Consider the following 144,179-nt stretch of genomic DNA (forward strand, 5'->3'; position numbering starts at 1 on the left):
GTAATAATTTACTATATCACCCTTTGAGTATAATAAAGGGAAAAGGGTTTGATATACCCCCTCAACTTTGTCATTTGGAGCTGATATGCCCCTCGTTATGAAAGTGACTCATATATACCCTTACCGTTATACAAACGGCTCACATATACTCCTACTGTTACAAAATGAGCTCACATATACCCTTCATTTAATGGAAGTAAAAAAAATTAGTTTTAAATTTATATTTTTTACTTTTGATTTTTTTAAAAAAATTATTTAGGGGTATATATGATTTTTCTAGCAAATTTCAATGTATATTTTAATTTTTTTTGGACATAATTTTTTTTTGACTTTTTTATTATCATTATTTGAGTTTCTTATTCTTATTTTATTTTTTCTTTCATTCCTTAGTGTAAGTAAAGGAGAAAATTTAAAACTATTTTTTTCGTGGCTATATTATAATTTAAAACTATTTTTTTTTGGATATATTATAATTCAGTTTTTGTATTTGAAGAAAAAAATTGGGTCATTTATAATAAATTTTACAAGAATATTAACAAAACTTAAATAAATTTGACCATCAAAATAATAAATCTAAATTAGTCATTGAAACAAAAAAAAGTTTTTAAAAAAAATATATCTTTGAGGAGGATTAAATATACCCATATGAGATTATATTTTTTAAAAATAATTAAAATGATTAAACTAAAATTAATCTTTTCACTTCTGTTAGAGGAAAAGGATATATGTGAGTCATTTGTATAACAGTAGAGGTATATATGAGCCATTTTTATAACGAGGGGTATATCAACTCTAAATGACAAAGTTGAGAGGTACATCATACTCTTTTCCCTATAATAAATACAAATATACAATGTCTTGAAAAATATAATAAGAAATGACTATACTTTGTCCCAGGATTTCATAAAGAGAACAATAATATTGTTGGACATATATTTTTAGTATAGTTGACAAGTATTATTAGACGGAGGGAGTATTTGATAATATTATGTCTTATATGGTTATATGGTGTGAAACTCTCCTTTTTTTTAATGAGTTTATTTGCAACGGACTTGGTTTTAGATTACTTGTCAAAACATCAAAAGGAAATTAAGTGACTCACTTTCCTAAGCAACCCTGTAAGAAAAGATTGTGTTACCTTTTTTTTAAAAACAAAGATTGTGTTACCTTAATATTTATATTTTAATACAATTTCTTTAATTAGCTACACTAATTATGAAAGATACATAAAATTATTTGAACCTGTCAGATTCGAATTTAATATTTTACTATTTCTCCATCAACCAAATGTCTTTGTTTGCCTATAAATACATTGCTAAGAGTGACAATTAAAATCAATAATAACAATTACATATAGTTAATTACTCTTTGTGCTACCACAAAACTTGAAAGAGAAAATGGAGAAGGCAACATTCCTTAAGATTTTCTTGGTCTCTTTTTTGCTTATTTTGTTGGGTAAGCAATTTTTTTATAATCTAGCAACTTTTACTCTAGACAAGTTTATAACAATTTTTTTGTCCTTTTTATATTATGAAAATGAAATTTAAGTTATATGACTTTCTTTATATGTTATCGCATATCAAATGTTGATTATTTCTTATGAAATTTTTTGTGTACGTTACTGACTTGTTGAACGATATCAATGTTGGTAGGACAAGGAAGCGATGCGTTAGGATGCCTTAAGGATGCTGATTGTTCACAGATGAAATGCATAGATAAACATCCGATATGTGACTTGAAATATCATATATGCACCTGTCAAGCTCCACCAGCTAGTTATGGAAGAAAAAGCATTCATAAGATTCACCAAAACTGATTTATTATGTTTGTTGTAATTCATATGCAAAAATGAACCATGATTTATGTATTTCCTTTTCATATTTATATATGGTTCAAGAAACCAAACATATTTTCATATGCTTTAATTGGTTCAAATCTATTTTGAAGTGAAAAAATAGCATAAAGTAATCAACTCTAATTTCAAGGGACTTTGTGATTTCGTTATCAATATTTTCTTCAAATTATTTTTTACGAAATTCAGGTTCTATATACATCTCATAAGCAATTTCCATAATAGAAATCATAGCACTCATAGTATATAATTTTTTTTTAGAAAAAAAATGGGGGGCCCTAAAAATATGGGCTCCAGGTGATGGCTTTAGTGGCCTAGGGATTGAGACGGCCCTGGTTGTAATTCATATGAAAAATGAACCATGATTTATGTATTCCCTTTTCATATTTATATATGGTTCAATAATCAATAAAGATCCATTATTTGCATATTGATCATGTTGGAAAATGGTTTGGTTTGCTCCTTTTGATATGATGTCATATACTTGTATATACGTGATGTATTTTATTTTTGATAAATTTCTTCGAACCACTAATGTTGAAGGATTTTAAAGAATCTCATATAATTTGAAGAACTTTTAAATGGACTCAAGAGAGATTATTTATATTTAGTTTACTCCTTTTGACTTGATGTCATATATATGCAATGTATATATTATAATGGAAAAATTACCTAACTACATATCCTTTTTTATTCTATTTTCTGTTATTTCTTAACATTTCAAAAAATTATAAAAAAATCACTTTTCCACAATTCTCTCACTTTTCTGGGCACATCATTGTAAATTAGCACCCTATGATTTCCCCCCCCCCCCCCTTTTTCACGCCTAAAATCACTCCATGGTATCACCAATTATCTCCATCACTCTATTTTTGAATTTTAAATTTTTTTCTTTCCGATTTATCGATTGCAAGTTATTGAAGAGGTAGTTCTTCTTCATCCATTTTTTTCTTTCCACTTCATAAGGCCAGTATCGATTCCTTTTTAAAAAAAATTTAGGTTTTTATCTATAAATTTAGCCGAAGAAGGATGCATCTTCAACTTCAAAATCGATTGTGGAAAAAACGCCCAAAAAAGGGAGAAAAAGGTTGAGTTGTCGTTGTCTCCGGTAAGGGCTTTGAGTCGAGATCCATGGGTGACATCATTGTTGAAAGTGAAATAAAACCTACGGGAGTTGATACAGAGCAAAAGAGAAAGTGTAGAAGAATTTCTTTATCATTTTTTTATTTTTAGCAGATCACATTGTTGATTTTATTTTTCCGATTTTTTGTTGTTTATCTTTTTTTGATACATGTAGTTTCAGTTTTTTAATGTATCTAGTTGTATTTGTTTCTTAAATTAATGTATAATAGCTTTGTTTCAACATTATGATACATTAAAATTTTATCAAGAGTTGTTGGTGGCTCCGGTAAGAATTTTGGGTCGAGATCCATGGATGACACCATTGTTGAGAGTGAAAAAATCTACAATAGTTGATATAGAGCAAAGGACAAAGTGTGGATGGATTTCTTCGCCATTATTTATTTTCTTTTAGCAGATCAAATTGTTGATTTTTTTTTGTTGCTTTCAGCAGATCTTTTAATGTATCTAGTTGATTTTGATTCTTAAATTAATGTATAATTCGTTCGTTTCATCTTTATGATACATTACAATTTTATCATGTACAATATATCGTTTTCAAATATTAGTTTTGATACATAACCCTATATTATGTTCATAGTTATGTATTGGATACACAACTTTTACAAATTTTGTTATCTTTTACTACCAAATACACCTTGCCTTATTCAACTAGAAGGCTATGTATTTGTAGACACTATCAAATATTATTGTTTATACATAAACACTAATGTTTTATAACAAAATCAGTTTGTATCATATTCATAACTAGTATCTGACACATAACTTTGTTGTGTATATAACATAATGTATCACATGTTGTTCAATATCTGCAACACTATTTTATAACCAAATTAGTGTATATCATATTCATAGTTTTTTTTTTTGTATATGATACATAACTATATATAATTGATGACTTTTTTTTTAAATCTGTTACGATTTGGGAGAGATTTGAGAGAAGAAAATTTAAATTGTTTGAAGCTGTTATAATTTGGGAGAGATTCACATCAATTTGATTTGCATGATTTGGGGAACTGACATTTTATATCTAATTTTCTTTTTAATCTCAAAAAACTAGTTGTATAATGTATCAAATGTGATGTATCCGAAAGAATGAGATGTATCCGGATATCAGTAATTTTAAGAAATTTTGTATATTGAAAAAAAATAGATATTGAATGTAATTTGTTCCTTACACTATGTGATTCCTAAAAATTTTACTTTATTTTTTATGAATTTATTCAAGCCCATTATGTTTATGGGTTTTAGGGAATCTCAAATAATTTGAAGAACTCCTAAATGGACCTGAGGGAAGTTTTGATTTGATTTTAGTAAAATTGAAAACTAGATTAACTTGAATTGATATATGAGGAATACATATTTATATTTGGTTTGACTTTTTTTTCCGAAGGTTCCTCAAGGAGATTCAATGGATAAGTCAAAGGACAATGAAGAGGTGAAATTTGACCTCCGCATTACAAAATTATAAGTGACTAAGTGAGGGCATATTCTTATTCTCTAACTTATCAAAATTTGGTTTGACTTGATTTTAATAAACGAAAAATTGATTAAACTGATTTGATATTGATTATTATAAAAAAATCAATCCAAATCGAATCATGAAAATCATAATACTTTAAATTGAATTTCTATATACTTAATAATTAATCATTATGTCAAGCAATGTCACTTTCCTATATTTATTCTTAGTTTTGTTTTTGTCTTTTAATTTTATATACATATTAAAAGACACCATTTGACCTAACTATTTAATTTTGTCTTTTAATTTTATATATATACATATTATAAAGTTTCTCACGAAGTGGTGTTCTATGACATCATTTGACCTAAGATAGATTTGTTTCTATCTGTACGTAAGAAGAGCAGTTTCAAGTATCTTAAATTCGTAATATAAGGTAACGAGGATTGACAAGGATGCACAACATATTGAAACGAGATGAGTGAAATAGAGACTCACTTTAGGGATTCCATGTGATAAGGATGTGTCACCAAGATTTAAGAGTAAATTCGACAAATTATTAGACCTATTTTTTTGTATAAGGATATATGAGGATAAATGTTGGTCATTTTGGTGATGGTGTATTGTGAAATATTTCTATGTTTGATAAATATAAAAATATTCCTATATATTTGGTAATATTATATCTAATATATAGTTATATGGTGTGAAAATCTCCTTCTCTTTTTTAATTAGTTTATTTGCATCGAACTTGATTTTAATTAGTCTTTAATCAATTGTCAAACCTCAAAAGGAAAGTAAGTGATTAACTTTCCCAAGTAGTTCCTGCAAGAAAAGATTTTGTTACCTTACTTAATCTTTAACATAATTTCTTTAATTAGCTATACGTTATTTATGGAAAAAACATAAATAATATTTGATCCTGTCAAATTAGAATTTATCTTATTTAATATTTTACTATTTCTCCATCAATCAAATATCTTTGTTTCCCTATAAATACATTGCTAAGAGTGACAATTAAAATCAATAATATTAAACACATATATAGTTAATTACTCTTGTATTATCACAAAACTTGGAAGAGAAAATGGAGAAGGCAACATTCCTTAAGATTTTCTTGTTCTCCTTTTTGCTTATTTATATGTCCTTTTTAAATTATACATAGGTCTATAATGATTTTCTTTTATATGTTATAGCATGTGACTTATTATTATTATTATTATTATTATTATTATTATTATATAGAGTTGTATATAAGTTATCTTTTAATTGATCTGACTATACAAATATATTTATTCCGTTGTGCAAAGAACTTTTTATCTAAATGACACCTATTGTTATTGTAGTAATTTGTTTATTCGTTTACTTTTTCAAATGTTGATTATTTCTTATGAAAAATTTGTTCGATAGGACAAGGAAGCTATGCGGGAGGATGCTCTAAGGATGCTGATTGTATAAAGCTGAAATGCATAGATAAACATCCCATATGTGATTTAACAAAACATCAATGCATCTGTCAAGCTCCACCAGCTAGTTATGGAAGAAAAAACATTTACAAGACTCACCAAAACTAATTTATTATGTTTGTTATAATTCATATGCAAAAATGAACCATGATTTATGTTTTTCCTTTTCATATATTTATATATATGGTTCTATAATCAATAAATATGTCTTATTTCATAACATGTTGTAAAACGGTTTGGTTTGCTCCTTTTAACTTGATGTCATATATACGCGATGTATGTTGTTTTCAATAAATTTCTTCGAGCCAATTATGTTTATGGATTTTAAAGAATGTTAAATATTTTTGAAGAACCCCTAAATGGAGTACTTAAAGAGAGATTATTTATATTTACTTTGCTCCTTTGACTTGATGTCATATATATGCGATTTATTTTTAATGAATTTCTTCGAGTCAATTATGTTTAAGGGTTTTAAAGCCTCAAATAATTTGAAGAACCCCGAAAGCATGTCAAGATTGTTCCAAAAATTTTATTGCTTTAGGATAGTAGAGGAAAAAATGTTCAATGGTTTAATTTCTGGGCTTGAATGACATTGAAAGCAAAATAATTTTGCTTTCAATGTCTTTCAGGCCATATGAAAAGGAATTGAAAAGGTAGGGAGAGAGTGGATCTCCTTGCCCTTATGTCATACGATAGTTGGAAGAAATCATTTTGAGTGCTATGTTAGGTAAATATGAAAGGGATGCACAAGTAGCCCTCAACTATACGCGAAATTCAACGACACATTTTAATTATACATGAGACATATTACCACCTGAATTATTTTAAAGTATAATAAACGCACCCTTTCGTGCTGAGGTGGCACAGAGAATGTGTTCACTATCTTAGAGGCATGTGAGATACGGAAAAAGGTATCAAAATCTGATTAATATGGACACATGTTCATTTTTAATTGGACATTCTATAATTAATTAGTAGAGATAGTTAATTAACTTTAAAACTTAAATTGATATTTTTTAAAAGTTTTTTCTTAATGAAATAGAGTCAAATTTTATCATTTTTCACAACATATTTAAATTGTCAGAGAATTCTTTTAAGTGTTTTTCATTAATTTGTATAGTATCGGGAGAATTTTTTTTTCTTTTTCATTTTTTACTCAAATAAATTACTTGAAATTTGCTAATGAGAAAAAAATTGCATATTAGGAATTTAATTTAGGCAACATATAAAGAGCATAATTTAAATTAGAGTTTTTTAAAAAAAATTATAAATAAATAATTTAATTACCATCCCCTCCTCAATTATCCATGTCATGCCCCTACCCCTACCCCTACCCCCAGCCTTCACCCGCCCCCGCCCCCGCCCCCGCTCCCACTCCTGCCCTCCCCCCCACTCCCACTCCCACTCCTGCCCTCCCCCCCCCCCCCACTTCAGTTCTCCACAACTTCCATGCCGCTTCAGTTTTCCATTAATAACACCCTCCCTCCTTCTCTTCCCTTCTCACTTCAATCAGCCTTTATCTTAACCCAAATTCAATCAGAAAAAAATGACCTCCTATTTTGAATTCTTCTCGAATTTGGGTAGTTTCTTCAATGAAGATTTTGGACCATGTTTTATGAAATTTATTTGGACTATTTGGATTGAAAGAAAATTAAAATTTGATAGTAGATATTGAATCCGGTGATAGTGAAGGGATAAATTTGGTGGTGGGTTATAATTTTCATGGTGATTGCTATGAGTTTTAATGTTTAAAATAAGTGGGTTTAGTGGTTATGGAGTGGGTGTTGATAATGAAGAAGAAGAAATCAAATGACATGAAATTTTACATTTTTTTTTATAGATCTGATCATTTATTGACGTGTCGCTGACATAATGATGACTTGGAGGCGAGTGTAAAACACCTCCCATCATGTGAGTGGCTATATAGGTTTTAGGTTGTGTTAAGGATGTATTTATTACACTTAAAAATAATTCAGGGGGTAATAGGACTCATGAATAGTTAAGGTATGTCGCTGAGATTTCGCGTATAGCTGAAAGGGGTACTTGTGCATTTTCCCAAATATGAAAATATATCCATATTTTGGTAAAATTATGTCTTATACAGTTATATGGTGCGAAAATCTCTTTTATTTTTAATGTATCTTTGGGGTAAGACTTAAAGTCACCTTTAAGTTTTCACATGGAGTAGTAATAGTCTCTCATGTTTGTAATATTAGTTCACTTTTGGACCTCCCGCAAACTTTTGCCTATTTTTCAACATTGATTTTATCCACAATTTATATATGGAATGATCAACCGTCTTTTCATATATTTAGTAAAAATAATAACTCCATGTGAGAGAAGGTGAAAAGATGAACACCTTATTTTGTTTAGTAGAAATATTATTGCAGCTTAAATTGAGAGGTTCATCACGTGGTTTTTGTAATAGTACAATTTTTTATTTTCTTGCAACATCATATGTCAAAGTGTTCTTAGTTTAGCCGCAATAGTATTTCTACCGAACAGAACAAGGTGCTCTTTTTATCACATGCTATCACATGGATTTATTATTTTTATAAATATATAAAAAGACAATTGAACATTTCATACATAAAACTAGAGTTGTCAAAAAGGGTCATCCTAGCCCCACCCGGCCCAAGCCTTGTGGGCTAGGGAATTTGATGGGCTAGGGCGGGTCGGCCCTTCCAAAAAATCCCAGTCCAACCCAACCCTAGAAGGACCGCGGGCTGAGGCGGGCTAGCCTTTTTTTTTCCTTTCAAACATAAAATTCTATAACATCAAGAAGATTTCAAATTAAATATGGCAAATAATAGTATTGTTTCAATAACACTAACAAAATAGTGTGATTAGCAAGTATCTAGGATACTAGATATATGTAATAGTGTGATGCATCCTAGATACGCGAATGTGATAAGAGAGTGGCAAGTGAGATGGAAGGGAAGCGAGGGCACGGGATTTGTCTATGTATCCCTAGATACATATGAATTCACAGAGATAAAGTGTATCTAGAGCAAATTAACCTAATTTCGAGTCCATGTATCCTGAGATACATGTATCTGGACATACCAAAATCTTATAAGATTCGTAATATTACAACATAGCGTGCCTTTAAATAATTAGCTCATACACTAGAGAAATTTATGTAAGTTACCCTTAAATAAATAGTTTTGGCCCATGGGCCGACCCTGATCAAGCCTCAAGGGCCAAAGGCTTATATAGGCTGGGCTTATAAGCCCTAGTTTAGTTTTAAATGGGCTTGAAAAATCCTATCATAACCCTAACGGGTTGGGTTGGGTTGGACTGGCCCCATGGGCTAAGCCCATTTTGATGGCTCTACATAAAATTGTGGACAAAGTTTATAGGAGGATCAAAATTGCACCAATATTACAAACATGTGAGACTATTACTGCTCCATTAAAAACTCAATGATGACTTGAGTATTAACCCAAAGATAAGAGACTATTTTAAGTTTTTTTCGAGTTTATTTGCATTGATTTTAAAATACTTGTCAAACATCAAAAGGAAATTAAGTTACTCACTTTCCTAAGTAGTCCTGCAAGAAAAGATTGTGTAACCTTAATTAATCTTTAATATAATTTCCTTAATTAGCTACACTATTTATGGAGAATACATAAATAATATTTGATTCTGTCAGATTCAAATTTTATCTTATTTAATATTTTACTATTTCTCCCTCAACCAGATGTATTTGTTTACCTATAAATACATTGTTAAGACTGACAATTAAAATCAATAATACCAATCACATATATAGTTAATTACTCTTGTGTTACCACCAAACTTGGAAGAGAAAATGGAGAAGGAAACATTCCTTAAGGTTTTCTTGATCTCCTTTTTGCTTATGTTGTTTGGTAAGCAATTTTATTATCTATTGCATCTTATACTCTAGACTAGATATATATGATAATTCATTCGTTTGTTCACTTTTTAAATGTAAATGTTGTTTATGAAAAATCTTTTATACGTAACTTAACTTACTTGTTCAACAATGTTGTCGATGTTGGTAGGACAAGGAAATTATGATAATTCTTTCGTTTGTTTACTTTTTCAAATGTTGATGTTGTTTATGAAAATTTTTATGTACGTCACTGACTTGTTCAACAATATCGTCGATGTTGGTAGGACAAGGAAATTATGATAATTCATTTGTTTGTTCACTTTTTCAAATTTTGATATTTATGAAAAATCTTGTATACGTCACTGACTTGTTCAACAATGTCGTCCATGTTGGTAGGACAAGGAAGTCATGCGCAAGGAGGATGTACTAGCGATGCCGAGTGTGCTAAGATTATGAGATGCATAGATGCACATCCTATATGTGACACAAACCATCAATGTGTCTGTCCACAAGCTCCACCAGCTAATTATGGAACAAGAAACATTTACAAGACTCACCAAAACTGATTTTATTATGTTTTTCAATTTCATATGATTCAATAAAGATCTCTTGTTTTCATATGAATCATGTTGGAAAAGGGTGTGATTTGCGCGATATATTTTATCTTAAAAGTAATTTCTTCGAGCCAATTATATTTTAAGAGTTTTAAAGAATCAATAATGTTGAAGAACCCCTAAAAATGGTCTTAGGAGACAGATTATTTAGTGTTAAATAATAGATCGAAATGCATATAGGTTTTTCAATAGTTAATAAGTCGTAAAATGTCAAACATGTTTTAATTGAAGTCGATGTGTATAATCAAAGTAGATGACATAATTTTGCTAAATTCATATACATTGATGTACATTGTACAACATTGAAGCATACAAATAATTCACAAGAACCAAGTAGCTCTTAAGTAAATGACTATTTTACAGTGTTAAGTTCCAATATTGTGAACTTATATTTTTTCCCTATGACTGAGATAAACCTGCAATTTCCTTGAGTGGCTTCCACACGAACTTTCTCCTGTACATGCCATGAATAGAATAGTCATGTAAAAAGAAAGGATATGGCAGCCTGGTGCACGAAGGATCTTGCATCCATGCAAGGTGCAGGGAAGGGCCGCAACTCAAGGGGATGTAAATAGAATAGTCATAACATATATCCAAACCTCTTAAATACAAAAATAAGGGGGTTCAATTCTCAAAAAGATGAACAACAACACAACATACTTAGTCTAGTCCCACAAAGTGGGGTCTGAGGAGGGTAGAGTGTATGTATACCTTACCCCAACCTTAGAGGCAGAGAGGTTGTTTTCGATAGACCCTCGGCAATTCTCAAAAGATGAAGAAAAAGAAAACCAAAAGATGCTATCTATATTAAAATACTTGTCCTGACTCTTGCATCTACAAGCTAAGAATCATAATAAGGTATGTAGCATTGACCACAGAAGGCTAAACTGAAGTAAATCCAGGTAGCTTTTGCATACAATGTTGTTTTAACCATAATGGCAAGATCTCAAAGTTTCCTTATTTACAAGAGAGTTGATTGATAAACAAGAGAAACGAAGATGAAAAGGGAAATCTTACCAGTTACCACACTCTGCAATGACCCTAACATTAGGACGAAGTGTCGGAAGTAAAGCAAGAAACTGCAGCTCTGCCTTTGATAAGACCTGAACAGTTTATGTCAAACAGTTAATAATAGATCCAGTAAAATACTGCTGACATACTAATTATACTGTATGCATTTGAAAGGGTTGAATTAACCTTGGCTTCTATTATCCAAACCACTAATCCTTTGGCATCAGGAGGAAGTAAAGAAAGCCTATAATCAACTTCTGGAGGAAAATACCATCTAGCAATTGGTTGCTTTCCAACATGAGCCTGCAACAACGCAATTGCAAGTGAGAGTCTATTGGACACTGCAAGTTTGTGGTTGAGAATAAGCATATTGTGTGTGAATTGCTATAACTTACAGGGCAGACAGGGTGGAATTTGGTAAGAGTGGTTTCAGGGTCACCGAGGCCACGAGCAGAAAGGTCCAAGAAATGATATCCCTGGTACTTAAGACGTGTAAGGTAGCGTCCTTCATAACCCCCTTCATGAGGAGAGTAAATTGCTATGGCTTTGTGTTCTTCCACATCTGATAACCATTGACCCAAATCAGGTTTAATGAGATCTCCACCTATGAAGTCCTGAAGTTCAATGTTACATCTAATTGCTCCTTTCTTTTGTCTTCCAACTGATCCAAGTCTACTCGTTCTCATAGCCTTTGATATGCTATTTAATTGTACTCGTTGCTTCTGCAGACCATAAGACTGCACTGCCCCTTGATAACAGGCTGCATTTTGCCATTTTAATTCAGATTTCATGGTACACGACCGAAAGAACAAAGGCATCATAATGATAACATTGAATGTTAAGACATCAACTCTTAAAATTTAATTAACGGGAACAGGATAACCCTATCATTTTGGTGCTGCAAGTGTGCGCTTCCACATGTAAAAGATAGAAACATTTACAAATAAGTCATTTTCCAAAGAGAACTGATAAGATTATGTTACAGGGAGACCTGAAAGGGTGCCTATTGTAAGCAACCCATGAAACTCGAGAACCAGAAGTCAGTTTTTACCATTGTCAACAATGGCTAGAAACATTGTCAATGCACTGTTTAACATGACAGAGCATAACAGTTAGCACAAACATTTTCAGCTTTATAGACCAATATCAGGGCAAGTCTGGTTCTCATACCATGTGAAGCAATAAAAATTGGGAACAAATGCGAGTTGGAGCTGAATCTCTACACACCCAAAAATCAACTTCAAAACATAATTAAGTAAAGTATACACTTTCACTCCCTTGAGTCCGTACTCAAATTAATATTTACATATAACAAGCTTGAATCGCTCATTACGATATCAAGTCTTGAACTTTTCAGTTCTTTAACCATCACCCTGATTTTGTAACAACACATAATAGCAACTAAGCATACATCATCACACACACGAACACCATGATATTGAACTATAAAGTTGAAAATTGGGAAGAATTTGTGAGTTGAAGCTGAATCCTCTCCACACACTAAAAACATAAACTTAAAAACATAATAAAGTGAAGTCTATACTTTCACTCCCTACCCAACTTGATATTCACATTTAACAAGATTGAATAGCCCATTAAGTTATTAAGTCTTGATCTTTTCAGTTCTTTAACCATCCCCCTAATATCAAGATTTTATAACAACACGTAATAGCAACTAAGCGTTATACATCTTCACACACACACGCACACCATGATATTGAACCATAAAGCTGAAAATTGGGAACAAATGTGAGTTGAAGCTGAATCTGTACACACACAAAAACACAACTTTAAAACATAATTTAGTAAAATGTATACTTCCACTCCCTACATAACTTAATATTTACATTTAACAAGCTTGAATCGACCATTAAGTTATCAAGTCCGTAAAGATATGTCATCCGGACCTAACTCAATCGTAAAACCACCCGTCCATTTCCCAACCAATGTGACACTTTAACTCACTCCAACACCCTCCTTCGCACTTAGGTTTACATGGTATCAGAACCAAGTTCATCCCCGTTTGAGCGAGAACCGAAAGCTCAAACGGGGATGAATCTGGTTCTCATACCATGTAAAATTAAGTTTTGGGCCTAACTAAACTACCTCAAAGGTAGGAGGTGTTCAAGCCTTAACCACCAATATGAGACTTTTTTTTTCATTTTTAACACCCCACCTCACAGCCAAGTGCAATATCTTTACAAAGTCTTGATCTTTTCACTTCTTTAGTCATCACCCTAATTTCAAGATTTTGTAACAACCCATAATAGCAACTAAGCATTATCAATCTTCACACACACAGAGAAAGGGGTTATTGGGGGATGACCTGAAGAGGAGCAGGGTTGGTCTTCAGTGGAAATATTGGGGCGCCGCCGGCAAGAAGACCCATTGCTTGTAATCAAGAACCTCCTACTGCTGCTGGTGGTAATGGTGGTTCTAGGGAAGGTGTAGGAGAGAGTTGTCATTTGGGTATTTTGGTGGCAGTGTGTGAGGAGTGGTGGCAGTAGGCAAGCTATAGCACCAGACACTGTGGAAGGACCATTGCAAACTTGGACAAAGATGACTACTTTGCTCCTTGCCACTCAATAAATGTGCTGATAAACTTTACAATGAAGAAATTACAAATATTTAAATATGCATAATTTATTAAATTCTAAAGTCAATATAATATTAGATATATAAATTTATGGGATAAGTTCTATATGTTAAAAATTGAAATGATGTTTGGAGAGAATTTAAAATTATGATCTCAAATTAGTTATTTAAACTTTAATTTAAAATTATTATTTCATATCGTATATTGAAACGTATATAAAATTATAATCAGAAGATGAGGGTTCAAACTCTATTTTGGCTCCTTTTAAATGAAATAATTTTGTGATAAATAAACAAAAGCCAAACTAAAACCTAATTTATATATTTTGGATTGAAAATCCAAAATCCAAGTAAAAATAATGAAATTTTCCGAACATTGTATTTAATTGCATAAATTGTCCTTCAAATAAATTAATCTTTATTTTTTATATTTTGAATTTTTTAAATAAAATTAAGTTGAGTATTCATTATAGAATTCATAAGGACGTTCTCCATGGATAAAAGATGGATTATGGTACGACCATTAATATCATTATTACAACATAGTATGCTTCTAACAAAACAAGTTTTCGCAATGTCTGCTTATAAAACTTACGAGAGAACTTCAAAAATAATAAGGGCACCCATATCTCCTCGCCTAGTTCCTTCCTTTAATTAGAACATCAGCTATCATGTTCTGCTCCCCTGAACACGTACTGTGGTGCTTTAATTTCTGCATTATATTTTGAAGTTAAATTTATACCTTATAAGACATAAGTTGTTAAAGTTAACGAAACATAACTAATAAGATAATACGATCTAAAAATATAAAATAACCCGCGAAAATATCATTTATATAGTATTAAAATATAAAAAATAAAACCAGCTCTATTGTAAGGGGGAAAAAATAGGCAAACTTTAGGGCTTTTCATATAGTAATCTCCCTATCAAAACCTCAAAGATTTCCCATTTCTGCAAAAACCCAAATGGAATCCAAAGAAGACGAAGCCCTCCCAAAACGGAGCAAACCCATGGAAATTCAGTCCATTTCAAGCAAAGATTCAGTCTTGTCAATGCCTAAGCTTCCTGCAGAACTCATCACTGAAATCTTGTTAAGGCTTCCAGTGAAATCCCTCTAACAATTCAGGTCTGTGTCAAAATCTTGGCTTTCCTTTATCTCTAGCCCTAAATTTGTGATTTGTGAAGACCCATTCTTATTATGTGCTAGTAACAAGGACTACACCCATCTTGGAGTTATGTTTAAGGTTGTTAGTTATGCTGGCATAGGTGTTACAGACTGTTCTCTTAGTGCTTTACTTCACCATTCTGTAAAGGAGGTAATTGACTTGGATTATCCAGGTAAAAATCCCAAAGACTATCCTTGGCTTGTGGGTTCGGTTAAGGATTGATTTGTTTTACTATTAGTCTATGTAACAAATTACATGACTTGTTTATATGGAATCCGTCAATTAGAAAGCATAGCAAGTTGCCTAGTTATAGACTTAATCGATGTGGTGGATATCAAGCGGAGGAACCTGGGCATAGCAGATTTGGTTTTGCATTGAAGAGCTTCAAGATGATTACAAGGTAGTGGGAGTTTTCCCTGTTCACAAAAATATGCGTCTGTGTCGTGTTGAGGTCCAGATATATAGTCTAAGGAGTTTCTTGGAGGCGAATTAGCGACTTTAAAGATAGATTTTTTTTCCATTTTCCGGGTAAGCTTGTGTAAGGGAAACTTCATTGGATTGAAACGGGCATGAACATTTGTTCTATTGATTTCTGTGATGAGAAATGGGCAGAGATAGAAAAGCCCTGCAATTTTAATTTTAATGATTATGGTCATTTCGTACTAGGAGTGCTTGGAAGTGATCTTTCTGTGTTCTGTAATTACACGCGGGGTGCAGATATCTGGGTTATGACGGAGTATGGAGTTAAAGAATCTAGGACAAAGTTGTTTACTATCAAGTCTCATAATGAATTTATACCATGTTTGTATGGTTTGCCCATTTTTTTGTCAAATGGTGACATTTTGCTTGAAATTGGATCACGTTTGGGGAAATATAATCCAAAGGATGACTCAATCAAATATCTAGATGTTACTAACTTTGCTCCATATGTTGAGGCAGAAATCTACGTTAAGAGCCTAGTTTATCCCTTTTTTTAGAAAGGACTACACCTGCAATAGCAACGGAGGTTCAAATAACTCAGATGAAGACACCCATGTGGCTAATACCCTGTAAGAGTTACATTCTATGTATTTTCTGAAGTGTTGTTAAATTTTGTTTCCATAATTCTTGTGATCTTATGAGTCATTTTCCTTTTATGATCTATTTTCAGAAAACGATAATCTTTTGCTAAAGCAGTTATTTTTGCTGTATTACTTGGTCTCATGAACTTATTTTGAGCAGTGTTGTAAGACGGATGTTGTGCCTATAGATAGAGTAAGAATAGAACAACAGAGGTTCTAAGTTTTGTTTTTTGGATCCATTCTCTCACTATTCTTCTTTAGGTAAAACCTTAATAGGGCAAAGGTTTGACCGGATGAGTTAACTAGTACTTGTATTAGTGGGAGATAGCAAATACCAAGTGGAATAGCCGAGGTGCAAAGCTGACTAGGGCACTGCCATTATCCCAAAAAAGGGTTTCAATAGGAGGAAACAAAGGAATATTTAACAAATTTTAAGCTCTGAGATAGTATCTAGTTTTGGTGTTTTCTCCTTGCTCAATATAACTGATAACTTATTTTCTTCTAGACTATTTGGTGTTCTCTTGCTGCTAACAGCTACTCCCTCCATCCTAATTTATGTGGCATGCTTTCTTTTTTGTCGTGTCCCAAAAAGAATATAATACTTATTTATTTTGAAATAATCTAACTTTAGACTTCTTACCTTAATAAGATGATTTATAGCCACACAGATATCCATGGATTGCTTTAGACCACAAGTTTCAAAAGGGGAAATCTTTAGGATTCCATTTGGGTTGCATAAAGGGAAATCTTTGGGAGTGCCATGAATCTTTGCTTGAAACGGATGGAAATTGAGCAGGGTTTTCGGGATTGCTCCATTTTTGGGTGTCGATAGACGGCTTCATCTCCTAGGACAAGATTTCAGTGGCAAGTAGTAGAACTACTGGAAGATTAGGCATTGGCAAGACTAGATCATTGCTTGAAACACATCGAAATTGAACAGGGTTTCTGGGATTGCTCTGTTTTGGGTGTCGAGAGACCGCTTTACCCTCTTGGGACTTCATTTGGGTTGCAGAAAGGGAAAATCTTTGGGAGTTCTCAGTATGGAGATTACTATGTGAAGGCCTAAATTTTCTATCTTTTTTTTTCTTACAACAACTTTTTAGGTCCTTTACACTTTTTGAGCTGGTTGTAATTTTTATCTTTCAATCTATTTTTGCGATGTATAATTTTATATTTTTGCATTATAATATCTTATTAGTTATGTCCCGTGTTTTTAATAACTTATGTCTTACTAGGTATAAATTTGATTTCAAAGTATGAAAAGTAAAAATCAATTCTTTTGAAGAACAAATCGTGCAATTAAATGTAATGTTTTCTATAAGTGGGAAACATTCATTGTTTTTACTAGGGTAAATACATCAAATCCCCTTGACTTGGTAGTATAACTTACTTTAGCCCTTTAACTATACGGGCATTTAAATACCGCCTATTCTTATTCAAAGTGAAATTAATATCACCCTATAACATTTAAACCACCTTCATCATAGTTACTGTTGTTCACACACCTTTAAGATTAGAGGGGTAAATAAACGCCCGTGTAGTTAAAGTGCTAAAGTAAGGTTTTGTTGCCAAGTTCAAGGAGGATTTGATGTATTTACCCTAGTAAAAACAATGAATGTTGCCCCCTTCCAGAAAACACTGCATTTAATTGCACGATTTGTTCTTCAAAAGAATTTATTTTTACTTTTCATACTTTGAAATCAAATTTATACCTAGTAAGACATAAGTTATTAAAAAACACGGGACATAACTAATAAGATATTATAATATAAAATTATACACCGCAAAAATATGATTTAGATTTCATTCTCAAAAAAAAAATATGATTTAGATTGAAAGATAAAAATTAAAACTAGCTCAAAAAGTGTAAATGGCCAAAAAAGTTGTTGTAAGAGAAAAAAAAATAGATAGAAAATTTAGGGCTTCACATAGTAATCTCTATATTGAGAACTCCCAAAGATTTCCCCTTTCTACAACCCAAATGGAATCCCTAGGGGATGAAGCCGCCTCTCGACACCCAAAACGGAGCAATCCCAGAAACCCTGCTCAATTTCCATCCGTTTCAAGCAAAGATCCAGTCTTGCCAATGGCTAATCCTCTTGTAGAGCTTGTCACTGAAATCTTGTCCCAAGGAGATGAAGTCGTCTCTCGACACCCAAAACGGAGCAATCCCGAAAACCCTGCTCACTTTCCATCCGTTTCAAGCAAAGATTCAGTCTTGCCAATGCCTAATCTTCTTGTAGAGTTTGTCACTGAGATCTTGTCCCATGGAGATGAAGTTGTCTCTCGATACCCAAAACGGAGCAATCCCGGAAACCCTGCTCAATGTTCATTTGTTTCAAGCAAAGATTCAGTCTTGCCAATGCCTAACCTTCCTGTAGAGCTTGTAACTGAAATCTTGTTTAGGCTTCCGGTGAAATCCCTCTTACAATTCAGGTCTGTGTCAAAATCTTGGCTTTCCTTAATCTCTAGCCCTGAATTTGTGAAGAACCATCTCTTATTATCCGCTAGTAACAAGGACTACACCCACTATGGAGTTATGTTTAAGGTTGCTAGTAGTGCTATCCATGTTGTCACAGTCTGTTCTCTTAGCTCTTTACTTCACCATCCTGTAAAGGAGGCAATTGACTTGGATTATCCAGGTAAATATCCCAAAGACCATCGCTATCCTCGGATTGTGGGTTCTGTCAATGGATTGATTTGCCTTGCCAATAGTCTATTTAACGGAGTACAAGAATTGTTTCTATGGAATCCATCAACTAGAAAGTATAATAGACTGCCTAATTATAGACTTCATCGACCCCGTGGTCACTGCTGTTTGCAGGAACATCGTGGTAAGTGCAACTTTGGTTTTGGTTATAATGAGCTCCAAGATGATTACAAGGTAGTGGGCATTTTCCCTGCTTACAAAAGTACACAGCTGTGTCGTTTTGAGGTCCATATATATAGTCTAAGGAGTAATTCTTGGAGACGTATTAACGACTCTGCTTGGGAATTTTTACATGTTCCGGGCAAGCTTGTGAATAGAAAACTTTATTGGCTTCAAAACAGAGGGAATATCAGTTCTATTGACTTGGGTAATGAGAAATGGACAGAGATAGAAAAGCCTTTCAGTTTTAAGGAATATGGTTATTTCGTACTAGGAGTGCTTGGAAGTGATCTTTCTGTGTTGTGTAATTACAAGAATTTTCATGCAGATGTTTGGATTATGAAGGACTATGAAGCAAAAGCATCTTGGACAAAGATGCTTACTATCCGTGCTGATAATGATGGTATGCTACATATACGTGAACCACCCTTGTTAGTGACAAATGAAGGTGATATTTTACTTGAAATTGGATCACGTATGGCGAAATATAATCCAAAGGATAATTCATTCAGATGTCTAGATGTTACTAACTTTGCTCCATATATTGAGGCAGAAATCTACGTTAAGAGTCTAGTTTGTCCCTTTTCACATAAGGATCAACGCATGCAAAAACAACGGAAGTTCCTATTACTCAGATGAAGACAACCGTGTGACTAATAACATGTAAGAGTTACATTCTATGCATTTTCTTAAGCGTTGTTAAATTTTGTTTCTGTAGTGCTTGTGGATCTTGCCTCTCTACCTCCACGAGGTAGTGGCAAGGTCTGCGTACACTCTACCCTCCCTAGACCCCACCTAGTGGGATTTCATTGGGTATGTTGTTGTTGTTGTTGTAGTGCTTGTGGATCTTGTGAGTCACTTTGTCATTTTCTTTTCTGATCTATTTTCAAGAAACGATAATCTTTTGCTAGAGCAGTTATTTTTGTTGTATTACTTGGTCTCATGACTTCAAACTCAATGGTACTGGACATAGTTTCTCTTCTTGAGCAGTGTTTTAAATGGGATGCTGTGCGTATAGAAAGAGTAAGAATAGAGCACCAGTGACGGAATCTGTTGATCACTTGTTTTTTGCACTGTCCAGTAGCTACTGGTGTTTGGAACATATTTTGCATCCTCTTTGGCCTGAGTTGGGTTATGCCAAAGAACATGAGACAGGCACATTTGAGTTGGAGTTTATGGAAAGCTGATAAGGCCATCAAGAAAATCTGGTTGATGATTTTACCTCTCATGTGTGGTTTGCGAGCTATTGCATAGGAGCGGGGATTTTACCCTGTGCACACCCAAAGGGTAGCGGCTGCGGATTTCCCTTGTCATATAAAAAAATCTGGTTGATGATTCCTGCTACTATCTTTTGGTGTTTGTGGATAGAAAGGAACAAGAGATGTTTTGATGCCATCTCAACTCCAAATCACTCTCTTAAAGCTAAATGCTTGCTTAACCTTTTTTTCTCGTCAAAGTTGACCCCAGTCCTTAGTGCTGGACATTTTCTAGACTTTGTTCGCACCCTAGTTCTAGATTAACACTTTGTATAGGAGCTGAACTGAGCTAAATATTCCTTTTTGTCCTTCTGTTACTTGTAACTATGCTCCTTGTATCTTTGCATCTCCTTGATACTTTTTAATGAAACATCTTACTTCATCCAAAAAAAAAAAAGAATAGAGCGCACCAGTGATTAGGAAATTGTGGTAGTCAAATGCACCAATGATCCCTGGTCCTAGGTTTTGTTTTTTGAATCCATTCTCTAGATATTCTTCTTTAGGTAAAATTTTTATAGGGCAAAGGTTTGGCAAGATGATTGTGTTAGTGAGAGGTAGCATCAAGCATGTACCCAATGAAATAGTTGAGGTGACAGTAGTAGGAAACAAAGGAATCATATATCGAAGCTGAAGTTCTGAGATAGTATCTGGTTTGGGTGTTTTCTCCTTGCTGCTAATAGCTGGCAACATATTTTGTTCTGGACTGTTTGGTATTTTCTTGCTACTAATAGCTACTCCCTTTGTTCCAATTTATGTGACATACTTTTTCTTTTGTCCTTCCCAAAAAGAATGTAATACTTTATTTTGAAACAGTTTAACTTTAAACTTGGTATTTTACGCTTAATGAAATATTTTATAGATACACAAACAGCTATGCCTTGTTTTACACCACAAGTTTCGAAAGTCTTTCTTTCTTAAAATCTGTTCCCAGTCAAACACCACCATATAAATTGGGACGTAGGGAGTAACTTTGTATTTTTCACTGCAGAATGATCTTATTCTTTCACTTTAGCTGTAATATTGATGAAAGGAAGTATACATTGCAAGGTGTAATCAGTTCAGGGTGCTAATTTTGCTGCTATGATCATGAGAGTTAGGTTGGGCGTACAGAAGAATTTTGGAATATAGGAGAAACTGACTTTGGGCATGAGCTTTGTTTAAGAGGGCCTTGTCTATTCTAAAGTAGAATAAAGTGTTGTCATCTTTGTTATTTTGAACAAGAATTATTTCCAGTATAGTTCATTCTTTTATGTTCTGAACAACCCTAAAATTGTGTCTATAATATGTATTTTGAGTCTCAGGATACTTGAGCTGGTTCGTCTGAAGGAACCTTACTCTTTGTGGAGAGGCTCAACAGCTTGTTCAGGAGTGCAACTCCAGCCGTTGTCACTATGAGTATGACTACAAAGTTATTCAACAAAGAGTCAGAAAAGAGTTCTTAGAAGACGGTTCGAATATGATTTACAGATTAATGAAGTGTTTATCTCTTTCCACAGCACAATACAGAGATTATTTGCGTATGCATAGACTGCAGAAAAAGAGAAAACAATGAAACTTTGCTGTTTTTATGTGCAGACAGACACTTGGATTTCTTCTCCTATGTTTTTTTGTCTCAAATTTATTAAGTACTGGATTGTTTCTTGTTTGCTTTCATAAAATTGCATACTTTTTTTTTCTTTTTCCGTAAAGTGAATGTTCAAAATAGTAAGTGAAGTTTGATTGAAGGGTATATAAGTCATTCACCCTTGCAGACGAAAGCAAGGAGTTTGCCTTCTAGGTCGAGTTTGTTGCACCGGGTTTGCCTAGTGCGGGACATCTCTCATGTGTGGTTTGCTGGCTATTGCATAGAAGCAGGGTTTTACCCCATGTGCACCTAAAGGGTAGTGGCTGCGGGTTTCAATTTTATTTGTGTTTTTTTTTTATATGGGAGAGGACCATTATTGGAACCAAAAGATGCATCTTTTAAGCACTGACGAAAAAAAGTTTACTTTGAGTACCATTTTTGTTATAACATAATACAAAAATGTGTCAGCTGATATTTATGCACTCTAATTTTTTGTGTGCATAAACAGATACTTGAACCATTGCAAATCCCTTATCTTTAGACAAGAGTTAAATGCAGAAATTCAATCATATGCAAAAAATAATTTACTGCTAATTCGATTTAGCTACAAATCTTTCTGAGTAGGTTAAATTTTTTATAGTCGAAGCAAAAATCATGATGAATCCATTAGACTTTATGATAAATAATTTTTCCCCTTAATTCAAAATTTAAACAATGTTACTGAAAGATTGGAATTGGGCTTATCTTCATCACTTAACAGAAGGCCATGAGGAATATTATCTTATCCTCCTCTTTATCTTTTAACAAACAAAACAAATAATTTGACAAATGTCTTATTCAGATTGAAATAGAAGGAATCTTTGGGCCATCAGCATTATATTAGACCACTTTACAGCAGGAGGGGAAGATTTTAAACATGGTGCGCGTGAATTCATGATCTTTCTGCAAAACTCGGTATTTTTCATATATTTTCTAGAATTAATTTGTATTACTTGTTGATACTCATGCATTTGGTATCAATTCTCACTCACTACTTCCCTTTCGTAGTGGTACAACATGTTCTAAAAATCCTAAATACGCGTTTGCTTTACAGCACCAAGTTGTAACACTGTTGCTCTGTTGGCCTTCTCAAGCAGCTCAAACTTCTCTCCTCTCTTGTAAAATTCTCTCTTTTACTCTCTGTGATTCAAATATGTTACCTTATGCTATGCATATTACCTTTTATTTGGTGCATACCGGAATTTATTACATGTTTTATGGTCAATTCTACTGTGTACACTGACAAATTATGTTTATTTGCTAGTATTGTGGATTAATCAAGAATAGACAATTTTCATTTGTTTCATTTTTGTTATTGTTCTTTTTAGTGTTTGTTGTGTAACGTTCTTCATTTCGATTAATTAGTTGTTGTGACTGCTCCCATATCTATATATGTCCCAAACTGTTTGGCTGGTTCCATTTAAGTTGAGGGTCGATCGGAAACAACTTCTCATAGAGGTAGAGGTATGATCTACGTACACTCTACCCTCTCCAGACCTCACTTGTGGATCACAATGGATTGTTGTTGTTGTTTTAGGGTGTCCCAATGTATCCTAAGTTGTTTTTCATGATTGTAAGCTAAGAAACGTCTTGGCACTATCAATAGTTCTATATTAATTGATCCTTTATTGTGTTCCAATTTCTAGACAAAATTTGTTAGTTTGTTCAGAAATGGAAAATGCTGAAGCCAGCCCTCTCAAAAGATCCCCTCGGGGTTTGGATGAAAACTCGGAGGAAGAATACTCTTCTCTGTCTACTCTACTCCAACATTTTGCTAGCATCCCTACCGTTGACAAAGCATGGACTTTCAAATCTACCAGTGGTATGATTGCTATTATCCAATCTCCCTTTTGTATATTCAAAACATTTCACTTTAATGTTTGATTTTAGTGAAGTATTATTTTTCCACCTTCGATTAAGAAGAATCGTGGTTCTTTAAAACCTGCTGAATGGCTTTCTTTTGTTTTTTTGTTTCAGAAAAAGGTTCCCAGTGTATGTTCTCAATCAGCCAGCCAAATCTACTGGCCAACCAAAACAGGAGATACATATTATCTAGTCATATTTCGAAGGGAAGTCCAAATGGTGTAATCTTTGAGTGGGCTGCCTTCCCTATTGAGATGCCTAGTGGGTCTATAATGGTTCCATCACCTTCAGGGTCAAAACTTCTTGTTGTTAGAAATCTTGAAAAAGGTTCTACAACCACATTCGAGATTTGGGGTCCATCTCGAGTCGAAAAGGAGTTCCATGTCTCGTCCTCTGTCCATGGCTCTGTATATTCAGATGGATGGTAAAATATCTTAATCCTTTTGTTCCAATTTATGTGATGTTGTTTGAAAGAGCATGAAGTTTAAGAAAGAAAGAAAGACTTTTGAAATATATGGTCTAAAATAAGTCGCAAGTATGTGTATGGCTGTAAATCATCTCATTAATAAATCTGAAGTTTATCAAATCATTAATAGATATAAAAATGTGTCAGATAAATTGAAACGGAGGGGAAACTACTTTTTAAGTGTCTGATTTTTCACTTCACCATCATATGGTGTTCGTTAGCATTTGACAATGCAGGTTTGAGGGAATTTCATGGAATGATGATGAAACCTTTGTTGCATACGTCGCTGAGGAGCAAGCTCCCTCTAAACCCGTGTTCACGAATTCAGGCTACAAGAAAGGGAGTTCTTCAGACATGGAATGTGGTAGCTGGAAAGGTCAAGGGGATTGGGAAGAGGACTGGGGTGAAACCTACCCTAGAAAAAGAGAACCTGCAATTTTCGTTATCAATGTTAACAGGTATGGTAACTTATACTGTTTGCTTATATCAGTCTCAAGGGTAAATATTTGACTTCTTGTGCAGTGGAGAAGTACATCCTGTTGAAGGAACAAATAAGCTTAGTGTTGGACAAGTTGTATGGGCTCCAGCTTCTAGAGGCTTGCAGCAATATCTGGTTTTCGTTGGGTGGCCATCGGATACTAGAAAGTTGGGCATTAAGTATTGCTATAACAGGCCGTGTGCCTTGTATTCTGTTAGAGCTCCATTTTCAAAATCAAAAGATCGTGAACCCGGGTATGTAATTTGATAGCTTCTCAAGATGAAAATGTTGTGGATCGGCCACAACTGTATGATCTGTGTGAATATAGTGCAGAGGGGACTGACCTAGGGGAGAATTTCGTTTTTTTTTTTTTATTTATATTCATCTTCATTGTTTTGATGGAGTTTTTTCAATTTCAGAAAAAATGCAATCGAAGAAGCATCTCCAGTTAAGCTGACACAAAGAATAAGTAGTGCGTTCTTTCCTCGTTTCAGGTATATCTGCTTATGTTGATGCTAGAAAGATGAGATATGAATAAGAAATTCTTAAGTTTGTGGAAGCATGTTCTACTTATTTTCAAATTGTTCTTAGTTGATAATAATTGAGAATCAACAATAGCATCATTAATAAAGTTAGTTTGTTGGGAAAAGTTTAAACTAATTGTTACTTTTACTAAATTTTCCAGCCCCGATGGAAAGGCCCTTATGTTTTTGTCTGCAAAAAGTTCTGTAGACTCTTGGGCGCATTCTGCAACTCAATCACTTCATAGAATTGATTGGTCCATAGATGGAAAGCCCACTGCAGATGCTGACATTGTTGACGTGGTTCGCTCTATTTCCATGTCCTTAAAACTTTAATCAGCACTTTGAGGCTAGTGAATTATCATTTGTTGTTATTATTATTTTTCCGTGTATTAACTAACTGCTGGTGCAACACTTATGTGACAGGTTCCTGTTGTAATGTGTCCTGACGATGGATGTTTCCCTGGCCTCTATAGTGTTAAGTTTCTGAGTAAATCTTGGCTTTCTGATGGATCTACCATGATTTTATCTTCTGTATGGGGCAGCACTGAAGTAATACTTTTAGTGAACATGTTGAGGTAAACTTTGTATAAGGTGACTCAATTTTGACTGACATTATGGTGTCATGGCATGCAATAGCCCCTTATGGTCCAATCCTTACCCAGACCCGTGCATATCAGGAGCTTAGTGCACCAGGCTGCCCTTTTATCATGGTGTCATGGGATTCTTTAAATTTCCTCTGGCCTAATGATTGCTTGTTAATTAATAGTGGAAAGGTGTCACGCATTAGCCCTGGAAACTCTAGCTTCTCTTGGACCTTGCTTGCACTAGACAGTGATAACATCATTGCTGGTAAGACTTAATTTTTCTATAGGCGGGTGCCTATGTTGCACAAAGTGTCTCTATTTGTGTTCTTCATTTACTTGTTTATTTGAGTAAATCTGGTACTTATCTCTTGTAAAGTCAGTAGCAGTCCCTCCGATGTTCCTGAAATCAAGTACGGTAGCATTTCACAAAGTGTCTCTATTTGTGTTCTTCATTTACTTGTTTATTTGAGTAAATCTGGTACTTATCTCTTGTAAAGTCAGTAGCAGTCCCTCCGATGTTCCTGAAATCAAGTACGGTAGCATTGTTGGAAATTCATCTGCAGAGGCCTTAGCAAGTTGGCAAGATATTTCAAGCCCCATATATAGATGCTCTGAAAAGGTTCATCTGGTTGTTTCACTCATTTACAAAATGCTACATCCATAATGTTCTGCTCAATGCTTACGTACGAGAATGCCATTTCTATTATTCATAGACATCTGTGATGCTCACAGGTCATTTCTCTACTGTCATCCCGCCAATCTAGTATTATCAAAATTCCAGTCAGGGATATCTCTGAGAACCTTACTGCAGGTATTAATTCATCAGTCTGACTAAAATACTTGCATTAATCTGTGAACAGTGGTGTTTTAACTGTTGAGAAGGTAGGAAAGGAAAGGAAACGAAAAAAATGTTGAGTAATGGTAATTGGATACTTGCTCATGCGACCAACTTATTCGTTCTATTGAAATTTTAGATTCTTCAAGAAGCACCATATGTAAATTCTAAGCCTCTACTCCCTCCGTTTAACTTTTTTCAGGTGCCAACAAGCCGTATGAGTCTATCTTTGTATCCTCCAAGTGTAAGAGCCATGATCTGTGTGATCCGCTAATTGTAGTCCTTCATGGGGGTCCTCACTTCATTTCATTGTCAAGCTTTTCGAAATCCTTAGCTTTCCTTTCCTCAATTGGTTATAGCTTGTTGATTGTTAATTACAGGTGAGAAACTTTCCATGCCTCTATACTTGTAAAGCATGTTCAAATTTATATATTGATAATGAAATACTAGTAATACTGCATACTAGATAGCTATATGAATACTATAAGTTGCAAAAGCAAAGCTCATCAACAACACCCCCTGCAAATTTGTCTTTAGCTTAAGATGTTACACTCAATTGTCTTTCTTGGTTTTAGTACCAAGGAAATTTACAAGTGATGGTCGGTAATATCATAATTTACATGTTCAATCCAATGTCAAAGTTTGTCTGCACAATTTCTGCGATTGTTTCAGTAGAAAACTATAGCTAAGGAATCGAATTTTAGATGTTATAAAGTTGTTGATGTTAAGCAAACTTTGAAGTTAGCAAAATCTTATTTCAGTCACACATCTGAAAAGAAGTAAAAGGAAACATATTATACTAATTAAAAATCAAATGCTTAGGAACAGCCCTCAAAAATTTTTACCAAACAATAAGATGCATATTATTTCAGAAGCTCTTGGATAACTAGAAACTTGTAAACCTACATTGACCTTCTGTGAACTGTAAATTCTCTGAAATTAAGAGCAGACACAGGCTAAAACTTAAGAACTGTTTAAAACATGTCTTCTTATTTGCCTCGACCTGCAAGAATGAGACTTCTTCATCGTTGGCAAGCCAAGTCAGGCAATTGCATATATGGATTTGCTACTGTTCTTGAGATATTTCATTTGCTATCTTTTGTTTTGGCTAAGCAGCAGTTAATGACTTGATTAAGTACATTCTTTTTCTTACCTTATCTTAGAGGCTCCTTGGGTTTTGGTGAGGAAGCACTGCAATCTCTTCCGGGAAAAATTGGATCGCAGGTACTCATCTGTAGTCCTCCTCTTTTGTTCACTTAAAAGATTGCTTATCAAGGATTTGAAACCTAAAATGTTCTTGCTTGTTTGAACCTTTATGATATGTCTGTATGTGTAGGATGTTAATGATGTACTAGCTGCTATAGATCATGTCATAGATATGGGACTTGCAGATCCATCTAAAATAACTGTCCTCGGTGGTTCCCATGGTGGATTCCTGACAACACACTTGATTGGCCAGGTCCTCTAGTTATATGAATATTTATGGTTTCTACCGCGCACGTATAGGGAAGCTCGACAAGCTTGCATATCTGAAAGACTATAGATTTGACAGTTCTGCTACTATTACTGCAGGCACCCGATAAGTTTGCTGCAGCAGCTACTAGGAACCCTGTCTGCAGCCTTCCTTTGATGGTTGGAACAGCTGATATCCCTGATTGGTGCTATGCAGAGACGTTTGGACATCTCGGAAAATCAATGTATACTGAAGCCCCATCGTCTGAACACCTTGTTGTCTTTCACAGCAAATCACCAATAGCACACATCTCCAAGGTCTGCTCTAATCAACAAAATCTGGATTTGAAAAAGCTTTCCATTTTACGCAACTGTGTTCCCAATCTTAGTGAAAAAGTCGAAGTATTAAGTTTTTCTAGATTTCAAGGATCATGTCCCTATGTATGTATTTTCTGGATCCTATATTTCTGAATACATTTGATACTCTGTGTTATCTAATATTGCAGGTCAAAACTCCTATACTCTTCTTGCTAGGTGCCAAGGACCTCCGTGTACCAATATGTACCGGCTTGCAAGTAAGATTTAATATAATCCTCTTCTTGTTTCTTTTATCAATCACCTGTTTATGTTTCATTATCAACATGATATTGGAAAGTTTATATTCTTAAGACTTAAGCGTATACGTTATATGGATCATTCATTTGCCTTAACATATTCGCGTTGAATGGGAAGATTTGTATTCTTTTTGTATTTATCAATAATTCTTTGTAGAAGGACCTTTCTTGAATGAGGCAATCTCAATCAACTACACGACAGCTTTGGTACCGAATAACATTTCAGAAACATGAATAGCAGAATTGTGTAAAATATATGAGTTAGAAGCTTGCCATTTAAGTTTGTTTTGTAAAGTTCATTCTATCCAAAACATTAACAGTACCATTAGCTCTGAACATGACTGACTACTTCCCAAATTATGGTTAGTCGGTTTTCATAAGACTTAAGATTTCAGTGAGTAAATGGTTTTCCTTTTTGTTGCACGAAGTATGCACGTGCATTGAAGGAGAAAGGAACTGAGGTCAAGGTGCTGGTGTTTCCAGAGGACAATCACGCAATTGATAGGTTGGTCCTGAACCAATTTATGTGCATCTTGGTAGTGCTTGAGTTTCATGTTTGTAACCTTTTTCATCTTTGCAGGCCACAGTCTGATTTCGAAAGCTTTCTTAATATTGGAATGTGGTTCAAGAAGCACTGCAAATAGACATATATGATTCATTTCTTGTTCTCCTCAAGAAGAACGACGATTATCCTCCTTCTGTGTTCATGTTCAAGCTCTCATCTGAATTGAAGATATGAACTTTCTAAATATGTCACCTAAGGAATTGCCAATAAACAGTTCCTATGTTGTACAATTCAATAAATCATCAAAAAGGAGTTTATCTTTGAATTTTTGTGTAGCAGCTTGTTTCAAAAGTATTGGTCATATGCAAGAACAAATTGCATAAATTCCCAACTGTGTAATCAACTGCAGAATACTATCCCCTCTGTATCAATTTGGTTGTCTAGTTTTGACTTAATTTTAAGATTTGACAGATACTCCTCCATGTGAATATTTATTTTTCAATAAATAGTAGTTTAATTGAAAGCATATTATGATGCAAATGAGTGAAGTCATACTTTATGCTAATAATGTCTGTCATGATAATATTTTTATTAATTTCATTGAATTGAGATCTACTCTTTTTTTTTTCTTCTTAAAACATCAATACAGCTTAGATTACAAAGAACTTATCGAGATGTAAAGAATATTTCCAAAATTTAGCTAAAAAGTAATCCTAATTTGTGGTTAGTACTCATTCATCCTTAATAAGAGGTCTTGAATTTGAGCCCCGATATGAAATTAATTTTGTTAGGAAAATTTCATGCGGCTACGAAACATCAAGTTCTTGCAAGGATTATCCCTTATTTGTAATGATTCTTAATTTTTGTCGTTCAAATTTATGATCCTTAATATTTGTTCTTGTTGCTCGTTCAATGAAAAATTGTGGGTCAAAGTATCTTTATGGATAACCAAATTTCACTTGGAATAAGTTAAAGAGAAATTTTATATAGGAATTAAATTATGTCTCTCATGACTAACTTGTGAGTTCTGAAATTGAACTTATGCCTCTATCGGCATTACCTTTTTAGGAACTAAGTTATATCTTTTACGACATAACTTGTGGGTTCTGAACTAAACTTATGCATCTATCTACATAAGTTATGTAAAAACAGCATAACTTGCGTTATATTATAATAAGAAAATATAAACTTATACGATCATGCCCCTCCCCCCAAACAAAACCAACTAAACATTGGGTGGAATGAATAAAGAAAATTTAGTTATAGATGCTCTTGGCAAGTGGGACATAAACTGACAAAAGTGATCACTTCTGCTTCCTCTTCTTCTTTTTCTTTCATCCATTTTCATTACAATTCTCCATTTCCCTCTCTCTATGTAAGCTTTCTTGATCTGAATGTGTAAGTGTGATATTAAATATACTGAATTGTACTGTATGTAATTATCATTGAGTTTTTTCTACACCATGTTTGAATACTCTTTCTATAGTTTCTGTTAGCCAAGATTTGATTTTTATGTTCATAATGAACTGAGTAATTCTAAAATATAGTACAATTTACAATTAGAATGTATTAAAGAAGGAAGGTTGAAGGAACTTGATTCCTTTACTTTGTTTAATTACAGTGGGAATCAAGATTGAAGAGAAGTGATCAGATTGTGTTTTTTTCAATTTGTTTGTCTGGTTTTGACTTGGTACAGAATTTAAGAAAGTAAAGAAGACCATTGAATCTTGTGGTTTTAAACTAAAGATGCACCTAAATGTCATGTAATCTTGTGATCTTAAACATGTCATGTGGAAAGTTAGAAATTGAAGAGTTGTCAAAGAAGGGAAGAGGTTTTCTGTTTTAAACGGGATGAAAAGGAAAGTAAGGGAAACAAATTGAAACGAAGTGAAATGGAAACTAACAGTTCTTGTTAGTTTAATTCTGCCTAATTGAAACTGAAAACCTTTTCAGTTTGTTTGCGAATGGAAAATCCTGGAGCAAGCCCTTTCAAAGATACTCCTGTTGGTTTAGATGCAAATTCAGAGGAAGAGTACTTTTCTCAGTCTACATTACTCAAAGAGTTTACTGAAATCCCCACAATTGAGAAGGCATGGACTTTGAAATCTAACAGCGGTACTGCTACTTCAACTTTGTCTAGATATTTTGTCATACCGGTTCATTCCTGTCAAGCTTTTATTTCTTATGTATATCATGATCTGTGAGAGCCAAAAGATGATTTGTGGTGTACTTTTGGTTGTTTTGCGGCGTCCAGGAGCCTCACAGGTTATGTTCTCAATTAGTCAACCTAATCTCCTGGAGAACAAGAAGAGGAGATATGCATCATTTAGTCACATTTCCAAAGAAAGGGATGATTCTGTACAGTTTCATTGGGATGCTTTCCCTATTGAGATGGGGACAACATCTTTGATGGTTCCCTCTCCATCAGGTTCAAAGCTTCTTGTTGTTCGAAATGCTGAAAATGATTCTCCTACTCGCTTCGAGATTTGGAGTTCATCTCAGGTGGAAAGGGAGTTTCATGTTCCTTCATCTATCCACGGATCTGTATATTCTGATGGATGGTAACTTAATTTACTACCGAAAAACACTACTTGCATTTTCTTATCAAGTTCTCTTTTCATCGTGGATACTTGTTACTTCCTGCTATATCCTGAAACCAGTTTAATGCTACAATTTAGTAACATTATTAGGAGTTGTTAGTCGTTATTTCTACCGGTTGCCTGGTCTCAGGTTTGAGGGGATTTCCTGGAATTCCGATGAAACTTTGATTGCTTATATTGCTGAAGAGCCTGTTTCTGCAAAACCAACATTTACATATTATGGCAACGAGAAAGGGAATTGTCCAGATAAAGACTGTAATAGCTGGAAAGGACAAGGAGATTGGGAAGAGGGTTGGGGCGAAGCATACGATGGGAAAAGGCTACCTAAGCTTTTTGTCATCAGCATTAACAGGTTAATTTTGTCACTGATGTCTTGCTTAAGTAGTTCTGAAAAAACATTATCATGTAAATTTGACGTGGTAACTGTTAAATGGACGTTGTGCAGTGGAGAGGTACGCGCTGTAGATGGCATAGAAAAGTCACCAAGTGTTGGGCAAGTTATTTGGGCTCCATCAGCAAAAGACTCATTACAATATCTAGTTTTTGTTGGATGGCCATCGGGGACGAGGAAGTTTGGTATCAAGTAATGCACTAATAGGCCTTGTTCTTTGTATGTTGTTAGAGCTCCTTGTTTCAGATATGAACCATGTCAATATGGGTAGGTTGCTTGCTCTTAAGAAGCCTTTCTTTTTTCAACGACTTTGACAGCATGCTTACATTATACCATTCATTTCTATTTCCGTTGAACCGACTAAGTATTTATTGATATGTTTCTTTGATAGTCTTGTTATTTGATACTTTTCTTATCAGAACGGATACAAAACTATCAGCAGTTGTGCTGACAGAAAGCATAAGTAGTGCATTCTTCCCTCGTTTTAGGTACGTCTGCTTGTTATAATTATTGGCGCTCAACAACTATTTTAGCATTTACATTGTTCTATAAATTTAGTGGAAAATATCTTGTAAAGTCTGATCAGATTTCTCTCACACTTCAGCACTTGGTGGTGTAAAGTGTAAACAACTTTTTCCAGACTATAACAGAAAATCTATTAACCCATTCTTATTTTTCTTAATTCTCAGCCCAGATGGAAAATTCCTGGTGTTTCTATCTTCAAAAAGTGCTGTAGATTCTGGAGCACATAATGCAACAGATTCACTTCATAGGATTGATTGGTCCATTGATGCAGAGCCACATCCGCGTAACAAAATTGTTGATGTGGTATTATTTTCCTGCTTTGCTCACAAACTTATATGAGTGGTTGAACCTTGTTAAAGACTTGGTTACTTACAACTCTTATTTTTGTCATATCAGTACTTTTGAGTTAAGTAATGAAGTTTCGCAAGGATGAACAAATTTGTTGTTTTTCCTTTTTTCGAATTATCCTTAAATTTGTTGTTTCACTTGATCCTGCTGATTATATTAGTAGGTTCAATGACCACTGTAGGTTCCCGTTGTGATGTGTGCTGAAGATGGAAGCTTCCCTGGGTTATACTGTTCAAATATTCTTAGTAACCCGTGGCTTTCTGATGGGCACACTATGATTTTATCAGCTGCCTGGGGCAGCACCCTAGTTGTACTTACCGTGGATATCTTGAGGTAAAGCAAGGAAGCCATTCTATCTCCGTTGTACTCAAACGTTATGTATCTTCATCTGTGTTCAATCACATGCTCATTTACTTTCAGTGGAGATGTATCGCGAATCAGTCCGAGCACATCAGAGTTTTCATGGGATGTCCTTACGCTGGATGGTGATAATATAATTGCAGGTAAGAGTCAATGTTGTCTTTTTAACTTACAACAACAACTATGCATCAATCCCAAGCCAGTTCTGTCGGCTATGTCTCTTTACTGACCATGTTTCTCCATTTAAGCCGACATTTTAACTAGTCAAAAAAAGAGTCAAGGTTAACACCTGAAATCTTCTGTTTGATATGCTTGAAAATGTATTGCGGAATGAAAAACAGATAAGAGTCTTATGGTGCTGTTTCTTACTTTGAAGTATGTAGCAGTCCAATAGATGTTCCTGATATCAAGTATGGTTATCTTGTCGGGAATGCCTCTGATAACACCAAATGGAATTGGCTAGATATCTCAAGCCCCATAATCAAATGCTCTGGAAAGGTGAATATAATGTCCATATTGTTTAAATCCTTTTGGCTTGGGCTATAACGAATAAAGACTAGCCAGTCCTAACATTTTTCTATGATTCTTCTAAGGTGAGGTCTTTGCTGTCATCCAAGGAGTTTTCTATAATGTCGATTCCTGTTAGAGACGCCTCTGAGAATCTCACAAAAGGTACACTTGCATAATATTTATCAGAATAAACATTGTTTCCTGGTCTCTGAGAAACTAAAGATGAATCAACAGATGTAATATTTATTTTCAGCTCACCTTTTTGTTTCTCTCTGCTCCTAATTTAGTGCATAAATCTGATTCATGGTAGGTGCAAGCAAACCTTATGAAGCTATTTTTGCATCCTCCAAATCTAAGAAGCACAATGCATGTGACCCGATGATTGTAGTCCTTCATGGGGGTCCTCACTGTGTGTCATTATCAAGCTTCTCAAAGTCTTCAGCATTTCTTTGCTCACTTGGTTTTAGCTTGCTTATTGTAAATTATAGGTAAGTTAAGAGTACCATAAGCACCTTTTGGCATCTATCTGTACTACAACTTGTGCTGAACTAGTTGACGGTGTTGCCAATCTGAATTTCTGATTAAGATAAACTCACAAATAAAGCCTTATCTTGATTGTATTACAACACGAATATCTTATTGACGTCCTTCCAGAGGTTCCTTGGGATTTGGTGAGGAAGCAGTGCAATCTCTTCCAGGGAGGGTGGGTTCACAGGTGCTTTTTTGTCCAACCTTCTTTATGACAATAGATTTCTATTCATATTTATCCGAAATGAGGACATTTCTTTTAAATTCCTTTCCATTGTTTCACTTCCACAGGACGTTAACGATGTATTTGCTGCCATAGACCATGTCATTGGTATGGGTCTAGCAGATCAGTCCAAAATTGCTGCTGTTGGCATTTCTCATGGTGGATTTTTGACAACACACTTGATAGGCCAGGTCGAGTAGTTCACAAACAACCTGTTTCCTACACCTAAATCCATATCTAGTAAATGTTTGTGCATGGCCATTAGACCATCCGTTCTGATACTTCGTCTATAAGGTGATTGAAAAAGTTAAAATTATTCTGTTCTTACAAATGTACCCGTGCAGGCACCAGACAAGTTTGCTGCTGCAGCTGCTAGGAACCCAGTCTGCAACTTTGCTCTAATGGTTGGTACAACTGATATACCTGATTGGTGCTATTTTGAGGCATTTGGAAGTGAAGCAAAATCAAGTTTTACAGCAGCACCTTCAGCTGAACACCTTGCTCTATTCTACGACAAGTCCCCAATTTCACATGTATCCAAGGTTAGCTTCATCACCTGTGTTGGTGTTATCGTTGAATAGGTCTACTAGGTTTTATTGCACAGGAGTCGGGACTCAGGAGCGTAGAACTAGGCAACTTAAAAATGCAAAGATTATAGTAATCAATTTTCATCTGGTTACTTCTACTTCTCATTGACATTCAAACAAAATCGAACTGGAAATGGGAGCAAAAAAGAAATTACAGTTAATTCCTTTTAGACATGAGATTTTCTGGTGCCAGTGGCGGAGACACCTTATGTTAGTTAAGGGGTGTCTCCTCGGAAAATTACACTGTTTTGTTAGGTCAGAATTTTAGTTTAATGTATATATACTATATGTTGACTCCCCTTATTTTCTCTGTGTATCTACTTTTTTTATATTGTGATACCCCTTAGTAAAATTCCTGGCTCCGTCACTGGCTGGTGCCTATTGGAATTTAGATGAATCTGCATTGTTTTATTGATGCTCCTATACTCACTTGGAGGTAACCCTGCAGGTCAAAACTCCCACACTCATGCTTTTAGGTGTTAAGGACCTTCGCGTGCCCATTACTGATGGATTACAGGTACGTATTTTCCTTTTCCTTTTGGGGGGCGGTGCGTAAAACTAGACCAACAATGGAAAACTGAGTATACACCCCAAATTTTAATTGCTTCCATAGCTGCACTTAAACATGTCACTGCTTATGAATCCAAGAAGCTATTATCGATCTATCGCTTGAGTTTTCCAAATTTTTCGGAGTCTAACATGAATGATGCATTCTCCTATTAATTGAGACTCTCAAAGAACTATCATTCAGCTCATTTGATCATCTTGTGACGTGAAGTTAAGTATTCTTTCAAGTATGAACACTTCCTACAGTGCTCTCTCTTTCGTTCTGCTGGAGGAACCTTACTATGTCTTGCCTGATTCGATGTTTGATATAAACATTTCATCTCGTAAACATTTCTTCATTCTTCTGTATCTGTGCAGTATGCAAGAGCATTGAAGGAGAAAGGCGTAGAGGTTAAGGTGATGATGTTTCCTGATGACATACACGAACTCGACAGGTAATTGTGTTCCTTCCCCTAATTCGAGAACTAAATATCCCCCCTACCTGAGGAGATCATTAACGCATATACTCTTTTGGCAGACCGCGAACAGACTTTGAAAGCTTTCTTAACATTGGACTGTGGTTTAAGAAGTACTGTTCATAGATTGCCAGATAACTCAGTGTTTCTGCAACAAGAATGTTAAGAGATTCATAGTTAATATGAGAACTGGTCTTCCAAGGAAATGAAGGTCATAGTTGACTCAAATTGATCAATGATCAGACTACTGAACTGATAAAAGGCTTGTAATAATCTAACAAGCACTCGAAAACTATATTGCTCGGACTCTTCACAAATGCGTCAAGTGCGTGTCATATCATATTTTTAGGATCCAACATGGCTGGCTGCGTGTCATTTTTGGAGAGTCCGAGCAGCAAATGCATATTGCACTTCTTCATAAGTGTACCATGAAGTACTTGAATGTATTGAAAGTCTTTACATAAAGGCAGAGGACTCTTTCCAACTTCCAAGTGTAACATCAAAAATAGCAGAAATTCAGTATGTCAAAGACATAAAACAAATGAATAATTATCTTTTTATTAAATATGTAGATAAAACGAAAACTGTTTTTAACTAATTTATAAGCTTAGTCAAACACACTCGTACCAAAACAAATAAAAAACAGCCGTCTATCAGGATCGAACCCATGACCTCCTTGTTAAAAAACACAGCTAAAACGGCTTACTACTGCTTGTGATAAATCTTTACCCAAAAATAGGCACAATTCTGACTTGATTTTTCCCTCCTTACCCATTCGTCTTCTTTACATTTTCCTTCTTTTCCACCATTTTCTTCTGCAGCTCCTAATGCTTTTCTTCCTTCATATCTTAACCTGAAAGATTGAGAAAAATGTATGTGAAGTTTCAGTATGTTGACACCAGTAATTGTTTCCATATACTAAACTCAACTAAACCCACTCCCAGTGTAGGAATCTCAATCCCACCCACCAAGAAATACAAGGACCAGAACAAATTGAATGACCCAAATGGAAGAATTGAGAAAAGCAAGAATCTTGGGGTCAAATGCAGGCCGGGTGTTGGGTATGGTAATGATGTAAAAGAGAAGTTGGATTATCAAATTGGGAAAAACTCGCATACCCGTGTTTGGAAAAATGGTGTTTTGAAGACCCAAAATGGATTCTTGAGAAAACCAGTTGATGAAATTGAGAGTGAGGAGAAAATTGATGGTCAGTCGAGCTGGAGTAATGGGGTGCAGACCAAGTGTTCGACAAAATGGCGCAATGACGTGAAGGAGACCCAAAATGGTTTCTTGAGAAAACCAGTTGATAGAACTGAGAGTGAGGAAAAAATTGATGGAAAATTGAGCTCGGTAAATGTGGTGCAGACCAACTGTTCGACAAAATGGTGCAATGACGTGAAGGAGACCCAAAATGGTGTTTTTAGGAAACCAGTTGATAGAACTGAGAATAAGAAAAAAGTTGGTGGTCAATTGAGCTCGGGGAATGCGATGGAGAAAGTACAGACTAAGGGTTCGAAAAAATGGGGCAGATATGGAGGATGTATTCCTGTAATGCTGGAAGCTTTGGAGACAGTTAGTAATTTGGATGAGGCATTAAAGCCATGGGAAAAGAGTTTGACTAAAAAAGAAAGGACTATTATATTGAAGGAGCAGGTGGAGTGGCAACGAGCAATGGAGATTTTTGAGTGGTTTAAGAGAAGAGGATGCCATGAATTGAATGTTATACATTATAATATTGTACTTAGGATTCTTGGGAAATCACAGAGGTGGGATGAGATTGAGAGACTGTGGGGCGAAATGAGGGAAAGGAGAATCGAGCCTATAAATTCAACTTATGGGACTCTGATTGATGTCTACAGCAAGGGTGGGCGTAGGGAGCAGGCAATGGAATGGTTGAAGTTGATGAATGAACGAGGTATGGTACCAGATGAGGTGACAATGGGAATTGTTGTTCAGATGTATAAAATGGCGGGGGAGTTTAAGAAAGCGGAAGAGTTTTTGAAAAAGTGGTCTTTATGCAAATGTCAAGTGGAGGAACGTGTAAATGGTGGACCAAGAAGTGGTATTAGGGTCAATGGTTCTTCGGGCTCAAGTGTTTGTTTGAGCTCACACACCTATAACAATTTAATTGACACTTATGGGAAGGCAGGACAAGTGAAAGAAGCATACGAGACTTTTCACCAAATGCTGAGGGAAGGGATCCTGCCGACAACAGTTACTTTCAATACAATGATTCACATGTGTGGTAATAATGGCCGAATGGAAGAAGTTGCTTCCTTGATGAGAAAGATGGAGGGGCTTCAGTGTCATCCTGATACAAGAACATACAATATTCTTATTTCCCTTCACGCCAAGCATGACAACATAGAAATGGCTGCCACCTACTTTAAAATTATGAAAGATGCTTCTCTAGAGCCAGATGCAGTGACCTATCGCACTCTTTTGTATGCATTTTCTATAAGGAATATGGTTAGTGAAGCAGAGAAGCTCATTTTGGAGATGGATAAGAAAGATCTACAGATTGACGAATTCACTCAGTCAGCTTTGACTAGGATGTATCTAGAAGCTGGGATGGTAGAAATGTCATGGTCCTGGTTCCAGAGGTTTCATCTTGCAGGAAAAATGTCTTCTGAATGTTATTCTGCCAACATTGATGCCTACGGTGAACGTGGCCATATTTCGGAAGCTGAGAGAGCTTTTAATTGTTGTAGTGAGGGAAAAAGGCTTACTGTTCTTGAGTTCAATGTAATGATCAAGGCGTATGGAATTAGCAAGAAATACAACAAGGCGTGCTACTTGTTCGATAGCATGGAGAAGCATGGCATATCTCCTGATAAATGCAGTTATAGTTCACTCATCCAAATGCTAGCTGGTGCAGATCTGCCTCTGAAAGCAGCATCTTATGTGAGGGAAATGAAGGAGGCGGGATTAGTTGATGATTGTATCCCTTATTGTGCTGTGATATCTAGTTTTGTTAAAGTAGGTCAGCTGGAAATGGCAGTAAGCTTATTCGATGAAATGATTGTGTTTGGCATCAAGCCTGATGTCGTTGTTTATGGTGTACTGATAAATGCCTTTGCTGACATGGGAAGTGTTAAAGACGCTACAAAATACTTGGTTGAAATGAGAAACTCTGGTTTAGAGGCAAATGCAGTTATATACACTTCCTTAATTAAGCTATACACCAAGGTTGGGTATTTGAGAGAAGCACAAGAAACGTATAAAATGCTTCAGTCATTTGAGGAAGGGCTTGATGTATATTCTTCAAATTGCATGATTGACTTGTACAGTGAGCGCTCTATGGTTAAACAAGCAGAAGAGATTTTTGAGCACCTGAAGAAAAAGGGAAATGCAAATGAATTTTCTTATGCAATGATGCTGTGCATGTACAGGAGAAATGGAATGTTTAAGGAAGCCATTCAAAATGCCCGGAAAATGAAAGAACTAGGACTTCTGACTGACTTGTTGAGTTACAACAATGTGCTTGGATTGTGTGCAACTGATGGGAGGTATAAAGAAGCTTTGGCGACTTACAAGGAAATGCTTTCTTCTGCCATCCAACCTGATGATTCAACATTCAAATCACTTGGAATTGTTCTTCTTAAATGTGGTGTTCCAAAAGAGGCTATTAGTAAGCTGGAATCTATGAGGAAAAAGGATCCTCAGAGTGGCGTGCAAGAGTGGACTTCAGCCCTATCTTCCGTTATCGGTGTGCTTAATACTGACTCTCCTGATAGTAAAGATGCCTAGCTCTTTTAAAAATATTTATGGTTTTACAATAGGAGATGATTATATTTACCGTTCTAAAAAAAGCTAGGAGATTGCACCATGGGGCAGGGTCTACAGAGATTAAACTTTATACGAGAACTCTCTCAAAGAGAAGCTGCTTCATACTCTACTGACGCAGGTAGATTCTAGTGAAGTGGCTCAAGCCTCTCATGTAATTTTCACAATTTTGTTGTTGTAAATACAAATGTATTGAACTTTTTCCAGATCTAGGCATCATTTATTAAGTACTATCTCTAGTAGTATCCTTCAGTCTCAAACTCTGTTGTTGATTATAAAACTATTCCATTATAAAGGCTCTCTGAAATAGCACCTTCATGTACGCCAGAAGCTTCTTAGTAACAGCAACCTCGTATTATAAAAACGTTGAGTTAATGGTTTGTCATCTCGTCAGTTGGGGATGCCTAGGGGAGTTCTCCTGTCTTCAACAAGAAGCTCATACACATGTTGTACACCTTGTAGTATTTGTTATATGCTGGCCTACTAATTTTCTGTGCTGTATAACTGACTCCAATTGGTCCAAGAATCTTTTTCTGCAGTTCATTTATCTTTGTTTGCAGCAGCTGATTACCTGGTTGAATCTTTAGTTGAAAGAAATATATTTTATTCACCCTTCACTGTATTCAGTTGTTGGTCTTATTAAATACCCTGTATACTAATTAGTATTCGTTAGTCATTGTTACTTTTGTTCATTTCATGTCTAACTGTTGGTGCAACACTTATGTGACAAAGCAACAACAGGTTCCTGTTGTGAAGTGCCCTGAAGGATCTTCCCTGGCCTTTACTGTTTTAATCTTCTAAGTAAACCTTGGCTCTGTGATGGATATACCATGATTTTATCGTCTGTCTGGGGAAGCACTGAAGTAATACTTTTGGTGAATGTGTTGAGGTAATTCTATGGATAATATGACTAAAATTTTGACTGATATTATGGTGTCATGAATTTCTTTGAATTTTCTCTGGACTAATGATTGCTTGTTAATTTAATAGTGGAAAGGTGTCACACATTAATGCTGGAAACTCTAGCTTTTCTTATAGCTTGCTTACACTAGATGGCAATAATGTTGTTGCTGGGAAGACTTAATTTTGCTGTAGACTCGTATCTGTTTTGCATGAAGTGTGTATTTTGTATTATTCATTTGCTTGCTTATTCTGATCAATCCAATTTGAATATTTCTGGTTTTTATCTGTTTCAAAGCCTGTAGCAGTCCCGCTGATGTTCCTGTTATCAAGTAGAGTCATCTGCAGAGGCCTCATGGAGTTTGGCTAGATATTTCACGTCCCATATGTAAGTGCTCATTTTTTATTTTTTTTGAGAATCCCTTATACTGATGCTCTGAAAAGGTTCTTTGTTTGTTTACCCATTAATTTTATCATCCAGACTGTTCTGCTCGGTGTTTACTTGTGAGAATAATGTTTCTAATATTCATATCCATCTACGACACTCATAGCATATATGTTGGGGAGATCAACTTCTTGCCACAACCTTATGCACTCGTGTCCAGATGAAGACACATTGCATTATCCTTCACTTGTAACTAAAATATAGTGTATACATCCTGATTAACTGATTTATAGACTATACTTATCCTTCAGTTGTAACTGACAAAACAGAAAACGTGTCCCAATTTCCTCCAGCCCTCTTATGTGTAGGAATCAGTTCCAGTTAAAAGAGCTTCATAAATAGTTCCAATTCCTGAAACTTTTTATACAGACCTATATTTGGTGTTTGTTTAGTACTTTCTCAACCTCTTACTCATAATTTCTGAGGAGCTATCAGTGTCAGACCTCTTCTTATTTAGGATATTCTTGCAATCGCTATATTTATCCTCTGGCACCCTACCTATGGATATTTTCTTTGTTGACAATGTTCTAGAAAAGGGTGCTGTTTTGGCACCAACTGAATGTTCTTCCAAATTTCTTAGTTTACTGCCCAATTTGCTATAGATTTACAAGTGGATATTTTGTTCGATGATTCATTTTCCTAATTACTTGAGCTGAGGGTCTATTAGAAACAACCTCTCTAGTCTCTACCTTTACAAGGTAAGGGGTAAGGCTGCGTACACACACCCTCCCCAGACCCCACTTGTGGGATTACACTGGGTATGTTGTTGTTATTGTTGATTCGTTTTCCTAATGAATGATGCTAGACTTGATCACTAGCTGAATCTAGTTTATTTTACATTGCGGGAGACATCTGAAACCCACTAAAGCTATATCCATTCAAAGCTATTCTAGTAACTTAGAATGTCTTGCCTAGTTCAATGTTTGATATGAACATTTCATCACAAAAACATGTTTTATTCTTCTGTATGTGCGCAGTTATGCACGAACATTAAAGGAGAAAGGAGCAGAAGTTAAGGTGATCAAAGATGTTTCCTGATGACACACGCGAACTCAACAGGTAATCTGTGTTCGTTCCCTTTAAATTTAAGCACTATTTTTCTTACCCTGCAGTGTTACTCATGAGAAATAACACCATTCGTGTACTTATTTGGAGGAAAACAAACAGACTTTTCGAAGGCTCTCTTAACATTGGAGTGTTGTTTAAGTATTTGCTCATAGAGTGTTCTGCAACAGAATGTTAAAGATAATTCGCGGTGATGTTGAAACCTGTTTTTCCAAGAAAATAGTCATTATTGGCTCAAATTGATCATACTACTACTACAACAACAACATACCCAATGTATTCCCACAAAGTGAGGTTTTGAGGAGGGTATAGTGTACGCAGACCTTACCTTTACCTCAAAAGTGAGGTAAAAAGATTATTTAAAATAGACCCTCGGCTCATTACTAGCATACTAGGATATACCAAAATGCTTGTAATTCTCTATATAGCACTTGAAAATATGTCTGTCATTCAAGGATAAGTGCTTTGTTTGTTTTTTTGGGTCCTTCCAACATTTGCTTTAATCAATGTTAAGTTTGACTACGCCTGCAACGACTGCTTATTGAAAGACTTGAAAGTGCTAATATCTTCATTCACAAGTTCTAATTGTTTTGTGTATTCAAATTCACTTTATTTATACGTTGTGATATTCTTTTATGAGCAACTTTTACATATAGCAAACAAAAAAATCATATTTGTATGTTATAGCAAAGTTTGCATAATTGCGCTCCATAGCAAACATATATATGTATAATTCGATATACATATACATTGAAAGCTATGTCTATTTCGCTATACATATATACAAAAAGAAGCAATTGTATAATTCGTTGGCTCCTCTTCAGATTTGTATAATTTCGATGGCAAGCCATTTGTATAAATTGTTGTTAGCCTCTCGTTTGTATAAATCGTTGACAAAAATATTTGTATATCAAAAATCGCTCTCTCTTTTGCTTTATACAAATATAAATTATACATTATACAAACATAAATTATATATTATATTTGTATAATCTGTGTTTGTATAAAACGAGAAAGAGAGAAAGGCAAAAGAAAATTGGGCAGGGGAATATTTGTATTGTATAATTATAAGTGTATAAGACGAATATATATGTATTTGCATGTGTATGTACAATTTTCTTTTGCTTTATACAAACATAAATTATACATTATACAAACATAAATTTTACATTATATTGTATAATTGTGTTTGTATAAAACGAGAAAGAGAGAAAGGCAAAAGAGAACTGGGCAGGGAAATATTTTTATTGTATAATTATAAGTGTATTGGACGAATATATATGTATTTGCATGTGTATATACAATTTTCTCTCGTTTTATACAAACAGAAACACAATTTATACAATTTTGTTGTACAAAGCGAGAGAGGCGAGCACAGAGGGAGCGAGCGAGAAAGGGAGAGTAGCGAGCGAGAAAGGGAGAGTGACGAGCGAGAATTTGGAGGGAGAGAGGCGACTGGCAAACATTTGCTACGGGGCGCAATTAAATCAAACAGTAGCTACTTCATTTATTTTAGATTATAAGTTTGTCATTCTGTACAATTATCCCTTCTTTTATTCCCATGGTACTTATATAAATAGACACCATATAAGGAGTAAAAAAAAAAAAATTTAACCCTCCATGGTATAAATGTATTATATTTCAATCAAATTAATTTTTTTAAACATTTAATCTGATATTATTCTTCACTAATACTCGTATATTCTTTCTTATTTAACACTATTACCATTCAGAGAGTTAAGAGTTAAAATAAGTCTTGGAATAAAAGTAAAATTGTTGTGTGGCCTATAGTTCAAGAATTCAAGCCGTGAGATCAACCATTAATGCAAGATTATTTGTCCACCGGATTGCGCCTACGATACTAAAAATAACTTTTAATTTTAATTATAAAATGGTTTACTTGTACTTGTTTTATATGACCAGGTAAATTTACAAGTTTAGAGTTTATTTAGTGCAATAAAATAAAGGAAAAATATTAACTCCCGCCGTCTGTGGGGATCGAACCCACGACCACGTGGTTAAAAGCCACGCGCTCTACCACTGAGCTAAGACGGCTTATTGTTTATTAGTTCTTACTTTCGTTTTTTAACTTATTCTACTATATAATAAAAGGGAGTTTATGCCCAAGTATAATATATAATATTCAAGATTGGGACTTTTCCCAATCTTGAATATTATATATTATACTTGGGCATAAACTCCCTTTTAAAAGTCCCAATCTTGAATATTAAATATTATACTTGGGCATAAACTCCCTTTTAAAATTATATATATATGTCACAAATGGAAAAGTCTCAATCAAGGAAGCAACATATATCATTTACAAATGACTTAAAAAGCATTAAAAAATATAACAATTACCAATTTAAAATATTTAAAAGTTATATAATAAAATAGGTTGACTCTTAGAATTCTATGAGGCTCTCATATATTGGAACAGAAAAAATAACACATATCATTTTAAAATTACCAAAAAAGTATTATAAATAATAATAATTAACAACTTAAAATATCTTAAAGACATTTTAAAAGGGTTAATTTTGTAATTTTATCCATATCGCATAAATTAGGACAAAGTGACCAGTAATGTACATTATTTGAAAGTTACATAAAAATATTACAAATCACAATAATTAATAACTAAAAACTTTTTTTTTTTAAATGAAAATTTGGATGACTCTCCAAATTTCATTTGTGTCATATAAATTGAGACAATAAAAATAACATATATTGGGTCCATTTTAATTTATTTGTCTTATTTTTTTTAGTTTTTTTATATTTAAAAATTGCGTAAAAATACTATAAATCATGATAATTGACAACATAAAATATGTTTTGAAAAAAATACAAAAAATTCCTCTGCTTCTTGAAGTGAATCTATCGTAAAAATACTATAAATCATGATAATTGACAACATAAAATATTTCAAAAATGTTGTATGTGGGTAGTCTTATTATGCCTTAAATAGCGTCAAAGAAAGTACAAATTTGTGATAAAAAAACTTATTCTTTTATCCACGCAAACAATCGCTTCAAAAACTCGGTTATTTGCCCCAAAATATAGCATTTATATTAATGGGCCCGTGCATAACACGGGCAACATTATCTAGTATTATAGACACAATTGACTTCCTCCACAACCATTTACTTCATTTTTCTTTAGAGATAAGTGTCAAAAACACATTTAAATTATTTTTATATATATAATTTCATATCTAAATTATTGAGAGAGTAAGTTTCATGTATAAACTACTGACTTATCGGTTTGAGAAATACACCATCAGTGTTTTGTGTTGTGCAACTTCTGTAGTGTTCTCTGTATTCTGTCAGAATTTGTGCAGCAGCATTATGTCATTGAAATAATACCATCAACTAGCTACTACTAATTGTTGTGTAGTGAGCTGGTCACCTATGTTTTTCTGTGCTGTTAACAGTATTCATCCCCAACTGGTAGAAAATGTCATTTTTAGTTTGAATTTTTTTTATTGTTTTACTATAATCTATATTTTGCAGCCAATCATATATTTTGATTCTTGATTTTTCATTGATTACATTTGCATATCTAGCTTGTTAATGGAATTACTATTTGGACAAAAGATATTTTTTACTGTTGTGATGTCAACCATCAGCTCTACCGCTTTTTCCTTAATTAGAGGTCTCGAGTTTAAATTCTGAGTAGGAAAAAAAGTTCTTAATAGAGAGCGTTTTCTCCCAAATGAGGCCCTATGTATAGTCGAACTCCAATGCGGATACTGAACACAATTCTTTAAAATTCTGAATATCTACAGCATCTGATGATCCAACAAGTAGGAGTGATGAGCTGGACGGCAATTTATTGATTATCTTTATTTACAGCATATTAAAAAGGCACAAATCCCACTAGAAGAATAAAAATTACTCAATTGAGCTATTATTATTATTTTATTGGAATACATGAAAATATCTATAAAGGTTCACGGAATAATACTAATAGGATAACACCATCAAAACCTTAGAAAAAATCATAAGAATATTTATGACTTGGAATTTGAGTCTTTACATTGTTAGCTGGACCACCATCTTCTCAAACATTATATTAGTAGAGAGAAAATAACAAGGTCTCAACACATAAATTAAAGTTTTAGGATTAAAAAAAATAGAATTGAGTTGTTAAACCAATAAATCAAATTGATTAAAATAAACTTTGATCTCGAGTTTACCATATTTAAATCTTGAATCGTTATCAAAACTCTATGATAAAACTTCTATCTTCATATGTATTTGTTTGAGTTCGAGCTTTATGTCTGAATCAAATTGTGGAGAATCAAAATTGAATTTTAACCCGTGTGTATGATGATCTGGAAGGCAATACGTGTTTATCTTTGTTTACAAGCATATACTTACTTTTCTTGGTTGATTCTTTTTGAGTTGAGAAAAAACAAAAATAGTTACACTGTTTTTTGTTTTTGCATTTTACCTTATTGGAAGTTGGAACTATACTGTTGGTTGGGGACCAAAGATTTGTTTTACTGCTTTGATAGCAGCCATCAGTTTTTTTTCTGTATATTAATGTCATTTTGTGATGTCTAGCTGTTGTGTTTTAGACTGGAAAACACTAGAGAAACTCAATAAGTTGCAAGTTTTTTTTTGTTCTAATTTTTTTCTTTAGTTTCTCCCCTAGTTTGATACCTATATTGGAGTTCGGAAACTCACATTGAGAATATCTATATTGAAGCTCGAAAATTCACGTCGAAAAGTCTCACACTAAGTGTATCTATATTAGAGCTCTAAAATTCACGCCGAAAAATCTCACATTGAGGATATCTATATTGGAACACGAAAAGTCCCACGTCAAGGTAAAGGCTTCCTAACAAAGGGGTACGCAGGAACCCGACTAAAAACAAATTCCACATTGGGGGTGAGGGTAAAGGCTCCCTTACAAAAGGGCACACAGGAGCCTAACTAAATCCAGATTCAAGCTGGGAAGTTCCACATTTGAGGTAAAGCGCTCCCTAATAAATGGGTGCGAAGGAGCCCAATTAAATCTGAAATCTCGCCGAAAAGTCCCACTAGGGATAAAGCGACTTAGGAGCCCGGCTAAATCTAGATTCACTTCGAGAAGTTTCACATTGGAGATAAATCAAGCGACTTAGGAACCCGACTAAATCTGAATTTGCTTTGAGAAGTTCCACATTGGAGATAAAGTGCTCCCTAAAAAAGGTATGGAGTCTCCCTAAAAAGAGGTACGGAGGAGCCGGACTCTGTACCACGAACTCAAATCGGAAACTTTTTGGTTTAAGGACGCGTATTAAATTCTACTATCTTCTTGTTAATCAAACTCAAATATACATACAAAAAAAAAAATGATTAAAAAATTGTTCAGCTAAAACAAGAAACTGATTTTCATATCCATTTACATAATTCAAAAAAAACTAAAATAGCATCATAATGGTAAGCCTAGTTTACTAACTAAACATCCTGAAACATGAATCCATGATGTCTACTTCCTCTATACAACGCCTCCGGCCACCGTCATTACCCGCCAAAATCGCCGTCCACCACCACCACCAATATCGATCACTCATCGGTATACCATTGAAATGACTACTACTTTCAATTCTTCTCGATCACTAATTGTTGTACCATGAAACAACTATTTCTTTCAATCCAGCTTTCAGTTCTTCCCATTGACGATCCTCGAATTCTGATCCTCCATTAACGACTTTGAACTCCACCAACAACAATTCCTTTGCCACCTCCAAGATTTCAACTAACAAAACAGTTCTCCCTTTCACCAACCCAATTCCACCATTCTTCCTTTTCTCTACTCTGTATCCTGCATTTTTACCAACATTCATCACCTTCTCTTCTATCACGTTTACTTCTACACTCGTCGTAAATCTCATCTCCTTCTTGTTCAATTCTTCTTCAAATATCCCCGATAAATCCAACCCTGAAGACATTGAAATTAAATCAAATGCATTTATACTCTCCATGTGTTTGCTTTCTTTCTCCAAAATCCCCTCGCCAAATTGCTTCGTGCTTTGTTCTGGTTTCATCGAAAATGATTTCTTAAACCATAGAGTGTTCATGAGCTCTTCAATTCCGTATCTCGTTTCCGGATTAGGATCAAGCAGCCGGTTAATTATCCTCCGAGCTGACTTTGAAACCCAATCGGGAAACTGATACTCACGCCGGTGTATAGCTTTATACATGTTAGGCAAATTGCTATCATTGAACGGTAACCTACCGGCGAGGAACACAAAGAGAATAACCCCACATGACCAAGCATCCGCCTTAGCTCCGTCGTACCCTCTTCTGTAAACCACCTCCGGAGCAGTATACGCCGGCGTACCACACGCGGTATGAAGGAGACCGTTCTGTAACTGCTCCGGCAAGGCGGAGAGTCCGAAATCGGAGATTTTGAGGTGACCCTCTTTGTCTAGGAGGAGATTTTGTGGCTTGATATCACGATGAGCAACGCCGTTTTGGTGGCAGAAATGTAAAGCGGAGACAAGCTGATGGAAGTAAAACCGAGCGGTGGATTCAGAAAACCGGCCACGGCGGTTAAGCTTTGTGAAAAGCTCACCGCCGTGAGCTAGTTCCATAACGAAATAGATCTTAGTTTTCGTAGCCATAACTTCAAAAAGTTCGAGGATATTCGGGTGGTGATTAAGGCGGCGCATGGCGGAGACTTCACGGATAATCCGTGGCTCCATAGAAGCATCAATGGTAGTACTGGATTTATCAATAATTTTAACAGCAACTTCAGTATTATCATCTAAACAACGACCAAGGTACACTTTAGCAAAGCTACCTCGACCCAATAGACGACCCAATTGGTATTTCCCAAGAATGATAGATCCAGATCCACTACCGTCGGAACTGGTGGTTCTTCTGATTTTGACGGTGGAAGGAGGTGGTTGGGGTTGTTTTACATCCATCCCGGCAACGACAACCACGGCGGCGGCGGCGACGGCGGATGGAGGAGAGGGGAAGTTGCAGAAGATTAGTGACAGAGGCAAGAAGAAATAGGGTGTGAAGGTTGAGTTTTATAGTGAAAATTAGTTGGCTGTATCTAATCTGTCAGTTTTTCTAATTTTTGGACTTTAGTTAAATTTGGTATTTTAGAGAAAAAAAAATTAATTTTTTCACAACTAATTTAAGAGTGTACAAGTATGACTAGAGAAAAAAATGATCATGTATTATAAAGAAAACACGTTTTTAATAATTTATGATATTATGCAAATAGGTCGACCGCCTCCTCTTTAGTAGTAGTAAATTTAATCGCGCTTTATATTATCGTGATGATTCATGAATGTTCTTTTAAATACATGCAAGACATATATATGAATTACAGTATGATGTGATATAGCATATAAACTTATTATTTTTTTAATTAGAGGATTTTAGTTTGAATCCTAGATATAAAATAAAAAAATTAATATGAAGCACTTTGCTCGAATAAACCCTACGTGAAGCGAATTCTAATTAATTAGGTTTTAATATGGATAAATACAAATTTAAAACCCTAAAAAAAGAGAGGCATATATGTGAATTCTTTTTTAAATAAAAAGTTAATATGTAAGAGAAAAGATGTATATGAATAATACGTGTGTTTTACTTGTCGTATTATACTTATGTTTATTATTTACCATAAAGTGATTTGATAAGTTCTTACGCCTTAATAAAAGGTTTTAGATTTGAACTTTTAGAATGAAAGTATAACCAATTAATGAACGTTTTTCATGGTTAAATTAAAAAAATAAAATTGATATACATATTATTGTTTTGACAAATCAAGTATTTAAATTTGTCATTGAAATATTGCTTAAAACTATACAACTAAATTAAACAACTAATATTTTCATATTATTTCAAACTCAAGTATTCAAATTTACCACTTAAAAACTTTTACATATGAAAAAACATATTCTCCTTGTCCTATTTTATATGATATTTTTCCTCTTTTAATATGTTGCAAAAACATATTAATAATAGATTTATTCGAAAAAGACCTAAAATGTCTCTTAATTATTTAAATTGATATAAATTTTCCTTCGTCCACCTTCCGATCCTCAAATACCTCTAACACCAACACTAGCTAACACTATATATATGAATAACTACCACGATTTGTTATCGCAACTATCATTATATCTTATTATATATCATCATAATTATTAGTCAATATCACCAATTATCATCATTATCATCAATCACCATGATTAATCAATTATCAGCCACCATCTCTACCAGTTATTAGATAACTCTAACTATCATTTACTATCAACCAACCATTATTGTTAGCTATCGCCATTTAAATATTTTTATCGACATAAGTGTTTTACATAAATTTATATATATATATATATATAAAGACAAGTTTCATCATGCAGATATTGAAGGGTGGCTCACGTATAATGTGATTAAGATAATTTGTCTTCATTATAAACACGGTAAACTTGTTTTTAAGCTAATTATGCGAATATTTAAGCGATGAATCACGCTTCTAGGAAGACGGCAAAACACATGCAATAAGAAAAAAGGGTTAAGAATTTGGACTCTTTACTTTTTTTTTTTTTTTTGGAAGATGTGGAGTCGTTTAATACGTGAAATAAGAATGATAATCGTGACATAAATTTTAAAATTAATTTATTTTATTATTTTATTTAAGGTATTAATTGATTTCAGAATTATTTTCATCATTTATATTAAAATAATAGAATTACTATCCCAAAAAATGAGATAATTAAAATATAAACAGCGTGTTTAGTTAATGTTGAGAGCCGAGAAACACTTATTTTGAGAAAAAAACATTTTTTTCAAAAAAAATAGATGTTTAGCAAATCTGTAAAATTGCTTTTAAATGAAAGTAGAAGCAGTTTTTCTGCTGAAGAAACTAAAATTTTATGTTTCTTACAAAAAGCAGAAGCAAAAATTAATATTTTTCAACTCCAATTTATATAAATTATTAATTAATTAAGATATCTCATATTTTTTGGTTAATTTCATTTAATTTCATTTATTTTTTATTTTTATACAATAAATTTTATATTTTATTTTACATTTATGTATTAGTATTTTATTTATTATTTTACATATTAATTTGTGGAATTAGAGAAAAAGGTAACAACAATATTTTTGGAAGATTAGAAAAAAGAAAAAAATAACAATTAAAGATTCAACCCTCCAAAAAATGTATAATATTGATTGAAAATTTGAATTTGAATATTTTAATTTTATAAAAATAAAAATTTAATTTAATTTTTTGTAATAGATGGTTAAACTAGCTTCTCTCTATAAAATAATTTTAGTATTAAAAGTACATTAATATTTGTCCTTTATCGTAATTTGACTCTCAAAAGCATTTTTTAAAAAAGATCAGCCAAACACAATATGCTTATAAAAAATCATTTTTCTAATGAATTAGCCAAATACAAATTATTTTTTTAAAAGCATTTTTCTGAAAATCTATTTTTTTTTATAAAAAAAAAATTTATGAAAATAAGTGGTGTTTAGCATCAATGTCAAATAGGCCCTAATACATTATTTTTCGACATTAATCTAGCTTTAAATTATTTCCTAATTAAGAGCGTGAAAATTTCGTCTTTCTTTCTTTCTTTACATATCATAGATCAGATTTTTCATCTTAACATTTTTCCTTAATTAGTACGTATAATTGATGATATCATGATAAAAGCTCAAGGGAATAGGATTAATTTTAGTTAAACACTTCAACTTGAATTTGAAGATTCAAAATAGGACGACGTTTTTATAATAAAAAAATGCAATTTACAGCTAAAATACTGTCTTACATGATATCTAGACTGCAACGTTCACTTATATTATGATTTTTCCCATAAAAAATCTTTTTTTTTATGTGAATAGTAACTTAATGAATTATTTATGAACAATAAGGTTCGAGATTAATTATTTATGTAGCATAATTTCAAAGATTCGAGAAATAATTCCATTTACTGGAGCTACCAACATGTTAGTACTTTCTTATTTCAAAATTATTTTATCAATGAAAAAGGTGAACATTGTTAAATGAAAAGGGATTGACCAATTATTTACATGCTAGTTATTAATAATATCTTTTCCCCAACCTTTTCTCTTCAAATCTGATTATGATTTTATCAAGAATGTATCGGTTAATTATATTGATGGTCGTGGTAGAGTGATAAATATCTTTCAATTCTTAATTAGAGGTTTCAAATTTGAGTCCTTTTGGGTACAGAATTGCTTTAGACATCGAGATTTTGTAGGACTTTATCGGACAAGTTCTATTTCAGTAAGTATTCTTGGAGATTACTTTACCCAAACCCTATCTCGGAGGGTACTTTATCATAAACCCTAGCTCATGCCTATATAAACATAATATATTTTTTTGAAAAAGCATCTCAAATATTCCATAAATTATTGGGATACTCATTAAGAGGTTAAAATATGTCAGACTCCTTTTGATAATGAAATACTTTAACAAGATTCACAAATTTATTTCATGTAGGAAGTTCAAATCTACTAACCGCGTTCGAGTCATGATGTAATTAAGAAGAATCAAGACAAAATTGTTTTCATACTATTTATTAATAAAATATTGTTGTTTCTTCAAAAAAAATTGTGATTGAAATTTATTTTCATCACTTCAAAGTTTGTTACAAACAATCATAGCATTTTACCCCTTTTAGTGTAGGACTTTCAATGTGAATTCAAATTTAATCTGACTCTGCTAATAATTAGTAAACAAAAGAAAGAGAGAATGTACCGATTAATTTCCCCCAAAACTTGACAAAGAAAAAAAATTGAACTAAATCATTCTCATCTCCACTATAAATTACGTAATTATTATACTTGGACGGTATGCATTTATTTCCGATTATTTAAAGCTGTCAATTCTCCTTTTCCTTGATTTAAAAGTTAAAATCACTAAATTAATTAAGTACACCATATCTTTTGATTTTCTTTAAATAATTATTTTCCTTTCTTTTCTTTTTGTCCCACCCAACGGAAGTAATTTGATTGACAGACAGACAAGAAAAATTATGCAAATTGCAAAGAAACACATTTGCAAAGTGATGAGCCGACTTACATGGCACAGATATTACATAATACTACAAAATATTTTCCCCTAATACAATTATTAGTTAGGGTTTTGATAAATGAGGAACAATAAAAGATTCGATTTCGTAAAGTTCACTCAAGTACATTGTAACGTAACTATCGCATATTTCATCACTATCTCAATTTCATTCATTTAATAAATTTTTTGATGTCATTCACATAACAAATATTGTTTCTAGCTCCTTTTTCTATTCCATTTTTACGTATGGAAAGTTCAAAAAACATCATATACTAATTCAGAAATTGAAATAGAAAAGAAATGAGCAGAATATTTGTGATGATTTTTCAATCTTTTCATAATAATATTTATACTAATATTCTTCAATATACTTACTTTTTGTACTCATATCATTGCTTTCACTTTTACGTGATATATCTCCTGATCTTGTGTGTATCATTTAATTTGGTGATATATAGCTTTAGTTTTTACAAGAGTTTATATGCATAGCATTTATATATTTTGCCCATGCATTTTCTAATAATTATTCCCATCATTTCATTTTACTTGACTCTAATTATTAACTTGTAAATCTTCTTGAGAGACTATTTATTAGGGACTTATTTTATTTAATTAAATCCTATTAATCATGTTTAAGAATCTAAGTTTGATTATTATTTTCCATGTCCCAATTTATGTGACATTATTTGGATTTCGAAAGTCATGAAACTGTATTTTAACTATGAATTTGAGCATAAAATTTGCATATATGAAAACTACGTAAAAAAATTATTCTTAATTTACTAAAATCAGTTTATTTCTAATATATACTACACAAAAATGATCTTTAGCAGCAATTGACGTTTTTTGTAAATGTCTTTAAAATCTATAGCGTCATTGAATCTAATGACAATTAACTTATGTCGGTAAAAGCTTAAGCACTCTGTGTATACTTATTGTCACTAAAAACTATTTTTTTTATAATGATAAGAGCCAAATAAAATTAAACAGATATAAATAGAGTAGAACTATTTGTGATATTGTAAAGAAGCCAAAAATATAGTTTTCTTACGAAAATCAACGTAAGCTATCAAGTGTACTTAGTTATCACCAGTTTAGTGGGGGTCTATTTCTTGGATTTTTCTTTAATAATGGAATATATCTTGTTTAGTCATTGATTAATTATCATCATAATTGGGAAAATTATTAACTCTTAAACGTGTATTAATTTTTTTTTATTATTGTATGTACAGTACAGCTAAGTAGTAGATTTATTACCATGTAAATTATATTCTCACTATATTTTTCTTCTTAGATCAACAACATATTCAATGCGATTATTGTATACGTAAATTCGTTCAAAAAAAAATATATCATGAAAAAGAGAAGCCACATGCGTGCCCTAATGAATATAGGGGAGATAAAGATGCTCATGTGGATATACTAAGAGAGACAGTAGCGGAGTCAGGATTTTTAATAAGGGAATTCAAAATTCGAAGAAGTAAACATACGAACTAGTCGAAGGGGGTTCGACATCTATTATATACATCTAAAAAATAATATTAACCATATATATTTAGTAATATTTTTCGCCGAAGGAGTGAAACCCCTAAAGACATGCTGGCTACGCCCCTGAAGAGAGGTGTAATTCGGAATGAAGTTTATAGAGAATCAGATGGAAGTGGCCTCCGTGACAAATAAGATGAGAAAAACAAAACTGAAATAGTTCAAACATATAAGGAAAAAGCGTATAGAGGCGCTAGTACGGAGATGTGAGAAATTGACTATAACAAAAGTTAGAAGAGATAAAAATAGACTGAAAAATAACTCGAAAAGTGATTAATTACTTGGATAGAATTTAAAGATCGAAAATTAAAATAGAAAAATAATATATATATAATCAATTGCTTGTCGCCCTTTAGAGGGTATCAAGAGACAGCGGCATGACCTCATCTCCTCACAACCTTATTATTACTAGTAATATTATAGTTTCTTATTCTTCAAATAAAGTTCATTTATTTTATATCTTGTTATTTTTCTATAGTTTTATTATAACCCTACGTCAAATATATCTTCTCTTTTGAGTTGATCATGCATCTTATCAAAAAACAACCTCTCCTCTATAAAAATAAAAATAAAATTTATATATATTTTATTCTCTTCAAACTCCATTCGTAAAATTACGAGCCCACAAATTGATCATCTTATAAGGAATGAAATAAAAATAAGTGAGGCAAGTGATGATGAAGGGTCTCTTCAGGTGGCCATATAACTATTCTTCTAGAGTACGTTAGTTGTGTCCACTTTTCCAAATTTTTTGGTTTTTTATTGGAGACAGTCGACACATGGTTCTACTACAGCCAGCAACTGGTAGCACACCCATGTGTCTTAATTGCTCAAAATACGTCTCTATTTTAATTTATTTGTCTAGTTTTAATTTGACATAAAAAAAAAATTAAAAATTTTTTTAATTAAAAATAAATTAAATATATCAAAATATATGTTAATTTTGTGATCTTAAATATTAATACGTATGTGAAAACACACTATACCCATTGGCTACTATTCATAGGTTCAAGTCTCAAATTGGTTCCAGCCTTGTTTCGAAGTAAATTTATGAATTTGAATACTTTCAATAGTGAATTTTATTTTTTTTCATAAATTCAACTTACTTGAAAGCTACAATTTCATGTTCTATTTCATTTTTGGGGGTTCTTTACCCTCACATTACTACTTCGCTATGAGTCGCCCAGATGTATTTAGACTTGGAAGATGGTCCTTCGTGATTCACACGAAATTCTACGTGCCCTATACTACTCGAGTGGGAGCCAATTAGTCAAATCATATAGAAGTGGAGTAATTACTTTTCCTTTCTTCTTAATTGTACTGTATTTTGTTTGTTTGTGCGTTATTTAAGTCATAACCTGATGGAATTTAGTTGCAATTATTAATTAAGACTTTGAAGTTTGTATTATTATATATAACTTAATGGAATTTCTTGTGAAATCAAATGATATGATCCTTCTTTTTGAGTTATTTATATTTCTTTCTCTCTCTTTTTATCGGCAATACTTTTCTTGGAAAGAAGTGTGCAAGTGAATGATTGGAAAGAAACAAGAAGGAAATATCATTAATTGTTCTAATTGGAAAACGTACTCCCTCCATTTATTTTTATATGTTATTTTTATTATAAATAGTTGGTTCACAATATTTGTCATTTCATAAAATCAATACATAAATTATAATATTCTTTCTGAGTAATGCTAAATGGCTAGAAAATTTGGTCAGAATTTGACCAGGAATTTAAAAAGTTTATAATATCCTTTTTATTTTAAAATAAACTGATATTTTTTTTCATTTTTTAATTAAAAGATATTAAAGTTAAAAGGGTAAAAATGTTCAAAAAGGTAAAATAACATAGTGTGAAATATGTTATTTTATCATTCTGGCTAAATTTTCTGGCCAAAATGATTTTTCCATTCTTTCTATTATACCCTTGATAGTTAATTAATCTTGAAAATAGATATTTGACCAACCTAGGAAAATTAACAAGTAATTAGTGTTCATTGTAATTACTTCATATATTGATTAATTACTCTCACCATTGCATTACATTATAAAATATGATTTTGAAAAAGAAATCTCAACAAACAAATTAAAAATAAAAGATAGATTTATTTATCATTTATTGAAAAGTTGACTTCAAAAAAACATTAAGTAAGAATAGAATTATAAATTTACTTAATTTCTTAATACAAGTAAAATCTAAAAAGATGACATATAAAAAGGAACGGAGGAAGTATTTTTTTAAGAAGTAGGAATAAAGTTGAGTAGTACTTTTTTTAGCCGGTGTATGGAGTCCACAATTGGAGTCCTAACTAAATTTAAATCGTGCATTGTAGAATCCATTTAAGAGTGACATATCCAATAAAATTGTTTTTATATACCTAGATTCGAACACGAGATTTCTGGTCAAACATCAAGCAATGCCACCTTTTTTTTTGTGTTGTTGAATAGTATATTAATTAAAAGGGTTTGCTACTTGGTTTACTCTTCCTACTTTTTCTAGCTGGATATTAATTGTTTTCTTTGTGGAACTCAATTGGTGTTTTGGTTGGACATTTGAGGTTTCTATGAAATTACCTACGAGTTAACGACTATAATAATATGCTAAAGTTGTTTACAATTGGGCAAAATATGAGAAACTAATAGATACTTCTAGTTTTAATTTATATGTCTTATTTGTTTTTTTAAAATAAAATTTGACATTTTTTTTTATTTCAAAGTTTCTATACATATACTAAAACAAAGAGATATTTAGTTGTAATATATTATTTTTGTATTTTGCTGAAAAAATATTTAGTGATAATTGAGTTAATGTCATCGCTTCCACAATCACTAAAATCTTTAGTCATATGTATATAAAGTGTTGGTTATAAATATTCATATTTATTTTGCTGCAAAATATAATATAATGACAATTATATTATTATCAATAAATAATTACTGCAAAATCACTTTCATGATATGTTACAGTGATATGACATGTTTAAAATCACAAAATTAATTAATACTGATATTTTGATAAATTCTATATATCTTTAGTTTAAGACCGTACAAGAATTAATTTAAATTTTTTCTTTATTAGCATAAACTTTATATCAAATCAAAATCAGATAAGTAATTTAAAACAAAAAAAAGTATGTGGTTAAGGGACACAAAAATAGCTAGGGTTTACGAAAAAAAATGCTCTAAAAAATGCTATACTCCATTATATTTGTAGTCTTATCGAACATCTTTTTATTCTTACTCTCCTCCCAACAAATAAATGTAATTAAAGCACATACAAATAATATATGTATCGTCGCTATCAAATTAAATTATTAATATTGTGTGGTTGGAATTTCACTACATTATATTCCTAGGAAGTGTGTTTTTTTTTTTATAATATTCTTTTATTTTGGCGATCAGACATTTAATTTAATTATCAGAGTTGTTTTGGTCCTCAAGTTTATAAGCGGTTGTAGTTGTACATCGAACATATAATTGATGAGAGATAAACTAGTTCAATTATAGACAACTAAAATAGTACTATCAATTTTACTAAAAACAATTGTAAAATAAAATGTGTCTAAAAGAAGACTAATATAATAATATTTATTTTGACTAAAGTCGTTCATAGAGGACAAGTTTTCTGCATAATTAATAAATAAATAAAAGGTTGGTTTCATGGACGTAGCAAGGATTAAAAAAATAATGTATTTTTGGTTCCATTATGGTATACTCCTCTTGTTTCAATTAATAATCACTAATTGTTTCAAAATGATATTCATTTCATAATTTAAAATTTAAATTGATTAAAAATATTTAACTATATATATTTTCAATATAAAAAAAGTATGCAAAATTATTTTTTAAATATCAATTTACTTTTTAATTATGATAATGACCAATGGTCTTTCAAACTAAGTAGTGGCCTCTAGGGGATAAGAACTAAAACATTGAAAAAATTAGTAATTCACTATCACTAATAGCATTAACGAAGGATACCTTGAAAAGTCAAAGATTAATAAAAAAAAAATTAAAAATCAAATGGATTCAATTTTATATATAAGCGAGAAGGAAAATGAGATTCGTCTTTCTTTTATTATTTAGGAGTTGTGTGAGATGAAAATTTCATCTATAATTTTAAATGAGAAAAAAAAGTTGAGGAATAGTAAGACAAGACTTTGAAGGTTTCTTTCTTGAAACATAAAAAAGGAAGGAAAAAACAATTCATGAAATTGGAGGACAAGTAAAACTTGTTCAAATAATTAAACACCTATGAGTTGAAGATTCGAGTTAGGTCGAAAGATAAATATTAATAAATATATAGGTAAACTATAAATCTAAAGAGGAAAAAAAAAAATCATGAAAATGGAGGTGCCATTAATTAGGCCAATAAAGAGACAGTATTAGATTTTTCATGTCAATGCCAAGGCTCTTCATTACTAAAAAAAGATATAGTCATGGTAGGTGCTATTGGTGAATATATAACAACCAAGTGGTGACAAAGACATTGTGATAATTACTCATTAACACTATAGTTTATTAATAATATAAATGGTTCTTAAGATATTAATCATTTAAAAATGCTCTACCAATAACACTATGGACTTTATACTTGCATAAGTTAATTAATACTAACAAATTAATAAATCTACATATTAAAGTTTGAAGTTAATTAAAGGCAAATCAACTCAAATCATTTGCAGTTTGTTGCTTATCAGGAGTATCAAATACACGAATTAAATCAAAATAGCATTAACTAGCTAAATTAATGGATGTAAATTTTATTATTCAATCAACCTGTTAATCTTTGGACGTTAAACGACAATGAATTACTATTAACTAGGGCTAATTTGATATTCATGTATGTGAATAATAAAAACTAGGGTTTTGTTAGGAAGTCTATGAGTTTAGAATGAAATTTCTTCTCAAGTATTAACCATAGTAGAAATATAATAATAATTATTTATTGGTTAAGCTAAGCGTGGTTAGAATTAAACGTTCATCATCATGTCAAAATCAATAACTGATAGCTTATGATTCTGACCTGGACCAACCCATGCCCCTCATGGACAAGATGTTGACATTACCTAACAATTCCCCTCCCAACACTTGTTTCATGCAAGATGCATGTTGTTTTGGAAATCAAACTCATGACTTTGTCTCTGATACCAAAAGATATGATCAAGCACCTATCATCATGTCAAAAGTTATAGCCGATAGTAAGGATGCAACTTTATTTCTAAATTAAACCCACTAAGCAAACACCATGTTCGATCATGACTTTGATCCGGTCAACCCAACACCCTTGTGCGCTTTGTCATAGGTAGGATGTTGGTGTTACCCAATGATCTCCCTCCCAACACCTGCCTCATGCAACATGTTGTTCTAAGAAATCGAACTCATGACCTTGACTCTGATATCACTTGTTAGGATCAAGTGTTCACCATCATATCATAATTTATAGCTGATAATAAAGACACATCTTCATGTTCACTAAACAAGCATCATGTTCAATCATAATCTGAATCACCCCAGCACCCTCGTTGATCTTGCCATAGACAAAATATTGACGTTACCCAGCAAATATTAAATTAAAAGTCAAGAAAATTGAAAAGGAAAGGCACTAGGAACCAAGGGATTAAAGGACAAATACCATTTCAATGTCCAAATGACCTCTAATATATCGAATGTTTTAATGTTATTAGCAGTAAAAGACAATAGGGATTTACGTCGGTTCAACCTAATAGTTGTTGGAATTGTTAGTTTACTTAGTAGAAATAATATATGAAGGAGTAGCTAAAGATACATACATTTTTTTATTGTACAATAATGAAATAATTTATTTGTTATAGTTTACCTATAGTCCATGTCATAACTGGTCCAAGAGAAAGAAAATTGGAATATTCTGCTCATAACATTAAATTATTGATTTCATTAAGATATTGAGAGAGTACTTAGATGAAGAGTTAAAAGATCTACACTATTTAATAGTGATATTGATCATCATCATGACTTCTAAAATTTATGATAAAGAATGATTCATTCTTTAAAGGATCTTAGATATGTGAATCTAAACTATTAAAACTTTAAATTAAATACCAAACACTGGGTTTTAAAAAAAAAGATATTAGCTATAATAAAGGTTATATATTTATTTAAGCATTATGCAGCATTACACATTTACATTAGAGTTGGTTTCATTAATGCTAGCACTACATTGTTATGATAACGCCTAGAGGCTTTTTAAACATAATAAAAAGAGTTTCTTCGTTGTCTGCGTCTAATGCCTTTAAAACAGATACGAAACCCTTCCTTCTATGATACTCCAATGTTGTAACTAATTTCTTAAAAATATTTTTCTTATTTTTGCGAGAAAAAAAAAATATATACATGCACACATGCAAGAGAAAGAGTATCAAAATAAAACGAGAATAACATGCAATTGCACCACCATGTGTCTCACAATTTCATTTTTTTCTTGTACATAGTCCACATAAATACATTTTTTTTCTTATTCCAAATATTTCATTGTTTCACGCATCGAAATAACTTTAGTCTAACATTTTATATTCTAAAAGTCATAACTAGAGAAATTTAAGAATTAAATGTAGAGTTTACTAACAAAAAACAAGGTGCACACTTGCTCTATCAATCTGGCTGTGGAACACGTCAATACTAAAATTATGATCATATAACCTATATAATTATTACTTAGCAGGATTATTTTGAAAAAAATGTTTATTTTGTGAGTATATGGTGGGGTTGATTTCTCAGCGATAATCACTCAACTAATATAGTTATTATTTATAAAAAGTTGTCATTTTTCTTGATTCTAAATTTCAATAAAGAAAATAACTATTAGTTGAGTGACCGAAAAATTAATTCCTATATGAAGTATACAAGAGCCAATAAATATGAGTTCATCGGAATTCAATAGCTTTTACTCAAATAGTGTATATATTGTATTCATTAGATATGAATAAATATTAAATTTAGAACCCAATTATTAACACTTAAAATAGTCATTTTAAAATATAGAACCCAGGAAATTATAATCATGACTCCATCCCTGAAAGTATATATGAAAGGATTGTGTTGAAGTGGTAAATACTCGTTTATCATTAATCAGAGTCTTTTGAGTCTCTGAATACAAAGTCGACTTTGTTAAGAAGCATTTTACCTCACTATAGAACTTCTTGATCCGAAATCGAATTTAATCAAACTTCAATACGACTATCAAACTTCTATGTATATGCCAAAACCCATTCGAAGCTTATCGCATTACGTAACTATATCTTCAATGTTTCAAAGTCTTTTCTTATGTCAAATTCATTTTATCTTTTGAAAATAAAAAAACACTCACCTATTTTTTTTAGTAATTAATAAAAAGAGACATGACTAAATTTACAATCATATTTCTTCTTAACTTTTTGTTTTCTTATCGTATATGATTCTTAGCAAGAACATACTGCTTCTTATTTTATTTTTTTAATTTTTTCCCTCAAAAATTGACAAACAAGAACTATATATAGTTTGTATAAATCTTCTTCTACTTCCACTAACTATAGTCTATAAATTAATTATGGAAAGTTCAACGGTACGTATTGTTTCAAGAATATTTTTTTTAAAAACATATCACTTTCACATGTTACTACTATTATAAGAATATATGCAATTTCAAAGCAACACCTTTGCATAATATTATAAGATATTCACTTATAATAATTCTAGTAGCATAACTTTATATTAATAATTCTTGAAAAAACTTCTGCACAATTTAATTCGAGATTGAACCGAAATTAAAATCGTCATTTAATTAACAAAAATCTTTAATTTGTTTCAAAATCGTACATAAAATTTATTTCATACGATTCCTATTTATGAAAATAATAATGAGAGTAATATATCGAATCAAAAGAAATTCAACCATGAAATAGAAACTCAATTATAAGATTAGTGTTTTTACAATCTTTAGCCAATCTTTCTACGAGAGATTTTTTCTTAACATAAAGCAGTATAATATCCTTATTTTTAATACTAAATACTAATCCTCATGGAATTTTTATGGCATATATTGTTATTAAAATACCTAACCAAACGACAAGAAAATGTTCTAATTAACAATTAATTTTTTAGAATAACATATTTTTTCAGGCTGCATTAAAAGAGGAAAGTAAAAATATCATAGCCGACTCATGCACTAAACTTTGAAGCTGGTGGGAATTAATAAATTAAAAATTTGATGAAAGAATATAACTTATAAAATTGCATTTACTAAATACAATAACAAATAAATGCATCGAATTAAGGAAATAAAAAAAATGCCGTATAAAGTTGAACATCTTAATAATACTTTATAAATAACATATTTCTATAACAGTCATGTTTTCAGAAATCAAAATTAATCTTGCATTTTATGTTATAATATATTATATATTTTTGTTTAGCGATTAAAAAATATCCGAACAAATGATACTACACGTGTGATCGTATATTCATACAGTGGCTCCTAGCACAATCACTAGTCGAATTAATTAAATTATTGAAAGCATATACACTACAACCATTGGCTCATCCAAAGGTCTAATATTTAGGAGCCAATTTAAAGTAAATCGAATTTAAATAAGTTAGGATATGAGAGTATATATCTTGTTGCAACGAGAGAGGATAGATGTAGCCAGAGGCGGACCTACCCTTAAAATACACCCTTAGTAGCAAAACTATAAAGTGATTTCACCATTGTTTTGGGTGCACAAATGAATATTGAGTGGGCTTACCTTCGTTCGTGTTGAATATTCTGTAATATATAGAGGTTTTAAATTGAACAAACACATCTGTTCATAAAGAACATTACTGTTATGAAAAGTCATTTGATCAATATGACTATATTATGAAAAGTCATATGTTCATGAAAGAACATCACTTTTATAAAACGTCATCTCTTAAGTTCTATAAATATAAAGACAATGTAGAAGTAGCCCAAGAAAAATCTGTAGGTATAAACTAAGAGCTTTGATGTAACCTGAGAGGATTTGTTTGTATTTTTCTCAATATTTATACGAACAACATCTCTTTAAAGAAAGTGATTTTATACGTCTCAAAGGCATTTTCTTCTTCAATTATATTTCCTATTATGTTTTCTAACCGTTTGATCCCACTTAAGCATTTTTCCCAATTTTTATTTTATTTTTTGATATTTTAGTAGTTATAGCTCAATTTTTTTTTCTTTAGTTCTTAGAGAGAAGTAATTACTGATTTTTCCCACTTAAGCATCATTTTTATCTTTGATGAATTGATCATGAATCCACATTAATCTACGCTTCAAAACAGATATCAACTACCATATTAGAAGAGTTACCTACAAAAGCAATATATCATCCGCTGATCACTCATTATATTATGTTTGAATATATAATTGAAATTAAGGTGTTGGATACATATTTTGTGTTGTACATTTAATTTATAGCTGAAATTTAATTGTTTGCTTTTGTTGAGGAAACTTGATTGGTACTCCCTCTGTCCCTAATTACTTGTCCACATTTTCTTTTTTAATTGTCCCTAATTACTTGTCCACTTTGACAAATCAAGAAAGGACAAATTTTTTTACCTATTATACCCTCAATTAATTACTTTGAAAAAGGTAGAACGTCTTGAAAATATTAAATTTTTAATTCATCCACTTCATAATTAATAAGGATAAAATGGTAAAGTCACTTTGTCAATTATTGATTTCTTAGTAGGTGTGTTAATTCAAAAGTGGATAAGTAATTAGGAACAAAAGAGTATATATGAACTTTCTTTACGTTTCCTTTGAAACTACCTCTGATGTTAACTCATGAAATCCATCACATTATTGACAACTAAGCAAATAGAATCAGAATAAAAAACAAGAAAAAGAGAGTAGAATAAGTTGATTAAGCTTTTGATATTGACAATTGAATTGTGCGACTCCAAACAATCGATCATTTAAATGTGTCGTTTGTACTGATTGGTTTGGGTTGATTTTTGAAATGGTTGATACAATTATACAATAAATTAATAATGACTAGTGGCCGCTATTAATACGTGGGACATTTTATAGAGATCGTTTGATAGGGTGTATAAAAAAAAATAATGCATTCATTTATTTTGTGTATTATTAATATTGTTTATTACATTTTTTCAACTTATGTATAAATAATATAAACATTAGTATACACTCCATTTGGTACTGTATTAAGGTATATATAATTGATACATCAAAATTGATGGTATTAGTAATCAAAGGGGGTTTAATGCACGTATTAGAATAGCTCAAGATATAATTTCCCCTCAAAAACCTTCTCTACACCCTTTTCAGTTTCCATAGAATTTGTGTTTGTAAATAAATATTCTTTTTAGAAATTATGCATTTCATGTTATTTCTAATACACTATACCAAACAAGACATAAAAAATAATTTTTGCATAACTAATGTTAGCACAACTTATACCAACATTACTAGCACAACATATTCAACATTATTTCTATACACCTTACCAAAAAATCCCTTACACATTGTTTGGATGGTTGTTACGTATTGTTTCATAATGGATTGTATTATATTGTATTGTATTGTATTGTGTTGTACTGTATCGTACTATATTGTTTTAATGAATATAATGTTTGGATAGATTGTATCGTGTCATTACATAATGTCACACATCAATAATTTGAATGATAACCTACAAGAAAGTAGGATACGCAGTAGAGCTACTATGAAAGGGTAGGGTAAAAGATGAAATATAATTATGAAATAATAAATAAAGAAAAAATAAGAAGAAAATGTTAATGTAACGACGTGATCACACCAAATCGGTCATTACATAAAATGGGTCTTTCCGTCGTTACCTAATGATGTAATTAAACGATACAATAAAATTTAAATAACAATGAAAACAAATATTGTATCTAAACTAACAATAAAATACAAAACAATATAACATGTAACAACCATCTAAATAAGGTGTTAATGAGAAGTCTCGGGCTTAAGCCTCTGAAAATGAAAAAAACTATATCGAAAGCGTCATTCCTGAAAAAATAATATTTCATATCGAATTTAAATTTAATCGAGCTACATAAAGTATCACATGTGGAAGAAAAAAGAAGCAAGTGGCCTGTGGTGGTTGAGTAATAAACCGGAGACACTTGGAAAGATTCATCTTAAATCGAGAAAATTATGAAAATGGAGGGTCCAGTTGGGCCAATAAACTGACATAATTTGATTTTCATGTCAATTTCAAGATGTCTTATATGTTCTTTATTATAAGTTATAAATATGTATTATTAGGTGTGATTGGTGAATATTGGGCCATTTAGAAATAGTTAAAGATGCTCCGCCGGAAATTGATTTTTTTTAATGATCGGGAAACTTACAGAAATCTCACTAGTTTAGGAGCTAATTATTTAGGTATATTTTAATTTTATTAGATCTTGGTGCTTCCAGATACATGTATCTCGAGATATATGGAGTCAAAATTAGGTATAATTTATTTTAGATACACTATATATCCAAGTGGATTTGCATGTATCTGTGATACATAACAAATCTCGCTTGCTTTCCTTCTATCTCGCTTGCCACCCTCCGATATATCTGGTATCCCAGATAATGCAATTCATACCAAATACATGTATCTAGTATGTATATAGTGTGATTTGCATTTATCTGGGATCCATAACTATCTCGCTGGCCTCCCTCCCCATCTCGTTCTTCTCTTTCCCTAATTTAGTATATCTGGTAGCAAAAGTACATGTATGTAGGTACATCTTCCTTAATATATGGTAGGAATAAACTTTTAATTAGTAGTAAGATACGTAATTATTTGATAGTATAGGTAGAATTAATATATATGGTATGGATATGTGTCTAATAAGATAGTCTCTCCTTGATCGTTTTAATCTACTCACGAAATTTAAACATTGATCGTATGTAGTAAGAACTCATTCATTCTTAATAAGAGATCTCAAATTTTAACCTATGAATTTGAATTAGTCAAAATCCAAAGCAACAGATATCAGACACCATCTCAAAATTAAACAAGTAAACTTAGTTAATTCGTTGTTCAAGTATTCAAGTTATAAGATCCAAAATTTTAGAAATGAAAGGCTGAAGAACCAAGTGATTATTAAAGATAGTATCTAGTTATCATCTACTACTATTTTTGTTACCACTAATAAAGCCAACTGAAATGTGGATATCAGACAGATCAACCAATAGTTATTGGACAAATATATATATATATATATATATATATATATATATATATATATATATAATATAGAGAGAGCGTTTAGCTATAGTTCGATAAAGCTAGACATATTGTTGTTATAGGTAAGAAAAATAGAAAATTGTTAGAGTCACATTTGTCTAGTGACACTCGCAATTTTGCTTGAAATGTGACTGTATGTAGTGTCATATCTTAGTAAAACAATCATAAATTTTCCCTCACAAATTGGATTGACCTTATCTTTATATCGTCATATGATTGGTAAGTTATTTCAAAGGGACAAAGTGTTATAATGAGGTATTGTTACGTGAGAATGTTGTTCCGTAGAGATTTGACTCTATAGACAACTAAATGAATTGTTATTTTGCATCAAAGAACCATAAACTTGATGCTTTAACTCAACTCATGAAGATCCATATTTAGTTAATAAGGATAAGAAAACAAAGATAATATGAACCTATCTTACATGAAAAGAAAATAAGAATTCTTACAATCAAATCAATTATCCATTATTATAAACATAATAAAGTAATTGAGATGAAGGGGAGAAATAGAGTAGTGCTAAATCAACTCTTTTAAATAAACTAAAATATTTGCTATATATAATTATGACTTGTTGCCTAACCCTTCTAAACCACTTATTTTTTTAATCAAAGAAAAAACCACTAAACAATAATCAATAGGTTTAGCACCAAGCCTTATTAAGTAAGTCATTATTTTGATTAATGGACTATAGATTATCACAACAAGAAAATTATCAAAGATCCTAATCATTCTTTCATGTCATTTTCATTATTTTTTTCCTCACAAGTAACAAACATAATTAGGTGCTATTTCAGATATTTTGAGATATATCTTAATTAATCTCAAAGTAACCTATCTTAGTACTAAAAAACAAAGTGAAAGCAAACAATCAATTAATTCTTTGGATAGTCAGAGGTGATAAGATGAATCCAAAATTTTCATATAAGTAGTATAAGGTACCAATATACTTAATATTAATATTGCTTTATATACAAGTGTGAACTTAGTACACAAATATATACGATATAGTTTATTTAATTATATGTTCAATTCAAGTTGGAAATAGTAAGTATGATCGTACCTACCACCTTAAACATATAGGGAAAGTTACATTTTAGGGGTGTTGGGTAAGATTACGGAAAAACTACCTAATTACACAAATATTTGTATCATATTTACTAACTCTTCCAACAATTTTAAAAAATAACATATTATTTCACTAATTAATAATTTTAAACCAGATTTTAAGTTAGGTACACCTAGATACATGTATTTCTTACTCTAAAATATATATATTCATAGGAAAGGAGGCGAGTGAGATAGGAGGGGAGCGAGCGAGAGAGTATGTGTATCTTAGATCCATGCGATTCACACTATATACATATATTTGGGATACCAAATACATTCTGAAAAAACAAATACAAAGGAAGAGAGGTGGACGGGAAGGACAATCAGATACATGTGAGTCCACTTGGATATAATATATTTATAACAAATTCTACCTAAATTTGACCCTATGTATCCCAGATACATGTAATTTCCTTTAATTCTTTCCATATTGAACCCAAATTTTCAAGGATAAATTACCTATATACACACCTTTTTTTTCCATAATTCCCATTAATCCCTATCAGTTCTAAATTTTTCCAAAATCCCTTATTTTACTCCCAAACCCCAAAATCCCGGATACATAAATCCTAACTCCCAAAATCGATATTTATCCCTTCCTTATTTCACTCCACAAATCTCTATTTTTATTTAGCCCGATAAATAACAGTCTTCGAAAATATTTTGGCTTTAAATATGTTTTCAAAATTCACAAAACAAAAAAAACCCGAAGAAGATAAAATAATATTTTTTAAAAACATATATATTTCATTTTTTTCCTTCTTCAAACACAATAACCACATTTTCTCCTAAACTTTAGAATTTTGATATTTCACATTTGTAATCTTAATAACATCTCGTCTTTTTTTTTTGTTATTATTATTTTTATTTCCCTTTCTTTTATTTTATAATTTTTGTCAATATTGATAATTTTTTTACCTTCTTTTTGGTTTCTCAACATAATATTTCAAGTATAAAATTTATTGCCACAATTTTTTGTGGTCAATTCTCATCTTAAAGATAGCATAGTTTAATATGTTTTTTAAAAAATATAAGATGAAAATAATGATATTATAACTATGGTTACAATACTTCTTAATATAATATAATCTTGATATTTAAAAATTGAATAAGACACATGTCTCTCATCTAGAAGTGTACTTGACGAAATGGATGGAAAGTGTAATGGAGGGGAGCCAAATCCGTGTTTGTTCATGTATCTAATTGATAACTTAATTCTTATTTATTGTGATACATTTATAGATACACTTTATTTCAGCCTACATACATCTTTCTTTCACAACCTTATTGTATCAAATACATTATTATCAACCACAAAATGATACATTATGTAAGTTATACGTATCTTTCAAGGCAAACAATACAATACTTATCAATTTAAACGAGATACATAATAGTATTGTATCATGCACTAATTTTTTTAGATATGATATATACGTAAATTCTAATTTATACTAAATGTATCAATTACATAGCAACCAACACACGGTAATGTATCGATCTCAAATCTAACATCTTATGGGCAACAATTACTTATTTAATGTATCTAGTATAAATACAATAATTATCAAATTAAATGAGATGCATAAATAGTAATGTATCATGCACTAATTTTTTAGATATGATACGTAAATTCGAATTTATACTAAATGTATCAATTACATAGCAACTATCACATAGTAATGTTTCGATCTCAAATCTAACATCTTATGGCAACAATTATTTATTTAATGTATTTAGTATAAATACAATACTTATCAATTTAAACAAGATACATAAATAGTATATAAAATACTAAGTAGCAAAGATATTCATGATGTATCTTCTCAATTTTTTCGACAATTTTGAATCAAAATTGAAAGGATCTTCAATAAACTAGGAGAAGAATTTTGTATCTCAAAATTTTCAACAATTTTAAATCAAAATTGAAAGGATCTTCGTTGAATTGAGAGAAGAAAGAATCTTGAATCTCAAAATTTTTTATAATCTTGAATCAAAATTGAAAGGATCTATGAACTTGAAGATTCAAAAGGATATCGTTTGTCCAACAACAATTCCATCACTTTTGTATCCTTCATAATTCACCTCGCTTACCCAAAGTTTCAACAAAAGTTTTTGAATCAAATCTGAAAGGTTTTTTTGTTGAACAAGGAGAGCAATTTGAAAATTTGAATTTCTTCATTCTATTAGGATTTTCCTATGTATGATTGAGAGTAAGAATAAACATAAGCGTAATTTATGGGATTTAATTAATTTTCAGATTTTATTCCCTTTTTAGTGCAACAAAAGATTTTTTCTTGTATTAGAATTAATGTATCCGGATGGTGAATTAATGTATCCGGATGGGAACTTATGTATCCAGAAGGTATAAATTTTAAGGAATTATTGTAATTAGGAAAAAAGTAGGGATAAGATGTAATTTACTCTTTACACTATGTGATTTATGTAAGTTATACAATTTTCAATTATAAATGGATTAATTACATATGAAGGTAAACACGTGATATGTATTTACTCTAAAATATATATATTCATAGGAAAGGAGGCGAGTGAGATAGGAGGGGAGCGAGCGAGAGAGTATGTGTATCTTAGATCCATGCGATTCACACTATATACATGTATTTGGGATACCAAATACATTCTGAAAAAACAAATACAAAGGAAGAGAGGTAGGCAGGAAAGACAATCAGATACATGTGAGTCCACTTGAATATAATGTATTTATAACAAATTCTACCTAAATTTGACCCTATGTATCCCAGATACATGTAATTTCCTTTAATTCCTTCCATATTGAACCCAAATTTTCAATTCTAAATGGATTAATTACATATGAAGGTAGACACGTGATATGTATTTATATACACAACTATAGTTTGAAAGAATTATGATTCATAACAATTGTATTCCATATTGGACACAACTTCTCAATTCTAGATGGAAGAATTACATACGAAGACAAGCATGTGATTTGTATTTGCTTTAACAACTATAGTTTGAAAGAATTATGATTCGTAACAATTGTAATTGTTAATACAATTATATTTGTCGATACAATTTGTATTTATTAATATAATTGATACACTTGATTTTGCATCAACAAATGAATAAAATAGACTTTGAAAAACTGTAAATTATTTTGTTTTCCCACCCAATATTCGGCACGTACATTGGAGCTTGACTAAATTTGGATTCGCGTCGAAAAGTCTCACATTGGGGGGTGGGGTGGGTGGGTAAGGGGTAAAATGCTCACTAACAAAGGTGACTCTGTACCTAGGGGATATCGAACCCAAGATCTATGGTTAAGGATGAAGGAGTACTTACCACTCCATCACAATCCTTGTTGGTCTTTGATACAATTGCATTAATTGTAACCATGATACAATTAGCGGTCATATATACAATTATCGATCATATATACAAATCAATTGTAACTCTCTCGTCTCTCTCCTATATCTCCCACATCTCGCTCTCCTCTCTCCTTCCTCTCCCAGTCTCGCTCGTCTCTCTCCTCCATCTAGTAGCTTATTTTTTCATACAAAACAATTGTATTTGTGATACAATTATCGATCAGATATACAACTCAATTGTGTTTCTCTCCTCTCTTTCCCAATATTGCTTGCCTCTATCCTTCCTCTCCCAAACTCACTCACCTCTCTCCTCCTTCTAACATGTAGCTACAAATCATAATCAAACAAACTACAACTATCGTGATTATGTTCCGGTCTTAGTTGTTTTTGAAATTTCCTTATTCTGAATCAGCCCAATATCAGCCCAACCCAAAATTCACCAATATAAGCCCAATCCAAAATTATTTTGACCCGCCCACATTCCTTATACCCTAACCCTTTTTCTCTTTCTTCCTCACTTAAATAACACACTCCTGTAAACCCTAAACCCTAATTCCAAAGCCTCCGCCTTCAATCTTCTCGTCTCTCGGAGTTTCACTTTGTGGAGGTGAAAGTTCGGCGTCCTTCTAGAATCGCCGCACCGGAAAAAGGTAACATTATTTTTTATGCTTAAGTCTTAATAATAGATTTATGGTTTGAGTATTCCTCCTTCTGTGTAGTGTTTTTTCTTAAAGATAATCCTTAAACACTTTGGTTACAGCTTCTTCCGGAGATGTTGGTATTGTTTGAAACACCGGCAGGTTTTGCCCTTTTCAAAGTTTTGGATGAGGGAAAGCTCTCCAAAGTTGAGGTATCATAGCATTCATCTCTTACCCTTTTTTTTCTTCTGTGTTTTTATGTTTTATAGAATCGTTTTTTTGTGTGTTTGTTGCAGGATTTGTGGAAGGACTTCTCCTCAACTGATTCCGCCAGAAAGGTAATTTTTTTTGGACAAACCATTTGATGAGTTAATCGTGAAGTAGAAATCTTGGTGTAGCATGTTTTGAAATTTGGACATAAATTGTGCTTGTAAAGTTTTTAACTTTGTGTTTCATACATTCTTCATTTACTTGACTGGTTGGTATGAAAACAGGTTGTGAAGCTAAAAGCTTTCTCCAAGTTTGAGAACACCTCAGAAGCTCTGTCAGCAGCTACGTTATTGATAGATAGCAAGCCCAGCAAAGGACTGCGCAAGTTCTTGAAAGCACACTGTGATGGTGAAACTTTGGCGGTTGCTGATTCAAAGCTTGGAAATGCAATTAAAGAGAAATTGGTCAGCTTCCTTCTTATGTCAGTTCATCGTTTTTTTTTGTTTTGGTTCTCAATAATTTTTTGGCTGAAGTTGGTGTGGGATGTGTGTGCAGCAAATTGATTGTGTTCATAATAATGCTGTCATGGAATTAATGAGAGGAGTTAGAAGTCAGTTGACTGAGCTCATTTCTGGTCTTGCATCTCAAGACTTGGCTCCAATGAGCTTGGGTTTATCTCACAGTCTTTCAAGATACAAGCTAAAGTTTAGCCCTGACAAGGTAAATTGCTATAAGTTGACTGATTTTTCATGTTCTATATGGTTTCATTATGGATATTCTTACATAACAAATATTGGCAAATATTGGGATAACTGATTGCATGGAGAAAAAGGAAGGTTAGTCTAGTCTATAAAGTAGAAATATAGCGAATGAAAGGATCCTCCTCCACCTTCAATGATGAGGTTAGGGGTTCAATCCACCAGGGGAACATAGTGGAAAAGGACTAACCATAATTCCTGGGTAAGGGATTTGGGGCGTTGACCTTATAAAAAATTCAACTGCTACGGAACACCACTCTGGTTTTGTATGTTCTATCTTGTATCCTTTCTGCTTAAGTTTCTTTAGTATTACTTTTATCTTAATTAATTTGAGATTGTAATCTGTTATTGGATATCATTATTCTATACAATTTCTGATGATGCTAGATGGCCATTATAGGAATTTTAGATAGTCTAAATTATTTGATTTCACCCTGAAAATTGTCAATTGTGATGCTTGCTTGAAGTTTAATTTGCAACTGTAACAGAAGGTCTAAAGAGTATAATTTACAAAAAACATGGAATACTGTTCTCCATAAAGTATGCTCTGATGGTGGAACATTTAGGCTGGCAAATCTCAATTGTTTATGCAGCCAATTTTATGCTCATTCCATATGTAACCCTTATGATGCTTCACATGTAATTTGAGTAGTTACACTCTGTTTATGTGGTTTCCTGAAATCTGACAGTTTCTTGCCATTTGCGGTTATGTAGTTTCCTGTAATTCACGGAATCCTGGTAAAGTCTGTTTAGCTTGTAGTGGATAAGACTACAGTTCTTGGGCTATGCTATTGTGCAATGTATATCTGTTATGACTAACATATAAAAGAATGTTTTACAGTCTTACCATTTTCTGCCTCTTGAAGTTCTCTCTATAGCTCAGATATTTGATGAAAACTCATAGATATGTTTCGGGGTAGCAGTTATTTGTCTAATTTTATATTCTTTACTGATTTGTCTCTTTGTTAATCATATAGCAGTACAACTGACTGTTTATTTCTTTTACAGGTGGACACAATGATTGTACAGGCCATTAGCTTGTTGGATGATCTTGATAAAGAGCTAAATACATATGCTATGAGGGTCCGTGAATGGTATGGTTGGCATTTCCCAGAACTTGCAAAGATTGTACAAGATAACATTCTTTATGCCAAGGCTGTGAAGTTGATGGGTGACCGTACAAATGCTGCAAAGTTGGATTTCTCTGAGGTAAGGAGTGGCTTCTTTTTAAATGCTTCAAATGAGTTGAACTAAAAAAGTAGATTACTGTTCATTCAGTAATATTCATTAGTATGTTGGCTAGCTTGCTTGTTGGAATGAAGCTTGTGATATCTTGTAGTCCAATAAGCAATCTTACATTTTTTACAAGATTTATGCTTTATTCTTAATTACATGAGACAAAATTCACACTTTTTGTATGACAATGTTTACAGATACTCCCAGAAGAGGTTGAGGCTGCATTGAAAGAGGCATCCATGATCTCCATGGGTACTGAAGTTAGTGATCTTGATCTGGAGAATATTAAAGATTTATGCACCCAAGTTCTGTCATTCTCTGAGTACAGAGCTCAGTTGTATGATTATTTGAAGAGCAGGATGAACACCATTGCCCCAAATCTTACAGCTCTTGTTGGAGAACTTGTTGGTGCTCGGCTTATTGCTCATGGTGGTAGCTTGATGAATCTTGCGAAGCAACCTGGAAGTACAGTTCAGATACTTGGTGCTGAAAAGGCTCTTTTCAGAGCTTTGAAGACAAAACACGCAACTCCAAAGTATGGGCTTATATATCATGCATCTTTGATTGGACAGGCAGCACCAAAACACAAGGGTAAAATTTCGAGATCTCTTGCTGCAAAAACTGCATTGGCTATTCGATACGATGCTCTTGCAGATAGCCAAGATAATACCATGGGTTTGGAGAATCGTGCCAAGGTAATGTTTGTACTAATTATTATCTTTTTTTCAATCTTGCTCCTTGTGTAGTCTGATTATTATCATATGCAACTTTTTTAGCTTGAAGCACGCTTAAGAGCCTTAGAAGGCAAAGAGTTGAGCAAATCAGCTGGGTCTGCTAAGGGCAAACCTAAGATTGAAGTTTATGACAAGGATCGTAAAAAGGGAGGGCTGATAACACCAGCTAAGGTTTGGGACTGTCCTTTCTTCTACGCTATACTTTCTTGATTTGCTTCCAGTATTGACTTCTCCTTCTGTAGGTTTACAATCCTTCTGCTGATTCTGTTATGGGACACACTGAGAATGAGGAAAAGAAAATGAGTATAGATGATCAAACCGAGGAAGCAGCAGGTGAGGAATCCCCTGTTACTGAAGGAGAGAAGAAAAAGAAGAAGAAGAAGAAGTCTGCTGAAACAGAGGATGGAGCAGAACCTGAAGACACTGGGAAGAAGGAGAAGAAGAAAAAGAAGAAACACGCAGATAATGAAGTGGAAAATGTAGAACTCGAACAAAGTAAGAAAAAGAAGAGGAAACACGCTGATGTTGATGAGGATGAATCAGAAACCACGGAAAAAAAGAAAGAGAAAAAGAAGAAGAAGAAGAAAGCTGAAGAATAAGTGTCACAGCGGAGACATTTTTAGTATCAACAATTTTGTTTTTGGGCATGGGCGGCGTGTTTTTAAGTTGTACAATGATGTCGTTATTAAGTTATTAGTGCTCTGTAATGCAACTTAGGATTCTGTTAGTTAAACACCATGCTTTTTAATCCTACTATGGATGTTTTATCGCTACTTTGGAATATTTGCTATATGCTATTTTACATGTTTTAAGCCACACATGATTTTCAAGTTTAATAGTGTGCCACAATTGCGTTGTTGGTAAAGTGCCAAATTGCTGAATTATGCCTTGTTTCTATTATCTTCATGTTTGCTCTTCACTTCAATTGCATGAGGTGTTGTTATACCTTTTTCTTTTTCATTTGGTGTTTTGGTCTTGCATTGGAGCCACGACTAAATTCAAATTGTGCATCCTATGACCATTCTAAGGTGTTTGCTTGTGTGGAAGGTCCATCCTATGACCATTCTAAGGTGTTTGCTTGTGTGGAAGGTCCATGAAAATGAAGAGGAAGGAGGGAGAGGCCATGACTAACATTTCATTTTTGAAAATGTAGTTTGCTTAAACCAAACTAGAAAGTACATCTTTAACCATAATGACATGCTACAACAGCATATAATTCTTTATCCCAATGATTTTATTTGTAGAAATTGAAATACTAATAATTTTTCCAATATAGTGTTTGATAGAAAAGAAAAGTCATCTAAAAAAATTTCGAAAACTTTTGAGAAAAGTCATTTCATGTACCGATTTACAATTATTCTTTGTAGGGGATATTACACGAATAAACAAACATATACTAGTTAATTAGCTAACATTGCTATAGTTTGAATTAATTACCACTCACAACCTCTTTTTAGCTATAATTACGTGTAGCTCTCTCCTCTCTTCTTCTCTCTCGCCTCTTTCTTCTCTTATACATATACAACTACAAATTATACATATACATATACAATTATATGACAAAACATACATATGCAATTCACCTCTCTCCATTCTCTGCCCTCTCTCCTCCCTTTCCTAATTTCGCTCTTTAGATATACATTACATATGTATACTAGTTACACATATACAATTATCTGACAAATATACATATACAATTTGAGAGATATACAAATACAATTCACCTCTCTCCACTCTCTGTCCTCTCGCGCTTGCCTCTCTCCTCCCCTCTCCCAATCTCGCTCGCCTCTCTCCTCCCTCTAACATGTAGCTACGAATCGTAAGATGCAACCTATAACTGTGAGACCTAATTAAGTTATTTTTAGTTGCGAAATTTTCCTTTTGACTTTTATTTTTTCAACTGAATATTTTTAGCCCTTTTCCAAATACAAAATTGAAAACAACCTTATCTTTCGATTTTTTTTTTCTTATTTTAACTCAACTTAATGAGTTATTAGATGCTAATTTAGTTTTTTTGCCAATTTGGTCACCTTACGGTGCCATTTTTTCTATTAAAGCTCAAAGCTCCACGCATCTGAATTCTCATCCTCTCGTTCGTCTCTGCAAATCGAAAATCAAATTAAAGTTCAGCAGATTTTCATTGAGCAGGAAGAAGAAGACGATGTCGTCTATTGGGACTTCAAAGGGTGTATTAGAGATAGTAAAGTTCGCAGTATACGTCTCAGTTCCAATTGGTCTCATGTACATATTCGCCAACAACAACAAAAATCTTCAGAAAATCATGGGACATGTAAATTTCTCCTCTCTTTTTTCTCCATTTATTGTAAATTTTCCTTCTTTATGCTTTATTTTTTCTGGGTTTCTAGTTTTCTTGGGGTTTATGTTTCAGCTCGAGTCAAACCCTTTTTACATGTCTACTTTGATTGTGTTGCTGATTTGTAAAAACTGAGAAATTGTTGGAGGTGGAGTTTATTGAAGCTTAAAAATTCAATCCCTGTTACTTTTTGAATGAAATGGTCCCAAATAGAGGGAATAGAAACATATGATTTGTATAATGGATCGATAAATAGTTTGACATTGAGTCTTAGCTGATTGATTGAATATAATCGGGGGTGGGGGGTGGAAATGGCGTGAATGAGGTGTTTCTGCTGTCTAGTTTTTTTTTTTTTAATTGAAGGAATTGGGAGGTGGGGGTGGGGAGTTTGAAAGGGGAAGTCTTGATGCATTAGTTAAGTTAAGTGAGGTGAACAGTATGATCTTTCTTAACAATTGAAGATTGCGTAAATTAATCTGCATTTAGTAATTTTATATATGTGAGACAAGAAGCTTGCACAAAATGTTGAGAAAGGTGGATGTATAACCTGGATTGACGAGTGTAGAGTGTATAATGCAGAACCTTTTTTTAGTTGGTAAAGTATGTATTTTTGCATTTAGAATAACCAAGCATACGGGACTTGCACTAGAGTATATAATGCAGAACTTAGCAATGAAGAAACTGTGAAAGAGACTAGGAAGAATATACTTCTGATGTCGCAATTTATGTAATGCACTTTCCATTTTAGTTTATTGCAAAAAGTGTGATATCTTAGTCTATCCCAAAAAGAATGATACCGTTCTATATGTAGAAATAGTTTAACTTAAACCTTTTTATTTTACCTATATATAGGCACACAAATATCTATGACTTGTTTTAAACCACAAGTTTCAAAAGTCTTTCGTTCTTTCTTGAACTACATGCCAACTAAACAACATCATATAAAATGGTATGGAGGGAGCATAAAAGAGGGTAAAAGAGCGACAAAGAGGAGAGAGTGTGGCATGCCGCCGAAACTAAAATAGCAATAAGATAGCAAAGAAGATGAGTAGAAGTGTGGGAAAGATAGAGTTGTTGCTCCACAGAGGATTGGCCATTTTGACATAGATTCTATGTATATAGCTACTTCTTAGATCTTGCTTTCATTTTTGGATTTGGATAGACTATCATGTTCTTGGAAGATTCATAGGCTCATTAAAAGACTTCCACATGTATTACGGTCTCTGTACAGTTTGACACGTGAAATGTATGTCTGAGATTCTGGGAGGTAAACTTTTTACTTGAATGTGTTTCTTTAGGTGTTTGTTGGTTAAATCGAAAGGAAGGAATACACAGGAAATAGTAAGCCCAATCATTTCATTTAATTGAAATGAATTATTTTACCTTCCCAATCCTTCCTTTAACCATTTACACCTCTAAAGAGGCCAGCCACTATAAGTGTAGCTTGGCTATGAATACTAAGCGCGCAACTTGCGTGATCATCAAATGCGATAAGTGCAGGCCAAGTATGTACTTTGAGTGGTGAAGCGACTATGATTACAAGATGTTAAAAGATGTCTGGATATTGTGAGGCTTAAAGATGATCATTTTTTCATAGTTAGTAAGATATGTCTTCTACTTTTGGCGGGTAGTGTAGTTGGATCATCTATGCGCTTAGACCAACTATTTCTTTGTTTTACAGTTGACCTCACTGAAAATATATACTAATTTGTCTGAGCCGTAGTAGCATTATGAAGATGCATTCAGTTGTTTCTGGTGTCATACTGATGATGCAGCCCATCTTCAGTGCTTCCAAATCTCCAAATATTTTATTTCAAACTGATGATGCATTCATAAACATTTTGCATTTTCTGTTTTAGGTTGGCTAAGTTATCTGAAACTTTATGTAGGTATGTTTTTTTTTTTTTTGATAACCGAGAAATCCGTCTGTGACCCGTCCTTTGGACCAATCACAGCCTTCTAAACTCGGTGGATAATGGGCCCGCCCCTCTACCCTTCTCCACTTAAATACCGGGCTTCGCTTTGCATGGTGTGGGGCTTGAACCTGCGACCTAAGCCACAAATCCTCCACCTTTTGCCACTTGAGCTAGGCCTTGGGGGCAACTTTATGTAGGTATGTTTTTCAGGGTGTAATCACAAATATTTTCAAGCTGCCATCAATAGCTTATTTTTCAGGTTTCATTTGTGTTCTCTTTGAAGTTAATAGTTATTATAAGCCCGTGTAATTCCCAAGTCACGTGAGCCAAATAGGTTCCATTGCTTTGGTGGTTTTGGTCCCGCATTGGACAATGTTTTGACATTGCAATGGCTTCTATAGCTTCTATAGAAGTACAACAGAACAACCACCCTTTTGTTGATAGACGAAGTGCTTCATTTCAGATCAATTCTTCTCTGCAATCGTCATTGCTGCCAAATTGACTTTCAAAGTTTGTCATTCTCCGTTTCTCTCTCACTCTCTGGTCTCTCATTCTAAGTTAATCATAAGTTGTATACACACTTGGAAAACCTTGGGGTAATCCCCTGAAGTAAATAGGGAAGTTTCTTGACTAATAATGAATTCCTGAACTGACAAAGACCTAACTTTTTTTGAAAGGTAATGTGGAAAAACCTATTATAATTGGACACAAATATCCGGAACATCAATGTTCTAAATGCCAAGGAGAAGATAACGTAATCCCAGACGTACAGCTGGAGTAAAAACAAGAAGCAACAAAAGCCGACAAGATAGAAAGAAAAGGTTATGCAAACAAGCTAAGTGGAATTTAAAAGAAGAGATAGTGGAGACTTTATGTAAAGTAAAGAGCTAGTGGAAGACATAGTAGTAACGTGTTAGATTAGTAGTAATATGTACAAAAGTATGAATAGTATTAAAGATGTAAAACAACTATAGTTAGATGTAAAATAACCATAGTATAGAATAAAGTAACTATAGTAGGGTTACTTATATTTGTATAAATAGATAGCCATTATGGCATAAAGAGGCAAGACTTTCTACACGGAAAGCAAGCCTCTCTTTGTAATCAAAATAACCTCAATAAAAATATATCAGTTTCAAAGCTAAAGCTATGGATCAAAATATTACAGATATCACACAGGTACATATATTTATGATTATGTATAGCTAAAATCTATTAATTCCTGAATATCATAGCATAATTAAATAAGTTTATATTAGTTATTATATACTAGAATTATTTAAGCATGCTTTTTAGTTTGTTAACATGAGGAAAAAAGGAAAAACTTCCAGACTATGCCATCCTAAGGTTGAAACCATAGGCGAAGAAGCCGTGAGGGGAGTAAACAAAGTTGAAGGCGCTGTTAGGAAGTAATTACCTTTGAAAGTACGATGTTAACAGTGACAGGAAAACATGTTAAAATAATCTAGTTTATAGTAATCTAATATAGATCATTTGTTATGCATATGGTATAAGGGAATTATGGTTAAATAATTATGAATATCCTCTTACATGATGAAATGATATTAAATTACAAAATACTAATTATCAGAGCTAAGTAATAAAAAAGAAGTATAAAATGGATAATAGAGAAAACCATAGATACGAGTTAATAAGAACAATAATAATGATCCATAGCTTTAGCTTTGAAACTGATATATTTTTATTGAGGTTATTTTGATTACAAAGAGAGGCTTGCTTTCCGTGTAGAAAGTCTTGCCTCTTTATGCCATAATGGCTATCTATTTATACAAATATAAGTAACCCTACTATAGTTACTTTATTCTATACTATGGTTACTTTACATCTAACTATAGTTGCTTTACATCTTTAATACTATTCATACTTTTGTACATATTACTACTAATCTAACACGTTGCTACTATGTCTTCCACTAGGTCTTTACTTTACATAAAGTCTCCACTATCTCTTCTTTTAAATTCCACTTAGCTTGTTTGCATAACCTTTTCTTTCTTAAATAGATAGTTTTAAGAAATTCACTGTCCCTTTCCACATTCTATCAGCTTCCTGCATATTTTGATCACAGTTACCACAACTGGAAATTTAGGAACTGATAAGAGAAATTTCTCTGAGCATTATATTTAAAGGGAAAAAAGGAGGTAAATAGAAAACATATGGTCATAAGAGACCTAGTTATGTTTTACAAGCAAGGCTATTCTTGTGAGCTAGACTAGGTATGTTGGACGATGGAGATAGTTCAGATGCCATCAGGGTTATGATGTCACTTAAATATCAAAACCATTTTAACTTTAATTGATATGACTCCCCCCACCCCCATATCCCTCATCCCCAACAAACAAAGAAGAAGATAATTTGGTGGATGTGTTTTATCACAAGAGAGGGCTTATGCTTTTCATTCTGGGCTTTAGTTATTCCAATTTCTCCTTGCAACCAATAGTATTCATCAAGATAATATTCATTTTTCTGCATTTTTTCTGATTTCCTATGGGTTCAACTTCAAGTCCAGTTCAATTTCAGTGCTATATTCTATCAGTTGATGTAGATTTAGCATGAAGCTACCTCATTGGAATTAGCTCTTCACTGAGCAGATGCTGTAATAATGATCATCTCCAAATCATATTAAATATCTGAATGAATTTATACCATGATTGGTGTTGTAACTCTTTGCAACACAGTTTCAATATATATCTTTGGCTTACAACTTCCATGTTTTTTTGCTTGTGAAGCGTGAATATGTAGTTTATCCTACAGAAACTGTAAGGCCCCAATCGCCCGAGGAACTGAGGGAGATTGCAAAAGAAATAGGCCGGAAGAGAGAGAGGGACCAAGCAATGCGGAGCTGAGGAAAATGTGCAACCCCACAAAACGAAGAGGCGTAGAAGAATTTGTAGGTCTGTTAGTAATGTTTGCACAAAGGAACATCCAGAGTCCTTTCTGTTCAGCGAAGAGATGGATGTGCTAACTAGTGTTCACCAATAAGTGAGTTTGTTGCCAATAAAACTGTGTAGCAAAGCCAGTGATTGTATTAGAAAACCTATCTACAAAGTGTTTCTCCACCTTTAATCACTCTAGTTGTTGAAATGTGTGACAATCTCTTCTTAATGAATATTCTGACTCCGCTACTGAGTTCGGCGTATGTCTTAGGGGCAAAAGGCCCTTCTTTAATATTTGACTGGACATAATTAAAAGGATGTCTACGTCTGTTATCTGTATTAGATGCATGGGTTCCACACATGGAAATTTCAGCTAACCTTTTCCCATTTAAAGTCTTTTTTTCTTTTTTCTTTTTTATCTTTTCATATTGGTCACTTCTGCCTTCACTTTCAGAAATTATAATTTGTAAATACAAAGCAATTCAAGGGCAGCTTACGTTACACATTTTAACTCTTAAAAAAAAATGTAAAAAGCTATGTCCTTACACTTTAGCATATGGAAGAATTAAAGTAGAAAAAAAATTCCAATTTCAATAAGTTGCTAAGTTTTGGAAGTGCATTTTAAAAAAAATATATATATTTATAGAATTGTATAATCATAATCTATCAAAAACAACTTCTTTATACTTTGTTTATCGAATTATTTCTTTAAAATGACGATGGTGTTCGTGTTGGCCGGTGCAACATTCTACCAAGACTTAAGCAAACAAAAAGAAAACGTTCAGATTTTTTTTATTTTGCCGGAATTTGAACTTTAGTCAACAATGAATTTTAAAACTTCCAATATATTATTATGGCATGCTTCTTCCAAGAAAATGAGATGAAGAATTTTAATTTGTTGTGTTGTTTTCTTGGTGTCCATTGACTTGGATGAGTCAATGGGTCTTTCTAATATAATTAAAAATAATGAGTCTTTTCTTAACTGATGAAAATTCTAGTCATCATAAGAATTTCCTTTCAGCTTGGAGTAGCAGAAAAAAAAAAGAGAAGGTAACTTCTTGTTTTTTTCTTCTTCTGCACTGAAATTTTGAGATTTTTTGGGATAAATTGATTTGTAAAATCTTTCAATACTCAAAGTAATAAGTTTCTTGTGAAGTTTATGCCTTAATCAGCAATGGGGTTCTTCATTCTTGCTTTCAAATATTAAAAAAGGTGCATTTTCTCTGGATTTTGTATTTACTTGCTTGAGTTCATAATTCTTGAAGTTACAATTGTTAGGAAAGAGTAAGCCTTAGTAGTGATGTAGTTGTTAGTTATGTTGCTCGGACCCTCCAAAAATGTTGAACATTCATGTTGAATCCTCCAATTTTTTTTTTAGCTTTTTGAGGATCTGACAACATCTGGTGGTATTTTTGAAGAGTCAGAGCAACATAGGCTGTCGTAAAGTTACATAATTGTTATAATTTTGTTTCATTTCCTTTTGATTATCTTCAAAGTGTATAATTTGCACTCACTCATCTCTTAGTTCTTCTTGAAAGAATAAAAATCCATTTTTTTCCAGGTAGAATTGAACTTTGTACACATTAGTTGATAAGATTAGCATTTTTAGCTTCTTTTCTCTTGTTTATTTATATGCAAGTACCAAACTTTCATGAGGAATATTTACACTACTTTGTTGGTTTATGTAGAATCTCAGATTTTCACCTTCGGGAAAGCTGCTTAATTTGTCGAAAATCTGAAACAGTGATTAGTGAGTAGATTATTGGAGTAGAGACAGTATGTTGAATGCAAAAGAACTTGCTTAGCTTTCATAGATTTAGTGATCAAGTCAGGAGAACAAGTGTCATTTGAATTTGATAGTTGTATCGTAATGGCGGAGTTAGTTCCAATTGGGACTATTTTGGCTGTGATTAGTAGTCAAGTAATGAAAACTGCTCAAGCTGCGAATGATGTAGTATTTGAGAAGGAGAGTTTTAAGGTTCTTGGGAACTATCTTTTGGACATTGAGCCTGTCTTGAAAGAATTGCAGCTGCAGAAGTTAAACGATTCCCCGGCTGCAAGGCAAGCTTTGGAATCCATTGAAGCTGACTTAAAGAAGGCTAATGACTTGGTTGAGAAGTATAAGAACCGAGCCCGTTTCTACTTGCTGGTCAAGTGTAGGAGCATTGTTAAGGAGGTACAGGAAGTCACTAGGGACATTGGAAAATCTTTGGCCGCGTTATCCCTTGTCAACATGGAAGTTTTGTCAGGGATTTCAGAAGAGGTAAATAGGCTGCAGAATGAAATGCAAAGAGCTAACTTTGAGGCATCTCAGTCGCGTCTCCAAATTGTTAACAAGTTAAACCAAGGTCTATCGGATCAGATACATGACCAAGAATTTGCTAACAATATTCTTAAAGAAATAGCAAGGGCTGCTGGGGTGCCAGTGGAGCCAGCAGAGATAACGAAAGAGCTAGACAATTTCAAAAAAGAGAAAGAAGAAGCTGCTTACCGGAAAGAGAGAGCTGAAGTCTTGTTTTTGAATCAAGTCATTGAGCTGCTCTCACGAGCCGATGCTGCAAGAAATTATGAGGAAGTCAAAAGCCAATATTTCCAGAGAGTTAGCATTATAGAGGGATATGATCCTAGAGAAGAATACATTCAGCCATTTAAAGCTTTTATTTGTTGTATAACAGGAATTATAATGGTAGATCCTGTAAGCCTATGTACCGGTACTGCCTGTGAGAGAGCTTCTATCCAAGCTTGGTTTGACTCGGGGGAGAAAATTGATCCGGAAACAGGTGAAGAGCTGCAGGATTTGTCGATCAGGCCAAACCTCCAATTGAGACAACTAATCCAGGAGTGGAAAGAGCTCAACTATTGCATCATAATCAGGGCTTGCAAGGGGAAATTTCTTTCTGGAGTGGATGCATCAATTGAGGAGGCTCTTGCACAAATGCAAGAACTAATGAAAGCAAATTCGATAAATAAAGAATGGGTGACAATCGGGGGACTCACTGAAGTTGTCATCTCCAAGCTTGGCATGTTGCGTAACGGATATCTGCAAGATAAAGTGATGATTACGTTAAAGGACGTCGTAGATGGTCATGCTAGAAACAAGGTGAGTGAATTTCTTTAAATATCAAAAAAGAAAATGTGAAAGTAAGCATACACTCTCAGAAATGGCTAATTCCATAACTTATTCATTCATGTAATTCTGCTTTCACCTAGAATACTATGGCCTTTTACTTTTGTTCCGTATAGCCGTATCACATATATATTTCATGCAGGACTTAAGTATTTCGTCTGAAAAAATGAACAGTAAGATTTTTGTTTAATTTCTCATTTAACTGTTTGCACTCTAGAATTATTGATTGGTTTATGCATTGTGCTGTGCTTTGCTTGTTGCTTGTGGTTACTAACATATGCTTGGCCTACTTTTCCATGCTTAGTTGTTTCTAAGTATAGGACACCAGGATAGTGAAGAACGGACGTCAGGGGGTGGGGTTAATATATGGCTTATCAGGTGGATCATTTCATATCATCTAATAGGGGCTACCGGAGTTAGCAATGTTATTGACTTAATAATTTAGGTCCTATTTAGCGTTAGATTTTTGCTTTTGTCAATGTAGTTTTAGTCTTTGAGGTTACTTGTCCAAAGCAGAGTGTTGCATCCCACATCGGCTGTGGAAAGGAAAATTGGACTCCTTATATGGTCTCACACAATCCTCACTCCTCACCTCTTGAGCTATCTTTCGGGATTGAGTTAGGCCCGAGGTCCATTTCTCATGATGGTTTTCGAACCAGGTCTGTCCGTGTTTGGTCCCCATGCTATATAGTCTACGGAATCACGGTCCATTTGTTATAATCCTGTCCTCGAGAAAGATGTCTTTTCTAGTTTTCCTGAATTTCCCTTGTTTCTCCTTAAGCCCGGGGCTAGGATCAGGATGTATGAGCAAATATGCATGCAAGTCTTAAGCTTTGTTCCTAATCAAACTGTTATTCCATATAATTTATAGGACGTATTCGTTGAGAACCAGGGGTTTGAGAATGTTGTAGCATGCTTCGGAAAAAACTATGCCACTTCAACCGCTGCAATTGAGCTGATATATGAGGTTCTCCAAGATCAGTCTAGTTGGAACTTGCCTTATTGCCAGAAGCTTTCTCAGCAGTCCAATTCAATCTTGCTTCTCGTCTCCTTTGTCAAAAATCAGGCCAGTCCATCAGCTGAAAAAGCAGAACAAATCCTGGCTAAGCTTTGTGATGAGGAAGAGGAGAACATTGTTAAGGCTGCTCGAGAGGGATGGTATGGACCACTTATCGATACGTTACACCATGGTAAGCATAGCTGCAACACTCTTATGTGTTATATGTTACAGTTGCACATGGATATAGATAATAATCTTAATATATCAGCCTAGTTCCAGCATATACATTTTTTTTTTTGAGTTTTATGTTTAGTTATATCGTTCAATTATCTTCAGGATCAGCATCTTCAAGAATGTCAATTGTTAGAGCAATTCTCGGTTTGGAACTCAGGGATGAAGATATGAAGCTTCTCGGGGAGAAAGGGTTTATTCTTCCTCTGCTTGAGATGACATCTGGAAATATTGAATCAAAAGAACTTTCATTATCTGCACTTGTGAAGCTATCAAGCTTTTATGACAATAAGATGCTTATAGCTGCAGCTGGAGGGGTTGCTATCGTTTTAAAGCTAATGATTTCATCCCATGTACGTTCAATTATCATCGCTAAGTGCTGTGAAGTTCTAGCTAATCTATCTGCCAATGGTGATGGAGTTAAGTTCTTGATCGATGAAACTGGAAACCAACTTGTACTAGAGCCTGTAATCGCGTACTTGCTGGCTTTTCAACAGAATCTTACATCCTCCTCGGACCCTGTTCGTAGGCATGCTTTACGTGCACTATTAGGAATCTGTCAATCTCAAGCTGGACTTGTCAAATCAGCAGTTCTCTCTGCCGGTGGTGTTTCAGCTGTCCTTCCCCTTCTTGATGATCCGAACCAGGAAATACGAGAAGCAGCAATCAATCTTCTTTTCCTCTTCTCACAGCACGAGCCAGAGGGTGTCGTTGAGTATCTTCTTAAGCCAAGAAGATTGGAAGCTTTAGTTGGTTTTCTTGAAAATGATAGCAAAGGTGATGTACAGATGGCTGCAGCCGGTTTACTAGCCAACCTTCCTAAATCGGAAACTTCACTCAGAGAGAAACTCATAGAATTAGGTGGCCTAAAGGCAATCATTAACATCTTGAAATCCGGTACCATGGAGGCTAAGGAAAATGCTCTTAGTGCCTTCTTCAGGTTCACAGATCCAACAAATCTCGAGTCTCAACGCAACGTGGTTGAACTTGGAGCATATCCTATACTGGTAAGCTTTCTCAAAGCTGATTCAATAACTGCACAAGCAAGAGCAGCTGCACTATTAACGGATCTATCAATGCGCAGTCATGAACTCAGTGCATTATCCAGGAAAGCTTCTTGTTTCTGTATTGGACGAGCACGTGCTCCTATCTGTCCTGCCCACGGGGGTGCCTGCAGCGTGAGCAAAACATTCTGTCTATTGGAGGTAAATGCATTGCCTGATTTGGTTAAACTCTTAAAAGAAAAGATACATGCCACGTCTTATGAGGCGATTCAAACACTCTCAACTCTGGTCTGTGAAGAATCGCCTCATAGAGGAGCCAATGTGCTGCACAAGGAGGATGCAATATCACCAATCATAGAAGTTCTAAACTGGGGATCAGAATCTTTAAAGGGAGAAGCTTTAGGGGTCCTGGAAAAAGTGTTTATGTCAAGGGAAATGGTGGATCTCTATGGACTAACAGCTAAGTTACATCTCGCGCGTTTAACAGGAGGTAGAATTTATGAAGATGGACATCTCCAAAGGAAAGCTGCTAGAGTCTTGTTACTTATCGAACGTCAAACTAGATCATCCAGATCTCTCATTGCAGGAATATCCGGTTAAGAAAAGCGTTGTCTAAAGTCGAAAAGCATGGCCTTTGATCTAAAGGCCACACTTTTATGGTGTTGTTTTTAAAGGCCAAATGTGTTTTAGTGAAATTTCATGATATGTTACTATGTTCTTGTGTTGTATGTATCTTGATCTTCATTATAACATAATTGTTCTGTTTTGCTTTGAAACCTTCAGTAGAGAAGTCTATGCACACCAATATATATACCTCGATATCGCTTACGAAAATTCATGTGTATGCCAATGAAGTTATGTAACGAAAAATCCTACATACACCACTGATGAAGTGTGTTGATAAGTTGAGAAAAAGTACAAGAAGCAATTAACTCATGGTTATTAGGAAGCACGTACCTGTCTACACAATCTCAATCATTATAATTTTGTGGGGGCAAATAACTAATCAATTTCAACAAGTTTTTTCTACAATTAGTTGTAAATCAGTTATGTTATTAATGTATTCACAATAATGGTCTATGTTGAACTGTTGCATGTCACTTACAGAGATACAAATTGCAATAAACACCTTTTTTTCTTTCTTTTTTATTACTCTTTAAATAATATATTTTGGTGAAACATCCACCTAAAGAAACCGTTTAATTATTTATTTATTTTTAAAAAAAAATCGACCTTTCGAAAGTCTCTTGATTTTCTCGGGTTTTAGCGCAATTTTAAAAAAAAAACCGACCTCTGAAGTCCAATCTCTATTGAGGTCGGCTTTTCTAGGTCGATTTTAGGCGGTTCTTTTAATAGTATTGACTATTCACAACAACTTATTCAGTGTAATTCCATTAGTAAGGTCTGAAAAGAGTAAGATGTATACGTACCTTACTCTCTTTGTAAGGTAAAAAAAGTAGTTCCGATAGATCATCATCGACTTAAAAAAAATAAAATTTATTCAGAGCGGATGATTGATTGTTTCTAGATACAATAATCAAAGCTTAGGCAAAGCAAGTTAATATCACAATCAAAGATGACTTATTTTAAGGTATTCTTTTTCCCCTCTCTTTTATTTATTTATTTTCCTTCCTAGAATAGATAGAACATGTCAATATTAGAGTGGAAGAAAATAGAAGATAGGAGGACCTTTTGTGAGATATAGAAAACTTACACCTAAGTAGTTTTTAGGATAAGAAAATGTAACCATATTTTGGCTGAAACTATAAATTCTCATTTATTTCTTCTAGAGTTGAATATGAACACAATATAATGGGTTTGCCACATTATGGGACAGATGGGGAGATATGACTTCATCAAATCTAAGTCTAATTATTATTCATAGAAAAATGGTTTGTGTAACAAATTGGACCATGCATACATGTAAGACTTTATAAACTTGTTTACACTTTTACAAATACTTAATATGAATAACTTTTATGAGACGGAGAAAATAACATTGAGTGCAAGCATATAACTTATCACCTACTTTGTGCACATGGAGAGGGATGGATCAATGTCAATACTTGTAAGTAAAATTTGTATGTCCCACAATACTCTTTTCTTTTTGGGTGGGATGGGGTGGGGTGGAGATATTTGTTAGGGTTTTTTTCCTGATTTTTTTTACCTTATTTGAATTTTATTTTTTCCTAAAGAAAAAGACAAAACATTATCAGAAATGTTTTTACTTTTCATGAAAAGAAAATATATTTTTCTTCCATATTTGGTTTATTCTTTCCTTAGAAGAAAAGTTTGGAACTCTATAAATTGAATACCCTCTTCTCATATCAAGAACAAAATAGAATCAACAATGTAATCGTTTAAGAGTCTTGTTTATGGGGAGATTTTCTCCTAAACATATTTATATTTTTTTTAATACTAGTTTTCAATACGTAGGTCGTTTGACCGAATCATATCAATAATATATATTTAGTATACTTTTATTTGTCGTCTGATTTATCAACCATATATGATTTACAATTGTAAGCTTCCGCATGACGCATAATCACCTTCATAACTCAACAAGTGGTATCAAAGCACATGGTTCAATGATCCAATGGTTGAACAAAAGTGAAGACAGATTCAGGTGGTTTCAAATCAATTTGCTACAAATTCGATGATAATGAAGATTTTTGTCCAACTACATGTGGAGAAGAGATTTAAACCATATTTTCAACATTTCCGCTGCTGTATCTTTAAAAGTAAAAATGAAATATTTTAAAACCATTTTTAACCCATATATTTTAAACTTTATTTTTAACCATGACAAGCAGCAGTGATGAAGACTATGTGAAGAACAAAAATTATCATACATGTGAAGAAGGTGGATCAAATTTTGTCAAGAAAATCCAGCCAAAAGGGGAGATTTGTTAGGGTTTTGCCCTGATTTTCTAACCTTATTTGAATTTTATTTTTTCCTAAAAGAAAAGACGAAACATTACCAGAAATGTTTTTACTTTTCATGAAAGGAAAATATATTTTTCTTCCATATTTGTTTATTCTTTCCTTAGAAGAAAAGTTTGGAACTCTATAAATTGAATATCCTCTTCTCATATCAAGAACAAAATAAAATCCACAATGTAGTCGTTTAAAAGTCTTGTTTAGGGGAGATTTTCTCCTAAACATATATATATTTTTTTAATATTAGTTTTCAAGATGTAGGTCGTTTGACCGAATCATATCAATAATATATCTTTAGTATACTTTTATTTGTCGTCTAATTTATCAATCATATATAATTTGCAATTGTAAAAGAAAAAGAAAAAGAAAAAGAAATTAGGGCCAAACAATTCTATCGCTAAATAACAAAGTTTTGTCCCTAATCCTATTTAGTGAAAACTTACTAAAAGATTCTACACTATTAGATACAAATTATTTAGTGTCCGATTAGTGACAACTTTCGTAACTAATTTACTTAAAAGAAATTGTAGTTTTAGTTGTTTTGAAAACACTCCATGTGATCTAATGCTATAAAATCTCCACAATCTCTTATTTAGAGTTTGTACCCAAAAACAACAATGAAAGATAGAGACTTATCCATATAAAAAAAGGTTATCAAAGATACCTTGCATTATTTTCTACACTTTCTTATTTAAGTTTTTTTTTTTTTTTCTGAAAATGGAGAAGGCAGACTCTTTAATTCATCTAAACAATTGAAAATGTCCAAAAAAAAATTGGTGGAAGTGAAGTGTTTGGATTAGTATCTTTAATTTTAGAACATGTTTATATATTATTTCTATCTAATAAGTCATCTTTTCTATATCCAAATTATGGGCTATTGACTTGGCATTGCCATAATCTTCTCCTTTGGAGTATCAATTTTGACTTCATGCTGTAAGCAATTGACTTCTTAATTATAATAACATTTAAAGTAGCTCATTAGTTTCAAAGAACGCCAATTATCCCTAAAATTGGGGAGTGCTTAAATATTGACACCATCAATTTTATTTTATTTTATTTTTTATTTTATTTAGTATCTTTAATTTTAGAACATGTTTATATATTAAATGTAGAATTGATTCACATCTATTTTTGTTTATTTACGTATTTGGGTCATCACAAATATTGTACTATGTTTTAAAATCTTTTGGACAAATTAAATGTATACCAAAACCTCAAAAACCTTGTTGAAACGGTGAAGAAATAGGATTTACTACTTTGTATATATTAAAAAAAACTCACTGTAATAAAAAGAAGATAAAAGTTACAAAAAGGGTGAATTTGTACTTTTCATAAAAAGAAAACCTCTAGAACTTTCTTGAAATTGCCAAGAAACTCACTCACATAAAACTCTCCATTCTTATTTAACAAACAAATGTCCATATTCAATACTCTTCCTTAAAAAATATTTAATAATAATGATGTAATATTATTTATCGGTTCATTTTTAATTATCACATTTTATATAAGAGTCAAATTACATGATTTTTTTACCAATATATCAAAATGTATTTTATCATATAATAATTTAAGAAGTTTCAACATCTAAATTTTATTTTTTTATATTAAATTAAAACGATTCAATTTAACTCTAAGCATCAATTAAATTCACTCTAAATAAGTACCTCGTATCAAGTAAAAATGAAGAGAGAGTGACACCATAACAAATGAATAATAAATTATCACCCCCTTGTATTGAGAGTAATTACTTCCTCAAATATCGACACAAAAAATCGTAAGAAAGAACTAAAAGTCACTTGAATATAAAAAAATACTTTAAAGCTTGATTTATAGCTATATCGTAAAAAAGAACCGAAAATCATTCGACTAAATAAAAAAAATTTCGTGTGAATTTGAATATCTTGTCTGCCTCTCCAAACAAAAGTGTAGCACAATTTATCACATGAATTCCATCTTCCTACTAGCTCCCAACTACAAAATGAGTTATCAATAATATTACCAATTATTTATTAATGTTATTGTTATCCCTATACGCTGTATACGTAGCACATATAAGTCAAATTTTAATTATGAATTTCATTTTCTAATAAGCATTTAAAGCAACATGTTATTGTGAACCCAACGTTATTATATCTGTCATCAAGATATATTACGTGAGACTTTGATAGAATAGATAAAAAATTTCGTCATGAATAGAAGCTTAGAATTGCGCCGAATTGCGAATGAAATATTTTCTTTTATAATTAATGAGTGCTTTTCAATTGCTTTTAATTGTCTTGTGCGGAGCTAATCTGAATTAATATTTATTCAGGCGAATGCAACTTTATACTTTATAGTATTGAATTTATCTAAAGTTGATATTTACGATACAACGTATGAATTTGTATGAAAATTCACAATAAAAATGCGTTCTAGATCTAGATTGGGATAATTTTAAATAAGATATGGTTATTTCTTTGAAGTTTTCGAGTCAAAGGCTGCCCAGCTGCAGGACTACAATGTGCTCATGAATTTCATATTCTATCAGTATTTTTTTTTATTTTTTCATTCGATGTTCAGTATTTATATTACAGTCTGATTATGTTATGATTGTGCATTATAGGACTCATTCTGGAATAACGCTCTCAATAAAATTCTTTTCAAATCCAAAACTTTAACTGAATTTAATATGAGATCTCTGATTAAGGATAGAGGGAAACCAGGGGTGTAGCTATAGCCACACTAGGTATCCAACTAACGTTTTTTTTCTTTTATTTTAACGACCACACACCATTATTCTTCGACACTCTTAATAAAAAAAGTGACTACACCGATGACCCAACCATCCCATCACATCCTATTTATATATATACTCTACCCTTATTAAACTTGGACTTCTTCATTCGTAATCGCATGTAAATACTGTTTTTATTAGTTTTTATTTTTTCATGTTTTGGCTTAACATTTTTTAAATAGTAATAAATAATTAACAATTTGCTATATCATTTTTAAATATAATTCTAGCTTGGGTGTCACCTTCTCTTTCTTTAAAACAATTAATGGAATTTTCCTTCTCATGATGCTAAAATATAGTCTAAGGTGTCACCTTCTCTTTCTTTAAAACAATTAATGGAAGTTTGATTAATATTAATTTAATAAATAAAATAATACTCCATTTGTTCCTAATTACTTGTCCACTTTTAAATTGATACACTTATTAAGAATACAATTAATGACATAGTGAATTTACCATTTTATCCCTATTAATTATGAAGTGGATAAATCAAAAACTTAAAATTTTAAAAAAGTTTTACCTTTTTCAAAGTAATTAATTGAGGGTATAATAAGTAAATTTTTTTTATCCTTTCTTGATTTATCAAAATGAACAAGTAATTATGGACAACTAAAAAAAAGAAAAATGAACAAGTAATTAAGAACAAAAAGAGTAAATGATAAAACAAAGACTATTTACGAACCGTCGTTGTTTAGAAGAACAAACTAACCTATAGCTGTTTGGGAGTGTGTGTTGAACATGACACTAAAAACATGGGTGGAAACTCATTGGTAACGGTGTTTACACTAAATTATTTATGGTTACGTAAGATCTTATTTATTCTCATTAATGTTATTTCTATATCTAAATATTAAATAATTAAGATCTAACATTATTTATTTTTTAATATCTGAATGTCCATACTTTATATACTTTTAAATATAATAAATGTACAATTCAAATAAAAAAGTAAGTAAATATTAGAAAAATATTAAATTAATAAAATGGTATTATTATTATTTTCCTTCCTAGAATAGATAGAACATGTCAAATATTAGAGTGGAAGAAAATAGAAGATATGAGGACCTTTTGTGAGATCTTAGAAGACCTACACCTAAGTAGTTTTTAGGATAAGAAAATATAACCATATTTTGGGTGAAACTATAACTTCTCATTTATTTCCAGAGATTTAAAGAGCGTGTAAAAAGAAAAATGAACAACTAATATGAAATTGATTAGTATTTCTTATATGTCCAAAAAATTTGGTGGATGTGAAGTGTTTGGATTAGTATCTTTAATTTTAGAACATGTTTATATATTATTTCTGTCTAATAAGTCATCTTATCTATATCCAAATTATGGGCTATTGACTAGGCATTGCCATAATCTTCTCCTATGGAGTATCAATTTTGCCTTCATGCTGTAAGCAATTGACTTCTTAATTATAATAACATTTAAAGTAGCTCATTAGCTTCAAAGAACACCAATTATCCCTAAAATTGGGGAGTGCTTAAATATTGACAATATCAATTTTTATTTTTTTTTATTTTTATTATAAGATTATCCAAATGATATATACATGTAACTCTTTTAAAATATAAAATTTATAATTTTAAAAATGAAACATGATACCTACTATAACAAATAATGCTTGACACAATAATGTAATATATATATATATATAAATTAAAAGTCAATGATATATATTTCCTAATTCATACATCTCATTAGTATGCAAAATAAATTTAAGGGAAATAAAATTCTATAACATAATAATTGTAGTCCTCAACTAGCTAAGTCATATACTATGACATAAATGGAAGTTGATAAAAATAAGTTCACTTACTAATATTCTTTTTGCTTTGGTTAGAAACTTACTAATATTCATGATATATATTAATTGGTATTTTAGAAGTAACTTTTTTATTCTATAAAGTGTTTGTTATTGATTTTGTGTCTTGATTAATAAATAATAATCGATAAAAAAAATTACTATCATTGTCCGCTATAGTCCCAAGGTAGCTACGCTCGTTCGATTAATTAATCAATTAGTTTTTGAAAAAAAAATGTCTGAATTGTATCCGAATTGATTGAAATTATTGTAACAGTCTCGAACTTTGGAAAGACCCTTTTACTCCGCCCTGCACTATTTAATAGGTGTATTTTAAAGGTATATATGTGCCATGTGGACATCATAAATATTGCATCATTATAAATATTTATGATGTCCACGTGGGCACATATATACCTTTAAAATATACTATTAAATAGTGCAGGTTGGGTAATAGGTCCTGCTCAAAGTTTAGGATTGTTATAGTAATTTAGGTCAAAGTTCAGATTTATTTCGAACCCTTTTCCCTTAGTTTTTAAAAAGATTTATCAGAATATAAATGAATAATTTCGTATGATTTTTTTTATCGCAGAATTGATTCGCATCAATTTTTGTTTTATTTACGTATGGATCATCACAAATATTGTACTATATTTTAAAATCTTTTGGACAAATTAAATGCATAATCGTGACAAATTAAGGATAAACCCAAAACCTCAAAAACCTTGTTGAAACAAAGAAGAAATAGGATTAACTTTGTATTAAAAAAAAAAAAAAAAACTCACTGTAATAAAAAGAAGATAAAAGTTACAAAAAGGGTGAATTTGTACTTTTCTTAAAAAGAAAAAGAAAAGCCTCTAGAACTTTCTTGAAATTGCCAAGAAACTCACTCACATAACTCTTCATTCTTATTTTTAATTACTCTTCCTTAAAACATATTTAATAATAATGCTATATATAATATTATTTCTCTGATCATTTTTACTTATCACGTTTTGTATAAGAGTCAAATTACATGAGTTTTTTTATCAATATATTAAGATGTATTTCATCATATAATAATATAAGAAGTTTCGATATCTAAATTTTAATTTTTTATATTAAGTTAATATATTTCAATTTAACTTTAAGTATCAATCAAATTACCTCTAAATAAGCACATCATATCAAGTAAAAATGAACAGAAAGAGTGATATCATAACAAGTGAATAATAAATTATCACCCCCTCGTGTTGAGAGTTATTTTTTCAAATATCTACACAGAAAGTCATATGACTGTAAAACAAAAACTCTTAATTTACCACTATATCGCAAAAATGAACCGAAAAACACTATACAAGAGATTTCGTGTGAATTTGAATATCTTGTCTGCCTCTCCAAACAAAAGTTTATCACAATTCAATCTTCCTACTAGCTCCCAACTACAAAATGAGTTATCAATAATTATTTATTAATGTTATCCCTATAGGCTATACGCTGTCTGTATACCTAGCACATATAAGTCAAACGTTAATTAAGAATTTCATTTTCTATAAGCATTTAAAGCAACGTGTGAATCCAACATTATTATATCTGTCTTCAATATATATAACGTGGGACTTTGATAGATTAGATAAGATTTCTTCGTTTTGAGTAGAAGCTTCGAATTGCTCCCAATTATGAATGAGTATTTTTTTTTATAATGAGTGTTTAATTTTCAAGCTTCTGATGATTGCCTTGTGCGGAGGTAATCTGAATTAGTATTTACCCCAAAGAACGTGTGAATCCAACATTATTATATCTGTCATCAATATATATAACGTGGGACTCTGATAGATTAGATAAGATTTCTTCGTTTTGAGTAGAAGCTTCAAATTGCTCCCAATTATGAATGAGTATTTTTTTTTGTAATAAGTGTTTAATTTTCAAGCTTATGATGATTGCCTTGTGCGGAGGTAATCTGAATTAGTATTTACCCCAAAGATAGAAGTGAATCAAACCTTATAATATTGAATTCATCCGAAGTCGATATTTACGATATAAAGTATAAATTTGTATAAAAATTCACTATAAAATTGCCAAAAAAATAAATACATGCCTGTTAACTTTGCTTTTTAGATCTAGATTGGGATAATTTTAATTAAGATATGGTTAATTACTTCTTTGAAGTTTTCCAGTCAAAGGCTGCCCAGCTGCAGGACTACAATGTTTTCATAAATTTCATATTTTATCAGTATTTTTTTTTTTTCGTTTGATGTTCAATATTTATATTACAGTTTGATTATATTAAGATTGTGCATTGTAAGACTCATTCGGGAGATAAAGCTCTTAGCAAAATTCTTTTCATATCCAAACTTTTAACTGAGTTAATATGAGATCTCTAATTAAAGATGGATTGATCGATCCCAACTATCTTTTCACGGCCCATTGATATACTCTACCTTTGTTAAGCTTGGGCTTTTTCATTATTTGCCCTATATATTGGCTTAATACATTTTAAAAAAGTAATAAATAAAATAACAATTTACTATATCATTTTTAAATAGAATTTTAGCTTGGGCTAATTTATTGTATGTTTTCCTTCTCATGATGCTAAAATATAGTCTAAGGTCATGTCACCTAAAGTTACGTGTATTTATGAAGGAATTAATCTAAAAATAGTCACTCACTTAATAGCTTAAATTAAAAATAATCACCAATATATAATTGATATATGATATATGTATAATTAGTATATAATTTATGTATATATTAATTAAAAAAATAAATAATATATCTGCAAAAATCAAGAAACAATTTATCTTTTAGTTTCTAACTTGCCTTATTATATTAACGATAACTATTTCTCAATATATTTTTTCAAAATATTGAATTTGTTATATTTAAAGAAATTATATAGTAAATTTGTTATTATATTTATTATTTTTTAAGAAACGTGTCAAGCTTATATAAATAAAAATGAATAAAAAGAGTACTTTAGAAAGTTGTTCTGCCCCGTATGATATTGGTAATCTCACAAATTAATGTTTTCAATTTGACGATTCATTATGATTTATAATTTGTAAAGACTTAACAAAAATAATCATATGAAGAATTCCCTAACTAGCTAGAGAATTTTTCACATGGAATGAATTCTCAAAATAGTATGGCAATAGGCATATAGACCGATCATATGACTAAAAAATACTCTCCGTCCCTAATTACTTGTCCACTTTTGAATTGACACACCTATTAATAAAATAATTAATGACATAGTGAAATTACCATTTTACCCCTATTAATTATGAAGTGGATGAATTAAAAATTTAAGACTTTCAAGAAATTCTATCCTTTTCAAAGTAATTAATTGAGGGTATAATAGATAAAAAAAAATTAGTCATTTTTTTATTTATCAAAATGGATAAGTAATTAGGGACAACAAAAAAAAGAAAAAGTGGACAAGTAATTAGGAACAGAGGGATTTGAATATTAAGAGTATACTCATTTTTTTATTATTGTATTTATAATACATTTGGTTAAAAACATTCATTAGTTTGAACTTGGTTAGAAATAAATTCAAGTGGTTTATTTATTTTCAGCATTTTTGTATGTCACGTAAGATTAGTAAATCATAGTTTAGATGGCCACCTACTTGAGAAACTTTTATTAGTAGTATAATCCTGTAGATGGTTCACCTACTTGAGAAGCTTTTATTAATACTATATAATATAATAACAATAAAAATATTTCAATTTAGATGGTTAATCAACAATATGTTTGGGATTTAATTTTGTAGGCCATTTAATTTGGTACCCAACCCTAAGTAGGGTTGCTCAATGCCTTCTCTTTCTTTAAAAATAGTAATGGAAGTTTGATTAATATTAGTTTAATAAATAAAATAAGTGATAAAACAAGGGCTACTTACAAACAGTCGTTGTTTAGAAGATCAAACTTAGAGTTATTTATTATTACATATATAATCAACTAGATTTTTTATGTGTAGAAATTTTAGAGTTAAATAAAGTATTACAAAAGGATTTTTGTGTTATATATACACTGACAACGTTGTAAAGTTTTTTATATGATCAATTTAGTTAACAAGAAAAAGGTTTTATTTATTTTTTCTTAAAAAATAAGAATAACATGAAAAAAGTACTTTTCTAGTCCCTTCATTAAAATTTGTTTTACTTGTTAATGTTACTTAAGTCTTAATCATTTGGACAGTATCGTACGTTAACACAACAATATCGTAATAAGTTGACACGACGGTTAGTAATTTCATCACATTATCCCCATAATTTTATTTTCACAAAATCGCACTATTTGAAGTGAAAAATAACAAGATTTTGCTTAATTACAAAATATAATAGTATTTTCATTTTAAATACATGATACCCATACTCATAAGTAATGTACCCGTACGTTAATTTGTTTCCTTTTTGCTATGTTTAAGAAGAATGACTTTTTTTTTTTTTTTTAAAAAAAACAATGGAAATAATTTAATTTAAAAATTTTCATTTTATAATTAATTATACTTACTAATGACTTATTTATAGCCACACAAATAAGTATTATAACGTGTATAATATCAGAATTTTTAAAATTTCTATTTCTACACAAATGTTATGACATATTTAATACCATAAGTTTTAAAAGTAATTTTTTCTTCTTAAATTTCGTGACCAATTAAAGAAATTTATAGAAATTAACTGAGCACGAAGTTTAATTTTAATTATTATTTTTTTATTTTTCATTCGGTATACGATATTTGTAGTCACGTAATTTTTTACCGAACTTAAATTTTACACCATTTTTAGTGGTTAAATGTTTATTATAAATTTAAATTAAATAGTTTATTTTTATTAGGTTTATTTTAAAATATTTGAAAACTACAAAAATTTGAATCACATTTTAAGCTAAGTTTTATTTTTTTTTCAATTGTTTTAAAAAAGTAATGAAAATGAACATATATATATGTGTGTGTTTTCTTCTATTATTAGGTTTAATGAATAATCGTATATTACTTTTTTTTTATTATAACTTTAGATTAGATTTTGTTTTCATATTAATTTAGAGTAGTTGACTAATATTTTTATAATTATTTCGACATATTTTATTTATTTTTATTTTTTTAAAATAATAATTTACCTATCAACACCCATTTACCCACTACTCCTCCCACTCAACCCCACTACCCCACAACACCCCTATACACACACGACACTACACACACCCACACTCCACTATATACACCTATATTACCACACCCAAACGAACAACATAGAAAAAAGAGAAAAAGAAAGACGTACAGAGACAGAAAAACGAAGAAAAAAAAAAAGAGAAAAAAAAAAGCAACATACAATCAGCAAACATAACCAGAATACCAAATTATTTTTCTTCAAACGCACATAGTGACAAATGCACTGGAAAAAAAAAGAAAAGAAAAAAGAATTCACTATACATTCATACCAAAAGACACTTGTACGTATAGAAAAAGAAAATCAAAACATCAAAACGCTTTTTAATTCCTTCCAACCACACACTTAGAGGTTGAGTTCGAGGTTGCTTTCGTGGTTTCAAGTTCGTGGCTCCTTATTAGGATTGTTTCATTTTCGTAAATTGAATTTTCGCAAGAGGTACCATTTAATCTTCATTATTATACAAGATGTGATTCTAATATCATGAAGTTGCTCAAATTTATGTGTGTTTAATTTTAGCATTATAATATTGACATATATTTGAACCTTTTATATCATTAAATTTAGAAATAAAATTGTATAACTTGTGATTATTTGTTCTAGTGCTTGTGCCTTATTAATTTTGATGAATTATCTGTTGAGTTGTGTTCAAATAAGTGATAAGTTATTTTTGTGCAATAATATGGGTGTTACTTTTATCTTTTGAGTGCTAACTTAGTTCTTTTTTCTTAATAAATGAATATATAAAATAAAAACTAATAAGAAAATTTCAACAATGAGTAATAACTATTGTGCACATGTTTACGATGAAATAATAATATTATTATTATTATTATTATTATTATTACTAATATTATTATTATTATTGTGGTCGGTGGTAGTTCGGCATCACTTGATTCACGCTTAAAAATTGGCAGACTAATTTTTGTAGGCAAATTTAGATACGCTAAAAATAGTTTCAATTAAGAATGTGGTTACACATCTTCTTTGAAACACTTAAAAGAAATTCAAGGATGCGCTGGCGCACCTTGACCAAATTGTTTAATAATTAATTTATAGCAATTTAAATCAAGAGGTGTAAATTGAGATTATTAGGTGTGAGGTACTCGAGAGAAAAAGGCAGTTATGCCTCTAAATGTCAAGACCAAGAATACGGTTACGCATGTAGGTTCAGACTAATAAAAATTCAACAATAAAAAAAATAAGCAAACCATGGCCTATAATAATGTATCCAAAATAATACTAATAATAATTTAGCATAAGTATAAGTCAATAAAAGCGATCGTGCTAGAACCACGGGACTCGAGGGATGCCTAATACCTTCCCCTCGGTCAACAGAATTCCTTACCTGAATTTCTAGTTCGTAGACCAAAACTAAAAGAGTCATTTCCTATTGATTAGGGATTCGAAAAGGTGACTTGGAGCACCACAACTCAATTCCAAGTGGCGACTCTGAAACAAAAATAAAATAACCGTCACTTAAAATGGAAAAACCCTTCCGCCTCTGTGCGCGAAAAGGGGTGTGACAATATTCATATTAGAACTCGAATAATCTAGATTTGCATATTCCTATCAAATATTTTTTCATACCTAGAGCTTAAATTCAAAATCTCTGATTAAGAAATCGAGTAGCAGCTCCATCCACTCAATCGACCATATCCTTTTTGCCTGAATTTTTAATTTATTACTGTGTGACAAGGCAAATGCAATAATTTATGGCAATTAACTTTTAGGGTGGCCAAGAAGAAATCATAGTTGGTGAGACTAAGTCAAGTTCCAAAAATATATATATAAAAACTTATACAAGAAAATGCCTCTAGTTTTTCCTTCTGGCAAATTTAATTAAATGTTATAGTAGGGCTAATAATTAAAAGTTTGTTGGGGTAGTTGTACCCCCCACCCCACCCCCCATAACCCCCGCACCTCCCTTTTCTACATACTCTTTAAATTCTCATACAACCTTATTTTTCCTTCTCAGCACATCTCTTTTCCTCTAGTCTTTTTTTCTCACTTGTGTACTTCTTGTTCACATTTGTGACAAAAAAATAATAAAAATCCAAGAAAGTCACTTATTTCTCTAAGTTATAGTTGATAAATTTGTGGGGTTGGTTCAAAAATTCCAATAAAATGGGAGATGAATCAACTAGAAGAGTTTCAATTGAAGCTAATCATCATGATGATCAAAGAATTAATAGTAATAAACTTCCAAATTTTCTATTATCAGTTAGGCTCAAATATGTTAAACTTGGCTACCATTATTTGATTAGCCATGCTATGTATTTGTTCCTTATCCCAATTTTAATTGCTTTATTTGCTCATCTTTCAACAATTACTATGGAAGATATGGTTCAATTATGGAACCAACTAAAATTCAATCTTGTCACAGTAATTTTATGCTCAGCCCTCATAGTTTTCTTGGCTACACTTTATTTTATGACTAGGCCACGTAAAGTGTACCTAGTCGATTTTTCGTGTTACAAACCCAAACCTGAAGTTATGTGTCCTAAGGAATTATTCATGGAGAGATCAAAATTAGCCGGAATTTTCACTGAGGAGAATTTGGCCTTTCAAAAGAAAATACTAGAAAGGTCAGGTTTAGGTCAAAAGACGTATTTTCCAGAAGCGTTATTGAAATTACCACCAAATCCTTGTATGGCTGAGGCAAGAAAAGAAGCTGAAATGGTTATGTTTGGTGCAATTGATGAATTGTTAGAGAAAACTGGTGTGAAGGCTAAAGATATTGGGATTCTTGTGGTGAATTGTAGTTTATTTAATCCAACTCCATCACTTTCTGCTATGATTGTTAATCATTATAAGCTTAGAGGAAATATTTTGAGTTATAACCTTGGTGGTATGGGATGTAGTGCTGGATTAATTTCAATTGACCTTGCCAAGCAAATGCTACAGGTTTGTTCCTTTGCTAGATTTATATTTTTTCCGTTTAAGTTCTATGTACTGATAGTATAGTATATGATTTTTTTACGAAAGATAAGATACTTGCAATAAATAACAGGTCATTTTTTAAATAAAGAGGTCAAAATGTCATATAATCCAAAAATAAAATAGGCAACATGCTATAACATGTTAAATTATATTAATAGTATATATTTTTACTCTTTGCAAGAGTACTAATTAAGTTACTTTTAAGAGTGTTTTGGCATGGTCTTTAATTACATGATGCACTAGCTTTGGTGGTATGTTATGTTGTTTGGACTTTTAAAATATGTTTAAGCAAAAGGGTCAGAAGTCAGAACCTCTAAAAAATACTATTTTTAAAGGATTTTGACATATACTGAACGACATTTTGAATGAGTCTGAACAATATAGGTGAGATGCACATCATGTTAGGTAATATGCAAGCAAATCTTGCTCTCTTTTTTCTTTTTTGGTTTTTTTTTTAGTAAAAAATTTACATGATATTTAGTTTCCTTAAAAGAGAAATTACTATGTAATTAATTAGAATAAAATGAACATGACTTTAGTGAAATGGTACAAAAAAGTTTCATATATTAGCTGACTCCAACTCATTTGAGATGTAGACATAATTTATAATTAATTAACTCACTTTAGACCATCAGACGTGACATGATTTTTCTGAATTCAGTATATTAAAAAAGGTTCAAGTGGACATAGTCAATTTAATGTCTGAATATCTACCAACTGCATGCTAGCAAGCTTTTAATATTGTACTAAAATATTAATTTCTAGTGTATTTAATAACTTTACAATACTAATTTTTTTCATATGTTATTATATCACACGTTGTAACAGGTGCAACCAAATTCATATGCACTAGTAGTCAGCATGGAAAACATAACACTAAATTGGTACTTTGGTAACAATCGATCAATGCTAGTCTCAAATTGCATTTTTCGTATGGGTGGTGCAGCAATATTATTATCGAATAAATCGTCCGATCGACGACGTTCAAAATATCAACTCATACATACAGTACGTACACACAAAGGTGCAGATGACAAGAGCTATGGATGTGTGTTCCAAGAGGAAGATGATAGTAAAAAAATCGGTGTCGCGTTGTCTAAAGACCTAATGGCTGTAGCAGGGGAGGCCTTGAAAACGAACATTACAACTCTAGGGCCAATTGTTCTCCCTATGTCCGAACAACTATTATTTTTCGCGACATTAGTCGCTAGGAAAGTGTTGAAGATGAAAATAAAACCGTATATTCCTGATTTTAAATTAGCGTTTGAACATTTTTGTATACATGCTGGTGGTAGGGCAGTGTTGGATGAGTTAGAAAAAAATCTTGAGTTAAGTGAATGGCATATGGAGCCATCAAGAATGACACTTTATAGGTTTGGTAATACTTCAAGTAGTTCATTGTGGTATGAATTGGCATATACTGAAGCTAAAGGGAGGATTAAGAAAGGTGATCGGACATGGCAAATTGCATTTGGTTCAGGATTTAAGTGTAATAGTGCTGTGTGGTGTGCATTAAGGACTATTGATCCTGCTAAGGAGAAGAATCCTTGGATGGATGAAATTGATGAATTTCCAGTTGAAGTGCCTAGGGTTGTGACAATTAATGATTCTTGATGAATGTTTTGTTTAACCCTAAGAAAGGGGAAGCAAAGGAACTAGTTTATGTGTTGTGATCATTGTAATATTACCTCACTTTGTTGTTAGCAAAGGAACTAGTTTATGTGTTGTGATCATTGTAATATTACCTCACTTTGTTGTTTTTGTTGTTACTAGGTGGGTGTGTACCTTGATTATGATTTAAGAAAGCAATACAATATCTTCTATATACATGTTTTTGATAAACGTGTCATTTAATTTGGCATCAGTTGATATCTATAAATATTCTTCAACTTCAAATGTGCACAAGTATGAAGTTGAACAAGTAGACACACGTGGCATTCTACGTAACGATTCACGTGATATACACTTAAATTGATTTGTATTATGCAACGTAGGACGCGTATGTCTACTTAGCTTGTTTAACTTTATGCAAGTCTAAGTGTCAACTTGTACTGCACACACAAAATTAAAGGATATAAGATTAAATTAAATTCTACATTTAGATATTAATGTATTATGACTGACCTTATAAGTCAAACAGTTTATACATGCTCTGATGCTAGCTCCTATTATAAATAGTGTCATGTGAATTTAATTTATTGCATATGAGTTTTCAAAACATGTCACATGCTTCAGTAACAAAGGAGCATACTGCATTTATTGTTTTTCTAGATGAAAATTAGAGTTTTATTTTTATATATATATATTTAACTAGCTAATGTAATTATACATGTAACTTTCTATTAGTTATAACTTTTTATAGTTAACGATATATAAAAATCTGATAGAAAATATTATTTGACTCAAATTTTTGCTGATTTTTCTTTTTTGAAGTGAAGAATACTTTTCTTTAATTTCACTTTCAAATTATTATTTTTCAACATCAAACATATCAATATATTTCTTCTAACGAAGGATAGTCAATTGAATATTCTTCCACCGAACAAGGATACAGTACACTAATAAATATGAATATGAAAGACGATTGACAAGTGGGATACCAACTTTTTCTTTGCTAATTTAAAGATGAGGGAAATGGCAGCAGAGAAAAAGCTGGAGAACCACTTGATGTACGTCGTCCTGCCTCGCCTTATTTAAATATTTCCCTATCGCGATCCATTAAGGATTTATTTTTTCGTCCCGTCCCAGTTGTCATCCCTCTTAAATTGACAATCACAATTCAGAATAAAGAAAAAGAATAGTACTATGCACCGTTGAAAATGTATACATTAAATGTAGTCGGTATCAAATGATTAATGTTAGAGGCTAATTGTAATCTAAATTATGTAAAGCACTAAAGGTGGCTAAGAAAAATATCAAATCAATTGTGTGGATAATTATTTTTATGAGTAACGATTAGTAATCTTCTTGTCACATTAATTGTGGAAAACCTTATAAGTATTAAAATTAGCCAATTAGGTGTGAGAGTTCAATCAGTCTAAGTTCATCAATAAATATTTATTGTATTCATAGCGACCTTAGTTGATTGATAACAATCATTTTTGCTTGAAAATTGTGAACTCATATATATATTGCATGTATTGAAATGGATTATTGAAATTATACCTATACATGTAAGAGTATAATATTAATACTCTCTCCATTTATTTTTACTTGTAACATTTGAACTTGACAGACATATTTATTAAGAAAAACAATAGTACTCCTATTAATTAATTGATATTTAGTTATTATAGCTCTTAAAAAATGATTTTAAGAATAATGAATCAATGTTAATAGTAAAAGATGAATATAAATAATTATCTTATAAGTGATAAGTAAAATTAAAAATTTATTTTTAAAACAGTGCATACATAGACTAGTGTATATTGATATCTGGTCAAAAGGATTGTTGGAGGCCTGGTGTGTGGATCAAGAATGGAATTGATGGAGCACACAATTGGGATGGGGCACGTAAAAATATGAGATCTGAGTCTAATTTTTTTTTAAAGAGTGTGAAACACCTCAATAATTTAATTAATTTGAAATAGAGGAGTATTATTTTATCCTTTGATTTTATTAAATTTAATGCTTAAATATATTAAGATGGTAAATAGTATATAGCAGAGATAAAACAGACATAAAAAATAAATTATCTCTTGATTTAAAGAAATAAACAAGTTAATATTTCAAAATGTTGTTCAACTTTGATAATTAATTTAGTAAAGTCATTAAATTTTATTTGGTATAAATAAAATCACTAACTTATCAACCGTAGCTAATTAACTTAGTTGAACAAACCAGTTTTGTCTCTACTCTATGGTCATGTAATAATTTGGTATGACAACCTCAATCTTGTAATTTTCGCGCAGCAACCATCAAAGGTGGTAACTAAATAAAAAAAATAAAAGTAAAAACACCGACTAATTAAGATTCTCATTAAATAAAATTTGACATTCAATTTTTGGAGTATTTCTTTCCAATTTTTGTGTTGGAACACTTTTCTCCAACTCTTTTTGTGTACTTTACTAGTTTATTATAATAAAAAAATATTTAATTAACCTTCACTTATTTAATGTAAAACTATGAGTTAGTAATTGAATTCTCAATGCATTAAATTTAGGAAAAATGACCTAAATACACAACTTATTTTATTATATTTTTTAAAACTCTGTATCATTTGAAAAATTTACAGAAATCTCTACTTCACGGGATGTATCAGTCGGTCAGATACATCACTTTATGATGTATCAGTCGAATACACGATGTATCTGGACGTATGTGATGTATCGGAACGTTGAGTGATGTATTCAAAACCGAAATGCGATGTATTAGGACGTTTGAGGAATGTATCCGAAATTGAGACACGATGTATCGGGACGTTTTGAGATATATTCGGATTCCACCAAATTTAAGGGACTTTTGTAATTTAAAAAGAGAGTAGAAATAAAATGTAATTAACTCTTAACGTTAACACTGTGAAATCTACTTAAATTTATTATATTTAAAGAATTATATTGTATTAGAAAGAGTATTGAAAACTCGGATTAATGAATTCTCAATGCATTAAATTTAGGAAAAATGACCTAAATACACAACTTATTTTATTATATTTTTTGAAACTCTATATCATTTGAAAAATTTACAGAAATCTCTACTTCACGGGATGTATCAGTCGGTTAGATACATCACTTTATGATGTATCAGTCGAATACACGATGTATCCGGACGTATGTGATGTATCGGAACGTTGAGTGATGTATTCAAAACCAAAATGTGATGTATCAGGACGTTGAGGAATGTATCCGAAATTGAGACACGATGTATCGGGACATTTTGAGATATATTCGGATTCCACCAAATTTAAGGGACTTTGGTAATTTAAAAAGAGAGGAGAAACAAAATGTAATTAACTCTTAACGGTTAACACTGTGAAATCTACTTAAATTTATTATATTTAAAGAATTATATTGTATTAGAAAGAGTATTGAAAACTCTGATTAATGAAATTAAATAGAAAGTGAGAAACTAAGCGTCTGACTCCTATTTCGAAATTAAAAAGACACAAATACCAACGTACGTGAAGCTGTAACGCTTCCTTCTTTCAAAAACTTATTTATAAATTCGAAATTAAAATATACATAACTATAACATCTTCCAATTATAATCTCATATAGTTTAATAATATGGATAAGATCACAGTTGTCTCAGAGAAAGCACTACATGGTACGGAGGGAGTACTATACACAAAAATGTGTATCTATGCTTGTTTTTATTTCATATGCATGTGTTTGGTTATCGATCTTGTAAGCTAGCTAAGTTTATTATATTGTTTTAAGATTTTATTTAATGAAAATTTAAGAATGGTTGATTAAGTGTATATCGTACTTTATACATATGATTGACCGTAAGATGGGGAATCAGACTCTCATCAAGAAGGTGAAAGTTATAATAATCAATCAACTGAACTACTAAGATTTTCTATCACAAAACAATTGTATTGCACTTCACATGCAAAAATAAAATATTATAAATACTAAATACTTAACTAATTTACTGTTGGGAGGAAGCAATATTTTTTACTTTTTTTTTCTACTGGAAGAAGTTCGAAAGGGCTGAAACAGAAGAACAGAAATCTAAAACATTGTTGAAGTTTTTATAATTATATGCCAAACATTATTAAAGTTCTAAGAGAATGAACAGACATACGTTGTTAGAATATTTATGTATAAATTTACATTTTATGATTAAGACAAATATTGAATATAGAGGGAATGAAGCATGAATATAAGTTTGTTTGAAAATCAAGTTAGGTCTAGAGAATTGAAGGAGGTCTTTTCCCTCACCAACCAGTCTTTTCGATATGTTCTCATCACACCGGACTTGCTTAGCTTAATTTAAATTTGATGTGTAGTTTGCAAGCTACTCCGTCTACCCTCTAGTGCATACTAAGTGAATTATTGAGGTCACAAAAATTGAATTTTCTTAATAGGTGTGCATTGTCTCACAAAAATTAATTTTTGTGACCCCAATAATTACTTCATCTATTCCATGTTAATTGAATTTGTGAGAGAATGTACACCTATTAAGAAAAGCAACTAAGGATATAATTTGAACCATAGCATTATCTTTCACGGGTAATGCTAAATGGCCAAAAAAAATTGCCAGAATTTGGCCAGAAAATTTAATAAGTGTATAATATCTTTTTTATTTTAAAATAAACTTATCTTTTTTTCATTTTTTAGTTAAATGGTATTAAAATTAAAAGGGTAAAAGTGTTCAAAAATGAGAATATTTTGACCAATTAAATATGAAAAAAAAATTAAAATAATATGTTCTTCTTGCCAAACGCATTCAAAAGGTTCAAACGAAGATCTAATAGAAGCGTTTAATTTCGGCCATTTTCTTTATCATTCCAAAATTATTACACAACCAAAAATAAAATAAAATTATTCATTTGGTAATCCCCCTACTAAATATTGAAGTGTTCTTTTGATATATTTTTCTTACTATTATAATTAGAGAAAAAATTTCAAAATGTCAATATTTTAATATTTAATAGGACCCATTGTCAATACTTTTAATATTTAGTAAAAATGTCAAAAAAATAGTTTATTATGTAGCTTATTTAAGTTTTTTTTTTAATTGAAAAAATACAGTTGTTAAATAACAGAAAGGATAAATTTAGGGGAGAGAATAATTTTAAAAAGGAACAATCGCTTAAAAGTCTTATCAGTTACAAAAATCAAAACTAAATACTTCATCGGCGACTCCATTGTTGATCAATTTTGATTCAATTGAAAAACTCAATCTCTTATCAATTTATTTTGATTAAAATCTTTTTTTTTGTTTGGTAAGATAGATTTGAACGAAATAGGACAAAACAATTGTTGACAAGCAACTTTGGAGAAAGATTTTTCTGCTGGGAGTTCGATAAAATTGATGGATACACATTTTCCCTGATGATAAAGATCCAAATGCGACTCGGTTGGCTGTTCTTGGAGAAGATGGTTACATTACTTTTAGCATTCTTCAAGATGACTCGAAGCTTGGCTCGGGGACAAGAATTCCACGAGTTGAATGCATCAGACCAGACTCTTGTGATCCATATTTCATTTGTTATAGTGGCAACAAGTGTCGGTGTTGGATAATTTTGTTTGTTCTTATTTTTATGTAATTGATGTTTTGATTATTTTTAATGAATATTATATTTTGAAATGTATTCATATGCCAGTTTGTATTTGTCATTTATTATGTATTCATTTTAATATATTACTTCAAACTGTCCTTGTGTAATTGACTTACTTTTCTGGAAGTAACAGTGGATACAACTATATTAATCTGATAAGTCTTTAATTTATAAAATACAAAGTATATAATTTCGAAGACTAAATACAAGATGATCAAAGACGAAATACAAAACTGTTCAAGTTCAGTATATGTAAAATGAATACAAAAAGTAAACTAACATCTGCTAATTAAAATACTAAAAAAATTGTTGAGAAACAACTATGATGAATAGAGATTGAATGAATTAATAAATACATACTACAATTTGGTATTTTAGGTAAACTCATTATGGGTTCAAATTTTTATTAAGATTGTATCGAATAATCGTGGCAACACAAATTGTAACTGTATTTGAAAGATCACTAATGAATATGGCCTATCTTAGTGTATTTGAAAGTATAATCATTTGTATTTAAATTCTCTATTGAGAGATACAACATATGCAACCAGTGAAATACAATAATATGTATTAAAACTTTTTAATGATAAATCAACACTTCATAAGATCAAAATGATGACTTTGCAGAATAAACTGCTACAAAAAATTTAATGTATAATAGACAAAATAGTTTAGAATAAAGAAAGATTAACCATACTACAAACTATTGTATTTCAATTATTTCACTATCATCACGAACTATCTGAGGTTTGTTATGCCTTGGGGTTCCTCACTATCACTAATGGCTCTGGCATCATTCTTCTGTTGGTCATAGTTCCAAAAAAGTGTAGCGTATCTTGACCTTAAAAATATTACAATATCGAAGTTACCAACTGGATTTCCTTGTCCATAAGACAACCACTCGGCATAAGCAAGCATATTATAAATACCGCAATCCCTACGTACATTAAGAGAAGAGAAAATAAAAATTCAAATACATAAATAAATGAGAATTCTAAATTCAAAATAATCTGAAAATTCACCACTGTTTGTTTAAAATGAATACAAATGTATAAAGTTAATATGCATCTTAACTTGACTGGATACAAACAACACTCTTACAAAGTTCATAACTAGAAAATAATACACAGAGCATAATGAATACAAACACATGTAAATACAATAACTTGTAAACCTCATAACACAACTACAACAAATATGCCATAATGAATACAAAACAATCAAATAATAAGGAGTGAACACAATCTGAAATATCATCACTATTTGTTTTAAAGGAATACAAATGTATGAGCTAATATGTATCTTTACTTAATTGAATACAAACAACACTCTTATAATGTCCATAACTAGAAAATGATATACAGAGCATAATGAATACAAAAATCTATAAGTACATTAACTTATAAAATCACACAACACAAATACAACAAATATATACCATGATGAATACAAAATCATCTAATAAGAATTCATTAATACAAACTGAAATAACATAACTATCTAAAGTATAAAAGTATCCTTAATTTATTGAATTCATACCAATGTACATACCTAGAAAAGAATTATTCCAAATATGTTGTATTTTATCAAAACTAACAACACATACACAAATACAAAAATAAAATAAAATTGGAAATACAATAAACATACAAACAAACGCACAATATACAATTGCAAATCTATTCAATCTCAATACACATACTTAATATATTTTGAATATAAAGAAAATTAGATCAAACTGCAGTCTAACATAAAATTATGAAAAATCATGATTTTTGTGATTTTAACAACTTCAACAGAACATGCAAAATAATTAAATACCTCTTCGTCAACTGTTTATTCTTCGTCATCCTTTTCAAGTTCCCCACTAGTAGACGAAGATTCTACAGTTCTGTTCTGAAGTTGAAGAAGGTTTTGCACACTGATTGGTACCTGTAAATATTTCGATCGTCTCTCTTCCATCATTTTAGCAGCAAATCCTACATTATTCACTATTTCTTGAGTAATACGTAGATTAAATGATGGAAAATCGCTAGAAAGTTGTTGATTAAGTTGGATGCCTCTAGTAATTCTCTTAGATTCTTCCATTGGAGAGTGATTTAAAGTTTACCAAACCCTAAACGTGGTTTCAACTACAGACAACAATTTTGAACGATTTAAGCAAAAATAAAATCATAAAACAAATCTTAAAAACGGATAAAGATGCATACCTTAATAAAAAGAATTGTGTGAATATCTTTATAAAATATATTTTCCAATTTCTAGAAAAAAAAAACAATAAAGAAGGAAGAGAGAGAGGCGGGCTTTGAAATAGAGAAGAATTGGAAGTGAAAATATGAGAGAGAAAATATTCCCTTTTTTTAAACACATGAGAGAGAATTAATGGAAAAACATGTAATTAAGGTGAGATAAAATAGGAAGTAAATTAGGATACACAATCTTTTCTAAAATAATGACATTTTGACATTTTTACTAATATTTATAAAGTATGGAGATTTTTACTAATTAAGTTAGGTTTTTTGACTAGTTTGTTAATTTTTCCATATAATTACGGTTAGCAAGCGTAGAGATTAACTGTTGTGAACCGAGTTGTATATGTAAGGGCCTATGGACTAGAATTGGTGGAGACTTATTTAGTTGGGATTATTGGGCCGAGTAAAATGTTGGAGTGTTTTATTTGGGATCCCGGCCCAATCAGCATTTGGTTAAAAGGGCAAATGAGTTGGAAAGAAGGGTTGTTTGTTACTCTCATCTCTATCTAGATTCTAAGCTTCTCATCTCCCTTCTAGCGTCTATTGATCCCTAGTTCTTAGGTTCAATATTTCTATATTTCTGTTTGGGCTTTTGCTAATTGAGTTGTTGCATTTAGTTTCTGAATTTATAATTGAACTCTAGTCTTATTATAATAATTGAGAAGTTGGTTATTGTTACATTCAAATTGAGTTAATTACATTAACTTTGCTAAAAAGGAAGAAACATGAGGTGAGTTATGACCTATATGGCTATTTGTATTGAAGTCTTTTCTTTTCTTTGTAGGCGTTTGGCCATGCGATACCATATCACGATATGGTATCGTGAGCTGGAATCAACATTTGGACATGTGATTTTACGCTGATTCCATCTCATGATACCATATCATGAGATGTGATTCCATATTCTCCAAATACCATGATATGAAATTAAATGGGAATTCCATATCATGATTTGACATATTTTAATATAAAAATTGATCCACGAGTTTATATTTTGTTAAAACAATCCCACATTTATATCTACTAACCATTTATTTCATATGTAAATAAAATTTATAATCACATCATTACTTTTTTTAAAAATTTATTCTCACCGACATAAAATTTATTATTCTCACCAACATATAGTCACTTTGACTCACACCAACCGATTGTTGAGTAATAAATTTGTTCTGTTCATTTACTCCAACACTTAATTTATTACTTCTACCGTTTTGTATTTTGTTACAACTATAGTTATATCTATTTGAACATGGAGTGAAAGGTCTTATCTTCATTTACGCTAATAAAGTGATATGAAAGTTAGGTTGGATAGGCTTAAATGCATAATTATTTATACTCAACCATAAAGACTAGTACACTACAATTTATGTTCAATTTTTTTTTTATTAAATTAAAGTTAGATGAAATAATTACTTAAGTAGAGAACAAATAGCTTTGTAATAACACTACAAAAGGAACCTCAATTACCAACAAAAAAATTTGTTGGTAAATTGATCGAATTGGTTGGCAAATTGAGTTACCAACCAAATGTCAACTTATATTAATCCGTTGCTAAAAGGCTCATCGGTAAATATTACCAACCGATTTTAATTTGTTGGTAAACTTACTAACCAAAAATCAGTTGGTAAACACCCAAAGATGTTGTAACAAAATTTTGAAACATGGCCTTGAAATTTCCGTTGGTAAATTCACCAATTAATTTTTGGTTAGTATATCGTTAGTGCCTTTACTAACGAATTGAAAAGGAGTTAGTAAAAAAAATTCTTCATTATTTGATTCCGTTGGTAATTGGTTGGCAATTTTAGTAACAAATAATTTATGTTGGTAATTTACCAATAAATTTTAAATACATTTTTTTTTGGTTTCCCATCCGATATCCGGTACCCACATTGGAGCCCGACTAAATCCAGATTCACGCCGGGAAGTCCCACATTGGGGGGTAAAGCGCTACCTAACAAATTAAAGGCGACAACGTACCCAAGGGGAATCGAACCAGAGACCTCTTGTTAAGGATGAAGGAGTACTTACCACTCCACCACAACCCTTGTTGGTAATAAATTTTAAATACGTTAGTATGATTATTTGTTTTTCTAATAAATTTACTAATTGATTGTTAAGTTGTTGGTAATATATCATTCAAGTTCAATGTTAGGTTAGTAATTGATTGACAATATGTTCAAAATATTATTAACTAAATGATTATTCAATAGTAAAATATTTATTAATTTATTGTATTTAAATATCTAAGAGCACGAATATAAATCCCAAAATATTAATATCAACTTTATAAATCATATTTGAATGAAACAATGCAAAATCTATGATAACAAGTTAAATTAATCTCAATATGACATATATCGTTATATCAAAAAATTTAATTTGAGCACGTTTACCAAAAATATTAACCAAATCTAAATTTTGGCCAAAACTTAAAAGTTAAAATGTCTAACAGCACAAACTGAAAATGAAAGCCTCAAAACCTGAGCCAACCATCCTATTAGATATAAAAATGACCTTCTGAAGCTAATCGCGCTGATGGAATTCTCATCAGAGCACGTTCACAAAAAATGTTAAGCAAAGTCAAATTTTGGCCAAAAGTTAAAAGTTAAAACGCCTAACGGTACAAACTGATTATGAAAACCTCAAAATTCAAACAAACCATCCTATAAGACGAAAAATTATCTTCTAGAACTAACCGCGCTGACGAAATTCAAATTTGAGCATGTTTCCCAAAAAAATTGACCTAATTCAAATTTTAGCCAAAAGTTAAAACGCTTAACGACACAAACTGAAAATAAAAGTCTCAAAACCCGAACAAACCATCCTATTAGATCAAAACTGAACTTATATGGCTAACTGCGGTGACAAAATTTCAATTCGAGCACGATTACCAAAAATATTGACTAAAGTGAAATTTTGGTCAAAACTTAAAAGTTAAAATGTCTAATGGCACAAACAAAAAATGGAAGCCTCAAAACCCGAACAAACCATCCTATTAGACCAAAACTGAACTTATATGGCTAACTGCGGTGACAAAATTTCAATTCGAGCACGATTACCAAAATATTGACTAAAGTGAAATTTTGGTCAAAACTTAAAAGTTAAAATGCCTAATGGCACAAACTAAAAAAGGAAGCCTCAAAACCCGAACCCTCTATCTTATTACATAAAAAATGGCCTTCCGCATCTAACTGCACTTGCGAAATTCTCATCTGAGCACGTTTATCAAATATATGACCAAAGTTAAATTTTGGCCAAAATTTATAAGTTAAAACACCTAACGGCACACACTAAAAATGAAAGCCTCAAAATCCGAACCAATCATTCTATTAGATAAAAAATGACTTTTGAAGTTAATTACGCTGACGAAATTCTCATCTGATCACATTCACAAAAATATTGACCAAAGTCAAATTTTGGCAAAAACATAAGATTTAAAACACCTAACGGCACAAACAAAAAATGGAAGCCTCAAAGCTTGAACCAACCTCCCTATTAGATCAAAAATGATCTTTTGAAGCTAATGACACTTAAAGAGTTCTTATCTGAGCACGTTTACCAAAAATATTGACCAAAGTCAAGTTTTGGCTAAAAGTTAAAAGTTAAAACACCTAACGACACAAATTGAATATGAAAACCTCAACACTAGACGTTGATTTACCAAAAAATTTAACTTCAATTGGTAAATTTACCAACTATTCAAATATAAGTTAGTAGTTAATAATTTACTAATAAAGTTTATCACAGTTGGTAATAGTTACTATTCAACTAAACATTCATATGTAATATTATCAACTAATAATTAATATGTTGGTAATTTTACCAATGGATTAATGATCGGTTGGTATATTACCAACTATTTTAATGATGCTAGTAATTTGCTAACTACAATCTTTATTCGTCGGCAAAATTTCCAACTAATTGGATATTGGTTGCAAGTTTACCAACAAATTACATTTTGTTACTAATTTACCAACACATTTATATTTGGTTGGTAAATTTAGCAACACAATCTTGCCGTTGGTAAATGTTTGGTTAGTTATTCATTGGTAATATGTTAATAAATTATATAAACAATTTTTTTGTCATATTTACCAACTGATATATACTTCGTTGGTAATATTACCAACAAAAGGTGTGCGTTAGTAATATTTCAGTTGGTAATCCATTGATAGAATGCTGCTAAATTTGGCGCCATTTTTTCCCGCTGTATTTACTAATTAAATACTTAGTTAGTAAGATTTTGGTTAGTAATCTGTTAGAATTTTGTTGTTAAGTTTTTAAAATATAATTCAGTTAGAAATATGTTGGTAATTTGTTAGTAGAATACTAACCAACTTAAGTTGTTAGTAAAATATGTTGGTAATTTGGGGTTTTTTTGTAGTGTAATTTATTATGCGATTTTATAATTTTTTGTTTATTTGATAAGATTGACTAAACAATTGGGGCCATTTTAATAGTTTTACACCTTATGAAATTTTTATGTTTATGAGAAAATATACCACACAAAAATTTCATATCGCATGTCCAATCAAAACTTCAATTTCATGTCATGATTTCATATCATGATTCTATATCGCATGGTCAAACGGGCCCTTATAGTATCAACTCCCATTAGGTGTGTTTTTCGTCAGTGGCGGACCAGAATTTTCAATAGAGGGGTTCAAAATCTAAAAAAATAGACACACGAAGTAATCGAAGGGAGTTCGACATCTACTATATATAGCTAAAAAATTATTTTAACTATGTATAAATCATATAATTTTCTGCCAAAAGGGGTTCGGATGAACCCTCATTGTAAGGTGACTCTGCTGCTGTTTTTCGTCATATAAAATTCTCTTTATTTTAAAAAAAATGAAAATAGTAGAATTAAAAAAATATCATTACTGTTTTGTTAAATATCTAAATTATAACTTATTAAACAATAAAATTAAAAAAAAAAATGAATCACCATATGATCAGAAGGGAGTAATGTTTCCATTGATTCAACTGGTGCACATATAGATTACTCTGTCATCAAAAGAAAAAATTAAACTACTGAAAACTAATGAAATTCATTCACCACGACCAATAGCGGTAATAATATGATTGTCGTTATATATTCCTTTTTGTCTTAATTACTTATTTGATTTTAAATTAACACATTTATTAAGAAAATAATAATTGACATCGTGAATTTACCATTTTACTTCTATTAATTATAAAGTGGATAAATGAAAAACTTAAGATTTTAAAGAAATTTTACCTTTTTCAAAGTAATTAATTGAGAGTATAATAGATAAAAAAAAAATATTGTCATTTTTTGATTTGTCAAAATGGACAAGTAATTAAGGACAATTAAAAAGAAAAAAATGGACAAGTAATTAGAAACAGAGAGAGTAAAAGATTTATCGGTAATTATATAACAACATTGATAAATCTCTGATTTATAATCAACGCTTTATATAAATAATGCTAAAAGTTTTTCAAATTTTGGATACAATAACTTTAACTCAATTATTGATTAAAAAAACGTCACTAATATTTTGTTGATCCGGCTCCTCTCCATTTCCCTTCCCTCCATTTTCCTCAAGTTCTTGCTTAGATGAGAGACACATGGCATAGGTAAGACTAATGGTTAAGATTCAATTGAATAAAAATAAGATTTTAATTATGATTTAGATAGTTAATATTTCATAAGAAAAATGACAATACAACAATCATAACAATATATTTGTCCATAAATATATTATTAAAAAAAATTAATCTTTTTCTTACTATTATCTTCTGTTTTTGTCCATAAATATATTATAAAATAATTTCTCTTTTTCTAATTATTTTTTCCATGCGAGTATTTTTTCTATTAATTATATGTAAACTAATTTCAAAGTTGCTATCTAAGACTTGCTCAATTTTTTTTAAAAAAAACAAACGGAAGATAAATACTTATAGGAAAAAAAAAGTTAGAAAAGAGAAAAGTTTTTATAATATATTTATGGACAAGATAATATATTGTTATGATTTGTGATTATGGTATTATTATTTTTATTATGAAATACTAATTATCTAAATCATAATTAGAATCTTATTTTAATCAATTTAATCTTAGCCATTGATTTTTATCTATGTCATGTGCCTCACATCCAAGCAAGAACTTGGGGAAAATGGAGGAAAGAGAAATGAAGAGGAGCCGGATTCTATTTTGTTATAGTTGAATGCGTGCCAAAATTAAATAGACAGAGAAACGAAGCGTCACACTCCGATTTTCAAGATAGAAAAACAAGCAGTACTAATTAATACGACTCAAAACACTTCTTTATCAACTCTACTATATGTATACATCTTCCATCAGCATATATAACTCCAATTTTTATTCATAAACAATATAAAATAATATCTGGTTTGTTTGAACGGTTCAACAAAAGGTCTTTCTTCTCAGCGTTGTCTCCAACTCGAGATTTGACATTTTTAAGAGCAATAAAATTTAGTACCAATAAAGGTTCTTATGGACCATTTGGTACTCCATCAAGTGATGGCAATAATAATATGGACTTCAACTTTGTGATAGGAAATCAACAATTTTTGGGTGGTTTTCATGGTACTAAGAATTGTGATGGCATTGAAAGTATTGGTTTTTATATGAATAACATTCCTTCCTCTTTGATCAAGAAAGATTTTTCACCTAAAATGTCTTATTTATTTTGTCACAGTTTTATATACTTTTGGAAAAAAACTATATTTTTCACCTTTATTTTAAATAATTCACTTATTTTAAATTAGGAAAAAATTCTAAAAATTCATATACTTAATAATATGAAACTAGAGATCTCATTAAACTAATAATCCATTTAATTCATCTTTTTATTCTTTAATTTCATTTATTATTATTATTATTTATTTATTGGTTTTACCATATTAATCTCTCCACAATTATTAGAATGATGGTAAAATTAGAAAATGGAGACTAATTCGTTCTTCTTTTTCTAAAAGCTGACAAATACTTTTATAGTCCTTCTGTGATAAATTATTTCTACTCAAGTTATTTCAGAGTTGTGTTTCTTTTTTTCCTGAGAACTGTTATTAACTTTTAATGTGGTGGGATAAACATAATACTACATTTTCAAGATAATTAATTTTGGAATAAGTTATCCTATAATTTTATTTCTAACAATATAAAATAAATTCATCATAAAAATTTTATGAATTTATTTATCTCTGGTAACAAAGTCGTCCAGGACACAGGATTTTCATTCAGAGGGTTCGAATATAAAAAGTAAATTTGCGAAAAGGTTGATTAAAAGGAACATAGTGGTGAAAGACAAGATCATTTTAACTCACCAAATTTTAACTCGTTTTGTCATGTTTCATTTAACATTTCTTCCTACTTATGTCTTGCTTCATCGAACCTTTTTAAAATCTTTTGTACTTTTAGGAAAACAAATATAGTAGTTATTTTTGAGTTGTGGCAAAACTTCTTTTCAAAAGCTGAAAACATAACTTTCTCCAAAAGCAGTTTTGAAAATTTTGGCCAACCACAAATTTGATCTCTAATATTAACGAGAAAAAAATTTGAATTTATTAATCAAACATGAAATGTTAATCTACAAAATATTATTTTTTTTGAATAAAAGGTAATCCTCATAATAACAAATTATATAAATTTGGCTAATCCCCTATTAATTTTGTTGTTTTAACGTTTTAAATATATTTATTACTAGGAGCCTATGCTTATTCTATATCCTTCGTAAAATGATATAGAATTTTTTACAAAATGTATATAAATATTAGGTTTTACTAAATATTATTTATGAAAAAAATCAAATGTTATATTAATTAATACTCCCTCTGTCCCAATTTATGTAACACTTTTCATTTTTTGAGAGTCAAATAGTTTAAGTTTGACCGAATATTTGCACATAGAATTTTCAAATTTTAAAAAATGAAATTTATATATTTATAAGCTACGTAAAAAATACTACAAGTCAAAATAATTAAAAAAAAATTAAAATATATAAAAAATATATGAAAAATTCACAATTAAAGATAAACTTGTTTGAATCTTGAAATTCAAAAAATGTCATCAAACTTCAACACAATTTCGTATAAGCTTTAGTGATTTTAGTATGGATATTAATCTTTGTAAAATCCAAATCAAACAACCTTTTGAAAGTTAATTTGTGGGTTGGGCTTTTGGGAAAAGGCAAAAGTAAAACTTATAGCTAAAAACTTGGGATGTTGGGTAGGACAAAATTTAAGCTAAAATTATATATAAGCGTGACTGGCAAGAATCAAACTTGGAACCTTGGAGTCATTCTGAACCCCCTTGACCACTAGGCTACGTGTTACAATTTTATTGAGGGATTCATTTTAATATTTATACTCATAAATAACAATTTTAACTTTATATATACGATATAATTTTTTTATCAAAAGGGTTCAGATGAACCCCTCCCGTCCACCTAGGTCCGCCCCTGGTCCAGCATGCTCCTCTTATGAAATGGTACTGAGGATTAATTCAATGAAATTCATTGAACAAAGGCCAAAATTAAATAGAAAGAGAGAATCGAAGCATCTTACTCATACTTTCGAGATAGAATAACGAATATCGATGTGTGACTATGAAAAGACTTTTGTTTAGAGCATTACTCTCACCATCCCTAATTACTTGTTTATTTTGGCAAATTAAGAAATAATTTTTTTTTCTTACCTATTATATCATCAATTAGTTATTTTGAAAATGATCGAATTTTATTGAAAATTTAATTTTTTAATTCATCAACTTTATAATTAATAGAGATAAAATGATAAAATTACTATGTCAATTCAAAAATGGACAAATAATTAGTGACAGAAAGTTATAAACTCTTCTATATATATAATAATAAGTTGATCTTCCATTAATTTTATCACTACAAGATTTATACAAGAGAGACTATACAATATATGGATACGATAAAAGTTGGGCCATTTGGAGGTGTGAGTGGATCGATTTGTGTGAATGAAAATTTAGTTAAGTCAGAGAAATGTGGTTCTCAAAAGTGTAAAAACTATTGTGTAGTTATCTTCGATTATCCATCAGAATTTCTTACTTCGATAACTGGTTCATTTGCACGTGTCGACAAAACGTCAACAATTTGTTTAAGTTCGAAAAAATTTGGCACCATTAAAGGTTCTTATGAACCATTTGGTACCCCAAGAGCCTTGATGGCATTGGAAGTATTGGGTTTTATGTGAAGAACATTCCTTCTTCTATGCTCAAGTTGAAAGATAATTCAGTAATGGTTAAAAAGGAAAAAGAAGAAGATTAATTATATTAATTGGTGTTTGGTTATTATTTATGTATGGTTCATCTACTTTATGTGCCTAAAATTTCGATATCTTTTGTTACTATTTTTCATGGTTTCTTATTTAATTTCTGGAGTACTACGTATTTACTTTATTATCCATATGGTATCAACAAATACAATTCATAATGTTCAAATCTTAACGTAATGTTATATTCCATTTTCTAATTTTTAAAATAAATGAATTGTGTAAATTTAACTGGTGAAAGAAAGAATATTGCTAGGATAAGTCAATTTTTCTCCATCTAAAAAAGAACAAAATAAATTTGTACATTGACAACCAAACTAAGCCCATAAAATATTCCTCCAAAATAGCATTCCATCCTCGATTCCATCGTTAATTTTACTAGTCATTTGTACGTTTAATAAAATGTAATCTCTAGTTAAATTATTGAAACATTATTATATACTTATCTTTTATTTAATGAGTTTCTTAATAACTTTGCAATTTTCAGTAGAATACTATGTGAACAATCAATAAGGTGAATGGAAAGTAACATTTTTAAAGAAAAAAATCACAAATATACAATAAAGTAGTTTCATTTACACCAAATATAGCTAAATTTTTATTTACACAAAAAAACACCCCAAAATTAGTGATACATACAACATTTATATATATATACACGTTGTTGATACAATAAAGTATAATTTGCAAATTGATCTTTTTCAATCTCCAACCAATTACTCAAATCTCCCGAGTTTTTTGATATATTATTTACTCAAAATGATTCACATTATGTAATACATTGATTTAAAAAGTCAAGCTTTGAACATGAAAGAAGATATGAAGAAGAAGGAGGAGGAGGAAAACAATGAAGAAGTAAGGAATTAGAACAAGGAAGAGAGGAAGAAGACCAAAGAAGGCAAGAAGAAAGCACAAATTGCACTTGGCTTGCAATTGAAAAATGACCATTTTTTATAATAACAATAATTGGCCTATTTTGAGAAAGGATTTATGACTGAAAAGTCATTTTGCTTAATTATCTCTTTTCTTAAAAGGTACACCGTATATAACAATTTACTTAATCTGGACTAGAGGAAATATTAATTGAAGGCCAAAGGCCAAATAAAATGATGAAAATTATGATTAAACTACTAGGAAAATGTCGATATTCATTGAACGGGCCAAGTCCAAAATTAAATTGAAAGTGAGAAACGAAGCATCACACTCCTATTTCGAGATAGAAGATCAAAAGAGCAACGCATGACGATGAAAACGCTCTACATACTTGTAATTAATACTACGACTTATAAATTTCTTAATCAAATCTCTTCTATATATAACTCAATCTTCCAATATTATAAATCCACGATTTTTGAAAAAGAGAATAATAATATACAATATATGGATACGATCAAAGTTGGGGCAGTTGGAGGACGTGGTGGATCAATTTGGGAAGAAGAAGGAGATGAATTAGTTGGAATTTTTGTTTCTTATGATGAGGACATAGTTTATTCACTTCAATTCCTGAATTATGTGAATGGCAAATTAGATATGTCAGCTAAATACGGTACTAAACAATGTGAAAAGTACTGTGCAATTATGTTGGATTATCCATAGGAATTTCTTACTTCCATAAGTGGCTCGTTTGAACGTATCAACAAAAAGTGAACAATTTTAAGATCGATAAAATTTTGTACCAATAAAGGTTCTTATGGACCATTTGGTACTCCGTCAACTGATGGCAATAATATTGACTTCAATTTTGAGATAGGAAATTATCAATTTTTTGGTGGATTTCATGGCACAGATAATTGTAATGGCATTGAGAGTATTGGGTTTTATGTTAAGAATATTTCATCTTCTCATGTAATCAAGCTCAAAGATTCTCCAGTTAAGGTTAAAGAGGAAAAATAAGAAGATTAATTATATATTATATAATTATGGTATAGTATAGTTTGTATTGTTTATTTACTCATTTTGTTTTAGTTTTACATAATGTAGTTGGTGTTTGGTTAATATATATGTATGGATCCTCTACTCTATGTGCCTAAAATTTCGATTTATTTTGTTACTATTTTTCATATAAAATGTACTGGATTTGTCATTTGTTGTTTCATTTAGAAAGTAGATATATATCAATAGCTAAATAGTAAAATTCGTCATCAATACTATTTAGAAACGGATTATTAAAAACAATTTAGCATAAATTTAGCTACAAACAATTTAACAACATATTAGTGACGAATTTTATTGTTAATTTTAATCTCCCTTTTTTGCAGGGTGTTGATTGTGTGATAAATTTTTTTTTACTATTATTATTATTATTGTTTATCACTTTTATTTTCCCTTAGAGAATTATCAAGCACTTTTTATAAGAATAATATCGTCCGGAAATTCGAATAGTAGCTAGTGGAGTAGCCATTATGAAATTATTCGATTTCAAAAGAAGAGGATTAGTCGTTTTCATTTAAAGAGTGTGAATAACGCAGAGGTTATGGTACAATGATTTGATTATGATAAATATTCTATTGGGAGCGTCATTCACACGTCTTTGCAATGCGTGATCCACACTTAGTCGCGGTATGAATGACATGACCATAATTTATTGATTCTTCATCCGTCCTTAATTCAGCTTTCCCACCATTGCGAGGTTATTTCACTCTTAATTAGAAGTTTCAATTTCTAGTTCTGGGCATAGACAAGTCTCTTATGAATTCACGTAAATCTAAATTAATCAGACTCCAATACAAATACATATAACGAACCTCTTCAACTTCAATATAAACCTCTTCCCCATCGCCTTGCCACTGATTACACCACCACTACTTCACTTTCAGTCCTTCGCTATAATTGTAAGTTTCTCTCTTGTTTATTTTCTGGTACTATTAATCTCTCTCTTCATTTTCCTTTTATTCACTTCATATTTGACTTCCCCTGTTTTTTGATCTAGTGTTAACCCTTATCCTGTTAGTGTAAATATTAATTTTTTTTCTTCCTTTTTATCTTGTGTAAATTAGAGCTAGATACCACTACTTAGAAACAAAGAGTTCTCACACCGCGAATCAATGAGAAATTCATATTGTATATAACAGCATGAACAACATATCCTGTCAAATTCCACACTTAGTGACAAGAAAGGTAAAGTGTACGCAAATCTTACTACAAATGCATAGTGAACAAAAAATTATCACGTAAACAGATAGTTAGTTCAGTATAAGGTAAATTGTAAATATTACGTACAATTTTTATATATCAGGTAAATCTAGTGGAGTTGAGAAGCAAGAGAAAATATGGAGATGATAAAAGTTGGGCCAGTGGGAAGCAACGGTGGTTCCATATGGGAAGAAAATGGACGAAGCGAAGTTGCTGGTATTTTTGTTTCCTACACCCAAAACACTATTCAGTCGCTTCAGTTCCTCTTCTATGAGAATGACAAGTTTGTTCAGTCAAAAAAGCATGGCAGTCAACACTCTGAAAACTTTTGCGCACTTCTCTTTGATTATCCATCAGAGTTTCTTACTTCGATAAGTGGTTCCTATATTGGCGATCGGTATTTATCAACAGGTTTGGATGCTATTAAATTTAACACCAACAAGGGTTCTTATGGACCATTTGGGCGTACGGAGCCTACAAGTAGTAGCAAACAATTCAACTTTCAATTACGAAATCATCGTCTTTTTGGTGGTTTTCATGGCACCATGAGTCCATCTGCCGTTGAGAGTATTGGGATCTATGTTAAGCCAGTCGTATCCCCCATGATTAACTTGAAAGGAGGATCTCTGAAAGGATCTCTTCGAGTGTAAAGGATGAAAAATGATTGTAGTTAGTCTTATTTTACTCTATGCTTGCTGCTTGCTTATTATGTAAGTTTTATCATTTATGTTTTGTGTTGTAAAATAAGTTCCTCCACAAAAGTAGTGATAATATAGTCTATCCTTCTTAGACTTCACTAAGTGGGATTTAACTGGGGCATGTAGTTATTGTATTGTAAAAATATGTTATTGTAAGATGTCAACTGTTTTATTTAAAAAGATATGTAAAAGGGAAATGACTGAGTTTTCAAAAAATCGATTAAACTTATGATTTAAGCAAATCGAATTTTCAAAAGAACAGAGTCGCCACTTAATTTTTAGTAAAAAAAATCAAGAAAAATACAAGGTTTTCAAAAGATTTAAACAGATAAAATCAATTGAAAATAAAATGGTTCGAAGTTCAATGTACATTCCGAGAAGGTGTTAGGCCCTCGGAATGCCCGCTAACTCGCGGTTGACCGGCGATTTGACTAAAATAATTTTGGCTAATTTTAAAGTTTTAACTAAGTAAAAGAACTCATTTATTTAAAACTTATTTACTTACTACTATTATTATTATTATTATTTTATTTTATTTTTAGAAATTTTATAAAACTAATAATTTTAAATCGTTTGAAATTGGAGAAGCTCGAAATGATTAATTTATATTGTGGAGGGTCAAAATTGGGTGTCAACAACTGTCCCTCATTTGACTTGGATTGATGAAAGCAATTTGAGGCAAATGAAATTGACGAATCAAATTTTGACCGACCACATCTTTATCATTAGGAAAGGGACTTGGGTACGGACCTTAGGAATTATGGTCGAACCCCAGAAGTGGGTTTCCTACATATATCAGGCTTTATGAGAATTCAATCCACTTGTAGTTCGATATGCTTGATTTAGCGCACGATTTTGAAGAACTCAAAAGTTATTCCGATATCGAATTATGAAGAGACCGAAACTTTGGGAATAAGATTTAAGAGAGAATACCGGAATACAATCGAGTTTTCAACATTGAGCCCGCCTACATATCCCTTAATTTGGGAAATCAGACTGCTTGTAGTTCGACTCAATCGGTTGAAAAGGAAATCTATTATGTTAGATCACCTTTGGTTTCAAAAGAGCGACAAAGTAAGTCGAGTATGAAAAAGAGGCTTGCAACCTCTTAGCCATGAATGTGGTGCACTTCACACCCATAATTAAGAACTTACACGGACATAATTTCCAAAGTTCTTGGTACATTGTCACTTAGATTGGAAATTTGCTTTCGGTAAAGACCAAAAAGTATCCGGATGCGAAACTAAAACTGACAAACCCAAAGATAAACCCACATGTCTTCTGATAGGAGTGTGGTTTGATTGTGGTGGAAGTCACTTCCTCTGCTCGCGTCCCAAGAGTTTGGCACTCCTCTTTGGACTATGTCCCAGTTCGCTGCTAAGAAAAAGTTCCACGTCGTGCTGCATCTTTTTTGATGTCATCTGCACCTGTGGTTTGTTTTGGAGAATTCATCCTTTCGGATGGTCTCGACAAAGACTGAGATAAAACTCATTAGCATAAAAATGCAATTCAAATGGGAAACAGTGTCTTTTACCGTGTTGACACTTAATTGTTCTCCTTGAACATTTGACGTAAACTCTATCGGGTTTGACGTGAAGCAAATAAAGCTTGTATTTTGTATTTGCAATATAATCTTCAATGTACTCTTCTTTTGATGACGAAGTAATAAAATATGTGAATGTAATATGTTGACAATTCTCTGGATGTCGTTTTTACAAAGAAAAATGATGCAAACGATGTTGATTTTCTTGTGATAGGCAAATCTTTCTCTTGTGGTGTATAACTTTTTCCTCGATGCATGGTTTTTCTCTGCGATGCATGGATTTTTCCCGCTATGCATGACTTTCTTTCTCTTTCTATGCATGACTTCTCCGCGATGCATGACTTCTTTCTCTTTTCTCGCGATGCATGCATCTTTCTCTTGCAATGCATGTATCTCTTTTCTCGCGATACATGAATCTTTTTCCCGCAATGCATGAGTCTTTTTCCCGCAATACATGACATTTTTCCCGCAATGCATTACATTTTTCTCGCAATGTATGACATTTATTTCGCAATGCATGAATCTCTTTCCCGCAATGCATGACATTTTTCCCGCAATGCATGAATTCTTTCTATTGCTATGCATGGTCTTTCCCAGCGATGCATGAATCATTTTCTCTTGCAATGCATGATCTTTTCCCGACATGCATGAATATTTTCTCTTGCTATGCATAATCTTTCCCCGCGATGCATGAATCCTTCTCTCTTGCAATGCATGATCTTTTCCCGACATGCATGAATATTTTCTCTTGCTATGCATAATCTTTCCCCGCGATGCATGAATCCTTCTCTTGCAATGCATGATCTTTTCCCGACATGCATGAATATTTTCTCTTGCTATGCGTGACTTGTCTTCCGCGATGCATGAACCTTTTACCCGCGATGCATGAATCTCTTTTCTAATGATGCCATCCCTGGTACCAAATGAAGATAATGCTTCACCAGACAACACAGGTGATCTTCTGGGTATCTTTCGGGTGGCGATGTCGTCTGAATCGACAATACAATAAAAATGACCCTCGGAGTAGTGGTATCACCTCTTTTGACAATACAATATAAATGACTCTCCGGGTAGTGGTATCGTCTCGTTCGATAATATAAAATAAAATGACCTTCGGAGTAGTGGTATCATCATATTTGACAATACGATATGAATAACCTTCAGGGTAAGAATATTATCATATCCGATAATATAATGCAGATAAATATCTTCCAGGTATCTTTAGTTGCTGGAAAATAATAATATTTCTCTCTTCAAAGTTTTCATTTGTCCCATCTTCGAACATAATTGCATGTTCATTATGAACCTCGCCTTGCTGAGAATTTGAATAAAGTAATGCTACTCATATTCCTAATTCTTGGTATAAGAAACATAAGATATTTCCTGCTTCCACAGAAAAATTGTTAGTTTTAAAAACGAACTTGGTCTGTGTCAATCTCTTCAGTTGTCTGCTCCTTGTCTGACTATCTCCGGTTGATTTTTCTGATCTCCCGTTTCTTGATAGATAAGACAAAACATATTTATGCAAAATAATTTAGACACGAAAATAAAAGTTTTTAAGAAAAATAGATTTTCAAAAAGAATATTTGGAAAATGTCACTGCCAAGTGTCATGTCACGTCGAGCTTTAGCGAACGTCTTTGAAGTTGATGCCTTGAGGTCCATCTGATTACTTGTTGGAAAATATTCAAAGTTGTTCTAAACTGCCGATAAACCCAGTTGAAATTTTTGAGGTCATTCTCAAAAATTTATGTCCAAGTTAACTGTCTTGGTGTATCTTTAGCCGTTGGTGAGCAATCACAAAATTTTTAAGATCTTCTCAAAAATTCTGTCACAGTTGCAAATCTCAAAGTAACTTCAGTTTTGATTTTGTTGGAAAGATCTTCTTCTCGAGAATTTTTGAGTCCCTCTCAAAAATTCTGTCCTAGTTTTTATTGTAAAGAGAAATAGAAATCCTTACGGGAAATATGACCGAGCCGTTGTGGCGCCTACGTATCCCGTTGAGGTAGGAATCAGGTCAAACGTAGTTCCCCCTCTCAAGGACTAACAAAACAAGAAATTAACAAAGAAACCGACCGAGGCCGACATAGGCCGCCTACGTATCTCATTCTCGAGAATTCAAGTCAGACGTAGTTTATTACAAGAGGGATAAAATTCTAAACAAAGCAATTACAAGCAAATAGAACGATTACAAGGAAATGATAGAAATACAAGCTGAAACTTCACACATAGTATCTCTTGACAGCATCTGAGTTGATCGGTTTTGGCCATTCGGTGCCATCCATCTCCGACAGGATCAAGGCACCTCCGGATAACACTTTGCAAACCATGTAGGGTCCTTGCCAATTTGGTGCAAATTTCCCTTTATATTCATCCTAATGAGGGAAAATGCGCTTAAGAACTAACTGACCAACTTCAAATGTCCTGGATCTTACTTTCTTGTGAAAAGCACGAGTCATTCTCTGTCGATACAGTTGACCATGACAAACGGCAATCATTCTCTTCTCGTCAATCAATGTTAGTTGGTCAATCCGCTTGCGAACCCATTCCACATCACTTAATTCAGCTTCTTGGATGATTCTCAATGAAGGTATTTCAACTTCGGCAGGTATAACTGCCTCTGTTCCATATACTAGCAAATATGGAGTAGCTCCAACTGATGTTCTGACAGTTGTTCGGTAACCCAACAAAGCATATGGCAACATCTCATGCCAACCTCTGCGATTTTCAATCATCTTCCTCAAAATCTTCTTTATGTTCTTGTTGGCGGCTTCTACAGCTCCGTTCATTTGGGGACGATAGGCGGTGGAGTTCCGGTGAGTAATCTTGAATTGTTCACATATCTCTCTCATCAAATGACTGTTGAGATTTGCTCCATTATCAGTAATGATGGATTCCGGTACTCCAAACCTACATATCAGATTGTTGCGAACAAAATCAGCCACAACTTTCTTGGTCACTGATTTATATGAAGCTGCTTCCACCCATTTGGTGAAGTAGTCAATCGCAACCAAAATGAATCTGTGTCCATTAGAGGCGGCTGGCTCTATTGGACCAATTACGTCCATGCCCCAAGCTACAAACGGCCAAGGTGAACTCATAGCATTGAGTTCATGAGGAGGCACCCGAATCAAATCTCCATGCACTTGACATTTATGACACTTTTGCACAAACTTGCAACAGTCATGTTCCATAGTCATCCAAAAGTAACCGGCTCGAAGGATCTTCCTGGCCAAAGTGAGCCCATTCATGTGAGTACCACAAACTCCGGCATGTATCTGTTCCAGAAGCTCTGCAGCTTCATTAGCATCAATGCATCTGAGAAGACCTAAATCTGGAGTCCTCCTGTAAAGGATTTCCCCACTTGCAAAAAAATTGAGGGCCATACGGCGTATCGATTTCTTCTGGTTGAATGTTGCATTCTCAGGATAAGTCCCATCTTCTAAATACTTCTTGATGTCAAAATACCAAGGCAAACCATCTGGTTCCGCTTCAACATGTGAACAATGAACAGGCTGTTCTTTTACCTCTATATCTACTGGATCAATATAACTTGTATCTGGATGTTTGATCATCGAGGCAATGGTGGCAAGAGCATCGGCCAACTCATTCTGTGCTCTGGGTGTATGTCTGAACTCAATCTTGCGAAATCTCTTGCACAACTTCTGTATGTACTGCACATACGGTGTGATTTTTGGATTCTTCACGGCCCATTCTCCTTGAACTTGATGAATCAGTAAGTCTGAGTCTCCAATAACTAGAAGCTCATGAACGTTCATGTCGATTGCCATCTTTAAACCGAGGATGCAAGCTTCATACTCAGCCATGTTGTTTGTGCAATTAAATCGGAGTTTAGCCGCCATAGGATAATGCTGACCGGATTCTGACACTAAGACTGCTCCGATACCTTTCCCCTGGTGATTTGCCGCTCCATCAAAGAATACTCTCCAACCAGGATATGCTTCAGAAATATCTTCACCCACAAATGAAACTTCCTCGTCGGGAAAATAAGTCTTGAGTGGTTCATACTCTTCATCAACTGGATTTTCTGCGAGATGATCAGCTAAGGCTTGTGCTTTTATCGCCTTTTGTGTCACATACACAATGTCGAACTTACTCAAAAGCATTTGCCATTTAGCCAATTTCCCAGTCGGCATTGCTTTCTGGAAAATATACTTCAATGGATCCATCCTGGATATAAGGTATGTGGTATAAGAAGACAAATAATGTCTCAACTTTTGAGCGATCCAAGTTAAAGCACAACATGTTCTCTCCAAAAGAATGTAACGAGCCTCATATGGAGTGAACTTTTTGCTCAAGTAATAAATGGCTCGCTCTTTCTTCCCAGTTTCGTCATGTTGACCAAGCACGCATCCCAATGCATTATCTGAGACAGATAAATATAGCAATAACGGACTTCCTTCTCGCGGAGGGACCAACACTGGTGGATTGGACAAATAGTTCTTGATGACATCAAAAGCAGTTTGACATTCTCCGGTCCACTTGGTCGAGGCATCTTTTTTTAGTAACTTAAAGATGGGCTCACACACTACGGTGGATTGAGCTATGAATCGGCTGATGTAGTTCAACCTTCCTAGAAAACTCATCACCTCCTTCTTTGTCTTTGGAGGAGGCAATTCTTGGATCGCCTTGATCTTGGAAGGGTCAAGCTCAATTCCCCTCCTGCTAACTATAAATCCCAACAACTTGCCAGCCGGCACTCCAAAAGCACATTTGGCGGGATTTAACTTCAAATTATATCGGCGTAGACGATCAAAGAATTTCCTCAAGTGAGTCAAGTGATCCGAACTCTCGCGGGACTTGATTATGACATCATCTACATACACCTCGATCTCCTTGTGAATCATATCGTGAAAAATGGTCGTCATAGCCCTCATGTAAGTGGCACCGGCATTTTTGAGACCAAACGGCATCACCCGATAATGATACACACCCCAAGGCGTGATGAAAGCTGTCTTTTCTGCATCTTCTTCGTCCATCAAGATCTGGTGGTAACCCGCATAACAATCCACAAATGACTGCATCTCATGCTTAGCACAGTTATCAATGAGGATGTGAATGTTTGGCAATGGAAAATTATCTTTTAGGCTAGCTTTGTTGAGATCTCTGTAGTCAACACAAATTCTGATTTTTCCGTCTTTCTTGGCAACCGGAACAACATTAGCTAACCAAGTCGGGTACTGCGTCACTTCCACTACTTGGGACTCGATCTGCTTTGTAATCTCCTCTTTGATCTTTAAACTCAACTCAGGCTTAAACTTCCGAGTCTTTTGTTTTACTGGACTGAAATCTGGATTGATTGGCAACTTGTGGGACACCATATTCGTACTCAATCCTGGCATATCTCTATAAGACCAGGCAAACACATCAATATACTCTCTAAGCAAACGGACTAGGTCTCTTCTTTGAGCTTCAGTAAGATGGACACTGATTCTTACTTCTTTAACACATTCCTCATCTTCGAGATTCACACTCTCGGTTTCCTCTAAATTCGGCTTGTGTTGATTCTCGAATTGTCGAAACTCTTCAGCAACATGTTCGGGAACCTCATTCTCTTTTTCATATTCCTCACATTCATCATCATCTACTTCATTTCGTTCACTCGGTTGATGACATGACATGACATTGGCAGGTTTTAAATTAATATTACTGAAATCATAAACAAACAAAGTTAGGAAAGTAAAATATAAATAGATAAATAAACAATTTTTGATAAAAGAGGCTTTCGTTTAAATTGAAAAAAACAAGCACAAACTTTGGCCATGGCCGAGGGCCATTTTGCTTTTTTACACATTACAAAGGAATTTAAAAACTTCAAACAAGTAAAACTGGATAAAGGGTGGGTCTCGGGCCTCTTCCGGACTACCACCGTTTTAAAAATAAACAAAAACACATGTCCTTTCTACCCAGATGAGCGGGAAATCAGGAGTGGTGTGGAGGTCCGATTCTGCAATTGCTCATCAGGTTCTGCATCACGGATGCCTGATGTCCCAGCTTCTTCGTCGATAACCGCATCAATCTCCTCAAAAAGGCCCAAGATTCCTTCCCCGAGACCATTATCATCGACATATCTCGCACCGGGAATGACTGGTACAGATGAGGAATTGGCCTGGCCAATGCTTGATCAACATTCTTGCTCTTCATCTCTGCTTCGTCGTCTGTAGGGACATATCCCAAACCAAACTTTGCTCCTTTGGCAGGAATTTGGATGGGCTCGACGATTCCTTGAAAGTGCTTCCCCAATCCGAAACCTGGTTCAAAACCATTCTGGAGCATGACAGTAGCAATCATTTTGTACACGGCAGGCATAGGAGGCTGTGGAGCCAAGTCATCATCGGTGGCATTTACTAGCTCCACCGTGTAAAAGTCGCAACCTCGAGAGACATCATCAACGATTGGTGCATACCTATTGGAATGACTCCCTTCACCATAAATGACCAATTTCTGGTCCTTCCAAACAAATTTCATCAGTTGGTGAAGGGTAGACGGCACAGCCCCGGCCATATGGATAAACGGTCTACCCAGAAGTAGGTTATAACTAGTGTTGATATCCAACACCTGGAACTCCACATTAAACTCTGCAGGACCCACCTGAATATCCAAGTTTACCGCACCCAATGTATCTCTTTGCACTCCATCAAAAGCCCTCACATTGACTTGGTTCTGGTGAAGCTTTCCCAAGTCAAATTTCAGCTGCCTCAGAGTCGAAAGTGGGCAAATATTAAGACCGGACCCGTCATCGACCAAGATACGATTTATTATCTTGTCTCGACACTTACAAGTGACGTGCAGAGCCTTGTTGTGCATCCTGCCTTCGAAGGGCAGCTCTTCGTCACAGAAACTAATCCGGTGCCCTCGAACAACTTGGTTTATCATAGCCGCTAGATTGTCGCTGTTAGTACCCACAGGCACATATGTGTCATCCAAAGCTCTCATCAAAGCTTGTCTATGCAACTGCGAACTCATCAATAAAGCCCACACAGAAATCTGAGTCGGCATCTTCTCTAGATGCTTCACAATCGAATAATCTTTCGGTTGCATTTTTCTCCAGAACTCCTCAGCTTCGGCTTCACTGATCAGCCTTTTTGCCTGGTCCTTCTTCTGCCCTCCTTGAGCCAACTCTTCAGGTGTGTAGCACCTGCCAGATCTGGTCATGCCTTGAGTAACAGCCGTTTCAATCACAAATTTTGGTCGGGTAAGAGTTTCTCGCGGTATCAAGGCAACAACCTTCTCGGGTGTCAGAATCACAAACTTTTTCTTCTCTCTAATGCTCAACGAAGCCACGGCCTTTTCCAGATCATCAGGAGCAATCAGAACTATTGCCTTTGTCACGCACCAATCGTCATCTGTCTCTATCATATTGATAACGACACCTCCATGATTTGGCAAAGGGTTACTATTGACATTGGGCGCGACTGTCTGAAGAGAAACCACATTCTGGTCAATCAGGTCTTGGATCTTATGCTTCAGGTTGATGCAATCCTCGGTATCATGTCCAACACTGTTGGAGTGATATGCGCACCTCTGATCAGGTCTGTAAAACTTTGAGCTAGTGTCTACCGGCTTGGGCCCCACTGGATGAATATATCCTGCCGAAGTTAATCGTTCGAACAGCCTTGTTCGGCTTTCAACAAGCGGAGTGAAAATTCTAGCAGGCTTCTTCTCAAATCTAGGACGGGAGGGATCATAATTGCCTTGTTGCGGAGGCGGCATCTGGCGATAATTTGGTGCGTTTGGACGGGGGTTTTGATATCTGGGATATGAGTTGGTTTGGTAATTTGGTTGTAGAGCTTGGTAGTTCGGAGGGGTATTTTGGTAAAGTGGAGCTGGGTTTTGGTACATTGGGGGAGGCGTTTGGTAATTTGTCTGAATGTTGGCACAGTTGGGGGCGGCATTTCGGTAGTGATGAGATGGGGTTTGGTAAACTGGAGGGGGAGTTTGGTAGATAGTAGGGGAGTATTTTGATAGCTGGGAAGAGGGGTATTTTGATAACTGGGGGGAGGATTATTTTGGTAATCAGCCTATGTATAACAAGCCGGGTACGAACTCTGTGAAGGTCGAGAACGACCTTGGTATGATGAGGTTTTCCTTAGGGTCTTCTTCCCCTCATAGGAGATAGAGGACACATCCTCTCTTTTCTTTTTCAACAAACCCGAAGATCCGGGCGAGGCAGCAACACGGGCAATCTTCCCGATTCTCAATCCATCTTCGATAGTCTCACCTACCTTGACTATCTCAGCAAATTTTGCTCCAACGAGCAACATGATTCTGTCATAATATTCGGGTTCTTGCACCCGCACAAACACTTCAACGATTTCCTTTTCCGACATAGGAGGTCTTACTCTAGCTGCCTCCTTACGCCATCTATATGCAAATTCTCTGTAACTTTCGGTCGGCTTCTGTTTCATCTTCTCCAAGGAGTAACGATCAGGAACGATCTCCACATTGTAGGCGAATCGTTCGATGAAGTCCTTAGCCAGAGCGTTCCAAGTAGACCACTGTCTCGTTTCATGAGACGTAAACCACTCTAGAGCCTCTCCGCTCAGACTTCGACTAAAAAGCCGCATTAACAAAGCTTCGTCTCTTCCAACTCCCACGAGTTGGTCACAGTAGGCCCTCAGGTGTGCTAAGGGGTTCCCCGTTCCTCCGAAGATGTCGAATTTCGGCACCTTGAACCCTTCCGGGAGGTCCAAATTCGGATGAATACATAGGTCTTCGTAGCTCAATCCGGCGACCTCAGGAACGCAGTTCAACTCCTTCATGGCCTTTCTAATTTCTTCCTTCATATCTATCTTGGCGGTCTCTTCCTTTGACCTCCACTCTCTCTCCCTCTCCTCATAGTGGTCAAGCTCCGAACCATGGACGTCATGCTCATTGGGGATCGGTATTTGGAAAGTGGCCTTTTGTGGTAGTGGTGGAGCAATAGAGGGACTTTGGGCATTTTGAGTGGCTTGGTAATTTTGAGGGAAAGTCTGGGGGTTGGTATGTTGATTTTGGTAATGGAGGGAAATGTGCGGGCGGTTAACATTTTGGCTTTGAGGCGGTAGGCCAGTTTGGTGGTTTGCATTGGGGGAAGGGAGTGGCGCTTGGAGGTTGGTATTTTGAGGAGGGGGTGGTGTGTGATAAGAGGCTGAGGCGTAATGGGGGTTTTGGGTGGTAAGGTCAATGATGGAGGGATTACGAGCAGGGCTTAAAGGCGGGTTCTGAGCTTGTTCCACGTTAGGAGGGGGAATTTGAGCTGGAGGTCTTCCATCTGGTTGAGCATTGACAGCAAGAATCGGAGGAGGCAAATCATTTTTTCTCTGCATCTCGACCCTCATCTCAGCAATTTGTTGCATCAACTGCAGGATCAGTTCATTCTGATCAGCAAGGGCGGGCTGAGCCACCACGACATCAGTAAGGCTGGTTTCTTCGTTGTTATCACCCATTGCTGCTTTTCCCTTTTGTGAACTTTGATTTGGGAAGGAATCTGTAGGACCTTTAGATCTAGTGAAATAAGGATGATCAGCCAGTTTATCGACACAGACCAGTTCTAACTACCTGTTGAGAAAAACAACTCAAAGGCAAATCTGTTAGTATTAGCTCTGGATAAATAATGCAAGATATCACATAGAAAACAGATAAACACATAGAAGTTGCTTTGCCTGAGAACATGTCAACCCACGAATAATGGGGACTGACTTTTGAACAAGCAGGAATTTGCTCGTTTTTTTTTATTTTTATTTTTATTTTTTATGCTGAGGTTGGTGACTCATAAAGGTAGTATTGCGTCGAGCTAGGGTCTTCTTGCTGCATCTTCTGGCATCTGTTGATCTGAACTTAATGTTTCCTTGTAGAATGAAAGAAAATTTTAAAAGACAGGGGCCGGGCCTTGAAAGGCTGCCTACGTATCTCCAAAGGGAGAATTCAGGCCCTACGTAGTTCGAAACAAAAGGAAATTTCATTTTCATTCATTCATTTCTCGAAGATTACAAGGAAAGTGAAAAACATACAATAAAACTCCTAAAAGACAAAATGTGCCTCCACTCAGGCCATTCTTTTTCTGATTGTCGCATTAATCACAGGGGGTAAACTCATATGCTTCGAGGGTGGTTTTCTCATTCCCTTCCTTCCACCATCCTGAAGAGGTGGCCTATAGACAATTTCCTCCCCAGTATCTTCTTCAGTAGCTTCAGGTCTAGCACCTTTGGGATCACAGTTGGTGGCCTCTTGGCCGAGGAAAGAGTGTTTTCCACGTGGCTTCTGAAGCATCAAGGTTATCTCTTTGAGAGCATCGCGCTTCTTCCGCACAGCAGCTGTCTCTTCATCTATAACAACACATTTTGTCATCTTTGCTGCCAACTCCACGTCTAGTGCCGCATTTGCTGCTCGTGCCACTGCGGTGGCGAGCTCCACTTCTATTCTCCTTTCTCTGGTTTCTTGGATCTCTTGTCTGAGCCGCTGTAGTTTCATCCTCAAATCCTCCTCAGTTAGCTCTATGTCGATACTCTTGCCTTTTTCCATCTTAGCTGCAATTTTACCTTTCATGAGATGATAGAGTAGTGGCTTAGGATTTGGTAGTAGGATTTTATTTCTGACTGAGAAACTTAAGACTCATGGAATTTTGGTCGGATATTTTGGTGGTGATTTGTATTTAGCATTGTAGAGATTTTCAGAAATTTTTGAAAAGGAGTGGGCTAAAGATGTCCTCATTCAAAGCAACGTACCACATAAACAGTTAAAGCACACAAGTAAAAAGACAAATATCGCGTCCTAAACATGCAAGTGATCCTTTTGTGTCAAGGATAGGCCTAGCGAATTGAAGGATGTATATGTCTTTTTAAGCCAATTAATTATCCCCAAAATATTTCATTAATAATATTCAAAAATGTTGGACAAACATAAAATTGGGGAAAAGAGTTCGAAAAATAAATTACAAAACAAAGTACAAATAAAGCAATCCCACGCAGGGGATGATAACAAACTTCAAGCTTCTCCTGATCCTTCACCAAGTCTGGCCCTCTTGGCGATGCTGACCTCTTCCCACATAGCATATCTGTCCGCCCATAGGTGTTCTCTTGCCAACCGAGCCCCTTCTTGATGTCTGAACCTCTCGACCGACTGAATCTGTTGCTCCATGCTATCATCTAATTCTGACATACATTGCCTGGATTTTTGTAACTCTTGCTTCAACTGAGCTATGACTTTGGCGTCTTCTGAGTGTCGACGTTGATACTCCAGCTCATTTCTATCAAACTTCTCTTGGAGTTGATGAAGTCGGATTTGATGCTTGGCTCCAACATCTGCAATAATATGGGGAACGTTTGGACCGGGTTCGATAGTTCCGGCGAGACTCTTCTTTAACCATTCTTTGTAATCCTTAGAGCATTCCGGACGAAACCTATTTGGAACCGGCTCGCCCAATACCCTTCGAGTCTTCCATAATTGAAGCATCTTTTTAGTAAAAGCGACTTCGCCATTTTCATGATCCGTCACAAATCTTGTCATGTCTTCTATCTGAGGAAGCTCTTGTTTCCCTCCTAGCTGTCTAAGTACTCGAGAAGGAGCATATGGCCGAGTTCCTCTCAACCCAGCAAATATCAAGTAGGGGGCCTTTCCACTTCGGATCACAATTTGTTTTGTTACTACCAAACATTGGATAGACCACTGCACATTTTCCTCTCTCAAACCCTGAAGTCTCGGGTACCAAAACTCTTGGCCTCCAGTCCTATTGAAATGATTACGTTGCACCCACCAATCGTGACTTTCGAGCCTGTTCGGTCTTTCCAAGGGATCTGGTTCTGTTGGATCATGAGCTTTGATCAAGTGTCGCATCATCCACCATTGAAGTATCAGGTTACACCCTTGAAAGAAACGTGTGCCATTTTTACACCTATCCAACGCCCTGTAAATGTCAGCAAGGATCATAGGAGCTAAATTGTAGTACTTTCTTACAGGCCCGTAGCTTACTCCATTAAAAATAGCATGAGTAACCATTACTACATTTGGATGGATGGTGTAGTTTGGTCCTTGGGGAAACACCATTGTCCCAAGTAGACATATCACAAAAGCGAGAGGGCGTGTTTCCTTCCATTTTTCTTCTGAAACGAACTCATCTTTAAACTTCTCATAAGCTCTTGCGCGTCCAAATCGATAATACAACTTCCGAAGTGGAATATTTGACCCGGGCAGCCTGTCCATCCATTCAGCTTTGACGAGTGACAATTTTTCTTTGATTTCGGCAAAATCCCATACTTTTGGAAAGAGAAGATCAGTATCGGGTTGGTGTTTCCTCTTGTTGCACATGCCAACACTCTCGTAACTGGCAAGAACTTCATCTATAGTTGGAGTCAACTCTACTTCCCCAAATCGAAATACCATGTTGTCGCTGTCCCAAAATTTCACCATCGTTCCAATCAAGTCGGGGTAAGCCACCATTTCCATTAATGACGGGAGATGGCCTATATGTCTTTGAACTTTCTTTTTATCTTCCTTGTTCATGAATTTCCACCAAACTTGGAGGTAAGGATCAGGAATAGTCACCATTCGGGTTCTCAACGGCTCAAACGTCGGATTCATCCTACAAGAAAAACAAACAAAGGTAATTAAACCCCCACCCCCACCTGATAATTGATTTGTTTAAAAATGACATATACATCCTTCAATTAAAACATATAAGTATGATTGTCTTTTTATTGGCAAATGGGCCAAATAAACACAAGGTGGGCTTCTAATGGGCCCAACACGTCTTGGGTGTTGGGTCGACCTAGTTCAAAATGCGCTAAAAATTGGGATTTGGTTTCGCTCTACGCTAGTTGACTAAGAGTGGCTTTGAAAGACCGGGAACCCAAGTGGACAACTTAGGCTGGAATTCACGACAACCATTGGACGCATGACGTACCAATAAATTGCCGATCCTTCCGAAAAAGGGTTGAGTATAAAAAGTCCGGCTGCAATTATGCAGAAACCGTCCTTAATATACTATAATATAATAGGAAGATGCCATGAAATGCAATGACAGTTATATTAATTTAAACATGTTGAGAGCAGATAAACAATTTAGCAATTAATACAATTAGTCAAACAAGTCAAATCTTATGGTTAGAACTTAATTAAATCCCCAGCGGAAGTCGCCATTTATGTTTTATTTAAAAAGATATGTAAAAGGGAAATGACTGAGTTTTCAAAAAATCGATTAAACTTATGATTTAAGCAAATCGAATTTTCAAAAGAACAGAGTCGCCACTTAATTTTTAGTAAAAAAAATCAAGAAAAATACAAGGTTTTCAAAAGATTTAAACAGATAAAATCAATTGAAAATAAAATGGTTCGAAGTTCAATGTACATTCCGAGAAGGTGTTAGGCCCTCGGAATGCCCGCTAACTCGCGGTTGACCGGCGATTTGACTAAAATAATTTTGACTAATTTTAAAGTTTTAACTAAGTAAAAGAACTCATTTATTTAAAACTTATTTACTTACTACTATTATTATTATTATTATTTTATTTTATTTTTAGAAATTTTATAAAACTAATAATTTTAAATCGTTTGAAATTGGAGAAGCTCGAAATGATTAATTTATATTGTGGAGGGTCAAAATTGGGTGTCAACATCAACATACTAGTTTTATCATAAATAACATCTCTATATCTCAAGTAGGAATAAGGTATCTTCATACTCCAATTTGATGAGACTGCGTTGGATCATTAATGTACAGAACATAAGCTTACAGGTAATTTAGATTTAAACAGTCTCTTCAAGCAGCTTCCTGCGGCAGTCTTGGATTAAAATAATGTTTTAAATTACTTAGTCGAGAGAAGGCCCAAAATAGTCCCTCATCTTTGGGTTAAGTCTCAAAGTCATCCTTGAGTTTTCACATGGAGCACTAATAGTCCCTCATGTTTGCAATATTGGTGCACTTTTGGTCCTCCCCTAAACTTTTGCCTATTTTTTAACATTAATTTGGTTCATAATTAAGGAATGTCCCATCGTCTTTTTATATATATAGTAGAAATAATAACTCTATGTGAGAGAATATGAGAATAAGAACACCTTGTTCAGTATAAATATTACTGCAACTAAACGAAGAACATTTTAACATATGACATTGCAAGAAAAGAAAAAATTGTACTATTGTACGTACAATCGTCGTGATGAACCTCTCGACTTTACCTGCAATATGATTTCTACTAAACAAAATAAGATATTTTTCTTCTCACAATCTCTCACATGGAGTTATTATTTCTATTAAATATATAAAATGACGATTAAATATTCCATACATAAATTATGAATAATATCAATGTTAAAAAATAAGTAAAATTTTGAAGGAGGATCAAAAGTGCATCAATATTGCAAACATGGGGACTATTAATGCTCCATGTGAAAACTCAAGGATGATTTTGAGTCTTAATCCAAATATGAGGGATTATTTTGGGCCTTTTCTCTTACTTAGTCCGTTCACTTATACTCTTTTTTTTTTCTTCCATGACTTAGCACAAAAATAAGGGAGGGGATTAGGCCTTACTCTATGTATACATCCTATATTTCACAATAATCTAGTTAATATCTCAGATGGTCACTCACTCAACTATATATGCACTCTTTTCTTAGAAAATCACTAAAACTTTGAATTTTAACTCAAAAGTCACTCAATTATGCATTCTTTTCTCAGAAAGTCACTTAACTTTGAATTTTAACTCAAAAACCACTTAACTATCCACTCTTCTTTCAAAAAGTCACTCAATCTATTTAACTGTTATTTTAATTAAAATTTGCTACTATAAATATAACTCATTTTATTTTGCCCTTAATCTCCCAAATTATTCCCTCTCTTTATTTCTCCTTTTCTGCTCTGCATTTTTTGCTTGTTCTCCATTTATGCAGAAGAACTTCTCTTTGTGAACACGTTACTGCCTTTAAAATAAAATGAGCTAGCAAATGTCAAGCAACCCAGGGAACAATGGCCGATGGATCAAATGCCTTTCACCAAGTCCAGTTTCCCAGTTACTCGAGTTGAATAGCTGGAATTCGGGAAAGGATTTAGAAAGTCCCAGTCAAGAATTGAGTTCCAGTACAAATGTGAGTGACCCTGATTATTGACCACATAGAAGGTGGATCGGAATATCAGTGAATTGGAAAGAATTTGCTAAAATATGCTAACTGTCATTAACAAAACACTCCATTCACTCACAAAATCAAGAAGACGTTTTAGTCAGAAATATCCTAATGCTGCAGTATAGCTTATCTCAAAATTATCACAGCTATACTAAGATCATCTCCCTGCTGATAATCTACCAAGAAGAAACATCAATGGCGAACTAGAAAAAATAACGCACACGAGGAGGAGAAAAAGTCAATAAAATGGGTCAATGTTATATTTTTAGCCGGTCGGGTCAAGTGGGTGGATAGTTAAATGGTTTAAATGATATTTTTTATTTTTAAAATTTTGGTTTTTTTATATAAATAATTTATATTAGCAAATTTTAATTAAAATATCAATTTAATAGGTGAGTGACTTTTTGAAAAAAAAGTTGATAGTTGAGTTATTTTTGAGATAAAATTTCAAAGTTGAGTGACTTTCTGAGAGAAAAATGCATAGTTAAATAACTTTTGAGTTAAAATTAAAAGTTGAATGACTTTCTGAGAAATGAATACATAGTTGAGTGACCATTTGAGATATTAACTCCACAATAATCTTAGCAAAAGAGAACAGGAAGTACATATCTTCATCAGCAGAAATAAGCAACCCAATTTAGCTAACAAAAAAGTTGGCTAATCCTTATATTGGGCAGTTGTATTTGATCAAAATAGACCATAATAATGTAACTGAGCCCACCACTTCATTGGTGTCTTCAATAATGGAACTCAAATTAAGATTTTCTGATGTCTTGCTTTGCATCATATTCACCATAAGCATAGCGCTCTAGCTGGTTTCAAACTCTAGTTTGATGGGTGCATGGATCTTTTGACTTATGCCAGCAGCACAAGAGCATTGTTATACTCTTCATGGTGCACTGTTAATTATATTATAATTTCTGTCAGTTTTTTAAAATAGACATACATATATATACATGATTTTTTTTGAAATTAACGTATTCACGTGCACCTTCAATGATAAAGGTGGGTCCGCCTCTAACTAAACCTCAATGAATATGAATATGATGATAAAATACTCATAACAATCATTATTATTTAAGAGACCAAATTTCAAAGTGGACAAGTAAAAATGAACAATTAATGAAGTAATTCAAAGTGTGTACATGTTGATTACTCTCTCCGTTCACTTTTACTTGTTACTTGTTTCTAAAATAATTTTTCATTTTTACTTGTCACTTTTGACATATAAAAAAAGAATTTTTTTTTCATATTTTACCATCCGCATTAAATAGTTATTCTCTAAATTATTTTCCAAGACGTAATACTAAACATAGTTCGAGAAAA

General features: G+C 32.6%; 12 protein-coding genes and 1 non-coding gene across 14 annotated transcripts; 10 read left to right on the forward strand and 3 right to left on the reverse strand.

The window, feature by feature from the left end:
* Positions 1-10,634: 10,634 nt before the first annotated feature.
* LOC125839484 (NAD(P)H-quinone oxidoreductase subunit N, chloroplastic) lies at positions 10,635-13,961 on the reverse strand. The gene is made up of 5 exons (XM_049518458.1): positions 13,731-13,961; positions 11,800-12,164; positions 11,591-11,707; positions 11,411-11,496; positions 10,635-10,847 (listed from the first exon to the last, which is right to left on the reverse strand). Exons 1-5 carry the CDS (start codon positions 13,867-13,869, stop codon positions 10,793-10,795), a joined length of 762 nt encoding a protein of 253 aa, XP_049374415.1. The 5' UTR covers positions 13,870-13,961; the 3' UTR covers positions 10,635-10,792.
* Positions 13,962-14,887: 926 nt separating this feature from the next.
* LOC125839474 (F-box/kelch-repeat protein At3g23880-like) lies at positions 14,888-19,823 on the forward strand. Its single transcript, XM_049518449.1, has 2 exons — positions 14,888-15,095; positions 18,633-19,823. Exons 1-2 carry the CDS (start codon positions 14,965-14,967, stop codon positions 19,732-19,734), a joined length of 1,233 nt encoding a protein of 410 aa, XP_049374406.1. The 5' UTR covers positions 14,888-14,964; the 3' UTR covers positions 19,735-19,823.
* Positions 19,824-23,600: 3,777 nt separating this feature from the next.
* Positions 23,601-29,706, forward strand: LOC125839463 (acylamino-acid-releasing enzyme-like). 2 transcript variants are annotated; one of them, XM_049518435.1, is made up of 17 exons: positions 23,601-23,776; positions 23,938-24,241; positions 24,520-24,741; positions 24,806-25,015; positions 25,181-25,255; positions 25,447-25,585; positions 25,709-25,860; positions 26,052-26,134; positions 26,367-26,488; positions 26,602-26,680; positions 26,907-27,084; positions 27,868-27,928; positions 28,041-28,163; positions 28,277-28,474; positions 28,663-28,731; positions 29,199-29,275; positions 29,351-29,706. In XM_049518435.1, exons 1-17 carry the CDS (start codon positions 23,626-23,628, stop codon positions 29,412-29,414), a joined length of 2,307 nt encoding a protein of 768 aa, XP_049374392.1. In that variant the 5' UTR covers positions 23,601-23,625; the 3' UTR covers positions 29,415-29,706. The 2 variants fall into 2 exon arrangements, with proteins under 2 accessions (XP_049374392.1, XP_049374393.1); XM_049518436.1 differs by lacking the exon at positions 23,601-23,776 and having other exon boundaries at positions 24,094-24,241; positions 24,505-24,741.
* Positions 29,707-30,594: 888 nt separating this feature from the next.
* Positions 30,595-36,511, forward strand: LOC125839464 (acylamino-acid-releasing enzyme-like). Its single transcript, XM_049518437.1, is given in 18 exon segments — positions 30,595-30,650; positions 31,229-31,390; positions 31,533-31,836; positions 32,006-32,227; positions 32,321-32,533; positions 32,686-32,754; positions 32,956-33,094; positions 33,321-33,472; positions 33,560-33,642; positions 33,876-33,997; positions 34,093-34,171; positions 34,320-34,497; positions 34,664-34,724; positions 34,829-34,951; positions 35,105-35,302; positions 35,796-35,864; positions 36,272-36,348; positions 36,432-36,511. Coding segments are annotated over 17 exon segments (2,304 nt in total). The 5' UTR covers positions 30,595-30,650; positions 31,229-31,239; the 3' UTR covers positions 36,496-36,511.
* A 610-nt stretch (positions 36,512-37,121) lies between these two features.
* LOC125839462 (pentatricopeptide repeat-containing protein At3g23020) lies at positions 37,122-40,129 on the forward strand. The gene has a single exon (XM_049518434.1). The coding sequence runs from the start codon at positions 37,240-37,242 to the stop codon at positions 40,117-40,119; it is 2,880 nt and encodes a 959-aa protein (XP_049374391.1). The 5' UTR covers positions 37,122-37,239; the 3' UTR covers positions 40,120-40,129.
* A 4,419-nt stretch (positions 40,130-44,548) lies between these two features.
* Positions 44,549-44,620, reverse strand: TRNAK-UUU (transfer RNA lysine (anticodon UUU)). Its single transcript has one exon. It is a non-coding gene; the product is annotated as a tRNA-Lys (tRNA).
* Positions 44,621-47,902: 3,282 nt separating this feature from the next.
* LOC125839473 (CBL-interacting serine/threonine-protein kinase 7-like) lies at positions 47,903-49,550 on the reverse strand. Its single transcript, XM_049518448.1, has one exon. The coding sequence runs from the start codon at positions 49,485-49,487 to the stop codon at positions 48,174-48,176; it is 1,314 nt and encodes a 437-aa protein (XP_049374405.1). The 5' UTR covers positions 49,488-49,550; the 3' UTR covers positions 47,903-48,173.
* A 22,878-nt stretch (positions 49,551-72,428) lies between these two features.
* On the forward strand, positions 72,429-76,291 carry LOC125839468 (probable nucleolar protein 5-2). The gene is made up of 9 exons (XM_049518441.1): positions 72,429-72,556; positions 72,667-72,756; positions 72,841-72,882; positions 73,039-73,218; positions 73,310-73,474; positions 74,521-74,721; positions 74,946-75,443; positions 75,525-75,653; positions 75,725-76,291. Exons 2-9 carry the CDS (start codon positions 72,679-72,681, stop codon positions 76,079-76,081), a joined length of 1,650 nt encoding a protein of 549 aa, XP_049374398.1. The 5' UTR covers positions 72,429-72,556; positions 72,667-72,678; the 3' UTR covers positions 76,082-76,291.
* A 1,230-nt stretch (positions 76,292-77,521) lies between these two features.
* LOC125839491 (uncharacterized) lies at positions 77,522-82,855 on the forward strand. Its single transcript, XM_049518465.1, has 2 exons — positions 77,522-77,772; positions 82,460-82,855. Exons 1-2 carry the CDS (start codon positions 77,644-77,646, stop codon positions 82,574-82,576), a joined length of 246 nt encoding a protein of 81 aa, XP_049374422.1. The 5' UTR covers positions 77,522-77,643; the 3' UTR covers positions 82,577-82,855.
* Positions 82,856-84,222: 1,367 nt separating this feature from the next.
* On the forward strand, positions 84,223-88,725 carry LOC125839461 (U-box domain-containing protein 24-like). Its single transcript, XM_049518433.1, has 3 exons — positions 84,223-85,706; positions 86,605-86,923; positions 87,070-88,725. Exons 1-3 carry the CDS (start codon positions 84,477-84,479, stop codon positions 88,566-88,568), a joined length of 3,048 nt encoding a protein of 1,015 aa, XP_049374390.1. The 5' UTR covers positions 84,223-84,476; the 3' UTR covers positions 88,569-88,725.
* Positions 88,726-102,652: 13,927 nt separating this feature from the next.
* LOC125839469 (3-ketoacyl-CoA synthase 20-like) lies at positions 102,653-105,417 on the forward strand. The gene is made up of 2 exons (XM_049518442.1): positions 102,653-103,554; positions 104,419-105,417. Exons 1-2 carry the CDS (start codon positions 102,775-102,777, stop codon positions 105,202-105,204), a joined length of 1,566 nt encoding a protein of 521 aa, XP_049374399.1. The 5' UTR covers positions 102,653-102,774; the 3' UTR covers positions 105,205-105,417.
* An 18,327-nt stretch (positions 105,418-123,744) lies between these two features.
* LOC125839490 (uncharacterized) lies at positions 123,745-124,257 on the forward strand. Its single transcript, XM_049518464.1, has 2 exons — positions 123,745-123,910; positions 124,115-124,257. The coding sequence occupies exons 1-2, from the start codon at positions 123,745-123,747 to the stop codon at positions 124,255-124,257; spliced, it is 309 nt and encodes a 102-aa protein (XP_049374421.1).
* A 1,376-nt stretch (positions 124,258-125,633) lies between these two features.
* On the forward strand, positions 125,634-126,146 carry LOC125839417 (inactive protein RESTRICTED TEV MOVEMENT 1-like). Its single transcript, XM_049518397.1, has one exon. It carries the CDS (start codon positions 125,634-125,636, stop codon positions 126,144-126,146), a length of 513 nt encoding a protein of 170 aa, XP_049374354.1.
* The last annotated feature ends 18,033 nt before the right edge of the window (positions 126,147-144,179 follow it).

The sequence above is a fragment of the Solanum verrucosum genome, unplaced genomic scaffold (assembly GCF_900185275.1).
Source record: "Solanum verrucosum unplaced genomic scaffold, falcon-dt-bn FXZP01000306.1, whole genome shotgun sequence".
Taxonomy (NCBI): domain Eukaryota; kingdom Viridiplantae; phylum Streptophyta; class Magnoliopsida; order Solanales; family Solanaceae; genus Solanum; species Solanum verrucosum.

What these genes read in the sequence shown, in the direction of transcription:
- LOC125839484 (XM_049518458.1), bottom strand. Translation starts at nt 13,869, where the DNA reads ATGACAACTCTCTCCTACACCTTCCCTAGAACCACCATTACCACCAGC. An exon ending in CCAACCCTGCTCCTCTTCAG is followed by an intron (nt 12,165 to 13,730) that starts GTCATCCCCCAA and finishes GGCAAAATGCAG; the next exon opens with CCTGTTATCAAGGGGCAGTG. An exon ending in AATTCCACCCTGTCTGCCCT is followed by an intron (nt 11,708 to 11,799) that starts GTAAGTTATAGC and finishes GCGTTGTTGCAG; the next exon opens with GCTCATGTTGGAAAGCAACC.
- LOC125839474 (XM_049518449.1), top strand. Translation starts at nt 14,965, where the DNA reads ATGGAATCCAAAGAAGACGAAGCCCTCCCAAAACGGAGCAAACCCATG. An exon ending in ATCACTGAAATCTTGTTAAG is followed by an intron (nt 15,096 to 18,632) that starts GCTTCCAGTGAA and finishes AATCTTGTTTAG; the next exon opens with GCTTCCGGTGAAATCCCTCT.
- LOC125839463 (XM_049518435.1), top strand. Translation starts at nt 23,626, where the DNA reads ATGGAAAATGCTGAAGCCAGCCCTCTCAAAAGATCCCCTCGGGGTTTG. An exon ending in GACTTTCAAATCTACCAGTG is followed by an intron (nt 23,777 to 23,937) that starts GTATGATTGCTA and finishes TTTCAGAAAAAG; the next exon opens with GTTCCCAGTGTATGTTCTCA. An exon ending in CAATAGCACACATCTCCAAG is followed by an intron (nt 28,475 to 28,662) that starts GTCTGCTCTAAT and finishes CTAATATTGCAG; the next exon opens with GTCAAAACTCCTATACTCTT.
- LOC125839462 (XM_049518434.1), top strand. Translation starts at nt 37,240, where the DNA reads ATGTATGTGAAGTTTCAGTATGTTGACACCAGTAATTGTTTCCATATA.
- LOC125839473 (XM_049518448.1), bottom strand. Translation starts at nt 49,487, where the DNA reads ATGGATGTAAAACAACCCCAACCACCTCCTTCCACCGTCAAAATCAGA.
- LOC125839468 (XM_049518441.1), top strand. Translation starts at nt 72,679, where the DNA reads ATGTTGGTATTGTTTGAAACACCGGCAGGTTTTGCCCTTTTCAAAGTT. An exon ending in GAAAGCTCTCCAAAGTTGAG is followed by an intron (nt 72,757 to 72,840) that starts GTATCATAGCAT and finishes TGTTTGTTGCAG; the next exon opens with GATTTGTGGAAGGACTTCTC. An exon ending in GGCTGATAACACCAGCTAAG is followed by an intron (nt 75,654 to 75,724) that starts GTTTGGGACTGT and finishes CTCCTTCTGTAG; the next exon opens with GTTTACAATCCTTCTGCTGA.
- LOC125839491 (XM_049518465.1), top strand. Translation starts at nt 77,644, where the DNA reads ATGTCGTCTATTGGGACTTCAAAGGGTGTATTAGAGATAGTAAAGTTC. An exon ending in TTCAGAAAATCATGGGACAT is followed by an intron (nt 77,773 to 82,459) that starts GTAAATTTCTCC and finishes TTGCTTGTGAAG; the next exon opens with CGTGAATATGTAGTTTATCC.
- LOC125839461 (XM_049518433.1), top strand. Translation starts at nt 84,477, where the DNA reads ATGGCGGAGTTAGTTCCAATTGGGACTATTTTGGCTGTGATTAGTAGT. An exon ending in ATGGTCATGCTAGAAACAAG is followed by an intron (nt 85,707 to 86,604) that starts GTGAGTGAATTT and finishes TATAATTTATAG; the next exon opens with GACGTATTCGTTGAGAACCA. An exon ending in TATCGATACGTTACACCATG is followed by an intron (nt 86,924 to 87,069) that starts GTAAGCATAGCT and finishes AATTATCTTCAG; the next exon opens with GATCAGCATCTTCAAGAATG.
- LOC125839469 (XM_049518442.1), top strand. Translation starts at nt 102,775, where the DNA reads ATGGGAGATGAATCAACTAGAAGAGTTTCAATTGAAGCTAATCATCAT. An exon ending in TTGCCAAGCAAATGCTACAG is followed by an intron (nt 103,555 to 104,418) that starts GTTTGTTCCTTT and finishes ACGTTGTAACAG; the next exon opens with GTGCAACCAAATTCATATGC.
- LOC125839490 (XM_049518464.1), top strand. Translation starts at nt 123,745, where the DNA reads ATGGATACGATCAAAGTTGGGGCAGTTGGAGGACGTGGTGGATCAATT. An exon ending in AGATATGTCAGCTAAATACG is followed by an intron (nt 123,911 to 124,114) that starts GTACTAAACAAT and finishes ATTTTGAGATAG; the next exon opens with GAAATTATCAATTTTTTGGT.
- LOC125839417 (XM_049518397.1), top strand. Translation starts at nt 125,634, where the DNA reads ATGGAGATGATAAAAGTTGGGCCAGTGGGAAGCAACGGTGGTTCCATA.